The sequence below is a fragment of the Pinus tabuliformis genome, chromosome 9, assembly GCF_031772625.1.
Source record: "Pinus tabuliformis cultivar Carrire ecotype Pingquan chromosome 9, CPIR1, whole genome shotgun sequence".
Classification (NCBI taxonomy): Eukaryota; Viridiplantae; Streptophyta; class Pinopsida; order Pinales; family Pinaceae; genus Pinus; species Pinus tabuliformis.
Genome location: NC_142307.1, coordinates 555,094,073 through 555,238,251, shown reverse-complemented (window position 1 = coordinate 555,238,251; position 144,179 = coordinate 555,094,073).

Genomic DNA, 144,179 nt, shown 5'->3' with positions numbered 1-144,179 from the left:
CCCGAGCTTATAAGGAGTCCTGGAAAAATGCATGTAAAATAGTGTAAGCTATGCTAACGGTAAGCGTTGTATTATAAGTTTATTATGAAACTTGATCAAAGCATTTGACACAAACATTAAATGTTTCCCATTAATGTTAAGTCCAAAAGAGCATTAAACTAACATCTACTTGAAATTCAAAGGCTTTTATCCTAAGTTTCAGTAAGAATCCGACATTCATACTCTTTTGCTGCAATAAGAGGTAGAAACGGAAACATTGGATAAAAAATCGTTTGATTCCATATCTATGTTTAAAAATAAGTTAAAATAGCTAAGACCGTAGTTGGTCTAACGAATTTAATGTTCGGTCAACGCTAAACGATCGCTATAGTCCGTACCTCGCCTTCGGCAGGGACCAATAAGCCATTACGTGGGCATGCTTTTTTTTAAACGTTATTCATTAATACTAGCAGACACATAATTTTACAAAATGGGAAAACTAGACGACCTAAAATTACTAGCTGGTGATCTCTATGCCAAATGCTTTTAATTCTTGAACGGTAACTTATTTTGTCAAGTCCGAAATAACTAGTCCTTCACCAACAAATAACTATGTACTCTGGTTAGAGATTTCCAGACTGATACTGTGTATAAAATTAAAAATTTAGTTATGATTTTTTTTTTAAATATAAATAAAAAATAATATAAAATTAAAATTTATATAAAATAATTATATATAAAGTGACCAAACTTAAAATTTAAGTAAAGCACCTTACTTAGGATAAAGCTTTTTCCATTACAAAGTACAATACATTAGTAACCGTAACCCATTCTATAATAATTTTGATGGAAGTAAAAACAAATAGCATCACGGTTAGCGAGAGCAACAATGCTCTCTTTTTAGCATTAAACCTAACAAAATATTTCAACCTTAATTAATAAGTAGCCAACTATAAGAATTTTCATATAAGGGTTTTTTATATTTTTTAATTTTTAAATAATATAAGTAGAGAAAGTTAAAATAATATAAATAGATTGCGTTTTGAAGATTTGGTGGGGGCATTTTGGTTCTATAAATTATATATTGTTAATTTATAATTTTATAGTACAATCAGTTCAATAACATCAATTAATATAATAACATTAATCATAAATGCCATTTTATATAAAATATAGAAAATGTGAAATAATATATATTAATAATAATATTAATTTTAATATTCTAATATTATTTTGAATAATTTTAATATTAAAAAATATAAATTTTACATTATTATTATAATTATTAAAAATATTTAATTATTTATAAATTAATAATAATAATAATAATAATAAAATGAATATTAATATTAATAATAATTATTTTCAATTGGTTTATTTTGGATAGTAAAAGGAATGATTGAGATTATTTATGTAAAATAAATTCTCAATTTTAATGTGAATAAAAATATATCAAAATCTTAATTTCTTATTAATAATTTCAATATATTTTAATAACAGTTTTCCAACTAAAAAACATTATTTACAAAATAGATTTCAATTTATAATTATTTTTATATGTTATATATTTTAATGTAATATTATAATTTTATTAATAAAATCAAAATTACCATATAAAAAAATTCAATTTAAAAATGGTTTACATCTATTTTTAACGATTAAATTGTAAATCACCTCTAAATATAATTAGTAATAATATATTAAATACTAATTTAATTTATAATATTAATGGCTACACATTTTCCCTACAATAAGTTAGTTAGGGAGCACCTCCCTGTATAATTAGTAATAATAAATTAAATGCTAATTTAATTTGTACCCTATGGTATTATTATTACTTTTAGAATAAATATATATAGTCAACCTGAAATATCAAAGCTTAACGAAATATTGATATATAAATAAATTAGATATACTTAATGATTAAACTTTAACGCTTTACATATTAAAATAAATTTGTTCCGGACGAATCCAGCTCGGTTTGTAGTTATACCCATAGAGCTAGAACTTCGAGGCAGTTAAGGTCATTATTAAAGAAATAAGGTTATTAAGAATGTTTCGCATGATGAAGGGGAGCCTCTTTTTATTAAAGAAATAAGGTTGTTAAATGTCACGATCCCATTCTAACTTATACCATAAAAAAAAAAAAATTATTGTTACCCAACCCCTACAGGTCATCATGGTATATTGATATAATTTATGCGCAGATATTTTGTTTCAAACTTTGCAATATATGGTTTATGGTTTACCCCTTGCACGTTGATTTTCATGCGTTGTAATTTCATTTCACCAACCCGCACTAACACTATGCAACAGTCTTAATGAATTGAGTATTGGCTTATTAAATCACGGTGCCACATGGTGAGCGGGTGTTAATCCAACTCACCCGTTCCGTGGCCAGGTGGATAAGAACCATGTGAGGCCATGTGATTATGCAGAGGGTTGTACATTATGGTTTGCGTGCCCACGCTCCCGCTCAAACGAACGATGGTGATCGCTCCTCCAAATCGGATGGCTCAAATTGGTTTGAGGGTTTGGTTGACATTATATGATCCACGGGTTCTTCGGTCTCGGTTCATTTGAGTCCAGGGCAAACCTCAGCTCATCCGACATCTCCCTCCACCACACCAGTTCTGCCATTCACACAGGTATGAAACCATTTCGTCCATGGCATTTTTAAAAGGTTTACAGTCTTGCGCTTGACAGATTATTAATCGGTTCTTTGATTCCTCGATTTACCACTGATACAGTTGATGGTGATGACTGTTCTGTGCAGGAGGGTTTGGACTCTACGACTTCTACTGTCTGGAAGGAGGTCTTGCAGATCCGCGTTCTATCCAGGTGAGTCTTCGATGCTGTTATGCATTGCCATGTAGGGTTAACTATTATGAAAAGAATGGTGGTCTTCGATGGGCCAGAACGAGACTCATGTATGGTTATTCATGTGTCTCAGGTCTGGTTACCCCTTATTCAATCCCTGGTGTGATTTACAGGCGGCCTTCTCATACCGAACCTGTATTCCATGAAACCCTGAGGGTTAGATGATTTTCTTGTTTACGGCTACAGGCCATTCGAGGGTTTTAATGTTTGACTATGTTATTACACCGTCGGCTATGTATAATATGTTCTGTTATTGATGTTACAGTTCAATGTTCTGTTCTCATTCGCATGCAGTTAATATTCTACGGGGTTTACCCAACAGTAATAACCCCGCTCTGACTGTTACTACAGTTTAATATTGTTATTCTTATGGAATTTTACCCTACGGGGCTTACTACAGTAATGAATACGTTTTGTTCAGTTCTTGACATGTTTGTCGACTCTTTTAGGTTGAAGTTATTATCTATTGCGTGATTCTCCAGTCTTTTATGGAGCTATAGTTAACTTGTTTCAGTATTCGTAGATACTACACAATTTATGTTATTTTGTTGCGGTCTCAGGGTTTACGGCTTGCTTTCGAAATAATGAGAGCAAGTCAAACCCTCCTCGCATACACGGATATTGGTTTGCATGTTAGTATTGTCTGAGCCTGATAAATGGTAGATGCATCTTATTCAGTTTTCTCAAGTTCTAATAATGTTAGTCTCTGGTTATTGACCTGCGAGTAGCGTTAACGCTCCATTCGCACGGCCATATGATGTTCTTTACGGTTTAAATGATAGAGTGAGGTTTAACTGTGAGCAAATCCCTCACTGCTACTCCTAATATGATCTCTTTTACTTTAGGTTACACGGCATCATTGTTTATTAAAGGCCCTCGGCTCGTCAATAATGTTTTCTTTATAAATCTTTTCGTTTACTCATTAACGTCTCGATTCTGAGCACGATACCACGATAGTATGTTAATATGATTTGTAACTTATTGAAACTGGTTATTTTCTTTGGATATGTTTCGTAACCTATGGTTCTGTGTACGCACTACTGCATATCTATTTCTTGTTGTATTCTGCGGTTTATTAATCGCTTCAGGTTTAACTCTGTTTTGGCATTTCCTTACTAAGCACCTGAGTCTGTACATAGTGAATTTAATCATTGAGAACTACCCTGTAGACGAGGTTGTGTGCTTTAGTCTTGGTAACAGCTACGGTTATCTTCCGTTTTCTGCCTAATGAATGATTTCATATATAACTGTATCTTTTATTAACTCAATAAAAGAATCACAGTCAAAATACATATATAACTGTAGCTTTCATTCACTCATTAAAGGAAAACACAGACAACTGCATATATAACTGTATTTCATTAACTCATTAAAAGAAACACAGACAACTGCATATATATAACTGTATTTCCTTAATTCATTAAAAGAAACACAGACTACTGCACCTGTCTGTATGCTACCATTACCTGTTCCTCAATTTAAACTATTTAAGGATGCATACCTGGCAGTCTGCTACTGTCGTTCCTATTCCAAGAGTTCACCTGCAACGATTTTGCTCTTAACCTCCCAACCTTGAGATCCACTTCGTTGGATTCTCCCCCCGAGCCGTCTTGCAGGCCTACAGCCTTCGACAAGACTCTTGCACCTCTGTGCTGGGTTATCTGGTCCTTACCAGACTTAACCTTTTCTTTTACTATCCAGGTTATCTGGTCATTACCAGACTTAACCTCTTTTCTTTCTCTGCTCTCTCCAGGAATTCCTCTCTCTCTGCTTGTTCCTCAACAACCCAGATACTTTTCCTTCCCAGGACTTTTCCTTGGGTGAGAAGCAGTTGCATCAGTTTTAAAACTGATTCACTAAAAATAGAAATCCTCCTTCAGGAAGTTGCCAGCATTTTCAAGAACATACACATGTAACATAATTCAATAATCAACTTTTCATTAATAATGTCATTCAAACAATGAGTAACCACTTCACAGTTTTTACTACAGTAATATCCAGATTTACGAATTACCAGGGTCATTACATCTTCCCCCCCTGAGATTGGACATCGTCCCGATGTCTTCTCTCATTAAATAAATGTGGGTAAGTTTTTCTAATGAGTTCCTCGTCTTCCCATGTGGCTTCCTCAGGCCCATAGTGCTGCCACAGCACTCTAACTTGGGTAATAACCCGTTTCCGCAGCCGCACTTCTCTCCGGTCGAGAATGCTCTGCGGTTCGACCAGGACCTCGCCTTCCGGTTCGACCTGCAAACCACCAATACCATTAATCAGTTTCTTACAAAATATAGCTGTTTAATCAAACACCCAGATTAATTCTTACCCGCACATCTTGCCATCGAATAACATGTTTAGAGTCATATACATATTTCTTTAGGACAGACACATGGAATACATTGTGAATCTTAATGTGACTTGGCATGGCAAGTTGGTAGGCCACTGGCCCCACTCTAGCCAAGATCTGGAAAGGTCCAAAGTATCGTGGAGCCAGCTTGGCGCATCCGCTCCACTGCAGGGCACTCCTTCTGGTTTGTATCCTCACAAACACATGGTCGCCAACTTTGTATTCCGTGAATCTTCTTTTCCTGTCCGCAAAGCTTTTCTGTCTATCTTGTGCAGCTTTTAAGTTTGCACGCACCTTTCTTACCATGTCTTCCATGTCTTTAAGCATTTCCGGACCCAAATTCAGCTTGTCTTCCGGTCCACCCCAACTTGAGGGTGTACGACACTTTCGTCCATACAGGACCTCAAAGGGACTTAACTGAGTCGAAGTGTGATATCCATTATTATACGCAAATTCGACCAGATGTAAATATTCTTCCCATTGACCTGGTTTCAGCATTACATATGCTCTCAACATATCTTCCAGCACCTGATTCACTCGCTCGGTCTGACCATCAGTCTGCGGGTGATAAGCTGTGCTGAAGTTCAGCTGAGTACCCAACTCGGCAAACAATGTCCTCCAAAAGGTAGAGGTGAATTTCACATCGCGATCTGATATAATTACTTTTGGTAACCCATGCAATCGGAACACATTTTTCATGAAGAGATGAGCAATCTGCACCGCCTTGTAGGTGGACTGCACAGGAATAAAGTGCGCTGCTTTACTTAACTTATCAACCACTACCATAATAGAGTCGTTGCCTTTCTTTGTTCGGGGCAACCCTGTTATGAAATCCATGGAAATGGTTTCCCATTTCCACTCCGGAATGGGCAACGGCTGTAGCAGTCTAGCGGGATGCTGATGTTCTGCCTTTATTTGCTGGCATTCCAAACATCGTGCCAAGTACTCCACCACTTGTTTCTTCATTCCTGGCCAATAGTATTCCTTCTTAAGTGCAGTGATCATCTTTTGGTACCCCGGATGACCAGAGTAATGGCTGATATGGAACTCATCCAGAACCAGCCTTCTAAGATCTTTTACATCAGGTACATACATTTTCTTATTAAAACACAACATTCCAGCACTATTTAGCGTATATCCTAGCTGTAATTTTTCCTTATCAGATTGTTGTACTTGTTGTTTTAAATGCTGGTATTCAGAGTCAAGACCAGCTGCTGTTTTTATTTGCTCAATTAGTGAATTCTGCCATTTGCTGGCTGAAAGTTCACATAAACAGTGAGCCTTCCGACTTAATGCATCAGCCACTCTGTTTTCCTTGCCCTTTAAATGTTTTATTTCGAAATCAAACCCACTTAGGAAATCTGCCCATCGGCCTTGCCTTGCATTCAGGGTAGGTTGGCTGAAATAATGTGTCAAGCTGTGGTGATCTGTTAACAGCAGAAATTTCCTCCCTAGGAGGTAATGCCTCCACATTTTCAGCGCATGAATAACAGCTGTTAATTCCAAATCATAAGCAGAATATTTCTGTTCATGTTCCTTTAGTTTCCTTGACTCATACGCTATTACCTTTCCTTCCTGCGTTAGAACCCCTCCCACACCCTCCTTGCTTGCATCGGTGCATACCACATAATCCTTGTTAGGATCAGCTATACTCAAAATGGGTGCCGTGGTAAGTAGATGCTTCAGGCGGTCAAAACTCTGCTGACATTCTGATGTCCACCTAAATACCTTCCCCTTTTTCTGTAAGGAGGTAATAGGATAGGCTATCCTAGAGAAACCTTCCACAAACCTCCGGTAATATCCAGCTAATCCCATAAAGGATCTGATATCAGCAACATCCTTGGGTATGGGCCATTCCATAATGGTTTTTATCTTCTCCGGGTCTACAGCAATTCCTTCCTTAGTAATCACGTGTCCCAAATACTGAATTTCCTCCTTGAAGAAATCGCATTTGCTGAATTTAGCGTATAGCTGATGTTCTCGAAGGGTCTGCAACACCAACCTAAGGTGTTCTTCATGTTCCTGCTGGGAGCGAGAGTATATCAGAATATCGTCAATAAATATCAGCACAAATTTATCTAAAACCGATGAAACACGCTGTTCATCATACACATGAAGGTGGCAGGTGCGTTGGTCAAACCAAAAGGTAGCACTACAAATTCGTAGTGCCCATAGCGTGTCCGGAAAGCAGTTTTGGCAATGTCCTCATCTTTGATTCTGATCTGATGATAACCAGATCGCAAATCAATCTTAGAAAACACTTTTGCCCCTTTCACTTGATCAAAGAGTTCATCTATCCTGGGTAAGGGGTACTTGTTTTTTACCGTGAGCTTATTCAGCTGCCGGTAATCTATGCACATGCGAAGGGTCCCATCCTTCTTCTTCACAAATAATACCGGAGCTCCCCAGGGTGACACACTGGGACGTATGTATTGTTTATCCAACAATTCTTGAAGCTGCATTTTCAACTCTGTTAACTCTGGTACGCTCATTCGGTAGGGTGCCCGCGATACGGGTGCTGCCCCCGGTATCAGCTCTATAGTGAAGTCTATGTCCCTCTTTGGAGGCAGCCCCGGTACCTCCTCAGGAAAAACATCTGTAAATTCCTGTACCACTGGAATATCGTCTAATGCAGACATCTTATCTTTCTGGTTTGCATAGCCAACTTGTATGGCATAGATCTGACATTTCTTTCTAATACATTTAGCTAACTGAGTTGCAGTGATAGGTCGAATCTGAACAGGATGTTTAATTCCCTGCAATTCCTGCTGCTGCCCCAAATCATCTTTGTAGTATATGGTCTTGGTTTTGCAATTCACCAATGACCAGTGCTTTTCCAGCCAATCCATACCAATAAGAATGTCATAAGAGCCTAATGGAAGTACATTTAGGTCTGCCGTTACGGGCTGTCCAGCTATACTGAAAGAACAGTTATTAACTTTAGCTAAAACCCGCCTTTTGGCTCCCGTAGCTAACTGGACCAACCATGGGTTTTTGAACTTTGTTGGTGGTAGCTTACAATGTTCCACTACTTTTGGACTAACATAACTTAAAGTAGCTCCTGGATCAATAAGTACAGCTACAGAAAGGTTTGAAATCTTACCTTCGAATTCCACCATGGAAGGTTGGTATTCCGCTTGCCGGTCCTCTAAGGCTGCATTGATTCTTGGTACGCTGCGCGCCACATCCCCAACAGTTGAGGCTTCATGGATTTGAGATATTTGATCAGCTCTTTTACGCTGTGGACAATTTCTAGCGTAGTGCGGTCCTTCACACACCCAGCACTGAACTGGAGGTCTGGTTCCCTCAACCTTCGATCTAGCAGGTGGTTCGCTGATCCTGCTCTCGCTTGGCTTAGCCCGGAAGGTGCCCTTATTTGTGCTTCTGTTAAACTGCCCCTTTCCAGCTCCTTTACTACCATTTCCACGGCTGCCTTTGTTGTTTCCAGCAACTCTGCTGCCTTTTCTTTCATTCCATTTCTTGTTTGGAATTTCTCCTTTTTGTTTGTTCTGCTGGTAACAAATTCTAGCCTTCTGAATTGCCTCATCCATAGTTCGGGGATTGTCAAACTCAATCCGTTCCCTTATATAAGCTGGTAGGCTACTCACGAACCTCTGCACCTTGGCCTTCTCCTCTTTTATGTATGGCACATAACGAAGCAGAGAAGTGAAGCGATTTATGAATTCGTCCATGGACTGCTGTCCTAGCCGTAAGTCATGGAATTCTCGCGCCTTCTCAGCATAAAAGCGCTCAGTTAAATACCTCTCCTTAAAGTATTTTTGAAATTTTTCCCAGGTTATGCTTTGCTCACTTACTCCCTTCACAATTTTAATCTCTTCCCACCACAAGGTGGCTTTGCCCTGCAACTGGAAAATAGCCAGCCGCGCCTTCAGATTTTGGTCATATTCATAAAGTTGAAAATATTTATTAATATTAATCAACCAAGCTTCTGCTGCTTCTTCCTGCTCTCCATCGAAAAGTGGAGGTTTGATTTTTCGGAATTCTCCCTGTAATTCCACTTTCTGTCGCTTGGAGGTTTGCTGCTCTTGCACATTATCAGAATGGTCTTCCTGTTCTTCTGAAAGCTCAGGTGCGTAATCCCGTTCCTCAGTGCCCCTTTGCTGTTCTGCACTAGGGCTGGCTAAGGGTGGATTTTGTTTATCTGACAAGCTTTTCAGTATTCTTTCTTGTTCCATTGTTAATCGCGCATTGTCCTCTCGCAGACGCGCCATCTCACCTTTCAGCTCCTGGACAGTTTGCAGTATCGCCAGATTGGTACTGCGTGTCTCAGCACCAAGCTGTACCCACAGCTCAGCATTTTCTTGAGGGATGCCGCCAGCTCCCGGCATTTCCTCCATCTTACTATTAGCTGCTAGCAGGTAGCTGTCTCTGTATGGTTCTCCTGCTGGTACACAAGAAAGGCAATTAGTTGCATTGTTTCTATATATACATTATAAGATGATCTTTGCTGTTCCAGAGGCCACAGTTTTGAAACCTCTGCTCTGATACCACATTGTCACGATCCCATTCTAACTTATACCATAAAAAAAAAAAAATTATTGTTACCTAACCCCTACAAGTCATCATGGTATATTGATATAATTTATGCGCAGATATTTTGTTTCAAACTTTGCAATATATGGTTTATGGTTTACCCCTTGCACGTTGATTTTCATGCGTTGTAATTTCATTTCACCAACCCGCACTAACACTATGCAACAGTCTTAATGAATTGAGTACTGGCTTATTAAATCACGGTGCCACATGGTGAGCGGGTGTTAATCCAACTCACCCGTTCCGTGGCCAGGTGGATAAGAACCATGTGAGGCCATGTGATTATGCAGAGGGTTGTACATTATGGTTTGCGTGCCCACGCTCCTGCTCAAACGAACGATGGTGATCGCTCCTCCAAATCGGATGGCTCAGATTGGTTTGAGGGTTTGGTTGACATTATATGATCCACGGGTTCTTCGGTCTCGGTTCATTTGCGTCCAGAGCAAACCTCAGCTCATCCGACATCTCCCTCCACCACACCAGTTCTGCCATTCACACAGGTATGAAACCATTTCGTCCATGGCATTTTTAAAAGGTTTACAGTCTTGCGCTTGACAGATTATTAATCGGTTCTTTGATTCCTCGATTTACCACTGATACAGTTGATGGTGATGACTGTTCTGTGCAGGAGGGTTTGGACTCTACGACTTCTACTGTCTGGAAGGAGGTCTTGCAGATCCGCGTTCTATCCAGGTGAGTCTTCGATGCTGTTATGCATTGCCATGTAGGGTTAACTATTATGAAAAGAATGGTGGTCTTCGATGGGCCAGAACGAGACTCATGTATGGTTATTCATGTGTCTCAGGTCTGGTTACCCCTTATTCAATCCCTGGTGTGATTTACAGGCGGCCTTCTCATACCGAACCTGTATTCCATGAAACCCTGAGGGTTAGATGATTTTCTTGTTTACGGCTACAAGCCATTCGAGGGTTTTAATGTTTGACTATGTTATTACACCGTCGGCTATGTATAATATGTTCTGTTATTGATGTTACAGTTCAATGTTCTGTTCTCATTCGCATGCAGTTAATATTCTACGGGGTTTACCCAACAGTAATAACCCCGCTCTGACTGTTACTACAGTTTAATATTGTTATTCTTATGGAATTTTACCCTACGGGGCTTACTACAGTAATGAATACGTTTTGTTCAGTTCTTGACATGTTTGTCGACTCTTTTAGGTTGAAGTTATTATCTATTGCGTGATTCTCCAGTCTTTTATGGAGCTATAGTTAACTTGTTTCAGTATTCGTAGATACTACACAATTTATGTTATTTTGTTGCGGTCTCAGGGTTTACGGCTTGCTTTCGAAATAATGAGAGCAAGTCAAACCCTCCTCGCATACACGGATATTGGTTTGCATGTTAGTATTGTTTGAGCCTGATAAATGGTAGATGCATCTTATTTAGTTTTCTCAAGTTCTAATAATGTTAGTCTCTGGTTATTGACTTGCGAGTAGCGTTAACGCTCCATTCGCACGGCCATATGATGTTCTTTACGGTTTAAATGATAGAGTGAGGTTTAACTGTGAGCAAATCCCTCACTGCTACTCCTAATATGATCTCTTTTACTTTAGGTTACACGGCATCATTGTTTATTAAAGGCCCTCGGCTCGTCAATAATGTTTTCTTTATAAATCTTTTCGTTTACTCATTAACGTCTCGATTCTGAGCACGATACCACGATAGTATGTTAATAAGATTTGTAACTTATTGAAACTGGTTATTTTCTTTGGATATGTTTCGTAACCTATGGTTCTGTGTACGCACTACTGCATATCTATTTCTTGTTGTATTCTGCGGTTTATTAATCGCTTCAGGTTTAACTCTGTTTTGGCATTTCCTTACTAAGCACCTGAGTCTGTACATAGTGAATTTAATCACTGAGAACTACCCTGTAGACGAGGTTGTGTGCTTTAGTCTTGGTAACAGCTACGGTTATCTTCCGTTTTCTGCCTAATGAATGATTTCATATATAACTGTATCTTTTATTAACTCAATAAAAGAATCACAGTCAAAATACATATATAACTGTAGCTTTCATTCACTCATTAAAGGAAAACACAGACAACTGCATATATAACTGTATTTCATTAACTCATTAAAAGAAACACAGACAACTGCATATATATAACTGTATTTCCTTAATTCATTAAAAGAAACACAGACTACTGCACCTGTCTGTATGCTACCATTACCTGTTCCTCAATTTAAACTATTTAAGGATGCATACCTGGCAGTCTGCTACTGTCGTTCCTATTCCAAGAGTTCACCTGCAACGATTTTGCTCTTAACCTCCCAACCTTGAGATCCACTTCGTTGGATTCTCCCCCCGAGCCGTCTTGCAGGCCTACAGCCTTCGACAAGACTCTTGCACCTCTGTGCTGGGTTATCTGGTCCTTACCAGACTTAACCTTTTCTTTTACTATCCAGGTTATCTGGTCATTACCAGACTTAACCTCTTTTCTTTCTCTGCTCTCTCCAGGAATTCCTCTCTCTCTGCTTGTTCCTCAACAACCCAGATACTTTTCCTTCCCAGGACTTTTCCTTGGGTGAGAAGCAGTTGCATCAGTTTTAAAACTGATTCACTAAAAATAGAAATCCTCCTTCAGGAAGTTGCCAGCATTTTCAAGAACATACACATGTAACATAATTCAATAATCAACTTTTCATTAATAATGTCATTCAAACAATGAGTAACCACTTCACAGTTTTTACTACAGTAATATCCAGATTTACGAATTACCAGGGTCATTACATCTTCCCCCCCTGAGATTGGACATCGTCCCGATGTCTTCTCTCATTAAATAAATGTGGGTAAGTTTTTCTAATGAGTTCCTCGTCTTCCCATGTGGCTTCCTCAGGCCCATAGTGCTGCCACAGCACTCTAACTTGGGTAATAACCCGTTTCCGCAGCCGCACTTCTCTCCGGTCGAGAATGCTCTGCGGTTCGACCAGGACCTCGCCTTCCGGTTCGACCTGCAAACCACCAATACCATTAATCAGTTTCTTACAAAATATAGCTGTTTAATCAAACACCCAAATTAATTCTTACCCGCACATCTTGCCATCGAATAACATGTTTAGAGTCATATACATATTTCTTTAGGACAGACACATGGAATACATTGTGAATCTTAATGTGACTTGGCATGGCAAGTTGGTAGGCCACTGGCCCCACTCTAGCCAAGATCTGGAAAGGTCCAAAGTATCGTGGAGCCAGCTTGGCGCATCCGCTCCACTGCAGGGCGCTCCTTCTGGTTTGTATCCTCACAAACACATGGTCGCCAACTTTGTATTCCGTGAATCTTCTTTTCCTGTCCGCAAAGCTTTTCTGTCTATCTTGTGCAGCTTTTAAGTTTGCACGCACCTTTCTTACCATGTCTTCCATGTCTTTAAGCATTTCCGGACCCAAATTCAGCTTGTCTTCTGGTCCACCCCAACTTGAGGGTGTACGACACTTTCGTCCATACAGGACCTCAAAGGGACTTAACTGAGTCGAAGTGTGATATCCATTATTATACGCAAATTCGACCAGATGTAAATATTCTTCCCATTGACCTGGTTTCAGCATTACATATGCTCTCAACATATCTTCCAGCACCTGATTCACTCGCTCGGTCTGACCATCAGTCTGCGGGTGATAAGCTGTGCTGAAGTTCAGCTGAGTACCCAACTCGGCAAACAATGTCCTCCAAAAGGTAGAGGTGAATTTCACATCGCGATCTGATATAATTACTTTTGGTAACCCATGCAATCGGAACACATTTTTCATGAAGAGATGAGCAATCTGCACCGCCTTGTAGGTGGACTGCACAGGAATAAAGTGCGCTGCTTTACTTAACTTATCAACCACTACCATAATAGAGTCGTTGCCTTTCTTTGTTCGGGGCAACCCTGTTATGAAATCCATGGAAATGGTTTCCCATTTCCACTCCGGAATGGGCAACGGCTGTAGCAGTCCAGCGGGATGCTGATGTTCTGCCTTTATTTGCTGGCATTCCAAACATCGTGCCAAGTACTCCACCACTTGTTTCTTCATTCCTGGCCAATAGTATTCCTTCTTAAGTGCAGTGATCATCTTTTGGTACCCCGGATGACCAGAGTAATGGCTGATATGGAACTCATCCAGAACCAGCCTTCTAAGATCTTTTACATCAGGTACATACATTTTCTTATTAAAACACAACATTCCAGCACTATTTAGCGTATATCCTAGCTGTAATTTTTCCTTATCAGATTGTTGTACTTGTTGTTTTAAATGTTGGTATTCAGAGTCAAGACCAGCTGCTGTTTTTATTTGCTCAATTAGTGAATTCTGCCATTTGCTGGCTGAAAGTTCACATAAACAGTGAGCCTTCCGACTTAATGCATCAGCCACTCTGTTTTCCTTGCCCTTTAAATGTTTTATTTCGAAATCAAACCCACTTAGGAAATCTGCCCATCGGCCTTGCCTTGCATTCAGGGTAGGTTGGCTGAAATAATGTGTCAAGCTGTGGTGATCTGTTAACAGCAGAAATTTCCTCCCTAGGAGGTAATGCCACCACATTTTCAGCGCATGAATAACAACTGTTAATTCCAAATCATAAGCAGAATATTTCTGTTCATGTTCCTTTAGTTTCCTTGACTCATACGCTATTACCTTTCCTTCCTGCGTTAGAACCCCTCCCACACCCTCCTTGCTTGCATCGGTGCATACCACATAATCCTTGTTAGGATCAGCTATACTCAAAATGGGTGCCGTGGTAAGTAGATGCTTCAGGCGGTCAAAACTCTGCTGACATTCTGATGTCCACCTAAATACCTTCCCCTTTTTCTGTAAGGAGGTAATAGGATAGGCTATCCTAGAGAAACCTTCCACAAACCTCCGGTAATATCCAGCTAATCCCATAAAGGATCTGATATCAGCAACATCCTTGGGTATGGGCCATTCCATAATGGTTTTTATCTTCTCCGGGTCTACAGCAATTCCTTCCTTAGTAATCACGTGTCCCAAATACTGAATTTCCTCCTTGAAGAAATCGCATTTGCTGAATTTAGCGTATAGCTGATGTTCTCGAAGGGTCTGCAACACCAACCTAAGGTGTTCTTCATGTTCCTGCTGGGAGCGAGAGTATATCAGAATATCGTCAATAAATATCAGCACAAATTTATCTAAAACCGATGAAACACGCTGTTCATCATAAACATGAAGGTGGCAGGTGTGTTGGTCAAACCAAAAGGTAGCACTACAAATTCGTAGTGCCCATAGCGTGTCCGGAAAGCAGTTTTGGCAATGTCCTCATCTTTGATTCTGATCTGATGATAACCAGATCGCAGATCAATCTTAGAAAACACTTTTGCCCCTTTCACTTGATCAAAGAGTTCATCTATCCTGGGTAAGGGGTACTTGTTTTTGACCGTGAGCTTATTCAGCTGCCGGTAATCTATGCACATGCGAAGGGTCCCATCCTTCTTCTTCACAAATAATACCGGAGCTCCCCAGGGTGACACACTGGGACGTATGTATTGTTTATCCAACAATTCTTGAAGCTGCATTTTCAACTCTGTTAACTCTGGTACGCTCATTCGGTAGGGTGCCCGCGATACGGGTGCTGCCCCCGGTATCAGCTCTATAGTGAAGTCTATGTCCCTCTTTGGAGGCAGCCCCGGTACCTCCTCAGGAAAAACATCTGTAAATTCCTGTACCACTGGAATATCGTCTAATGCAGACATCTTATCTTTCTGGTTTGCATAGCCAACTTGTATGGCATAGATCTGACATTTCTTTCTAATACATTTAGCTAACTGAGTTGCAGTGATAGGTCGAATCTGAACAGGATGTTTAATTCCCTGCAATTCCTGCTGCTGCCCCAAATCATCTTTGTAGTTTATGGTCTTGGTTTTGCAATTCACCAATGACCAGTGCTTTTCCAGCCAATCCATACCAATAAGAATGTCATAAGAGCCTAATGGAAGTACATTTAGGTCTGCCGTTACGGGCTGTCCAGCTATACTGAAAGAACAGTTATTAACTTTAGCTAAAACCCGCCTTTTGGCTCCCGTAGCTAACTGGACCAACCATGGGTTTTTGAACTTTTCTGGTGGTAGCTTACAATGTTCCACTACTTTTGGACTAACATAACTTAAAGTAGCTCCTGGATCAATAAGTACAGCTACAGAAAGGTTTGAAATCTTACCTTCAAATTCCACCATGGAAGGTTGGTATTCCGCTTGCCGGTCCTCTAAGGCTGCATTGATTCTTGGTACGCTGCGCGCCACATCCCCAACAGTTGAGGCTTCATGGATTTGAGATATTTGATTAGCTCTTTTACGCTGTGGACAATTTCTAGCGTAGTGCGGTCCTTCACACACCCAGCACTGAACTGGAGGTCTGGTTCCCTCAACCTCCGATCTAGCAGGTGGTTCGCTGATCCTGCTCTCGCTTGGCTTAGCCCGGAAGGTGCCCTTATTTGTGCTTCTGTTAAACTGCCCCTTTCCAGCTCCTTTACTACCATTTCCACGGCTGCCTTTGTTGTTTCCAGCAACTCTGCTGCCTTTTCTTTCATTCCATTTCTTGTTTGGAATTTCTCCTTTTTGTTTGTTCTGCTGGTAACAAATTCTAGCCTTCCGAATTGCCTCATCCATAGTTCGGGGATTGTCAAACTCAATCCGTTCCCTTATATAAGCTGGTAGGCTACTCACGAACCTCTGCACCTTGGCCTTCTCCTCTTTTATGTATGGCACATAACGAAGCAGAGAAGTGAAGCGATTTATGAATTCGTCCATGGACTGCTGTCCTAGCCGTAAGTCATGGAATTCTCGCGCCTTCTCATCATAAAAGCGCTCAGTTAAATACCTCTCCTTAAAGTATTTCTGAAATTTTTCCCAGGTTATGCTTTGCTCACTTACTCCCTTCACAATTTTAATCTCTTCCCACCACAAGGTGGCTTTGCCCTGCAACTGGAAAATAGCCAGCCGCGCCTTCAGATTTTGGTCATATTCATAAAGTTGAAAATATTTATTAATATTAATCAACCAGGCTTCTGCTGCTTCTTCCTGCTCTCCATCGAAAAGTGGAGGTTTGATTTTTCAGAATTCTCCCTGTAATTCCACTTTCTGTCGCTTGGAGGTTTGCTGCTCTTGCACATTATCAGAATGGTCTTCCTGTTCTTCTGAAAGCTCAGGTGCGTAATCCCGTTCCTCAGTGCCCCTTTGCTGTTCTGCACTAGGGCTGGCTAAGGGTGGATTTTGTTTATCTGACAAGCTTTTCAGTATTCTTTCTTGTTCCATTGTTAATCGCGCATTATCCTCTCGCAGACGCGCCATCTCACCTTTCAGCTCCTGGACAGTTTGCAATATCGCCAGATTGGTACTGCGTGTCTCAGCACCAAGCTGTACCCACAGCTCAGCATTTTCTTGAGGGATGCCGCCAGCTCCCGGCATTTCCTCCATCTTACTATTAGCTGCTAGCAGGTAGCTGTCTCTGTATGGTTCTCCTGCTGGTACACAAGAAAGGCAATTAGTTACATTGTTTCTATTTATACATTATAAGATGATCTTTGTTGTTCCAGAGGCCACAGTTTTGAAACCTCTGCTCTGATACCACATTGTCACGATCCCATTCTAACTTATACCATAAAAAAAAAAAAAATATTGTTACCCAACCCCTACAGGTCATCATGGTATATTGATATAATTTATGCGCAGATATTTTGTTTCAAACTTTGCAATATATGGTTTATGGTTTACCCCTTGCACGTTGATTTTCATGCGTTGTAATTTCATTTCACCAACCCGCACTAACACTATGCAACAGTCTTAATGAATTGAGTACTGGCTTATTAAATCACGGTGCCACATGGTGAGCGGGTGTTAATCCAACTCACCCGTTCCGTGGCCAGGTGGATAAGAACCATGTGAGGCCATGTGATTATGCAGAGGGTTGTACATTATGGTTTGCGTGCCCACGCTCCCGCTCAAACGAACGATGGTGATCGCTCCTCCAAATCGGATGGCTCAAATTGGTTTGAGGGTTTGGTTGACATTATATGATCCACGGGTTCTTCGGTCTCGGTTCATTTGCGTCCAGAGCAAACCTCAGCTCATCCAACATCTCCCTCCACCACACCAGTTCTGCCATTCACACAGGTATGAAACCATTTCGTCCATGGCATTTTTAAAAGGTTTACAGTCTTGCGCTTGACAGATTATTAATTGGTTCTTTGATTCCTCGATTTACCATTGATACAGTTGATGGTGATGACTGTTCTGTGCAGGAGGGTTTGGACTCTACGACTTCTACTGTCTGGAAGGAGGTCTTGCAGATCCGCGTTCTATCCAGGTGAGTCTTTGATGCTGTTATGCATTGCCATGTAGGGTTAACTATTATGAAAAGAATGGTGGTCTTCGATGGGCCAGAACGAGACTCATGTATGGTTATTCATGTGTCTCAGGTCTGGTTACCCCTTATTCAATCCCTGGTGTGATTTACAGGCGGCCTTCTCATACCGAACCTGTATTCCATGAAACCCTGAGGGTTAGATGATTTTCTTGTTTACGGCTACAGGCCATTCGAGGGTTTTAATGTTTGACTATGTTATTACACCGTCGGCTATGTATAATATGTTTTGTTATTGATGTTACAGTTCAATGTTCTGTTCTCATTCGCATGCAGTTAATATTCTACGGGGTTTACCCAACAGTAATAACCCCGCTCTGACTGTTACTACAGTTTAATATTGTTATTCTTATGGAATTTTACCCTACGGGGCTTACTACAGTAATGAATACGCTTTGTTCAGTTCTTGACATGTTTGTCGACTCTTTTAGGTTGAAGTTATTATCTATTGCGTGATTCTCCAGTCTTTTATGGAGCTATAGTTAACTTGTTTCAGTATTCGTAGATACTACACAATTTATGTTATTTTGTTGCGGTCTCAGGGTTTATGGCTTGCTTTCGAAATAATGAGAGCAAGTCAAACCCTCCTCGCATACACGGATATTGGTTTGCATGTTAGTATTGTCTGAGCCTGATAAATGGTAGATGCATCTTATTCAGTTTTCTCAAGTTCTAATAATGTTAGTCTCTGGTTATTGACCTGCGAGTAGCGTTAACGCTCCATTCGCACGGCCATATGATGTTCTTTACGGTTTAAATGATAGAGTGAGGTTTAACTGTGAGCAAATCCCTCACTGCTACTCCTAATATGATCTCTTTTACTTTAGGTTACACGGCATCATTGTTTATTAAAGGCCCTCGGCTCGTCAATAATGTTTTCTTTATAAATCTTTTCGTTTACTCATTAACGTCTCGATTCTGAGCACGATACCACGATAGTATGTTAATAAGATTTGTAACTTATTGAAACTGGTTATTTTCTTTGGATATGTTTCGTAACCTATGGTTCTGTGTACGCACTACTGCATATCTATTTCTTGTTGTATTCTGCGGTTTATTAATCGCTTCAGGTTTAACTCTGTTTTGGCATTTCCTTACTAAGCACCTGAGTCTGTACATAGTGAATTTAATCACTGAGAACTACCCTGTAGACGAGGTTGTGTGCTTTAGTCTTGGTAACAGCTACGGTTATCTTCCGTTTTCTGCCTAATGAATGATTTCATATATAACTGTATCTTTTATTAACTCAATAAAAGAATCACAGTCAAAATACATATATAACTGTAGCTTTCATTCACTCATTAAAGGAAAACACAGACAACTGCATATATAACTGTATTTCATTAACTCATTAAAAGAAACACAGACAACTGCATATATATAACTGTATTTCCTTAATTCATTAAAAGAAACACAGACCACTGCACCTGTCTGTATGCTACCATTACCTGTTCCTCAATTTAAACTATTTAAGGATGCATACCTGGCAGTCTGCTACTGTCGTTCCTATTCCAAGAGTTCACCTGCAACGATTTTGCTCTTAACCTCCCAACCTTGAGATCCACTTCGTTGGATTCTCCCCCCGAGCCGTCTTGCAGGCCTACAGCCTTCGACAAGACTCTTGCACCTCTGTGCTAGGTTATCTGGTCCTTACCAGACTTAACCTTTTCTTTTACTATCCAGGTTATCTGGTCATTACCAGACTTAACCTCTTTTCTTTCTCTGCTCTCTCCAGGAATTCCTCTCTCTCTGCTTGTTCCTCAACAACCCAGAGACTTTTCCTTCCCAGGACTTTTCCTTGGGTGAGAAGCAGTTGCATCAGTTTTAAAACTGATTCACTAAAAATAGAAATCCTCCTTCAGGAAGTTGCCAGCATTTTCAAGAACATACACATGTAACATAATTCAATAATCAACTTTTCATTAATAATGTCATTCAAACAATGAGTAACCACTTCACAGTTTTTACTACAGTAATATCCAGATTTACGAATTACCAGGGTCATTACATTAAACATGCTTTATAAATGTGTATCTTATTTTTAAAAACAATGATTTATAATTCAATATAAGATTTTATTCCATAAATGAGCTTTATTTTTGCATAGAGGGTGATGTGTAATTTTATTAATGTTGTACGTGAAGTTTATAAATGGTATATTTAAAAAGAAATTGGTTTATAGATGGTATATTTAAAAGTAAATTCATAAATAAATACAAATTAATTTAGATTATAAATAAAATATTATATTTAAAAGTAAATTGATAAATATAAATTTATTTTAATGTTAATTATAAATAAAATGATTGAATTTATAGTATGTATGAATTTCTTATTTTATAATAAATTTTATATTATCAAAATTTAAATAATAATAATAATAAATATTAAAATTTATTAGATTATAATTTTATTTTAAATTATTATTAGTATTGTTATTATTAATTATAAAAAGAATTGATATATGAATAAAACAAGTATAAATTTAAGAAGAATATATAACAAGAAAAATATGGTAATGCAATAATAACAAACAAGAATTGTATATCATAAATAGATGGAAGACACTTGTGAAGATGGCATTTTTTTCATTTATATTGAAAAATAAATTAGATATAAATTTTTCCGATGTAGATTAAATCCCCACCATTCACATAATAATAAAATTAAATTATGGAAATCCTATTTCAAAATCAAATATCCTTAATAACATAATATTTCAAAATGAAAAATAAAATTGTATTATAAAATTATATAATTACTTCTATATTTAACATAGTATTGACATATGATAATAAAAAAATATTAATAATAAAAACATATTTTAGTACTAATTATAAATAAAATATATTAAATATTTTTTCTAAATAAAATATTAAAACAATAATCTTAAATATAAATATTATTTTTTAAAATAATTTTATTAATAATTTATTAAAAAATTAAATTATAATAATTTAATATATATTTCCTCGACAATCCTTTAAATTTCAATTCCAAACTTTCAAGTAGTAACTCATATAACATGAACAAAGAAGAAATGAAAATGACCATATACCCGTATGAATTAAGGGGAATGAAAACGTAAATTACAAAAAGTTTATAATCATCTACCACTTGTATAATAATAAATATAAACTCTATTATAAAAAAAAAAAAATTCAAAAAAAAAAATTATTTTAATCAAATATTTAGAAATGAAAATTATTATTATTATTTTTTCATTAACATAATACTTTACCAACATGTTTGTTATTTGTGGAAATTAAATCTAGATGAAGAAGATTTCACTCTTTCTTTCTAACATTTTGAGATAATGCTTTTTGAATTTTGATAAGAGAATTTCATTTTCCTTATCCATATTTGGAATCTATTGGATCTCAACGCAATTATATAGTTGTATCATTGTAATGATCCCAGGATATGTAATTGTGAAAGTTTACTGTGGTAAAAGACAGTAATACAGTTGTTGTTATGTTTTAAACAAAACTGTGACAAACTATTTCTTTTAATTAAAGTAATTTAAATATTTCTTGAAATGCTGGCAGCCTCTAGGAGGTGAATCTTAAAGAAAGAGATCAGTTTTGATAACTGATGGAACTACCCTCTAGAACAGGAAAAGTCCTGACTGAGGAGGGGGGATTCTGTGCTGTGAGGACAGGCAGAAGAAATTCTTTTCCAAGAACAGGAAAAGGGAGAACAGAGAAAATTGGTTAAGTCTGGTTAGGACCAGATAACCAGGCACAGAGAGTGCACAAATCCTGTTGAGGGCTGGAGGCCTGCAGGAGGGCTCGGGGGGAGAATTCCGTCTGAGAGATGGGTCTCATGGCTGGGTGGAAGAGCATAAACAAGCACAGGTGACTTGCTTGAGAAACCATTCTTGATACTGGCGAACCAGGTACGGTTTCAACTGCAGAGTCTCTGTTTGAATATGAATATACAGTGAATGTACAGTAGTCAAACAGGAAGCAAGTTTCTTTTCCTAGTTACTGTCATATTGTTAAGACACTGTATAGGCATGGTAGAAGTTAAAGACAGATTGTCATTAACCTAGATTGACTGTAGATAAGCTACATAGAAAGGTGTAGTTAAACCTGGTTATAGAAACTAGGGAAGGTAACCAAGAACTGGTTATCGATGACGGGCAGACTGCAAGCTTGTGCAGAAGACCGAGTCAGTCATTGTTTAACAGAGAGTAAACTAACTCGGCAAGTATTATTTCATATCTTGATAAATGAACAAATAAAAAAACTGAGCGTGTCGACAGAGTGAGGAATGCACCTCTGAGTCCGAATAGGTGAGCACTGACGGTAGTCATATGCTACCCTGTCGACGGAGGGAGAATTAAAACCCTCGGTGGTTATTACAAATGTTTAATAAACAAGAAAATACACAGAAAGAATACTAGACAACGGCGTTAATTTAATAGCTGTGCAACACAGGAAAATGAGAGTATTATAACCTTTCATCAATCCAAGTCTCAAGAATACAGTGCTAGTGAGCACGGTAATACGAAGTCAGCTCCGTCGAGCGATAACTGAAAAGAACATATATTCATGCATCCAAAACCTGTGTATGTAACTCGAAATAGAAGAGTACATTCATGCATACAAAACCCTGGGTATGAAACTGAAATGGGGAAATATATTCATAAAAGTCTGTGCATGCAAAGAGAAAGAAGTATGTTCATACATACCAGATATACTATGCATGCTACGCAATGAAAACCTTAAACAAATATATGGGGTACGATATTTCCATAGCGGAAGAAAAGAAAAAGCTATCGTTCTGGTATCCATTCGAGTGCACACAGTACATATATTGCTATATAGCTAGCCGAGAGCATGCTGTATAAACATTACAGTATAAACAACCGAATGGAAACTAATCAATCTTAACAAGTAAACAGATGCATAAGAAACCAAAGCGACGACATGGAGCAACTATTGTAACCTGAATCATATATAAGGATTCAGTTATAAAAAGAATAATCCAGCATCTAATAGCATAAACCCTCGCACCATTGGAAACGATAAGAAGGAAACCGAAAGTATATATATTCATGGACATAAAAAAAAAATATACTGCCCTGAGGGCGCAATTAGAGTCACAGTCACCTTAAACCATAAGTTATACACAGTCCAGTACTCGAGAGGAAAAAACTTGAACAATTACAGAAGTTCATCTAAAATGATTAAACCCTCGATCTAAGTCGAGTTTCATCGGCCAAGTCTGCGCATCACGGCCAGACCCGAACCCCTTATCCAAGAATAGAAACGGCAAATCAAAACAGAGTAGGCCGCAAGGGGACAACCAAATGAACACAAGAGAGACTTTATATACAAGTATTGAGGACCCTTTGAGGAGTATACCTTGGTCGGTGCTGCAATAAGGTCCTCATGGTGCGGCAGTCTGCAACCATAACCCTATAGCTTAAAACCTGAGGCGGTGAAGTTCTATTCAAAGGAACAGAGACAAGGTTGGAATGCTTACCTGTAGCCGCTGCGAGGGGAAGCTGTCCTGCACAGCTGCTTGACACCACCGGTGGAGCCGCAAACCAGCCGCGAGCCTAGGAGCCAAAAGCATACAAACTGTGAGAAATCGCATAAAGATGTACTAACTGTAAGGTTGTAAGATTTCTCAGCCAATAAACTTACTGTAAATTTACAGGGAAATGTAGAACCGAATATCATTACCTGAGTAGAGTTGAAGGTGGCCACCGCCCAGCTCCGGAGTGGTTGCAGTTGAAGAAAGTATCGCTGGTAAGATAGACCAGAGGCGAGGTGCCGAGACAGAACCGGAGGAAATAAACGAAACAATAAACCCCGTGAACGCGTTGCTGAAGCTTTTGTAATGCCGTAAACCCTGGATTGGATCTCCACCCTTCGATCCATGGGTGTAATCCTGACCGTTCATACAAGGCGGGAAGGTCAGGCGTAAGGGCCGAGAACTCTATGATCGAGGCATCACATGGCCAAAGGAGTCCAGCAGTGCCACCTCGCACTATAAGGACGGGTGCCATTAAGACAGGGATGTGTTGGCGCCTGCAAGAGCTGCGGCAGGGCCACCAACGCCTGCACCGCATTAAATACGCCAAACGGGCATGGACTAACAGCTAAGCTTCACCGAAAGGTCAAGGGATTACACCAAAATCCATGACAAACATATTTGTGTGGCAATAACATATGTCAACCTTGGACACCATCGAAACTTAACCAAGAATTAATAAAGTATTGAATATGTGGTGTAGTATATATAAATATCGTATGTATTATAATGCTATGCAGATAAATATGTGACAGACATTATAGTTACATCAAGTAAATCGTGTAAGCATACAGTAAATTTTTTTTTATGAATGGGGATGAAGGTGTGACAAATTGGTATCAGAGCCCAGTTTCAACACTGTGGCCTCAGGCAAACATGTTTCACTGTGAAAGCCTACACCATGCATATGTAAGTAAGTTAATAATTCATCTAACTGCTATTCTGTTTATGAAGGGATAAAGTACAGAATTACAACAGTCAACAGTTAAAGCAATGAGGAGACAAAATGCAGGGACCCAGCAGTAATCCTCAGGAGAACCCAGAGCTTTGGGTACAGTTGGGTGAGGCAACACGAAGCACTAATCTGGCAATATTGGAAACGGTTCAAGAATTGAAGAACGAGATGGCACGGTTGCGAGAGGACAACGCGCGTTTAACAGTTGAGCAAGAAAGGATTCTGAAGAGCTTGTCGGACAGGCAGAATCCACCTCTATCTAACCCCAGCGCAGAGCAGCAGAGGATGACAAAAGAGCAAAATTATCAGGTTGAACCTGAAATCTCAGAGGGTAAAGAGGATCATTCAGACAATGTACCAGAGCAGCAAACTTCAAAACGTCAGAGGATGGAACTGCAGGGAGAATTCCGAAAGATTAAACCCCCACATTTCGATGGCGAACAGGAGGAAGCTGCTGAAGCCTGGTTAATAAATATGAATAAATATTTTCAGTTGTATGAGTATGACCATAACTTGAAAGCAAGACTAGCAATCTTCCAGTTACAAGGTAAGGCAACCTTGTGGTGGGAGGAAATCAAGATTGTCAAGGGGGTCAGCGAACGAACCATTACATGGGAGAAGTTCCAGAAATACTTCAAAGAAAGGTACCTGACTGAGCACTTCTATGATGAGAAGGCAAGGGAATTTCATGATTTGAGATTAGGACAATAGACCATGGACAAGTTTATTAATCGTTTCACCTCTCTGCTACGTTATGTACCTTACATCAAGGAGGAGAAAGCTAAGGTCCAAAGGTTTGTGAGCAGCTTACCGGCGTATATAAGGGAGAGGATTGAGTTTGACAATCCTAGAACCATGGATGAGGCTATTCGTAAAGCAAGGATCTGCTATCAGCAGAGTAAGCAGAAGGGGGATACTTCGAACAAAAGATGGAATGAAAAAAAGAGCAGTCGGATGGTTGGAAGCGGCAAAGGAGGTCGCAGCAATGGAAGTAAGGGAGCTGGTAAAGGATTAAACAGCAGATCTGTAACCAGAAGTGCGCCCCGAACTAGACCAGGAAGTGAAAACAGAGTGAGTGAGCAGCCTGCTAGACCAGAAGGTGAAGGCATGACCAGACCTCCAGTTCAATGCTGGGGCTGTGGAGGGCCTCACTATGTTAAAAACTGCCCACAACGAAAGGGGACAGACCAGATAACCCAGATTCATGAAGCATCGATTGTTGGGGACGTGGCACGTAGTGTACCCAGAATCAATGCAGCGCTGGAGGACCGTCAAGCGGAGTACCAACCATCTATGGTTGAATTTGAAGGTAAAATTTCAAACCTCTCTATAGCTGTTCTTATTGACCCAGGGGCTACTTTAAGTTATGTTAGCCCAAAAATAGTAGAACAGTGTAAACTGCAAGCTGAAAAGTTCAGGAATCCGTGGCTGGTCCAATTAGCTACAGGAGCCAAGAGGCGAGTCTTGGCCAAGGTAAATAATTGTTCATTAACTATAGCAGGACAGCCAATCGTAGCAGATCTAAATGTACTACCGTTGGGTTCATATGACATCCTAATTGGGATGGATTGGCTGGAGAAGCACTGGTCCTTAGTAAATTGCAAGACAAAGACTATTTACTATAAGGATGACTGTGGGGAGCAGCAGGAGTTGCAAGGAATCAGACATCCTGTACAGATTCGACCCATTACAGCAACTCAGTTAGCTAAATGCATCAGAAAGAAGTGTCAAATCTATGCTATTCAGGTGGGTTACGCTAATCAGAAGGATAAAACTGCCACATTGGGTAACATCCCGGTGGTGCAGGAATTTGCAGATGTTTTCCTCGAGGAGGTACCGGGATTACCACCTAAAAGAGATGTGGATTTCACCATTGAACTGATTCCGGGGGCAGCACCTGTATCACGGGCACCATACCGTATGAGTGTACCAGAACTAACAGAATTAAAAATGCAACTGCAGGAGCTGTTAGATAAAAATTACATCCGTCCCAGTGTATCACCCTGGGGAGCCCCAGTGTTGTTTGTTAAAAAGAAAGATGGCACCTTTCGGATGTGCATTGATTATCGTCAGCTGAATAAGCTCACGATCAAAAATAAATACCCTTTGCCTAGGATCGACGAACTTTTTGACCAGGTGAAGGGAGCGACGGTATTCTCTAAAATCGATCTGTGATCTGGTTACCATCAGATCAGAATTAAGGAGGATATCGCTAAGACTGCATTCAAAACGCGGTATGGGCATTACGAATTTGTGGTGCTACCTTTTGGTCTGACCAATGCACCTGCTACCTTCATGTGTTTGATGAATAGTGTGTTTCACATATTTTTAGACAAGTTTGTGCTGATATTCATAGATGATATTCTGATTTACAGCAGATCAAGAAAGGAGCATGAGGAACACCTTAGATTGGTGTTGCAAACTTTGCGAGAACATCAATTGTATGCAAAGTTTAGTAAGTGTGATTTCTTCAAGGAGGAGATACAATACTTGGGCCATGTAATCACAAAGGAAGGAATTGCAGTAGACCCTGAAAAAATCAGAACTATAATGGAGTGGCCCATACCAAAGGACGTGGCAGATATTAGATCCTTTATGGGGCTAGCGGGTTATTATAGAAGATTTGTTGAAGGTTTTTCGAGGGTAGCATACCCTATCACCTCCTTACAAAAGAAGGGAAAAGTGTTTAAGTGGACCTCAGAATGCCAGAAGAGTTTTGAACAGCTCAAGCACTTACTCACCACCGCACCTGTATTGAGTATAACTGATCCTAATAAGGATTACGTGGTCTGCACGGACGCAAGTAAAGAAGGTGTGGGAGGAGTGCTGATGCAAGAAGGAAGAGTCATTGCTTATGACTCCAGGAAGCTGAAAGAACATGAGCAGAAATACTCTGCTTACGACTTGGAGCTGGCAGCTGTCATTCATGCCCTGAAAATGTGGCGACACTATCTCTTGGGCAGAAAATTTCTGTTGCTAACAGACCACCACAGCCTAACAAACTATTTCAGTCAACCCACCTTAAATACGAGACAAGCTCGTTGGGCCGACTTCTTAAGCGGGTTCGACTTTGAAATTAAGCATCTAAAAGGGAAGGAGAACCGAGTAGCGGATGCATTAAGTCGGAAGGTACAGTGCATGTGCAAGATTTCGGTCAGTAAATGGCAAAGTACTCTGTTTGAAAAGATAAAATCAGCGGCTGAACAAGATGCTGTTTATCAGCAAATTAAACAGCAACTACAGCAACTACCTGATAAGGAAATACAACAAGGGTATGAACTAGATGATGCTGGAATATTGTACTTTAATAAAAAGCTGTACATACCCAATGAAGACAGTCTTAAGAAGTTGATTCTGGACGAATTCCACATCAGTCATTACACCGGGCATCCAGAATACCAGAAAATGGTTACCGCTCTTCGAAAAGAATATTACTGGCCAAAAATGAAGAAGGAGATAGCTGAGTATCTAGCACGATGTCTAGAATGTTAGCAGATCAAGGCGGAGCACTTGCATCCAGCAGGGCTGCTACAACCCTTACCCATTCCGGAATGGAAATGGGAGACTATCTCCATGGATTTTATAACTGGATTGCCTTGGACAAAGAAGAATAATGATTCCATTATGGTGGTAGTGGATAAATTGAGTAAGGCAGCACACTTCATACCTGTGCAATCAACATATAAGGTTGTGCAGATTGCTCATATTTTCATGCAAAATATATTCAAATTGCATGGACTTCCGAAAGTAATCATTTCCGATCGTGATGTTAAGTTTACATCAGCTTTTTGGCGGACACTGTTTGCTGAACTGGGAACACAGCTGAACTTTAGCACAGCCTATCATCCCCAAACAGATGGTCAAACGGAGCGAGTGAATCAGGTTGTGGAAGACATGCTGAGAGCATGTGTTATGATGAAGCCAACCCAATGGGAAGAATATCTCCACCTGGTCGAATTCGCATATAACAATGGATATCACTCCTCAACACGGATGAGTCCTTTTGAGGTTATGTATGGGCGGAAGTGCCACACACCCGCAAGCTGGGGTGGACCTGAGGACAGGTTACGAATTGGTCCTGATATGCTCAAGGAAATGGAAGATACGGTAAAGAGGGTGCGTACCAACTTAAAAGCCGCTCAGGACAGACATAAAAGTTTTGCTGATCGAAAGAGAAGATTCAAAGAATTCCAAGTTGGGGATCATGTGTTTGTAAGAATCCAACCAAGAAGGAGTACCTTGCAGTGGACCGGATGTGCCAAACTAGCACCTTGTTATTTTGGACCTTTCCAGGTCTTGGCAAGAGTGGGGCCGGTAGCTTATCAACTTGCCCTACCAAGCCATATTAAGATCCACAATGTGTTTCATGTATCCGTATTAAAGCAATACGTTTACGATCCTAAACATGTGATTCAATGGCAGAATGTTCGGGTAAGAATTAATCTGGTCACTCTAGATAAGCTTTGTTCCTGAACAAGAAAATAATTTAGTCTGTTGCTGATTGCAGGTCGAGCTGGAAGGCGAGGTTCTGGTCGAACCACTGACCATTCTCGACCGGAGAGAAGTGCAGCTGCGGAAACGGGTTATTTTCCAAGCTAAGGTGCAGTGGCAACATTATGGGCCTGAAGAGGCCACTTGGGAGGATGAAGAACTCCTTAGAGAAGCTTACCCGAATTTGTTTAAGGGTGACAGACATCGGGACGATGTCCAATCACAGGAGGGGGAGATGTAATGACCCCAGGATATGTAATTGTGAAAGTTTACTGTGGTAAAAGATAGTAATACAGTTGTTGTTATGTTTTAAACAAAACTGTGACAAACTATTTCTTTTAATTAAAAAGTAATTTAAATATTTTTGGAAATGCTGGCAGCCTCTAGGAGGTGAATCTTAAAGAAAAGAGATCAGTTGTGATAACTGATGAAACTACCCTCCAAAACAGGAAAAGTCCTGACTGAGGAGGGGGAATTCTGTGCTGTGAGGACAGGCAGAAGGAATTCTTTTCCAAGAACAGGAAAAGAGAGAACAAAGAGAACATGGGTTAAGTCTGGTTAGGACCAGATAACCAGGCACAGAGAGTGCACAAATCCTGTTGAGGGCTGGAGGCCTGCAGGAGGGCTCGGGGGGAGAATTCCGTCTGAGAGATGGGTCTCATGGCTGGGTGGAAGAGCATAAACAAGCACAGGTGACTTGCTTGAGAAACCATTCTGATACTGGCGAACCAGGTACGGTTTCAACTGCAGAGTCTCTGTTTGAATATAAAAATACAGTGAATGTACAGTAGTCAAACAGGAAGCAAGTTTCTTTTCCTAGTTACTGTCATAATGTTAAGAAACTGTATAGATATGGTTAAAGTTAAAGACAGATTGTCATTAACCTAGATTGACTGTAGATAAAGCTACATAGAAAGGTGTAGTTAAACCTAGTTATAGAAACTAGGGAAGGTGACCAAGAACTGGTTATCGATGACGGGCAGACTGCAAGCTTGTGCAGAAGACCGAGTCAGTCATTGTTTAACAGAGAGTAAATTAACTCGGCGAGTATTATTTCATATCTTGATAAATGAACAAATAAAAAAAACTGAGCGTGTCGACAGAGTGAGGAATGCACCTCTGAGTCCGAATAGGTGAGCACTGACGGTAGTCAGATGCTACCCTGTCGACGGAGGGAGAATTAAAACCCTCGGTGGTTATTACAAATGTTTAATAAACAAGAAAATACACAGAAAGAATACTAGACAATGGCGTTAATTTAACAGCTGTGCAACACAGGAAAATGAGAGTATTATAACCTTTCATCAATCCAAGTCTCAAGAATACAGTGCTAGTGAGCACGGTAATACGAAGTCAGCTCCGTCGAGCGATAACTGAAAAGAACATATATTCATGCATCCAAAACCTGTGTATGTAACTCGAAATAGAAGAGTACATTCATGCATACAAAACCCTGGGTATGAAACTGAAATGGGGAAATATATTCATAAAAGTCTGTGCATGCAAAGCGAAAGAAGTATGTTCATACATACCAGATATACTATGCATGCTACGCAATGAAAACCTTAAACAAATATATGGGGTACGATATTTCCATAGCGGAAGAAAAGAACAAGCTATCGTTCTGGTATCCATTCGAGTGCACACAGTACATATATTGCTATATGGCTAGCCGAGAGCATGCTGTATAAACATTACAGTATAAACAACCGAATGGAAACTAATCAATCTTAACAAGTAAACAGATGCATAAGAAACCAAAGCGACGGCATGGAGCAACTATTGTAACCTGAATCATATATAAGGATTCAATTATAAAAAGAATAATCCAGCATCTAATAGCATAAACCCTCGCACCATTGGAAGCGATAAGAAGGAAACCGAAAGTATATATATTCATGGACATAAAAAAAAAATATACTGCCCTGAGGGCGCAATTAGAGTCACAGTCACCTTAAACCATAAGTTATACACAGTCCAGTACTCGAGAGGAAAAGACTTGAACAATTACAGAAGTTCATCTAAAATGATTAAACCCTCGATCTAAGTCGAGTTTCATCGGCCAAGTCTACGCATCACGGCCAGACCCGAACCCCTTATCCAAGAACAGAAACGGCAAATCAAAATAGAGTAGGCCGCAAGGGGACAACCAAATGAACACAAGAGAGACTTTATATACAAGTATTGAGGACCCTCTGAGGAGTATACCTTGGTCGGTGCTGCAATAAGGTCGTCATGGTGCGGCAGTCTGCAACCATAACCCTATAGCTTAAAACGTGAGGCGGTGAAGTTCTATTCAAAGGAACAGAGACAAGGTTGGAATGCTTACCTGTAGCTGCTGCGAGGGGAAGCTGTCCTGCAAAGCTGCTTGACACCACTGGTGGAGCCGCAAACCAGCCGCGAGCCTAGGAGCCAAAAGCATACAAACTGTGAGAAATCGCATAAAGATGTACTAACTGTAAGGTTGTAAGATTTCTCAGCCAATAAACTTACTGTAAATTTACAGGGAAACATAGAACCGAATATCATTACCTGAGTAGAGTTGAAGGGGCCACCGCCCAGCTCCGGAGTGGTTGCAGTTGAAGAAAGTATCGCTGGTAAGATAGACCAGAGGCGCAGTGCCGAGACAGAACAGTAGGAAATAATCGAAACAATAAACCCCGTGAACGCGTTGCGACAGCTTTTGTAATGCCATAAACCCTGGATTGGATCTCCACCCTTCGATCCATGAGGGTAATCCTGAGCGTTCATTCAAGGCGGGAAGGTCAGGCGTAAAGGCCAAGAACTCCATGTTCGAGGCATCACATGGCCAAAGGAGTCCAGCAGTGCCACCTCGCACTATAAGGACGGGTGCCATTAAGACAGAGATGAGTTGGCGCCTGCAAGAGCTGCGGCAGGTCCACCAACGCCTGCACTTCATTAAATACGCCAAACGGGCATGGACTAACAGCTAAGTCACCGAAAGGTCAAGGGGTTACACCAAAATCCATGACAAACACATTTGTGTGGCAATAACATATGTCAACCTTGGACACCATCGAAACTTAACCAAGAATTAATAAAGTATTGAATATGTGGTGTAGTATATATAAATATCGTATGTATAATAATGCTATGTGGATAAATATGTGACAGACATTATAGTTGCATCAAGTAAAGCATAAGAAGAGTAGTCGTATAAGCATACATTAAAAAAAAATTTATGTATGTGAATGAAGGTGTGACAATCATATTTGTGAATAAATTGTAAGAAAACAAATAGCTTACGCATCCTACTAATTTGGCCATTTTAGGCTATTTCTTAGGTCCCCGGCTAGGTCCGGTCCCCAGCTTGGGCGTTTAAAGTAGCCGTAAAACGTACGCAAATGGCCTTTCAGACGGGAATAGAGACAGAGATGTGCTTCGGAAGCTTTCTCTTTCCTCTTCAATTTACTTATTGGGTGGGGGGCTTATGGTCGAGCACCTAAAGGTGATGGCTGCTGTCTAACTAACTCTAATAAGGGCACAACCACGCCCCACCATAGATGGACGGTCCTAAGAAAAGAGACACTGTCACTATAGAATAGCATAGCATCCTACCACCTATAGAAATCCCATTCATTTATGAATCATTTAGAGCCCAGTGTTGACATGACTTGATTTTGATCCTGATCTTGATTGAGCTCTTCTCTATTATCTATCTAAGAAGGGTCTGTCTACTATAATAGAAAGATATGCCTTCGCTACGCTCGCTCAAGGTAGAACTCAATAAGGTATGGTATAACTAACCTACCTTACGCTCAATAACCTGTGTGTGGCTGCTGCTGCTATATGGGTTACATCCAATTGGTGTGAGATCCAAGCCAGTTAGAAAGATCAAGCATAGATAGATATCATCATCACCGGATCGCCTTATGGGTTTGGGTTGCACATTCAATTGATTAGGTTATTAGGATCAAGCATCTAATCGCCTAATGAAATGAATATTTATTAAGTGACACTGAATAACTCTTTCTTTATTAGGACTTAGGAATCACCTTATGTTAGTTGCAATTCCAGATTAGATTAGTTTAAGTCGTTCGTTGGCGGTACAACACACCAATATACATGCATAAGCACCAGGGTTAGTAAGCCATGTAATCATCGTTATTACATACGTAATAATACTTTCACTCGCAGGAAACCGTATCCAAGCAAGCTTACTGGAACGATTACCTCGCCCCGAAGAGCACTTTATCCAAAAGAAGGGAAAGCAAGCCTTCAAGCCTTGAGAAACTGAGAGGGTCGCTATCCTTTCATCTATAAGGAAGTTTGTTGGTCATGAGTAAGGTGTCCGTTGTCAGGAATCAATTTTCTGGTTAGGAGTTTTTGTTCAATTTCTTCTGGGTTCCAATATCAAGGAGAGCCAAAGGCTCAAGGGTAAAGGATGGGTGTGTTAGGCCAAGCTTGGCGGAGGTTTTTCAAGATTCCCCTCCTATTCTTTCCATTTTAGGAGGCGGAGGTTTGAGCCTGCCTCCTTCGCAGCTACTCTCACTAGGGCTGCTCAACACTGGGAGACTATCACTGGGACTTCTAGCTCAGCTCCAGCTTCAAAGGTCTGATATGTAGGATAATTTTCCGGTAGAAATGATGGGTATATACATCTTGTGGTAATGAAAAAATCTCGTTCTCGGGTATATCAAGGTTCAGTTTTTGGTTCAGATTTCGTCGACCAATCTTTCCCAATTCATATCTTTTTCGGAAAATTTTTTCTTGCAATTCTTTACATAGAGACTAGGAAAATACCAAATCGCCACTTATACGTACTGGTCGCTATACGACTCACTGTGGCACAGTCGTCACATCGAATCTCCGATGGTGCACTGAGGCTTCTTCTTCTTCTTCGAAAGTGGGGCCACATGGGTAATTTATTCTTCGAAGTGATATGGCTCAGTTGCCAATCCGAAAGGTTACGTACGCTTGCAATTAAAAGAGGCTCGCTTGCCACACAAATGCGGTAGCTGCTTCTTCGAATGGGAGGCTCATCAGTCTGACTTCAGGCTACAGTGTATTATTTACAAAGTGGTTCGAGTGGCACGCTAGTGGTGCTTTTATTGCGATGTGGGGCGAAATAGGGAGTTGTCTATAATGCGACTTTTTGGAGATTCCGGTGACGGAATCCGGCGGAAGAAATTGAGGTTAAATCTTGATTTCTTGCAGTTAAAATGGTTTTTTAACTGCATATTTGGATTCAGCACCCTGAAAAACCCCTGGGACGCTTTCATTGTGCAGAAACTAGCTATCAAACTTACGATTCCAATAAATTCTTGCCGGAATTTCGACCGGAAAAACCGGCCGGAAAAGCTTTCAAAAAGTCGCGTTATAGACAACTGCGCAAAATAGTATAGAAAAAGAAAGATATATGTCGTGTGCGCACTTATTTCCGTGGCACGCTAACTCATATATAACGTATTTACATATCTCGGGTAGTAGGGGGATAGCATAAAGCCAAGGAGATAAGTGCATAACTCCAAATATCATTTGGCGAATACCGGCCAAGGAAAGAAGTCCACTGTATCTAATTTGTTTGAGGGAAGATAGACAATAGTATGTATAGGCTTTCCGAACTAACTATTGGCCTGGCTTTCAATTAAGGTGCCTGACATATTTTTTTCGTGTGCAATCAAATTTCATTGTTGATTTAAAGTTCAGAGCCCTTTTAGGCTTGCCTCTCTCCTGGGAAAGCTAAGAAAGATGAAATAAATGTGAAGACTAATAATCTTATTAGAATAGGAGATTATGTTGTGTGGAGAGTTTTTGTGATATATATATATATATATATATTTTGTTACATTTGTTCTTTGCAGAGGTTTCTAATGGTCCTCGAGAGGTTGACTTCATGAATTTAAAGTCTGAGCATAGTATTAACAATGGCATGTGCGCAAAATTTTAGATCACCGAGCCTGTGATAAAATCGCTAGCATCATAGCATAATCAACGAGAAAGCCACACGTAGAGACCATGGGACTCCAAGCACGCACTTCAGTTCAATCATCTGTAGAAAAACCCAGTTAAAGAATGGTTACATGGATGGATCATATGCAGTTCATGTGGAACATAGTTGTTTCACAATGGATGTATCACTAGTGAAGATTGTTTTGTGTAGAGGATTGTAGTGAAAGATCTGGGCGGGAGGCGTCATCGATTCACATGTGTGCAAACACGAGAAATTGTTGTTGATGCCTACTAGCATAATCGATTAAGTAAGGATCATGTATTATAGACAAATGACATATATAGTATTGTTGCAGACTCCCATTATTGTTGTCTGCAGACTGCTACATCACCAAACCTCTTTTATAACAAAAATGTGGTAGTTTAGGCCAAACACGCCCAAGTACTTACATTAACAAAACATGTGAAAGTGGGCGAACTAGTTGTAGATATGGTAAAAAGGAGCATCAACAATTTGAGAATGACGCTAAGCTACCTGTCTCACGGAACAGGGAAGTTCATCAATTACGGTGTTGTTGCGCTTTCTTATAGCTCGTGAATTCCAAATCCATTGCCGAGACTACATTGCCGGCCTCAATTCTTGGTCTGTTGCAGCATGGTGGCAAAGCATGTGCAGCATGACATGACATGCCTCGAGTGGTTAAAAACCTTTGCGCTAACAATCCATGAAAGAAATGTCACGACAATGACCATGTGCGTGAATTTTGACGAGCTCCTTTCATGCAACATAGTTTTGTTTACTTGCTTTCCAGCTAGTTCGTGTTTTTAGATCTTGTGGTAATGGGTTCAAATGATGAACAATATGTATGGTGGTAGATCAAAATGATTTATTAAGTGGTTTATTTTTTTAGTTTTTATCATAAAAAATTTGTGAAATACACAAAACCAATTATAGAGGAGAGTAATGTAATTTAAATAGGTGGTTCTCGCTCTATATAGTGAGAACATATCATTGATTTGGTTATGTTTACTTTTTGTTATAAAGTTGATGGGTTATGCAAGATGGGAAGGTCAACTGCAGGGTATCCTTATATGTCTTTAAGTGTGTGTGTAAAGACATGTCAAGTTGTATGATCAAATTTTGAACACATTCAATACTCAGACATCTATATTAGATAACTAAAGATACAATAAACTATGTCATCTGATATATGGGAGTTTGTTTATAGGATGGTTCGGTTACTTGACTATTTTTTTTTCCTAACAACTATGAGCTATGTAACATGACAAAATAAAGTATGTCAATATAGTTGATCATGCATGTTCATCAACAATGGTTGGAGACATCTATATCTTAAATGAGTCAAGTGGTCAAAGATTGTGGTAGAAAAAGAGGGTAGTACTCCGTGAGATTTCAAAGTCGGTAGAAGTGTCAGTGAAGACCATATGAGAAAAATGTGACATATACGTGAACTGTAATTTGTCATTTCTTATATTGATTTTTGTGATGTTAATTTGAACATGTAAGGATTAAGAGAGGGACTTAGAGATAATTCTTACATCATAAGTTTAGAGTTGGTTTTGGATTTTGTTGAGAGAATATCTCAACCTCTTTATCCATGTTTGAAATCTATTGGATTTCAATCCAACTATATAATTGTATCATATTTATGAATAAATTATATAAAAAATAATATTTTTTTAGTGTGCAATCAAATTTCTTTATCCAACAATCCAAAATAACCCTATTTGACAATAAAAATAAATATAAATAATTATTTCTATATTCAATATAAAATTAATCTATAATATTTAAAAAATATTAATATTAATATTATACTTTAATATAAATCTCAATTAAAATATTTTAACATTAATTTTGTATATATATACACTCCGCTCTCCTAAATTCCAACTCGAATTCTCGAAGGCATGAAAATGACCACATGCCCATGAATTAAGTGATTGAAAAGAAACCTTTATAAATTTCAAAAACTTTATCCTACATAGAAACAATCATGATTGACACTACAATGATCCATGTGAGTAAGTAATTCATATGAATACCCAAATTACCTCGCTTCTTTTATTAAATAATCACCTTTCAATTAGCAGTGAGATTGTTCATCATTATATATCTCTGGTTCCATGTGCTTTATTTCATTAGGGTAGGGTATATTTACAGTAGCAAGATGGTCAATTGTCATGTATCTTTTTCCATATATGTTTTATTATGTTACTAATTTAGAGTGACATATATGATCGGTGTAGTAATATTATTTGGACTATATCATTAAAAAAAAAAAAAATGTATAGCTTTAAAAGTTCACTTTCATTTGAGTTTTTTTAAAGGATGATGTCAGAAACATTCCTACATTAAGGCTACAAAACATAATGTGGTGGTACATCTAATTGGTTATTAAATGTTGATTTCAAATTCTAAAAATTCATGAAGGACTCTGTATCCTATACATAGCTTGAACATATTCTATTGACAAGTGGCCACTAAAATCGTGTAGTCTAACGAGGCCACAAATTTACCTTGAAAATATTGAAAATTCACATCAAATATTTGAAATTTTGGGCTACAACTATCAAACTTCAAGATTTTGGGTTTGATGGTGTTGAATGCATTCCCACCATCAAAAGCATTATTCAAACAGTCTCAGGTCAGATATTTTGAAAAAAAACAAATGATTCGAGCAAATTTGTGGCCTCGAGAAACAACACCCAACAAAATTCCTTAGGCTAGTGCTATGCACTTATGCAAAAATCAAACATATCATCATTTGATCTCCGTTGGCTTCAGTCAACATTCTCCAGTTGTCCCAAAATTTTAGATTGACAAAATTGAATATCATTCTAGTATGCCACCATTTCATTATGTTCCTCGTACCTATGATCCTATAGGTTATCCAGGTTGGCCTAGATTCCTTGCAATTGAGAAGCTATCGATTCCATGGAGGGAGCATGTACCACATGACCAAGAGAAAGAGAAGGGTTTTGCGATATCTCCTCTTCTCTATCTAGATTGTCTGAGTGTTCCTTAGTGGAGAAAGAGACTCTACCCCCACAATAATAGGATGGCCATGATGGCATCCCCCTCTGCAAGATCACCCCCTCTACCTCGACATATCTCCATACAGAGAGAAATCCTTTGCAAATAAAGACTCCAGACTAGGCAACCATCACAATACGCTAACAACCCAATTTCCCTCCAACACACACCATTGTGAGAGGGATGAAAATTACCAATGCCACCACCCAAAGACCAGACACCCCTAACCTTCCCAACACTACAAGAGAAAACTAACACTACGAGTGGACACAAAATCCTTACAATTCCACGGGCCTACACTGAAGACCTCCCCTACCTCTGGAAATCACCCTAAGAGTTGGAAAAAACTACAAGAGCTACAGGGGTAGACTCACGACTATTGTCCAGAAACCTCCTAAGAAAGAGCCCATGAAGAATAGGAGTCTCAAACATAGGGATAAGAATTAATTTCCCCCGACATTGATAGAGTAGACCCAAGATATGCTTCACATGGGTTATGCGCCCTTAACTAAGGATGACATCCACCCCAACCCAGAAACCCACTTCCACAACAACAAGGATTTCCACCTAGAAGCCAAAAATGAATCAATTGTAACACCTAAGCTCTTAAGAAAAACTACTTCGCAAATACCAGAAAGAGAATTGGGCATAGATAGAAAGAACCAACTGAGGAGATACACCTTACCCACACTCGTAGGCCTAGGTCACGCCTCCAATTCTGCAAAAAAGGTGTTGGCTAAGGGGGGACCATCCATGAAAATGGATTCCGACCACCAATCAAAGCATAAGTCTCATACGACTCCTCTCCGGTGTCCCAAACGAAAATATGCACATTGTACCAGTCACAAAGGTCACCTTGAAGGATTTCCTCCTCACCTCCCTGCTCTTTCGATTTTCATCGACAGCCTGAGCTACAACTATAACCGCACATTGAATGCACAACCCTTATTCTCATCGCCCACTATGGTTGATCATAATCATCGCTGAGCCAAAACATAATAGGCATTAAAAAATTCTCCGAAACCATCTTGCCTCGAGCTAAGAGGCCGCCACCTTCCTGCGCAACTAATTGCATGTCTAAGATTTTTGGAAACCCTTATGTCGATTGCAAGTTCTCTGATCCTGCATACGTGGCTACTCAGGCCCACCATTTCCGTCACCGTTTGAATAGATGGATGTTGGTGTTGTTACCATAATTATTTATTGTCAGAAAACTTTCACAGTGGATAACTTATTTTGTACCTGGATAGAATGTCACGTTTAATATATGTCATTTGTCCTGCATTGTCGTGGCTCCATTTAATACAGAGTTATAGACATGGAATTTGGACTATCTGTGGGTCTTGTGGGGACACACAAATCCAAGTTGGAGCAATTTATTTGTGGAGTATCACACCAATAATTTAACAGAGTAGAAACCTTATTACTGTGTAAAAGCATGTTTTAAGTTTCCATAAAATAGGAATATTATTGTGAGCTGTATGAAATTGTCCACTGCAAAAAATAAGTAACATACATACATACATACATACATACATAATATGTTTTTTTTTGCAATGTAATGTATTAATAGTATGAAGGAAAGTCATGTAAATTAAAAAACAATTTATATATATATATACAAAAACTTAAATCAGTGTGAATTAAAAAAATTTAAGCGGGTGAGTATGAAATGAATATGTGATTAAGGTGAGTAAAATTCATGTCATATATATAATTAATTGATTTGATATTTTTTATATTAATATTAATCAAAATAATTAGTTTTTATTAAATATAGAAAAATGAATATCTATTTTAATATTTGAACTTTAAATTTTTTAATAATATATAATTATTTATTTTTTATAATTATTTTTATTAAAAATATTAATATTAAAAAAAAAAATAGATTTTAAATATTTTATTAGCTTATTTAAAAAAAAATTAAAAAATGGTTTAAAAAAGTTATAAATACTAAGTAATTTTTTGAAAGTTTTGGATTTAAAAATTCGTTAAATTTGTTGTAAATTAATAACAACTATTATTAAATTAGTAATCTAGAGATAAATTAAAAGTAATATGAAATTTTAAAAATAATAGATTAATTATACGGTTTTGAATTATTATATATAAAAATAGAAATAGAAATGTATGGTATTATTATAATAATATTAAGAGGAGTGAAATGATCATTTAGATGTATAATTATGAGGACTATGATGATTAATGTCCACTAAGGCTTATATGGTCTATCAGACCTTGAGAAGGTAATAGATTAAATAGAATTCTTTAACATTTTATTTCTATGCTCAAAAATAAGTGAGAGAAAGGTTCCCAAATCACCATAGTTTTGATGAGTTAAAATGTTAAGAAGGTTGTCAAAGGAAAATAGCTCTAGCTCTAGGGGTTTAATTCACCCTCCACCTCAGTTCTATTCTTTGAAGACATGTTGTACTGTGTCTAATGTTTGACTAATAATTCCTATAAGCTTGAATGTTTGAGTAGTAATTCCTATAAGTTTGAAGGGGATTGAATGTGAGTATAAGGTGGACAAAAAAATATAAAGTGTTTTAATATGATTATAAGATGGACAATCTAATATGGAAAAATTAAGAGAAAATGGTTTAATGTGAGTACAAGATTCAATCCTCCCAAATTTTGTGGAAAACTCTTTCATGTGAGTATAAGACAGGCAATGGTTTTTATTTTCGACCCTTCTAGGATTGGTGACAAACTCATTTCATGTGAGTATAAGATGGACAATATAAGAGAAAGTGGCTTTTATTTTCAACCCTTTTAGGATTGGTGACAAACTCTTTCATCCCAAGGTGTTTGGATTGGTGACAAAATCTTTCATCCCAAGGTGTTTTTTCAACCCTCCCACTGTGTTTTGAGAATTGGCCAATGCCTAGTTTCACTATGAATATCATGAGAATTAGTTCTAATCTTGGAAATGTTCATTTTCATCTTAACACTAGTCAAGACAAAGAGATAATTTGGTTTTCCAGATTGGGGTTGATCACCTCCTTATAATATTGCACTTTCCTTTTTCCCTCCAACTCTTTATTTTCCCACAATTTCTATTTAAATTTGGAAGCAATACTATTTTTAATATTATTTGAATTCTACAAGATGATCTCCTCTTTATTCCCCAGGGGCTCTAGCCAAGACCAAGCATCCTTATGGCTCCCTCACTTCAATCGAAGGTGGAGGTTTTGGATAAAGTTAGAAGCAATTTCAGGAAACCTCTTTACATCCATATTGTATAACGTCTTTTTATACATATCAAGAGGGATCAAATCTCTTTTCACTCTAAAAGAGGTTTACATATTAAGAGATTTGATCATTCTCAGTGCTTGGTAGATCCAGAGTTAAGATGGATCTAGGCTAGTTTAATTTGCCCCTTTAAATAGGCTATATTCTACATGAATATTATGGATTCTCAATACCATGGATCAATACCATGGGCCATTTTTATTTTTATTATTTTATTTTGACAAGGTTAAAATTTTTACATTACATTAATATTTTTATTTATTTATTTATTTATTTTTTATGTGATTTGACTTAGTCTAAATGTTAAATAGGACATTACGTTAAAACATCTCTATGGATGTTTACATTACATTAATCTTTTAATTTAATTTAATTTATTATTTTTATGTGATTTGACTTACTCAAAATGTTAAATAGTACATTACGTTAAAACATCTCTACAAATGAGTTATGGTTTTTGGGCAAGTGGTATTGATAAGCCATGGTATTGTAACAAAGCCTATTTATAAGTTAATAATATCCATGGTTAAGAATCTTGTTATATTGTATGTTTATTGTAAGTATTAAGTTATAATTTAAAATTTAAAATTTGGTATAAAATTAAATTAAAATAAAACATTTATATTTTTTTGGTTTTTTCTTTTAATTGAGTTATGGTTTTTGGGTATGTGGTATTGATAAGCCATGGTATCGGCCAATGGTATTGTAAAAAATCCTATTTTGAAGTTATTAATATCCATGGTAAAATGGGTGTGAATATTCATGGTTAAGAATCTTGTTATATTGTAAATATTAATTTTTTCTTGAGTTTAATAATTAAATTTAAATATAGTTACTAATCATTGTTTTAATTTATATGGTAAAATGGATATTAATTTATAAGTACTACTTATATGTGTTATATATTTTAATATGATTTTATTTATAAGTATATGGTAGATGTGTAGGTGTAATGTAACAATTTTAAATGTCCGCTCAATGAAAAACATTGAACATTTAAATGTTAGCTCAATTAATAATAAAAATTTAAAGTAATAAAAATAATAAAATTCAATTTGTTATATTTTTATTTTGTTATTAACCAGTGAATAAGCTTTGTTACAATACCATGGATTATTATAACTACATGCTCAAAACTATAAATTATTTCACAATCAAATATTTTATAACAATATGACAAGATTTTTTAACCAGATATATATTCACCCCACTTTGCCATTAATATTATGAACATGTGAATAGGATTTGTTACAATACCATTGGCCAATACCACGTCTTATCAATACTACATTCCTGAAAATCATAACTTATTTCGAAATCAAAATATTTTATAACAATAAGACAAGATTTTTACCATGGATATTCACCCCACTTTACCATAGATATTCTTAACTTGTAAATAGGATTTGTTACAATACCATGGCTTATTGATACCACATGCCCAAAAAGCATAACTTATTTCACAATCAAAATATTTTATCAATATTTTATTTTTATTTTATTTTATAACTTTTTTTAATTAAATCTAAAAGGAAAAATGTTATAATTACTTTTGAGATATATATAAACCCTCTATCCTCACTAATACTAAAAATATTTCCTTATAAATTAAATCAAGGTTTCAATAAAATTAAAAATGAAAATACTTTTATATATAAAGATGTGAAATTTATATAATATAAATAATATTATTAAGAACAAGCATAGATCCATATTAACTAAGGATCCAAGAAATTAGAGCAAGCAAAGTGACTAACAATAATAGAGGAAAGATAATGCATGATTCTTAAGTTTTTCATTATTGTATTTTCTTCGACATGATTGATCTAAAATATGTTTAATATTTAACAACCAATTGAGTTTTTTTTAATTTATATACTTTCTTAAACACAATACAATGGGATCAAATTTAAGAGAGAGAGGGGAGTAGAGAGTGACAAAGTTGGAGGGTGGAGAGAGAGAGAGAGTGATTGGGGGAGGGGGAGAGAGGGAGCTAAGAGAGAGGGAAAGAGAGGAAGGAAGAGAGAGGAGAGATGGAGGTGAGAGAGAGAGAGAGGAAGAAAGAGGAGAGATGGAGGTGAGAGAGAGAGGAAGAGAGAGACAGGGGGAGAGAGACGGAGACAGGGAGAGAGAGACATAGAGTTGGAGGGGGAGAGAGTGGGAGGAAATAACAAAGACATAGAGAGATAGAGGTGGAGAGAGAGTGAGGGAGAGAGGAGAGGAGGGAAGAGAGAGGAGAGGAGAGAGATAGGGAGAGAGGGAGAAGAGAGAGAGAGAGAGAGACATAGATGGAGGGGAGAGAGAAAAGGAGGGCGGGAGATAGTGAAAAATCTTGAGGGATGAGAGAGGGAGAGAGTGATGGGAGGGAGAGATAGAGGGAGGTGGGAGATAGAGGGAGAGAGATAGGACTCAATAGAGAGGAGAGAGAGAAAGGGAGAGAGAGTGAGTTGGAGGGGGAGAGAAAGGGAGGAAAGAAGAAAGGCATAGACGAAGAAAGGTGGAGAGAGAAAGGGAGTGACAAAGGAGAGATGGAGAGAGACTAAGGAAGAAAGGACAGCGGGAGAAAAGAGAGGGAGGAAAGAGAGAGAGATGGAGCGAAGGGGAAGAGAAAGAGAGGGAGAGGAAAAGGGAGTGAGAGAGATAGATAGATAGATATGGAGAGAAAGTGTGTATATTTGGGTGTTGAGATAGAGAGGAATAAGAAAGAGACACATAGATACAAATATAGATATTATATAACAAGCCTAGATCCATTTTAACCTTGGATCTAACAAGCACCAAGAGGGATCAAATATCCTTGGATCAATCAAGCGCCAAGAGGGATCAAATATCTAATGGCAGAAGTGTCCTCAGACACGTAATTTTATTAATCAGAAAAAAACAATTACATAATTGATTTTGCAAGAGTTTACACCCGAACAACCAAACACTCTTGCAATGAGCTATTTATAAGCTCCATGTCCTAACTACCTCTAATTATGGATCACTTATTAAATAACAAGTGTCCATTTACAATAAATGCTATTCAAACCAACTAGCTAACTAATCTCCTAAAATAGAGCCTAAGATACGACACATTTGGAGAGTCATATCTAGTTACAACAATATGCTAATTCTAAAAGTCTCCATTAAATAATTAAACATTCTAGAATAATAATTATTAATTTAATATCTTAAATTAATAATTATTTTATTCTAATTTTATAACCTATGATAAAATTTGTATTTTTGGATCATCTAACATTCCCCCCTATGATCCAAAGATACATTACAACAGATACCAAATTCATCCCTGAACTTAGTAAATTTTATTCTGCCAAGTAGTTTGGTGAAAATGTCGGAGATCTGATCTTCGGAAGGACAATAAACTGGTTTAAGGACATCTTTGGCAATGAGAGATCTGATATGATGATACTTGGTGTCCACATGCTTTGTCTTTGAATGAAAAACTGGGTTCTTGGCAAGTTTGATGGCTGACTGGCTGTCAATGAATAATGATGTAGCTTCTGCCTGAGAAATGCCCAAGTCCTGCAAAATTCGGCGCAACCAAACAATTTCACATGCTGCTTCCCATGCTGAAATGTACTCTGCTTCTGTTGAAGAAGTGGCCACTGTAGCTTGTTTTTTACAACTCCAAGATACTGCTGCTGACCCCATATTCATTAAATAACCTGATGTTGATACTCGATCATCAATACTCCCAGCAAAGTCGGCATCAGAATATCCACCAAGTACAAAATTTTTAGTCTTTGTGTAAAGAAGACCAAAATCTTTTGTTCCTTGGATATATCGAAGAACTCTTTTGGCTGCATTCCAGTGGCTGTCTCGTGGTTCCTGCATAAAACGTGAAAGAATATTGACTGCATAAGATAGATCAGGACGAGTATTTGTCAAATAAATCAAGCTGCCAATCAACTGTCTGTAAGTTGTACTGTCCACCTTCCCCCCCTTCAAATTTTGAAAGTTTCAAGTTTTGCTCCATGGGGGTGAGTACGGGCTTGCAATCTTGCATGCCAAATCGCTGAAGAACCTCTGCGGCATACTTACTCTGAGAAATGAAAATATGGTGTGGACGTTGGAAGACTTCAACTCCAAGATAGTAGTGAAGTAATCCCAAATCTGTCATCTTAAAACCTGCATGTAACTCCTTTTTCACCTGTGCAATATGATCATCATGATTGCCAGTGATGATCAAATCATCTACATACATAACAAGAATTACTAGATATTTGCCCTGTTGGCGCACATACAAAGTATCATCAGATTCACTTCTTTGAAAACCAACTTTCTTAAGGTATTCGTCCATCTTTGCATACCAAGCTCGAGGAGCTTGTTTTAACCCATATAAAGCCTTGATCAATTTGCAGACTTTATGTTCTTGTCCTTCCACTTCAAAACCTGGTGGTTGGGTCATATACACTTCCTCATGTAAATCCCCGTTGAGAAAAGCACTTTTCACATCCATTTGATGAACTTTCCATCCTTTTTGAGCGGCCAATGCAAGTGTTAATCGGATGGTGTTCCATTTAGCTGTTGGAGCAAAGGTTTCTTCATAATCAATGCCTTCCTGCTCCGCAAAACCCTTTGCAACAAGTCGTTCTTTATACTTTTCAAGTTCACCCTTATGATTATACTTAATTCTGTAAACCCATTTGCATCCTATGGGTTTAACATTTGCTGGACAATCAACAAGTTTACAAGTGTTGTTATCAATTACTGCTTGATATTCTTCAACCATAGCCTGTTGCCGTTCTTTATGTTTTACTGCCTCTTTGTATGTGGAGGGTTCAGTAAAATCATTTGCTATCAAGGCAAAATTGCCTTCACTTCTATGTGTCCTTCTGGTGCCAGTTTTATTCTGTTCATCAGGCTTTACATCTTTCAAAAGTTGAACTGCCCATTTCGGAAGTTGGTGCTCACTTGTTTGTGCTTCTGTAAAGTCCCCATCATTATAAAGAGGATTAATATAAACTGATGTTCGTCGTTCAGGTGAAGAATGTGGAGAATCACTGTCAGACAAACTACTGCTGCTTGGAGATGCGGATGAACTGCTAGAAGACCCAGATGATGTTGTTGATGTAGATGGACTGGATGACTCATCTTCAGAGGAAGGAAAATCAAGTTCATACCAATTTGGTGAAGTTGGTTGACTTTGCATTTTTCCATTTCTTTTACTTTCCTTAGTTTCTAATTTGTGAAGAAGATTTTCAATTTCTTCAGCACTCTTACTCTCTGTTTCATCAAAAATGACATCCCTGCTCACAATGAATTTTCCAATGGTCAAAAGACGATACCCTTTCTTCTCATCAGAATAGCCAATCATTGTGCATTTTAAACTTCTTGAGTCAAGCTTAGTTCGTTTTTCTTTCGGAACTAAGGCATAACACTCTGACCCAAAAACTCTAAGAAGTTTAACTCGAGGTTTGAAACCAAACCAAGCTTCATAAGGTGTGATTCCGTCTAAAGAAGCAGTTGGAGATCTGTTTCTTAAGTAGATAGCTGTATGTATTGCTTCCGCCCAATATGTTGGACTTAACCTCTTGAATGTTAACATGGATCTCGCCATTCCTAACAAAGTGCGATTCATTCTTTCGACTACTCCATTTTGTTGTGGAGTGTAAACATTAGTGAGATGTCGTCTTATGCCATTTTCACTGCAATAAGTTTTGAATTCATTTGAAGTGAATTCTCCCCCATTATCCGTCCTGAGAGTACCTATCTTTTCTTTGACTTCATTTTCAACAAGTTGGCGAAAAATTTTAAACTTATCAAATGCTTCTGACTTGTTTTTCAAGAAGTAAACCCAAGTCATTCTGCTGAAATCATCAATGAATAGTAAGAAATATTTGCAACCACCAAATGAGGTTTGTAGTGGACCACAAACATCACTGTGAACTAGTTGTAGCTGCCTGTTTGCACGCCATGAACTTGTTGGAAAACTTTCTCGATTTTGTTTGCCATAAATGCAAGCTTCACATTTTGCATTTTCCCTTTTGAATGTGGGAAGTCCTTTAACCATTCCTTGTTTCTGCAATTGAGAAACACCCTCAAAATTCAAATGTCCATATCTTACATGCCATAGTTTGATAGGTGAAATACCTGTAGTCACTGCCCCTGCAAAATCAGAATGCCTTGGAATAACTGTCCCTTTCATCCGTAATAGTTTTCCATCTTCATAACCTGTCATAACTGTTTTCAAGTTCTATTTCACTGAATTAATCTTCACTAAACCATCTTCCATAATCACCTGATGTCCTGCTTGTCGAATCATGACTAAATAGAGCAATTTTTTCTTGAAACTGGGTACATACCATACATTGGAAATCAATTTTTCTCCAATGTCAGGGAGAAAAACTTTTACTACTCCTTTTCCATAAGGAGTATGTTTTGTATCATCAGCAAGAAAAATGGAATTAAGTTGGCATTCTTGAAAATTCCAGAAAAAATCATGTCAACAAGTCATGTGCTGAGTTGCCCCGGAATCCAAGATCCAGGCATCTTCATAGTCACTTCTAAGATGAGATGAAATTTGTGATGCTGGTGAGGAAGTAAAAACATATTCTGAGTTATCTTCATCTTGATCATTTGCAAATTGTGCTGAATGCTGCTGAAACTTGGGAATTTTATTAAGTGAAGTTCGACAATCTTCAGCATAATGGCCAACTTTGTTACATCTTCGACACACAATTTGACTTAAGTCTCTTCCTCGTCCTGAAAATTGTCCTCTGCCTCTGCTTTGACCTCTATTTTGAGATTGTCCTCTACCTTGACTATTATATCCCTGTCCTTGAAAATTTCCTCTTCCTTGGTTGTTTCCTCTACCTTGAAAATGATTTCTTCCTCCTCTGTTAAAATTGGTGCCTCTGCTTTGGATTCGGCCTCGATTATGTGCTGCTTGATTCTGATTCCATCTGCCTCTTCCTCGAGAACTATCTGCTGATGACTTACTAGTGCTGGCTTCTGTGAGAAAAACATCTTCACCAACTTTCTTCTTCTTCCCAAAATTTTTATCATGTTGACTCAACATTTCACAAAGTTCATCAAACTTTAGTTTTTCTAATTTCCCAGTTACTTGTAAAGTCTCTAAAAAATGCGTATAGGAAGATGGAAGCCCAACAATTACAATTGTGACCATAAAGCTATCATCAATTGCGGGAAATCCAGCATTAATAATTTCCTGCCTAATATTCTTAAGTCTGGAGAGATATTCAAGAATATCACCATCTTCAGTTAATTTTTGTTGCAACAATTTTAACTGTAGATCAACCTTCTTTGATTTAGGCTGAGTATCAAAGAGGTCTTTAAAAGTTTTCAAGGTAGTCCATGCATCTAAAGCATTTTCTATATGGACATACATTTCATCATTCACAGACGATTTAATAAGAGCTAGGGCTTTAGCATTCTTGATTTCCCATTTTGCCAGTGCATCTGCATCTAAGGGTTTATTCGGCTTAACATCTCCATCACATATTCCCTGCCATAATTCATTGTAAATGAGTGTGCTTTCGATGAGACGATGCCATGTTTTATAAGATTTGGTGCCTTCTAGTTTGTCGGAATCAGAAAACAAATTAATCAACTTAGACATTTTAGCGTTGTAGCGTCGCACCAAGAATCAGAACAGAAATGACAAGATAGTCAACACAACCCGCAAAAACACAATCTATCGGGGCTTGGCCTTGACCCTCGAATAGTCGTCAAAACAGGAGACAATTGACTGAGCTTTGCACTTGGCTCTAGTCAATTTCTCAAATTTTTACAAGGAAACTTTCAAAATTTGACTTTTTACAATGGTGCTTTTGCACAATATGGTAAAAAAAAAAATTTACCCCCCCTCAAAGTAAAAAATACTTTGAGTTACAATGTGATGATCCCAAAAAACTTCTTAAAAACAAATTACCCAACACACCTTATCTCCCCAATTTACAAATTACAAATAAAACTCCTTATTACTCCAAATACAAAATAAAACACTTATATCTCCACAAAATATTCTTCAAATTTACAAAATGTGCTTGCCCCTGGCTTCTGGGCATTTTTTTGAACGGTAGGCATGGGACTGGCTGAGGCTGCAGTGGATGATGCATAGCTGCGTGTCCATTGCTGCAAAAGCCTCTCGCTTCTTCGGCACCTGTGCCTGTGACCGGCTGTTAGGAAGAACCTGTAACAGCCCTAGGTGAAAAAACTGCTATTTTAAGACCTGGAGATCTAATGCTATGTTTATACGCTTTATTCGTCCATAATCTATACAGTAGCCCAATGAAATCAACCAGACTTTGTCCAATCCCTTTGCTCAAGTCCCGGAGATCCTCTGCACCTGATCTGTCAGTTCGTAAATTGTCTAATAATTATGGCAAATTGCAAATTCAAAATTTTGGTAAACTCAAGCGACTGACAGGTTGCTCTGCGTCATTGGTTTGGGCCAGAGGTCCTGACAATGCTGGATACTATAACTCCCAACCTCATGATACCACAATAATGGCAGAAGTGTCCTCAGACACGTAATTTTATTAATCAGAAAAAAACAATTACATAATTGATTTCGCAAGAGTTTACACCCGAACAACCAAACACTCTTGCAATGAGCTATTTATAAGCTCCATGTCCTAACTACCTCTAATTATGGATCACTTATTAAATAACAAGTGTCCATTTACAATAAATGTTATTCAAACCAACTAGCTAACTAATCTCCTAAAATAGAGCCTAAGATACGACACATTTGGAGAGTCATATCTAGTTACAACAATATGCTAATTCTAAAAGTCTCCATTAAATAATTAAACATTCTAGAATAATAATTATTAATTTAATATCTTAAATTAATAATTATTTTATTCTAATTTTATAACCTATGATAAAATTTGTATTTTTGGATCATCTAACAATATCTCGATCCATCTTAACTTTTCCTCAAGTTTTACACTCAAAAAAGAGGTTTGCACCTCAAGAGATTTGATCCCTCTCGTTGCTTGGTACATTCGAGATAGGATTGTTTATCTAAAAAATGTCCTTAATTTTATTAATAAAAACAAACTTACTATATAAAAAATTTGAATTTAGGAAATATTTATGTCTAACATCTAACATCTAACGCCTACATATCTAGTGATTAAATAGAATATTGAAACAAAATTAAAAGAGGAAAAAAAATTACCTATAAGGTGAATTGGTACTTTTGATTGATCTCTTGTAATACTTTTTCACTTGGTAATGTTCTTTTAATATTTTCCATTATTTATTTATATGTTTTCATGATACATATGGTAAGGTATAATTGGTTATTTTTTTTGTTTTATTTTTATTTTCATTTAACTAATAATATTTTTGTATGAGATTTATTTTATTTCTATTTTTATTTAATTGGTAATATCTTTATATGAGATTTGTTAAGATGTAAGTTAGTGTAATGGTTTAAAAACAACATTTTAAAGTTAGAGAATTGCATATTCCACAATTTGGAAGAATGATTAAAATGAATTCAAATATTCTATAACAAGTTCAAAAAAGTAAGACATGTAACAAGTTAATATGTAATAAGTTAATGTTTTCATATGAAATCTCTGGGAAACGCTTTTACATTTATCTTTATTGTGATTTATATTTTTGTATAAATAGTAATTTTACTCTTGTGGACCAATTTATGATGAAGATAATTTGGCTATTGATAAATGTGTATAACCTTTCAAAAAACAAAAGTAAATTGAAATTATATGACTTATGAATATGAGTAACTTTATGTGAATATAAAGGTTTATTATTACACTTTAGATCTAATGAGATTTATATAGTTAATTAAGGGAGGATAAAGAAATTTGGAACCTTATTTAATGATACAAGGGTAAGGGAATATAGATATAACCAAAACAGTTGTAATATGTGGGAAAATAAATTTTAGTAATTATTGTATGTATTGTTTGTCTTTTATATTTGTCCTCATAATAAAATATTTTGATACTATTGATGAAAGTAACAACCTAACCATCATGGCATAGTTTGAAAATGCAATTCCAGTTGATATGAATGATGGGTTCAAATATAAAATGGATTCAAGATGATTATTGAGCCTAACTCCTAATTAATGTTTATTGGATTTACTTGCTTTGAGGATGTTGAATTTTGAAGATGGGAAGAATGGCGATAAAATCCTAACCATGGACATTAAGAAAAGAACATCAAAGATAAAGTAACATACAATCACATAATATGTTAAACTGGACGGCGTAACAAGTGGTAGTAAAGAAGGCACTAGTCATTCAGGCAAGACGTGGAGATGATCAGTAAACTGTTGTGGATATTCCATTGGAACAATTTATCATAATAGATTTGATAAAATATTGAAATTTTTACCGTGAATGCTAATTATTTTTAGATCTCATATTCTTTATTTATTGTTTGTATGCTTAAATACAAATTAGCTAAAATGCAAGCAATATAGATTGTAAAGACATACACACACTAACCAAAATAGGAACAATTTTTTCCTTGGGAAAGCCTTACTGGAGAAACCTAGCGAGAAGGTGAGGTTGCTTTGATCTCTATTCTCTAGTATGGAAAAATGTGTAGATGCAAAGAAAGAGGTACTCTTTATAGATTTAACTAAGACCTATGTCCTGTAAAGTTGCTACAAAATCTTAAGCCCCTCTTTTTCTCTCTAACATCCAACTCCCAATTGCTTTGCTCAGATATAGAAGAAAATGTAATAGCATGAAATAGAATCTCTACTCCTCCTAGTGGCCTAGTATTTAACATAGCCCACTAACTAACAATATGAATGGTTTGACTCCCTAAACCCTTAATTAGAGTTACGATTTTGGACCTTCTAGAGTCTTTTTGAAATTCCACACATGGCTACCCTATGTGCATGAGTAATAGAGATTAACATGACATTGATTTGTACCATGGTGGTCAGTATGGTAGATCAAATTACACGAGGTATACATTTTGCATACAAACTTCGAGCTACCAACAGGTCTTGCATAAAAGATAATTTTTTTACCCCAAAAAATATTGTTTAATGCTTCAAAATGGCTGTGGAAGATTTCATACCAAATTTTCCAAATTGGGACCCATTGATAAAAAGACCCTACAAGCTGATTCATGTAATTCTTCCACGCTGAAATCATTGAGATAAATGATGAACAATATAATAATTCAATCCGAATCAAAAGAAATTATAGATGAGAAATAGGATCGTAATTTCCTAAATTACATATGAATGAAGTCAAAATTGGAAGAAACTTACCCCTCAAGGAATACAAAACCTATGAGAAGATAGAAAAATAAGTATAAAGAAAAGGGGGTTTTAAGAAATTAATGATGATAACCTATTGGAGCGCTCGTAACCATGACCAATCTATAATGATGAGATGAACGTAAAAGAGTAATAAATAGATACATAAAGTTAAATATGTGAAATTTTCTCAAACAAGTGTAAGAAATCAACCAAGACATGATGGAGGCTTTTGTAATTAGGGAATAGTCATGATGAAATAACTTAGCACTCTACTGGTATATTGTAAATAACCATGTGGCAAGTGGTTGTGGAATCACATATGTGTGGCAATGACTTCATATGTGGCAAAATAAATAAACTATGTAGACTAATGCGAAAACATCTAGCATGAAGTGTATGCAGGAATGTTGTGAGAAATTCTATAATGAGACCTTGATAAGGATTATGCATAATTGAAAAAACTAGTGAGAATAAACTAAGGTCACTTGCACAAGAATGATGACCCCAAAAGTGGAAATGGGGCTATCATGAGGAACACATGCCCACAAGAACATGTGCTTGTTCTTAGGAATACACACGTGTTCCTAGTTGTCTAGGCTCCATAAGGCCCAAGATAGGCTACCTGCTTAGCATGGCTCAAAAGTGTATGTGAATTATTATGAAATACCATTATGAAATTTGAAAACCTTAGTTTAATGCACTATGAAAACCCTAGCTTTGTGGAATTTGAAACCCTATCAATGTGGAATGTGGAAACCCCAATATAGTGAGTTCAAATTTGAGTGGATAATTAGACAATGTAAGTAAGCACACCATATTGACCTTGCATCACAAGTTGGTGATGTTTGTCAATGTATATTGAAGTGAACTTTGAAGACCTTAGTTTTGTGCAATTTGAAAACCATACATTTATGGAATTTGAAAACCCTAGTATTGTGGAATCGATGGAATGGAATCGTATGGATGTAATTGTTGTTTATACCATTATGAATAATTTATTCCCAATACTCTCTATCTCTCTATTTCCATTTACAGATTTTCTACTCTCTCTCTCTCTCTCTCTCTTTATTTATATTTCCCTCCCTCTCTCATTTTCCAACAAGCACTTCATTGAAGAAATTTTATGAGCTTTCTTATCGTTGGAATCTCTAACCAATATAAAATACAACCCACGAGTAATATGACCATAGTAACTATGCCATACAAGAACTATGAACTTGAGAACTTTAACCCTTAGGAACTATGACCTCTAGAAATTTGACCCTCAACCCTCATGAATTATGACCTTAGGAATCATTCCTTTGTTGTTCATAGTTCCCTTGTCGAATAGGAATTTTTACTTTATTTTACAAAAATCATGACCACAAAATTATGATGTGAGAGCTTTGGCTATGAAAATAAACTACGACCTTTTGTTTTTCAGTCATAGTTCTAGGGAATAATTCCTTTGTCAGTTAGGAACCTTGAATCACAAGAACTATAATAAATGATTTTTAGTCATAGTTATAGGGAATTTCTTGATCAGAGAACTATTATGACAAATAACCTATATTATTATCTTATTCATTCATTGCTCAAATTTCTTGTTAGCTAGAGAAATTGTGGTAATAGTTCTCATCGGTTATAGTTACTGTGGGTTACAGTTCCTATTGGCTAGAGTTATTAAGGTCATAGTTTTTCTTGAATTGATTCCAAAATCTATCTTTTCAATGTATCAATTATTTAACGATGAGTGGTGGTAAAACGATGAGCATTATCCACCAGGATGAAGAGTTCGTAAGACTATGTTATCCATATGTATGCATGTATAGTATTGATATTCTTGTCACTTTTCCAGCCTTCTCCTCCTCCCATATTTTTGTCATCCATTTTCTGTCAACCCCTTATTTTGAAGTAATCTTCATTAGGATCATAGCTACAGTTTCCAAATGGTTGAGTAAGTGATATGGTGAGTTGGCAAGGTATTTTAAATATTAAATGTGATGGGGCAGTTTGTTTGAGTTTCAAATTTAAATTCAAAATCTTAAAATTGCAGTATACCACCTCTCATTTGTCTCGAAGACTATTTCAAAAAAACTTTGTTTAGTTCGAATCAATGCAGGGAGATGGAAGAATGTAGAGTCAATACATAATCGAGAGGCTCCATAATCGACATTTCATTGTAGTATATGTTTTTTGCCTTTTTCTCACTATTGGAAGTAGTCTTAAAACAATATCTTGAACATTTTATGGTCTCTGTGTTTTCTATTCATGATCTTCTCTAACAACAATTTTACATGGGGTATTTCAGACAATGAGTCTTTCATTGCCATTTTGGACTAATCTTTGAGTAGTCTCTAGTTATCAATATCAGATATTGAGTGACCTTAAGTTTGGATAATTAATTATGGCATCTCATTACCTATTTTCTAATTCTTTTCCAAGTTCCAACAAATAAGTGTATTCAAATGTTCCACATTGAAATTAGCAGGTAGATTCTTAAGTTACTACTTCCAGAAAGCATCCGTTTGAAGTAAATTTAGCCAACTTGCAGAACTATAATGATGAAATTTTCTAACAAAGAAAGCCAAATGTTTTCAGTGTAATTGCACATGAAGCAAATGAAATCTTTGTGTACACAACTAGATTCTCCATTGTCACGATGCCACTGGTGATATAGACATATGCTTCGTCAATTCTTTTAAGACACCATCCTCTGATTTCGTCAATTCCTTTAAGACACCATCCTCTGATAAGGGAAAGGATGTGCTTACCAAAGAGACCCTCAATGAGGAATCAACATGGCAATCCAAAGTAGATGAAATCTACATCTTATCATATGGGTCATTAGTATAATATAATCTATGAAATACATTTCCATGATTAGGGCCCCACACATAGAGAAATATAGAATAGTAGGTAAAAAATAAAAAGAAAATCTTATATCATTATTGAATACTTAATTCATAAGTTATCTTCATTTTGTAAGACATTTATTAAATTATTTAAATATATATGTTTTTTTTCTTAATTATTTTACCCTTAATCCTATGTTTTCAACAAGAAAGTGTGTTGATGTCTAAGTTTTATACTAATTTGAATTACTATAAAGTTTTTTACAAATTTTAAACACATCAATTAAAGCAATTATAGTTCACAATTTATTTTTTTAAACAATATGATATACATGATTTAAGTACTTCACTATTTTAAATACCAATCAAAGTTAAGAGTTTGTCATTACAAGACAAAAGATTTGCATTCCATCACCACATAGAACCTTGTCATATAACAATGTATTAACAATTTTTTTTCCTTGAATTTATGCCTTCTTGCTTAAGTCAAACTGACCAAATTAAATTGAGTATTATAGAATGACGTGGCATATTACAATTAAAAATCCATAAATATTTTACTTTTCTTTAATAGTTGAACTGTTTTTCCAATATCTTATTTATTTAAAAAATTTGTCTAATATATTTTTATGACAAACATAATATGAAGCTAAACAAATTTAGCTTAAAATGTAATATGATCCTAAAAAACTTAATAAAAAAATACTTAATTTCAAATGACAAATTCAAAATAATATATTTGGCAGCATATTTTTTATTCAAATTAGCACTGAGCTCTAACAAGCAAAATTACAATTTCAGAATAATATATTTGATAGCATATGAGTTCAAATAAGAAATAAATAAATTAATAATTTATTTGATATAAGAAATATTCTCTAAATTTTGTCTATTTCATCGTAAATAAAATCTCTTGTTTTATTTACCCACCCAAAGGTCTTACCATTTTCAAGTGAAAACTTTTGCAAAGCAGTGAATAAATAAATTATTTCATATAAGAAATCTTCTCTCTAGTTTTTGTACATTTCATCGGAAATAAAATCCTTTGTTTTTGTCCATTTCATAGTAAATAAAAATATTTTGTTTTATTTAGGCACCCAAAGGTCTTACCATTTTCAAGTGAGAACTTTTGCATTGAGGAATCACTACCTTCGAGCCTTCTATTATTACAAATTAAGTTAGTTTTGGTAGTAAATGAATAATTTTTGTATTGCTCATTTGAAGTTTTCTAATGAACTAGGCTATAACATAAAGTCCATCATCATATTAAAGTAACCATTCTGTATGAAAAGAATTAACACACGATTTGAACCAACAATTTCAAAAGATTGTTGCCAACTAATTTATATCTAAGAATTTGTATAAATTTAAAATATAATTAAAATTGGTTTTATATTTGTGAGTAAGTAAATGTTTTTATTATTAAAAATTTATTTTCAAAAATAGAATAGAAAAATCCCTACAACCAACATAAGAATATGATGTAAATCTCTACATTCATCATAGAATCAAATCTTGTAGTGTCCAACTGATATTGAGAGTGATTTAATACATTTTCAATGGATTGTGAATAATTTACACAATTATTTGTATTGGGCTTGAGAATTCACCAGTGTCCTGTTTGTATTGGGGACTAATTATTATTTTTAACATTACAGTAATCAATGATTAGGAAACATGCACTGATTTTTCTCAAAATAAAACCAATTTTATAGATTAAGTATAATATATATATATATATATTTTTTATTTTTTATTTATTTTTATTTTTTTCAAAAGAAAAAGCGTAATATATTCATATAAGAATATTACATAGAGAAAATGCATAAAGCAAATGCAGAAACGTGAACCGAGCCACTTGCAAATCTGCACAAATCTGTTAAAACAGATCCCAAATAAAGCCCTGAAGGGCTAATATTGCCCCCCAGACAAGGCAACCCATCTATAAGGTGCAGAAGAGGCACCAAAAAACCAAACAGACAAGCATCTGAAGAAAAAGCAACAAGATCTGTCCGCCCAATATGGAAGGAGAGGCAAGAAATGAGGAAGAGAGTAGCAAGAGAAGCCACTCCTTCCCCGCCCCCTCAAACTCTCCACTCGAATCGGATGAGAAACAGAGGAAGAGCGCTGCCACAAACATCCGCATCTGCCTGCAGAAAAGACCAACGGAGACCTCCATAGAAGCGGCACGAAATAGGGCAGAAGCACCGCTGTTCCCTCAACGCTCCAAAGGATATGCCGTGGCCAGAAAAAACCTAACTACCGCCGAGAAGGAGAAGACCCACCGGAGCAGAGGCGTCACTGGGGGCAGAGGCGGCAAGGGGAGCCACCTCGCCCCCGCTAAGAGAAAACTAAAAGACCAGAAAATGAAGCCAGAACAAAACTAACTACGCTCCTCCCCTGCTCACCGCTCCTGCTCTCGCAGAAAGCAGTTTATCTCAAACAACAACTTCAAACTTAAATTGGACAACACTTCTTTGATTAATAGTTAATAAAATGATATAATGATATGTAAATGCATCCAGAGTACATCTCTTCCTACCAAAAACTTTTGTGGGACTTGCACATCACAAAAGCTTTATATTTAAGATTGAATCGAGCAGCTTTAATTTGGTACTCGATTGGAATTAATTAAATCATTTTCTCTGTTCGGCTATATTGACCTCACCAAAAAGATGTTCAGGGATATAGTAACCCGTTACAGGATCCGATATCCAAAACCTCTTTTAATAACCTACACCCATTACAGTATACGATATCCAAAACCTCTTTTAATAACCTACAATAGATGTATCAACGGTTGTTTTGGTTCTGCTCTAATTAATCTTCTACTTTCTGCCTGGGAATCTTCTACTGCACTGTATTCTAGCCTGCACAGGAACATCAATTAAAAGGGAACGGAATCAATCTTCTTCTTTCTACTTGGGAATCCTTTACTGCATTGTATCCTAGACTGCATAAGAACATCAATTAAAAGGGAACGAAATCAAGTAAATTAGTTTTTATTTCTAATATAAACTTTGATTTTAAAAGTGTGGACTTCATAATATGTTGTTGGAGAAGATTTTAATGGCGTTGTGAAGGGAGCTTACATCGCTGAATGCCTAGATTTGATCCCATATCTGTGCCTTCCATGCCCCAAACTCGAGAAAGAGCAGCCGCAGATGGAAAAGAGATCTCGCCATGAGGAGCTTCTGCTTATGTCCATTATGGAGTTTCCTTGCATGTTGTTGCAGTGAGGTACTGTGACGACGTTGGTGAGCGAGAAGCCGAGAAGCTCAAAATGAAGCAGAAAACCCTTTCTTCTCTATTCAATAATCTGTTGCAGAAACTCTGCCCGCCATTTTTCAATTTGAAATCCTAGGCGGAAAAGTATTTGAATTTTGAAGTCCTTTAGTGCAGTAGCATTGAATGCATTTAAGTTCATGTTTTATCCACCACTTGCATTCGCTTTTCGGAGCGGAGTGGGGCAGGGTGCCAGAAATCAGGAGAGTTGTGAAGTTGTCAGAATGGTGTCGGAAATCAGGAGAGTTGTGAAGTTGTCGGAATATTGAAAGTATTAACCGAACGGCAACGGACATGGATGGGGCCCTCAACAAACTTTAACAACCGGCAATCGAGATAAGCTCGGCGCTTTCTTTGTATAAGTTGTGTTAATAAAAAACATATATTTAGTTCTCTTTAATATTTGCTTTACCATCACATAAGCTGTGGTTGTGATTATAGAGGAAGTTTCAAAAACAAGCACACTTGTCTACCACATTTATTTAATTTAAAAGATGGTATGAGTTTGTGCTTATTTTAAAGCTTGTGGAAGGAATCGTCGTATGAATCGAGTTCACCATATTTTTCTCTCCGGTTATTATTTCCTAGTGACAACTTTAAGACAGCATTGCACTAAAAATATTCCATTAATGCTGCTCGCTCTGTCAAAAGTATATATCAATTGTATTTAATTAAATTATTAAAAAAAATATAATTTGTTTACTAAATTATAATTTTATTTTAAATTTTTGTTTGTTTACATGTTTAAAATTTGGCTTGAGAAATCTCTACTCAAGGGTATCTTCTAGGATCTCATCTAGTGTGGACCACACCAACACTTAACATGATTGAATCTATTTCGACAAAATTTCGAATCAATAACCCTCACATCATGGAGTGTGTTAACAATACAACCCATCACCATCTATTGTATACTCTGCAAATAACTTTATTTTAAATCATTATTATTAATTATTAAAAAGTAATATTTGAGTTAAACACAAATATATATATATATATATATATAGCATAATGTTGTCACAAAAAAAAATAAAAAAATTAATACCATAAATACAAATAAATAAAAACACTAGTGGAGAAATACCATACATTGAACATATAAGAGGGATAAAGGTTTTTTAATTTGGAAAGTATAAAAAATGGAGTTCAAAGTTAATGAAAAAATATGTCAGGTATAAAAAATAGTAATGAAAAAAATGGATACTTACAATATTTAGTGAAAGTAGGAGTTTTTTTAAATAAGGAAAGTGTATTGAATTAGTATTGGTAGGGGATTAAATAATGTAATTTTTAGAGGTATTTTGTAAGATGTAGTCAAATTAAAGATATTGTATTATGCTATTCCATGCTATGTAAAAGATTATATTGATATATATATATATATATATATATATATATATATCCCCATGAATATATATTGCCCATGAATGACAACATGCTGAACATACACATTTGAGGTATAAAGTAATAATTAATAATCTTTCAAAACTAAAAGAAATGTTTGAGAGATATGTAATTATGTTTGATAAACGTACTCCCCAGCCATTTTCCTTATTTATGGGTTTTTTTTTGAAAAAAATAATGTAATAAAAACTACATAAAAAGGTAAACTAATAAAACAATAAAGACATAAAGATTTCATCACAAAATAAAATTAATAAAATTTTATATTATTGCATGCCACCACCAAAAATTAAAAAATACAATTAACTAATATTATTTATATTAGTTAATTATTACTATCCATTTAACTATAACTATTACTATCCACCTAATAATTATTAATAATTAACTTAAAATTTCAGAAACTCAACTCAAAAATAATGCTTTTATTAATACAAATATTTCAAAATAAAGATAAAAGTCTAAACAAATTATTAAGAAAATTAATACATATTATATATATTACATTAAAAATTTTAATATTTATTTTAAATAAAATATTTCAACAAAAACCTTAAATACAAAGATTATTTTTAAAAACTATTTAAATATTATATACCATAAAAAAAACTAATTCTATTAGAGAATATATTAACACTAGAAATATATTTTAAATACAATATTTTAATTTATTTTATTTGAAGTTTGAGATTTGAAAAATCTTATTGTTTATTAGTATTTTATAACACGAGGAGCATTCCATATGAAGTTCCAACCATTCGCGCCGCAACACAAAGATGGCTTACATCCAACCTCGTCGAGATGCATAGTGGCGCCTTCATGGTGCAAACCTCTACAAATGCGAATGTCTCTGACAAACTCTACGAGACAACGCTGCCTCATTGACCCCATATACTTTTAATTTTCTTGGGCGAACGATGAATGAAAAGAACATATCTGCGAAACACCAGGTTTTATAATAAAAGTGGGAAAATTACGTGGGCGTGTTATTTTTTTTTATTAATACTAGCAGACATATAATGTTACAAAATGGGAAAACCACCTAAAATTACTAGCTGGTGATCCATATGCCAAAATGCTTTTAATTCTTGAGCGGGTAACCTATTTTATGAAGTCCTAAAATGATCAGTCCTTCACCAACAAATAACTATATGCCCTCTAACGATAATATTATATTTAAATATAAAATACTTAATAAAATAAAAAGCGACTATAATATTTTTTTAAATATAAATAAAAAATAACATGATAATTATGTTATAAAGTTAAAATATATATATAATTAATTAATTTGCTACGTCAAATGCTTAAAATTTAAATAAAGCCCATTTACTTTAATTAAATTTATTGTAGTTGTCTTCTTTTTCAATGCTAAAAGGCCGACCTGGAGTTGATGAAAATATTATGGGCCGATAATATCTGTAAACTTGGTTAAAACTCTGGGTACTTCTGTGTCTCCTGGAACCTCATCAACGGAGGATATGTCTCTTGACACCTTATCAATGGATGTATGCTCAACTATTTCCACCAATGTGTCAACTATGGATACCAAAGGAAACTCCCACAAGGGTGGCTCCTATCACTCATTGGGTGTATCCACTTTCACCTCACAATCTTGCATGCCCTCAATATCCTATTGAACCCTCTCCTCAGGCTCGCTACTAACCTTCACCTTAGGCCCCATTATAGGAAGTATTCTCCTCTTGGTCCCATCGTCTAACTACTCTCGTCCTGTCCATTCCTCTTGAGGATGCCGGGTGCCCTGATTTTGATGACTTTTCCCACATGTTTTAAGTGGCTTCATTCGCGTGGCATGCACTTCTCTGGTGCCTGTGTTATAAGGACACAGACAACTCAGTTTTATTCCCTTAGTGATGTGTACAATTTGGCTAACATCTCTAACATCTCTTCATTGTTTCTAAGGATCTCCATGATTTCATGTGTACTATCCTTTTGTGCCATTGTAATATTAATAGATTTAACTAATCACTATGTAGGCATGCCTACACCTCCATGATCTTGCTAGCTTCCGCACAATTGGTCAAGGTCATGCTCTGATACCACTGTAGTGTTCTAAATTGAAATTTACAATAAATAACATAGACATGTACAAGGAAGTAGTAACAAATAATAAATTACAAACATGCACATCAAAATACACAATAAATTGAGCCAAACAACTAAGTCATTTTATTAATACATAAATCTAAGTACATAAATGGAAATGAATGATAGAACCTAGGCTTTTTAACGCAAGCATGCAATACCCAGGTGAAGATATAAGCAAACTCCAATTGAAATGGCTTAATTAGTCCAAACGCACAACCCAAAAATTCTATTGCTACTGGAGGTGAACTATGATTTATACCATCAAATTTGGTACAACAATTCTGCAAAATTAACTGGAAGTTTCTTGCACCCAAATATACCAAACCCAGAAAAATCTTGGGCTAATTCTAGCTGACCTGGAAAGCCCCAAAATGTGCAAATTACCTAGAAAATAATAATGCTGCTACTATTGCTGCTAAAGAAGAAACTAGAATTCTGACCCCAATAATGCCAAGATCCACCTGATATTGTAGTCACAGACTCCTTTCCTATAAACCAGTAAAACCCATAAAAGGTTTGCCCTAACTCCAAGCCAAAATCAAACCCACAATACACCCTACTAACGAGCAATACACCCTACTATAAGAATGTAAGATTCTGGCAGGAATACTACTTGGGAAATTTTATAAAAATTAGCTATAGACTCCTCAAACATAGACCAACAAAACCCATAAATCGCTTATGTTAATTCCAATTGGCCCATAATGCCCAAAATAGACCAAATCTCTCAACTACACAATTTTGCACCCAAACAAAGAGAAATTGTTGAGAAATGATAAAACTCTCTTGTAAATGGTTGAGAAATTATTCACAAATATCATCCTACAAATAGCTATCACCCTCAACTAAAAACTCCTGACAAATATCAACCCCAAAAACCAACAAAAAACTTTGTTCTCCAGCCCCTACACATGCTCTATAAGAGAGAAATCCATCCCAACTAAAAGAGACATGAGCATTTCTAAAAAATGGTGCCAAACTCTTCTTTTAACTAGTATAAAATCTCCTACAAATACCCGAAACCTACAATAAAATGACCGAAACCTAAGAGAAAATCCATCCCAACTAAAAGAGACATGAACATTTCTAAAAAATGGTGCCAAACTCTTCGTCTAACTAGTATAAAATCTCCTACAAATATCTGAAACCTACAATAAAATGATGATGTTCCGAATAACCTCTGGAGTTTGTCTTCTTTGCCCATAAATAATGAATTTCTAAGTGAATATTTTGCAATAAACTCTCAAATTCTCTGTTAGGGTGACACTCCAAGTTCAGTGAAGGTCGAGGTGAAATTTTCGCTTGGAAATTCCTTCTGTTAAACAACACTGGTTGAAGTTCAGTGAAGGTCGAGGTGAAATTTCCACTTGGAAATTCCTTCTGCTAAACAACACTGATTTACTTGGCAAAACGGCTCAAGCAAACTCTCCAAAATTAGAAATGAAATGCCAAAAATAGAATGATCAAAATTAAGTTCTAGGCTTCCTTTCATTGTTGCTTTCCCTTCCTCATACTATGGTTCAATTTTCTCTCACACTATGCTTTGATACCATGATTTGATTCTTCTCATTAATTAGATTTCCATTTTTGGTAACCTCTCCAGCTTATGTTCACTTTAATTTTTCTTCTTTTCTTAAGTCCCAACCGTTGTCTTTTCCCTAAAATTTATTTAATACCTCCACAACTTATTTCTCCTACTTTTATTTATCTTAAAATATTTATTATTTGTCAAAATTACAAAATTGAGAATTTCTCTTATTAAAATTATTAGTTGGAAAAATTATAATTTAAAATAGATCTAAACTAGTTTATTAAAAACACCTAAATTACACCTTAAAATAAACCACTATGATTAATTTTTTTTTTTCAAATTTTATATTATATTTTCTTTTACATATAATAACATTGGATTAAACCTTGATAATTGGTGATTAAAATATATTATAAGCCACATCTTGAAATACATATTATCAGTATGTGGATTTACAGTGTGCAACATTCTCATCACCCTTTCACAAATATAATAATATGCAATTAATAAGCACCTGCGAAAAGGGCAATACAGCTATGGCTAAAAACAGATGTAGCACTTATTGAGATATATAGCTCAAACTAAAACAAGTGAAGAAGAAATCAAATCACGTGACTTAATACAGAGTACGGGGGAATCCATGATTATTTAGAAAACGACAACGAAAGTCATGATCATCAGCGTCACCATTTGAAAGCAACGGCGTGTAGTGGCTGTGCTCGTAATTTCTTGACCTAACCAGGAGGCTGCAAAGGAAGGGAATGATGCCTGTGTACCCTTCCACTATTTCCTCCACACTTCTTTTAACTTCAATTAATCCATTGCTATGAATATTCATATTCATATTTATCCCACTGATAGATTGGCCGCACGGAATAGTATATGATCTTAATATTTGCTACGTTAACAAGTGCCTTCCTTCCTTCGTGCAACAGCTCTAGGAAAACCTGCAGTTCTCTCTCTTGTGATGGAAACTTGAGATTGTGATGCAGCAGTTGGGAGAATTTATAGAGGTGAATGTTGGCTACCGTTGGGAGGACGGTTTGATAAGGACGAGGAGCGTGCACGTATATATTTATCGCTTCAACGCGGAGCGGCGCATTCGTGAAACAAAAGCTAAAGGTGTTCTGGAAGAACAATAACGAAAGGTCAATGACTTTGTCCCGCCAGTTGGAAATTTATCAGTGCAACGCATTATTTCCTCGTATCTCTTAATCCGTATGATCGCTTGCCTATAAAGAATGCATGAGTGTCTTCCCAGTATTGAGGAGGGGCGTGTCCCATAATGTACGATTTTTGTAGGAAGTTCAAAAGCGTCATTGAACCATGTGGAGAAGATACAGCGAGTCGTGTTAATGAAGAAACATATTTCCTTCTCTTTGTAGTTGTGTTAATCAAGAATCATATATATCGTCCTTTCAGTATTTGCTTTGTGATCACACAACATGTTGTAACTGTGATCGGCTAAGTAGTTTGACAGAGAAGCACACCTATCAAACACATTTATTTAATCAAAGAGTTTATATGAGTTTGTGCTCATATAGGGTTAGATATAATATTATTCACAAGTTTTATAATATTAATTTTATGATTTAGAATTATAGTTAAATATGGTCAATAATAATTCAATATCACATTATATTAAAGACGGTCAAAATTGATTTATCATAGATTTATTAATAAAAATTTACTTTATTAATATTTATTATTAATTAATAATATTATTAAATTTAATTTACAATAATAATAATAATTATAAGTTTTCACTAATATAGTTGTGCATATGATTAATATAAGCCTTTAACATATATCAACCATATTTACTAATATAGTTGTGCTAGTTTTAAAGTTTGTAGAGAAAATCTCGGTGTGAATAGAGTTCACTATATCTCTCTAATTATTGTTACCAAGCTTGAAAATGATTAGCTCATGGTCTCTTCCAAATTATATTGAAGAAATAGATAATCTTTCCACAAAAAATAATGTTTGGGATGATAAAGGGAAACTTTTTTTATTAAATAAATAAGGTTGTTAAATATGCTTTATAAAATTGTGTATCTTATTTTTAAAAATAAAGATTTGTAATTCAATATAAGGAAAACTTATGATATTTTTTGGGAAGTGTCTATTAAGGTGGAGGAATTGTATGGATGGCCAAAAGTGGCCGAAATCATGTAAAATCATTTCAAAAAATATTGCACTAGGAGTGTTTCAATAATGCTTTTAATGGTGGAAATGAATTCAACACCATTAAAAGCCTTTGAGGCACCCACAACCTTGAAGTTTAACAACTGTAACCTAAATTTACAAAAATCGTTAATATTAACACACAACTTAATATCCATTTCCATATATATATATATATATATATATATATATATAAGCCCAAAAAAACAATTGAAAGTAAAAAGATCTTGTTCAATAAATGAGCTTTTTTACATTGCCGGAGATGTGTAAAGAAGGGTAAGGTGTAATTTTATTAATGTTTGACATGAAGTTTATGGGCCATATATTTAAAAGAAAAAAAATAAATAAATAAATATTTCAATGTTGATTATAGATAAAATGATATATTTCAATGAAAAATCAATAAATAAAAAATTATTTCAATGTTGACTATAAATAAAATGGCTAGTAAATACTAAGAATCTGTAGTAGACATGAAACACTTATCTTATAATAGATCTTACATTGTCAAAATTTAAATTTAAATAATAATGATAAATATAAAAAAATTACTAGATTACAACTTTTTTCTAAATTATTATTATTACTATTATTAATTATAAAAAGCATAGCATAGAATATAATATATATAATATATATATATATATATATATATATATATATATTTAAGAAAGAATATATAACAAGAAAAATATGGTAAGGCAATAATAAATAATAAGAATTGTATATCATAAATAGATGGAAGAAATTTGTGGAGATGAATTTTTTTTCAATTATATTGAAAAGTAAAATTGGCATAAGTTCTTTCTATGTAGGTTAAATCCCATTATCCACATAATAATTATTAATAATTAAATTAAAATTATAAAAATCCTATTTCAAAATCAAATATCTCTAATAACATAATATTTCGAAATGAAAAATAAAATTATATCATAAAAATATATAATTATTTTTATATTTAACATAATATTAATATATAATAAAAAATATAGATAATGATAAAAATATATGTATAATAAAAATATATTTCAATACTAATTTTAAATAAAATATTTAATATTTTCTTTAAATAAAATATAAAAACGATAATCTTAAATACAAATATAATTTTTTTAAATTATTTTATTAATAATTTAGTAAAAATTTAAATTATAATGATTTACATATATATTTCCTCCACCATCTTTTAAATTTCAATTCCAACTCTGCAAATATAGAACATGAGCAAAGAAAAAATGAGAATGACGATATGCCCATATAAATTAAAGTTTCCAACTTTCCAAGTAATAGCTCATAGAACATAAGCAAAGGAGAAATGAGAATGACCATATGCCCATATGAATTTCGGTGAATGAATACGTGATAAATTACAAAACGTTTATAATCATCTACAACTTACAAAACAATAATAAAACAATTCAAAGTAAAAAAATTATATTAAAAATATGTCAATATTTTCGTATTTAAAATAGCTTTTATATAATATTTAAAAAATATTAATCCAAATAAAATATATTTTAATATAATTTTAATAAAATATTTAGAAATGTAAATTATTATTATTATTTTTTCATAGAATAATTTTATATATAATCAACCAGTGTGATGTTGGTGGAAATTAAATATAAATGAAAAAGTTTTTTTTTTTTAAATAATGTTTAATGATAAATTTAAAGTTGGTTTTAAATTTTGATGAAAAAATATCTTAACTTTTTTATCTATATTTGGAATTTGTTAGATTTGAATGCAATTATATAATTATATAATATTTATGAATGAATTGAGTGAATTTTTTTTTTTGTGTAATTAGATTTATTTGTTGACTTCAAATCCCTTTTGGGCCTTCCTCTCTTGGGAAAGCTAAGGAAGATAAAATAAATGTGAAAACTGATAATTTGATTAGAGTAAGAGAGTGTGAGATTGTGTCGTGTGAGTAAATTTTATTTGTTTTTGATTAGATTTATTCTTGATTAGAGTAGGAGATTGTGTTGTGTGGAGTGTTTGTGTGAGTAAATTTTATATTTTTTTGTGTTAGATTTATTCTTTGGGGAGGTTTCTAATGGTCCCCACGCGGACCTCATGAATAATTTAAAGTCTCAGCAAAGTAGTAACAGTAGCATGTGCGTAAAGATCACTAATCCGGTGATAAAATCGCTAGCATCATGGTACAATCAACGAGAAAGTCATGCATAGAAACCATGGGACTCCAAGCATGCACTTCGGTTCAATAATCTGTAGTAAAACCTAGTTAAAGAATGGGCACATGGATGGATGGAACATAGTTGTTTCGAGATGGATGCATCATTGCTGAAGATTGTTTTGTGCAGAGGATTGCAGTGAAAGATCTGGGTGGGAGGCATCATCGATTCACATCTATGCAACACATGAGAAATTGTTGCAGATGCCTACTAGCACAATCGATTCAGTAAGGATCCTATATTATAGACAAGTGACATATATAGTATTGTTGCAGACTCCCATTATTGTTGTTTGCAGACTGCTACATCATCGAACCTCTTCTATAACAAAAATGTGGTAGCTGAGGGCAAACACACCCAATAACTAACATTAACAAAACATGTGCAAGCGGGGAAATTGGTTGTAGATATGGTAGAAAGGAGCATCAACTGTGTGAGAATGATGCTAAGCTACTTGTCTTACAGAACAGGGAAGTTCATCAATTACTACGGGTGTTGTTGCGCTTTCTTATAGCTCACGGATTCCAAATCCATTCCCTTCCCAGAACCTAGCTGGGACTACATTGTCTGGCTGAATTCTTGGTTTATTGCAACACACTGTGGTAGAGCATGTACAACGTGACATGACATGTCTCGAGTGGTTAAAACCCTTTGCAGTGACAATTCGTCAAAGAAATGTCACGAATGTGCATGAATTTTGACAAGAACATTTAATGCAACATAGTTTTGTTTACTTGCTTGCCAGCTAGTTCATGTTATAAATTTTGTCTTCAGATCTTGTGGTAATGGTTTCAGACGATGAACAAGATATATTGTGTTATATCAATATGATTTATCAAGTAGTTTGTTTTAAATTGAGATACACAAAACCAATTATAGAGCATAGTAATGTAGTTTTAAAGAAAAATTCTAAGTCCTACCCATTTTATATGTATCTAATGAAAATCTATTTAAAATCGTTGAATTTGATGCTAGTGAGCTTGGTTGGGGAGGAATTCTTAGATGAGAAAATTATACAATTTGCTTCAAGAGTTTGGAACCCTGCTGAACAAAATTATTCTACAATTGAGGAAGAAGTCAAAGCAGGCTAGAACTACATTAACAAATTTGATATCCATCTGATAAATAAAATATTTCTCTTAAGAACATATGCCTATTCCGTGAAAAGGATCCTAACAAAGGATATTAAGAAATTAGGAGAAGCCAAGTTCGCAAGATGGCAGGCCTTGTTCTCCAATTTTTATTTTGATATCGAACACATTAAGGGTGTCACAAATTGCATTCCAAATTTTCTTAGTGAAGAAAATATCCAATGGTCGAGACACCTCATGATTATTTTCACTGAATGGGATGTCCAGTGCAACCAGGAAATCTATAGAGAAATCCCAGATTCTACCGATGGCAAGATTATATAGACAGTTGGAGACCAACTTGGAAACTCCAAAACACACAAGTGTTAAAGGAAAACCTCCAACCACATGGAGATCTCCAACATCTAGTTCCAGAAAGAAAAACATATCCAAAATCAAGTCGATGGATTCCTGACATGGTATATAGCCATTCCAGCAAATTAGCAGAAGAAGCACAAGAGGCATTAAATCTTCATTTTAAATATCTAGACATGCATTGATCAACAATAAACTTCTTCTTTATTGAATTCAAAATAGCTAGTGATAGATATACATAAAGTCTCCAATCTTTCTAGAAATGGCCTGCTAAGGCATTTATTAGATATTATAACTCAAAATTGAGTATAGAAATTGAAGGCTACCTGGCCTTTTGCAAACTCTTTCCGAGAATCAGAGATCTTCAACAAAAAACATGACTTAATCCTAAAATTCTGGCCACTTTAGGTTCTCACCAAGATTGTCCGTCTTGATGTGCAGGCTTCTCAGACTTATGACAATCTATGAGAACATTTTTGTGTTGCAAGAAGATCGCTTAAGAAGTGCAGATGCAGAGCAGGGAGAAATTCTCGACTTCAAGACTCCAAGACCAAATTCCCCTAAGGTTTTCCCTTCTCCTTATTTATATTAATTGAGAGGAGACAAAAAGAATCTTCAGAAGATAGCTCATCCTTCCGTAGGATCGGATGAGATGTGAGTCAAATATCACCAAAAGTCAAAGAAGTGCTCTGAGTCTCATCACAATCTTTGAGATCCATCCCTTAAGATCCTAGTGCATCAAACTATTTACAATGTGGAGATATTATCAGAATCCCACGAAATCGGTCACAGTCATAGCCATGTGACTAGACATTACATACCTAGTGGATCCCTTTATCATGCAAGGTCCATGAGGAACGAATAATGAGTACAATTATGAAGCTCCCAATAGTGTGGAGCTAGGGAATCTTGTTTTGCGATATAGATTAGTGTCCCATGCCTTTGTAAAAATCCTACGGACTATCATGGCTTTCCCAAAATAATTTGAGGCTTAACTTTAGTCATGATAGCCCACTGGTGGTGTTTAGACATAAAATCTAGGAGGATCTCATTTTCAGAGTATTTACTGAGATCAAAGACAACTGTATAGAGAAAATGGAAGCATTTTCTACCTTCACACTTTTCACATTCCAACTAACGAGCAGATTCAAAATAGAGTGGGTCCATGGTAGAGTTGTTGAGTCCAAACATTCCCCACCATTTAGTGGGCCATTGCAGTTGATGATGAAGTTGAATGAGGAATAGTGACCCAAATTTCATCAATGTGTAGTATGTACAACTTGGTTTATCTCTGCAAAGGAGATTCCACCATAAATTTTTATATGCAGAAAAATTGTAGATAGTACCAGGAAATACCAAGGCTGGGTCATGATGTGGCCATAGAAATTTTAGTTCAAAAGATGGATCTCTTGCTCGATTGATCACAAAATATTTGGGATAAATATTGAATCAATTTTTTTCTTCCTACCAAAATTCAATTAGATCTTTAAAATGAAGGTTTAATGCCTCTTTTGCTTCTTCTGCTAATTTGCTGGAATGGCTATATATCATGTCAGGAATCCATCGACTTGATTTTGGATATATTTTTCTTTCTGGAACCAGATGCTAGAGATCTCCATGTGGTTGGAGGTTTTTATTTTAACACTTGTGTGTTTCGAAGTTGCCAAATTGGTCTCCAGCTGTCTATATAATCTTTCCATCATGTAGAATCCGGGATTTCTTTGTAGATTTCCTGGTTGCGCTAGACATCCCATTCAGTGACAATAAGCATGAGGTGTATCGGCCCTTGGATATTTTCTCCGCTAAGAATATCTGGAATGCAAATTGTGACACCCTTAATGTGTTCGATATCAAAATTGAAATTGGAGAACAAGGGCTGCCATCTTGCAAACTTGGCTTCTCCTAATTTTTTAATATCCTTTGTTAGGATCCTTTTCATGGCAAAGGCATATGTTCTTAACAGAAATATTTTATTTATCAGATGGATATCAAACTTGTCAATGCAGTTCGAGGCTGCTTTGACTTCTTTCTCAATTGTAGAATAATTTTGTTCAGCAGGGTTCCAAACTCTTGAAGCAAATTGTATAATTTTCTCATCACCATCCTTGTCTTGTTTAAGAATTCCTCGCCAACCAATCTCACTAGCATTAGATTCAACGATTTTAAATAAATTTTCATCAGATACATATAAAATGGGTAGGACTCGGAATTTTTCTTTTATTTTCTTGACTGCAACTGTATGAACTTTAGTCCATGGACTGGGATTCTTTTTCAAACGTTGATTCAATATTCTTCTGTCTTGGGTGCAGTTTCTATAGAAGTTGCAGACATAATACATGCAGCCTAGAAATCTCTACAATTGGGTTTTATCTTTGATTTCATCAAGAAATATGACAACAAATGCAACAACATGTTGTCGCAGAGTGATCTACCCATTTTCAATAATATGACCCAAGGACTTGATTTTTGTTTGGAAGATATCTACTTTCTTCTTACTTACAACCAATCCACTATTTTTAACAATTTGTTTAAATATGTACAGGTGCTTAAAATGTTCATTGAGAGATTAAGAAAATACTAATATATCATCTATATATACAATAAGCAAGTCAAAATATGGCTTAAAAGCCCGGTCCATCACCTTTTGGAAATTTGAGGGAGCATGCTTAAGCCCAAAAGGCATAACGTTCCATTCGTAATGTCTTGATGGCACACTGAAAGCAGTTTTGAACCAATCTTCTTCTTTGATAGATACATGCCAAAATCCATATTTCATATCAAACTTGGAGAATATGTTGGCACCTACAGTTCGGGTAATTAGATTTTCTTTATGTTGGATTGGGTAGGTATCATCAGCTAAGACATTGTTGAGTGGTTTATAATTGATTACCAGTTGAGGTACTCCTCTAATTTGTTCATAATGTTTATTGACATAGATTCCATAGTAGTTCTAGGGGCTACTAGATTCATGGTTCAATTTTCTATCTAATAAGTCATGGATCTCCTTCTGAAAAAGTAGTTGGTGGGATTCATTCATAGGAATTGCTCGTGTTTTTCATGGTCTATCAGTATACTCTGTTTTATATGGTAGATCAAAAAAGTATTTCTTTCTATGCCAAAAGGTATTGGGCTCTTCTGCGCAACATTCATTTTCCAGGAGTTTTTTGAGTTCTGCAATTCTTTTCTACACAATAGGCTATTTGAGTTGGTCATTTATCTGGAAGCAAGATTTTAAATCCTTTAATTCTACTAGTCTTTCGTTGGATTTATGTAACCATTACATTGCTTGAATCATAGTGGAAATTCGGGGCGTTGACACAAATGGGAGTGTGATGGTATGCAGGTAACCATTATTGTTTGGTACAAAGATGAAGTATCCTGATCTACCATCTTCAAGTCTTGTAGAGCCATGTGGCTCTACAACTGCCAAAAATGGATTTCCTAAGATGTAGTCAATAGGAATGTTACCTACTACAAAATTTACATTTATGGAGTCTGTATCAAAACATATTGTAGCTTTAGGGACTTCATACTAAAAATTAAACCCTTGTGCCCCTAATCCAATAACTTCACGTATTGCCTTGGACTAATACTTAGCAGGGACCAATTTTTTATTCAGAACATTGATGCCTGCACTAGTATTTAATAATGTCTTTAAATAAAAAACCTCATTTTGAACTCTAATATGGAGCATAACATGAAATTGTTGATGTTGCACAACCATAATATTCATATTGCCCAAACCTCTGAAATTTGAGGGCTTGGTCTCATAGATTTCTATATTTGGATTTGGTTTAGAGAAGAAATGGGTTGCTTCTTCTTTCAGGAGTCTTTCCTTTTTCTAATTTTGAGACATGGTTTTGAGCTCAGCTATTTCTTTTTTCAGACTTTGGATTTCTTGGCTAACTTATGGGAGAGTAAGTGTTCTTTTCTTATCTGCCTGGTGGCTTCATTGAAAGGATTTAATATTTTTCTCAAAGGAAGCATCGATAAAAATGGATTTTGGAATAGAATTTTTACTTGAGGAAGTGACTGCAGATCCTTGGTTTTTGAGCATCATTTGTAGAAAAGTTTCCATTAGCTTTTCTTTCATCTCTCCTTTGGGCAACATCTTTATTCCTGCCAAGACTTTGGCTTCTTCATCATCATTAAGATGAGCCATATAGACTTTATTTTTTTCTGATGGCTTCGGTGGTGACTGTTCTTTGTCAGAATTTTCTTCAGTATCAGGTGACTGTTCTTTGTCAGAATTTTCTTCAGTATCAGGTGACTGTTCTTTGTCAGAATTTTCTTCAGTATCAATATCTATGAGGGTGCAGTGGCAATCATCATAATTTGTACAATTACAATCTTCAACAAATAACATGTTATCTTGATGAGATAATTCAAGGTCGGAATTATTAAAATTGGAGGTTTCAGTAGAATCACAACAATTTTTTCCTAATATGCGTACTTCTTTAATATGAAAATTAGTACAATGGTCTGTTTTGTGCAATTTGGATCCACATTTGAAGCATTGAAGATGAACCAATGGCTTCATTTATTTTTGTTTTCCCTTTTCTTGGTTGAACTTTTGTGCTTTTTCTTGGGATCCTTTTCCTTTCTTCAATTTGGATTCTTCTCCAACTAGACATCTATTTGAAGTATGGCCTTGTTGACCACAAAGCCAGCAAGTAAGCTTATTCCACGCTCCTTGTTTATGCGTCCTAAGATGAACACCTTGAGGATTGTAATAATGAGTTCAGAGAACTCTTTTGTAATATCCTTTGCCCGTTTTTTTTCTATAATTGCTTATCTCACCTCAATATCGTATGGGCTAATGAGAATGATTGATTCTTTGTTTAGAAATCTTCTTTATGGCCTTCTTTGTCCTTTTTTCATGTCCAATAGGATCATCTAGATTTAAGCCATATTCGTTGCAAATTGATTTGCTGTCAGGAAGTTTAGACAGTTTTTGGATGGACTTATTCATTTTCAAATTTGTACAAAGGCCAACTAAGGCCTTGGTTATAATACAATAGATTTAACGGCGTGTATAGGATTCATATGACTGCCGGAAAACTTCTTGAATTCTTAAATAATCAACAAATTTGGAAGGCAGAGCAACAAGGTATACATGTTTCCATAAGAGATTCTTACTGTCCTTGACTTCATAAATCCGCTGCACCCAATCTCTATGGAAATCTTCATACTAGACATTTTTTTGCACTTTAGATTCATAAGACTTTGTGAATGTTTATCTGATATCTCAACTTCAGAACCACACCAATATTCAAGAATCATTGATGTGAAAGCACCAATCATGTTTCTCTGATCACTTCTATCTTCATGAAATACAGTATCTCCTGCCTCATCTTTCACAAGTTATTCAGCCATTTTTTCTAAATTTGCGGGAGAAGACTCCACTTCCCACCACCGCTTAAGAGTGCCATTAAAGCATTGGATTAATGTTTTACATGATTTTATTTTAGTTTTTCCCTTCATGCACATTAGTTTGTATTTAGTAAATATCCGGTCAATCATCTGTTTGATTTGGCCAGAACTGAGATTGTCAGCATTCCATTCTCTGTGGGAATCGGGTTGGGATGTCTCGAATTCAGGCATGCATCCTTTGCCATTGAGATCAGGGGCAGGATATCTCGTAAACTAGCTTGGAAGAGGTTCATAAACTAGTAAAAGATGAGATCCAAGGAATGCTTCAGGCTTGGCAGGTGTTTCTTTGGGAATCAAGTGAGGAAATCTATCAACAGATTTTGTTTGTACAGAGATAGGTTGTCGGAAAAGCATAGATGAGGGAATATCTTTGTCTTTGGAAGAAAAGGATAATCTTTCAAATTTGGAAATCAACTCTTTATTTTCTTAGTGAGTTTGATGTATACTTAGACTGACTTCTTTTTCAATATCATCATACTGAACCTTTGAGTTGATCGGAAAAAGATTTTGTGGCTCTAGTGATCGGAAAAAGATTTTGTGGCTCTAGTGCTTTCTCGGACAAAACCTTCAAGAGTGAAAACATAGAATTTAAATTCATTAAAAATTTTGTTCACAGAGACTTGTAGAGATTCAATTTTCTCCTGTGCAAAATGAGTTGAGGAATGTACAAAAAGACCTTTGAGAGCAGTATTTATCCAATTTAACTTCAATGACTTTTTGGATTTTGCCATCTGCCTGAGACATAATCATCTATCTTTCAAAATTAAAAAGTGGGCTTTGGCAATATTTTCCTTTACTCCCAATACAATGCTTTTATATGATGGAAAGACCGATGGGAATTCGATCTTTGAACCATCAGAGGCTCTCCATTGGTGCTTTGTAAAGCTTTCTCCACAAAACATTTGTATTTCTGTACTGGTCCGCTGTTTCTTCCCTTCATAGAAAGAAATCCAAGAATTTGTAAGATTCATGTATTTTGAACCATGTGAGCCTCTCCATTGGTGCTTTGTAGAGCTTTCTCCAGAAAGCATTTGTATTTCTGTACTGGTCCGCTGTTTCTTCCCTTCCTGGAAAGAAATCCAAGAATTTGTAAGATTCATGTATTCTTTTCACAGCTATGGCTAAAAACGGATGTAGCATTTATTGACATATATAGCTCAAACTAAAACACGTGAAGAAATCAAATCACTTGAGTTAATACAGATGCATGATTATTTAAAAAACGACAACGAAAGTCATGATCATCAGCGTCACCATTTGAAAGCAACGGCGTGTAGTGGCTGTGCTCGTAATTCCTTGACCTAACGAGGACCTGTATACCCTTCCACCATTTCCTCCACGCTTCTTTTAACTTCAATTAATCCATTGTTTCTTCCCTTCACACTTCTTTTAACTTCAACTGCCCTTAATCTATAGTTATGCATATTCATATTCATCCCACTGATAGCCTGGCAGGACGGGATGGTATTTGATCTTATCTTTGCGACATCTACAAGTGCCCTCTTTCCTTGGTGCAGCAGCTCGAGGAAACCTTGTTCTTTCTTCTAATTGTGTGTAATTCCGATGGAAACTTGAGATTGTGATGCAGCCATAGGAGAATTTATAAAGGTGAAGGTTGGCTACCGTTGGGAGGACAGTTTTATAAGAACGAGGAGCGTACACGTATATATTTATCGCTTCAACGTGCAGCGGCGCAATCGTGAAACAAAAGCAAAAGATGTTCTTTAAGAACAACCATGAAAATCTCAACGACTTTGTCCCGCCAGCTTTGCAATCGTTGGGAATTTATGATTACAGCCCATTATCTTCTGCATCTCTTAATACGCACGATCGCTTGCATGTAAAGAATGGACGATTGTCCTCCCAGGCTTTAGGAAGGGCGTGCCCCATAATGTACGAATTTTGTAGGAAGTTTACAAGCATCACTGTACGACGCGGAAAAATTTCAGCGATTTTACTTGCAGTTGTGCTAATGAAGCAACACACATTTCGTTCTCTTTAATATTTGCTTTCTTTGTATAAGTTGTGTTAATCAAGAAACATATATTTAGTTCTCTTTAATATTTGCTTTGCTATCACAGTAGAAATTGTAATTGTGATTATATACGACGTTTGAAAAAAAGCACACCTGTCGACCACATTTATTTAATTTAAAAGATGGTATGAGTTTCTGCTTATTTTGAAGCTTGCGGAGGGAATCGTCGTGTGAATCGAGTTCACATTATTTTTCTCTCCAGTTATTATTTCCCAGTGACAAGATTAAGACAGCATTGCACTAAAAAGATCCCATTAATGCTGGTTGCCAACTATGTCAAAGGTATATATCACTTATATTTAATTAATTTATTAAAACTAAAATATAATTTGTTTGTTAAATTGTGTCTGTTTTATGTTGATTACATGTTTAAAATTTAGTTTGAAAATTCTTTACTAATTGTATCTAAGTTATCGCCTTAGGATCTCATCCCGTGTGGACTAAACCAACACTTAACATGATTGAATTTTTTCAGACAAAATTTCGAACCAATAACCTTCACATCATGGAGTGTCTCAACAATACAACCCATCACCATTGATTGTATACCATGCAAGCAACTTTATTTTATATCATTATTATTAATTATTAAAATATAATATATGAGTTAAACACACACACACACATATATATATATATATATTTCACTCAAAATTTGCCTATGAATGACAACATGATGACAATACATGTTTGAAGTATAAAGTAATAATTATAACAGGGACAAATTATTTCAAAACTAAAAGAAATGTTTGAGAGATATGTAATTATGCTAAACATATTCCCCACCCATTTTCCTTATTTATGGGTTTCTTTTTGAAAAAAATATTTAATAAAAGCTAAGTAAAAGACAGTAAACTAAAAAAAATAAAGACATAAAGATTTCATCACAAAAATAAAACAATTAATAAAATTTTGTATTGTTAAATGTCATCACCAAAAATTAAGAAATACAATTAACTAATATTATTTATATTAACATACATACACTTTAATATATATATATATATATATATATATATATATATATATATATAATTAATGTTTTATAATTAAATTTATTAAAATATTTTTTTAATATAATAATAAGTAGTCTTAAATTTAAATATGGAAAAAAAAACTATAATTTATAAAAATGAAAATAATAGAAAAATAAAAAATTAAATGAAAAAAAAATAAAAGTAAAAATAAAAATTAATAATGGATAGAAATACAAATTACTAAATAACTCATAATAAAATTTCAAACAATCACTTTATAATAATAATAATAATAAATTTCTAATATTAAATTATAAATAATCAACCAATATTTTTAATCAATACCAACTATACAGGCACAAAATGCATAATACCATATAATAATAAAAATCCAATTTTATTTTCTATTTCGCTTCTAGCCACTAACAAATCCCTTTTCCTTGTTTGGCGTAGAGGTCCCTTGCTATTTATAAAACCCTTTTATAATTAGAATTTATTTAACTATTGCGTCGGTTCCACGCTTACTGCATAAGTCGAGGATCGGGTTGATTTGTGCTTACCAAATGCGCACTCCGGCTGTTTGAGCCCGGCTGGCCGACGAGTGCACATACTCAACGTCGAAGTTGGATTTCAGAAGTTATTCGGGTTCAGATACTTGCCTGGCACTCAATTCTTTGCTCCGACTATGCAGATTGGCGAATATGTTTTCCTTTAGTTTAATCAATGTATTTCAATGGCAAACGGTGCCCCATTCCATATTCAATTAAATTATATAAAATGTATAAGAGCACGTTCTGGGGATTAACGCTTCAGCGAATCAAACCGGTGCTTCAATCCAATAAACAGAAGTCAACACATTCAACAGGGCGAGTACAGGGATTAGCTATTCCAGCAAAGTTATATAGAGACACCTCATCCAAAATCGAAATCAAAACAACACGCTACAGGAAGGAACATCGCAAGGAATGTCAACACACAAAAAAGAAACTTCTATTCTCCTTCTGCCACATACATAAAAGTAAAGAAATAAGGCAGGAGACACTGGCTAATAGCAACCACCCAAAAGCGACAACTAGGCCTCTCCGTAAGCTTTTCTAATGACAACCAAATCATTTGTTGTAGGCGAAGGGACATATCAACAAACATACAAATATATTATAGCTATGGCTGGGATCAAGAGCAAAATATTAACGGATTATAGGTATGACTGTCCCTCAAAATATTAACAGTAGGAGATATTTACAGGGAAAATTTTCCATCAAGGAAAAAGACAAAAGGTGAAGCGATGTTTCTGCATTAATATTCGACATTAAGCTGTTACACGAGCCTTCAAAAAAAATATTAACAAAAATATAGTTTATTATAAATTTTCAATAAAATAAAATATTTAAATAATTAATTAATTTTATATATAGATGGGATTTAAATTTTAAATTTGATTGTTTAAATAATATTTTATTATTAAGTTTTATTATTTATATAACAATTTATTATAGTAGATATGAAGACACTTATTTCAATAATACTTTATATATTGTTAATTTTTTTTAATTAAATTATAATTTTATTTATATATGTAAAACAAAATAAAGTCACACTATGCAATAACACTAAACAATAAAAATTAAATACCATAAATAAAAATTAATATATATATATATATATATATATATATATATATAAAATAAAGTCACACTAAGCAATAACACTAAACAATAAGAATTCAATGCTATAAATAAAAATTAAAAGATATATATATATCTATATATATATAAATAAAATAATGTCACACTAAGCAATAATACTAAACAATAAAAATTCAATGTTATAAATGAAAATTAATATATATATATATATATATATATATATATATATATATAAAAAAAAAAACATAGTTATTATTATTCAGCTAATAATTATTAATAATTAATTTAAAATTTCTAAAAACTCAATTTAGAAAGCAACACTTTTATTAATATAAATATTTCAAATTAAAAAAATATATGTGAGAGAAATAGTAATAGAATTAATATATTATATATATTACAGTAAAAAAACCAATAATTTTTTTAAATAAAATATTTCAACAATAATCTTAAATATATTTTAAAAAATAATATATATATATATGTATATTCCTCAACTCTCTCTTAATTTCAACTCCCACTCTCCAAACTCAAACAGAATGCAAAGAAACGAAAATGACCACCAAACCATAAATTACGTGAGATGAATGACAACATGATAAATTGCATATTTAAACATTTACATAGCAATAATTGTAATCGAGAAAAAAGTTTTAAAATTGTAATTTAAATATGGAATTATATTAATATCAAGTTAATGTAAACTTGAAAATATATTAATAATAAAAATGTATTTTAATATAATTTTTTAATAAAATATTTATATAAATAAATAATATTTTTAGATGGTTTTGGAAGTTACAAATTTGTGAGTAATTGAAAATAACTTGAATTTGGTAAATTGTTATTCAAAATTTTTTGAAGTAAAAGTATTTGAATCGTATTTTTGATAATGACAATAAATTCAACATCATCAAAAATCTTTAAATATCTAAAATCCCGAAATTTAACAACTGTAAATTAGATTTACAAAATATTTTACTTTATTTAATAAAAAAATTATTAAACTTTTCCATCATTTTTCAAACAAATTTAAACGATCCTTTTTAATATTTAATTTAAAATTAATATATAATATCAAAAAGAATATTAACACTAAAATATATTTTAATATAAATTTTAAATAAAATATTTTATTTTTTTAATCTGAGGATTGAGATTTGAAGTTCCAACCATTCGCGCAGCACAAAGATGGCTTACATCCAACCTTGTGACGACCTGCGCCCCTACCCGGATGCGCGAGGAGGCGAGCTGCGGCTCCGCCCGAGCGCGCATCCTTCCAACACATAAAAAGAGATAATGGGCGCGAGCAAACTATGAAATAATGATGGTGAGCTCGCCCCTTTTATAAGGCGGTCAGCCTTATGTGAAAGCCGACCATTGTAGTAAATCATTAGCAGGCGGGCCGACAATGGATTTAACGAATGGTGGCGACTTTACGTATTATGGGGCGTCGGCTTGAGGCGGTTGAGACGCTCTAAGGGAGCGTATAAATACAACAAGCCAAAGCTCATTCACAACAACGAACTTCACTCTCATTCCTCAAAAGACAGTGCGCACTTACGGTAAGGACGCAGCTGTATTGGCGGATGAGCCCGTGAAGCGGGCGAAGGTCGGGTGGTCCAAAACAGAAGTCTCAGTAATGAACGGGAGAAAGGCGCAGTCGGAAGGTGTTCACGGGTCGGGTAGCAGTCGGGTGGTGAATGAGTTAAACACCGGTTGCGCGTTGTGTTGTATGCCGAGTTGGGACAGGGTCGGGTCGTGCACGGGGTGCCCGCCCGCCCAGACTCGGGTGAATACACAGTCTACAGAATAATTGGCATAGAGGCCCGACAGAGCGACGGCAAGTTACAGATTGGAACAGGGTCTCGGGTCGGTATATATAAAGGTCGGCGAACTGTTGTGCAGGAGCGCATGAACAGTCGCCTTCCTTACCCACATCGTGTCTAGGTGTGCACAGGAATTACAGCAGATCGGGCGCGGTTGCAGGTTGCGGTTCTAGGGTGGTCTCGGCGGACCGTCGTGCAGCAGCGCACGGACGGTCGCCCGCTCTCCATATTTTACATATTGGCAGACATACAGTTTAGGCGGACCGCCGTGCAGGAGTGCACGGGCGGTCGCCCACCATTGTATATTGTATTGAATTACGTGGAGGGTCTCGATGGACCGTCGTCTAGGTGTGCACAGGCGGTCGCCCACCCAGTTGTAAGACATTGTGATATAATGAAAAGGTTTATTATCATATTGAAGTGTTAAATATTGATGTAATAATATTGCTGTTTTAATATTATGTTGCTATGAATGGTTCATGAACAATAATGTTATAATGGTTATATGTTGGAAGGCGTAGTCCATAAGTGTTTACTTATTAAAAAGTGGGCGCTCGGTGGTGCCGCACCCCGCCAAGAAAAAAAAAAAGATTGGGGGCGTGACAGGTGGTATTGGAGCCAGGTTCCTCATGACAGGTGAAACCAGTAAGACCATGGAGAAAGCATGGATGAATCGCTTGGGGTTCGTAGACTTGGTGGTACATGGCAAGACCATCCAGGCTCTGGTGGACACAGGGGCCACACACAACTTTATGACGACACGGTTAGCAAAAGAGGCTGGACTGACAATCACCCCATCAAACATGGAGGTTAAGGCAGTGAACTCTAGAGCTAAGGTGGCGGGCTTGGTACATGATGTACCTGTGAAAATAAAGGAATGGAAGGGTTAGTTGGACTTCACGGTGATGGAGATGAATGACTTCGATATGATACTTGGGCAAGATTTCTTAAAAGGGAACAAGGCCATCGTTGTTCCTTTCTGCGATGAGGTGGTGCTGATTGGACAATCACAGATTTGGACTTTGCCCACTCACGGGCAAAGGAAGGAAGCCAGGGTGCAGCATGTTTCGGCACTAAGCTTTGAGAAGGCCATGAAGGACTCAAATATGGAAACATATGCGGTAATGTTCAAAGATGTTGAAGAAGGGGGAAAAGGAACACCTATTCCGACTGAAATATCTGAGGTGCTTACCCAATATGCAGATTTGATGCCTGATGAGCTTCCAAAGAAACTTCCACCAAGGCGTGCAGTGGACCATAGCATTGAACTTGAGCCAGGGAAGCAGCCCCCGGCCAAGGCACCTTATCGGTTGTCGGGACCTGAATTGGAGGAGTTGAAGCGCCAGTTAAAGGAGTTGACTGAGGCGGGATTCATCAGACCTTCAAGATCCCCTTATGGAGCCCCGGTACTATTCCAACGGAAGAAGGATTCGAACGAGCTACGTATGTGCTGTGACTACCGTGCACTGAACAAGCAAACGGTAAGAAACAGATATCCTTTACCATTAGCGGCTGATTGCTTTGACAAGCTTGCGAAAGCTAGGGTGTTTTCCAAGCTAGACCTGAGACATGGATATTATCAAGTGCGGATAGCGGAAGGAGACGAGAAGAAGACCGCGATAGTAACAAGGTATGGTAATTTTGAGTTCCTTGTTATGCCATTCAGGTTGTGTAATGCTCTTGCTACATTTTGCACCTTGATGAATGATGTCCTATGACCATACTTAGACTCGTTCGTGGTGGTATACCTGGACGATATAGTGGTGTTCAGTGACAACATGGAAGATCACAAAAGACACTTGGCAATGGTGTTCGAAGCACTGAGAACAAATCAGTTGTTCTTGAAAAAGTCCAAGTGTGTGTTCGCCCAGACTGAGATTCCGTTCCTTGGTCATATTGTTGGACAAGGGTGCATACGGATGGAGCCAAGCAGGGTGAAGGCGATCGAAGACTGGGTTGAACCAAAGAATGTCCATGAGATGAGGGTGTTCTTGGGCATGACCAACTACCAACGGAGGTTTGTAGAGGGGTACTCCAAGGTGACATCAGCACTGACAGACCTACTAAAGAAAGACAAGAGGTGGAGTTGGACGAACAAATGTCAGGAGGCATTTGATGATTTGAAGAAGAGGATGGTCACAGCTCCGGTACTAAAGTTACCTGACTTCGAAAGACCATTTGAGGTACACACTGATGCTTCGGATTTTGCTATAGGAGGAGTTCTCATGCAGGATGGACATCTAGTGGCGTACGAGAGTCGGAAGTTACAGGATAGAGAACAAAGGTACCCGGTTCATGAAAAGGAGATGACTGCTATTATCCACTGTCTTCATTTGTGGAGGCATTACCTGATCGGGAAGCCGTTTGTTGTCAAGACCGACAACGTTGCAGCAAGTTACTTTGCATCACAACCAAAGCTTTCAGCAAAGCAAGCTCGGTGGCAAGATTTCTTGGCAGAATTCGACATGACTATCGATTATAGACCGGGGAGGCACAATGCGGTAGCAGATGCCCTTAGTAGGAAGGGACAGCTGGCAGCATTGGAGAGAGGAGAAGACCGGGCTGCTAGGGGTAGAAGCCGAATTCAGATGTCAGAAGAGATGCAAAACAAGATCAAGGAAAGCATTGGTACCGATACTTTGGCACAAAATATAGTGGAGCAGGTTAAGGAAGGGAAGACACGAAGATTCTTCCTACGAGATGGGTTCTTGTTCTTTGGGAACCGACTCTACGTTCCAAAGTCATCAGGACTCAGGAGACACCTTTTGAAGGAATGTCACGATTCTCCGTGGGCTGGACACCCAGGACAACGCCGTTCCTTGTCCTTGTTGGAGAGAGGTTTCTTCTGGGAGAAGATGAGAGAGGATGTGGAGGAGTATGTACACACATGCATCATTTGTCAGCAGGACAAATCGGATAACCAGAGGTCAGGAGGACTATTGCAGCCTTTGCCGATTCCAGAGAGACTGTGGATGAGTGTCTCAATGGACTTCATCACCCAGCTGCCGCAGGTTCAGGGGTATAATGGGATCATGGTTGTGGTCGACCGTTTTTCCAAGTATGCCGTCTTTGTTCCTACAAAGATACCTTGTGGGGCTGAGCGAACAGCAGAATTGTTCTTTAAGAACGTAGTGAAGTATTGGGGAATGCCGTTGAGTATTGTGTCGGATAGAGATCCGCGATTCATAGGGAGATTTTGGACAACATTGTTCAAGTTGGTCGGGACAGAACTGTTGATCAGCTCGAGTTACCACCCCCAGACAGATGGGCAGACCGAGAGAATCAACGCGTTGCTGGAAGACTACTTGCGACACTATGTGACAGCTGACCAGAAGAATTGGCCGGAACTCTTGGATATTGCTCAGTTTAGCTACAATATTCAAAAGAGTTCTGCAACAGGGTACAGTCCATTCGAGTTGGTAAATGGGCAGATGCCGGTTGCACCGCATACTGTAGTGACGGGGGGTTTCTTGAGGAGTCCTCATGCAAAGAGATTCATGAAGGCTTGGGAGGAGACCCTAGAGTTAGCACGGTTGCGCTTGCACGATGCTGCAAGGAGGATGAAGAAGTATGCTGACCGTGGGAGACGGGAAGCACACTTTGGTGAAGGGGACATGGTATTTCTCAGAATCACCGGGGAGCAGTTTCAGCCAGCTAAGGGGACGACGGGTAAACTGACACGGAAATATGAGGGACCATTCCGAGTGAAGAAGAAGGTGGGGGAAGTGGCTTACGAGTTAGAACTTCCACACCATATGAACATGAAACACCCCGTTTTTCATGTGAGTCAGTTAAAAAGATGCCGACTTGATTCCAACCATCCAGAGAGAGTTGAACCGACAAGGGGACCAGCTGGGATCGTGGACAGACCAGGACTAGAGCTGGAGAAGATTGTGAACCTCAGAACTACTGGTGTTGGTTGCCACCGACGACGGGAATTTCTTTGCAGATGGAAGGATGCCCCGGAAGAGGAGAGCTGGGAGACAGAAGATTCACTTTGGAGGTGGAAGGATAAGATCGCGAGATATGACAGAAAATTGAGAAGGAGAGCGGGAATTGTCGTGACGACAATGACTTCGGGTGGAGGAGAGTGTGACGACCTGCGCCCCTACCCGGACGCGCGAGGAGGCGAGCTGCGGCTCCGCCCGAGCGCGCATCCTTCCAACACATAAAAAGAGATAGTGGGCGCGAGCAAACTATGAAATAATGATGGTGAGCTCGCCCCTTTTATAAGGCGGTCAGCCTTATGTGAAAGCCGACCATTGTAGTAAATCATTAGCAGGCGGGCCGACAATGGATTTAACGAATGGTGGCGACTTTACGTATTATGGGGCGTCGGCTTGAGGCGGTTGAGACGCTCTAAGGGAGCGTATAAATACAACAAGCCAAAGCTCATTCACAACAACGAACTTCACTCTCATTCCTCAAAAGACAGTGCGCACTTATGGTAAGGACGCAGCTGTATTGGCGGATGAGCCCGTGAAGCGGGCGAAGGTCGGGTGGTCCAAAACAGAAGTCTCGGTAATGAACGGGAGAAAGGCGCAGTCGGAAGGTGTTCACGGGTCGGGTAGCAGTCGGGTGGCGAACGAGTTAAACACCGGTTGCGCGCTGTGTTGTACGCCGAGTTGGGACAGGGTCGGGTCGTGCACGGGGTGCCCGCCCGCCCAGACTCGGGTGAATACACAGTCTACAGAATAATTGGCATAGAGGCCCGACAGAGCGACGGCAAGTTACAGATTGGAACAGGGTCTCGGGTCGGTATATATAAAGGTCGGCGGACTGTTGTACAGGAGCGCACGAACAGTCTCCTTCCTTACCCACATCGTGTCTCGGTGTGCACAGGAATTACAGCAGATCGGGCGCGGTTGCAGGTTGCGGTTCTAGGGTGGTCTCGGCGGACCGTCGTGCAGCAGCGCACGGACGGTCGCCCGCTCTCCATATTTTACATATTGGCAGACATACAGTTTAGGTGGACCGCCGTGCAGGAGTGCACGGGTGGTCGCCCACCATTGTATATTGTATTGAATTACGTGGAGGGTCTTGGTGGACCGTCGTGTAGGTGTGCACGAGCGGTCGCCCACCCGGTTGTAAGACATTGTGATATAATGAAAAGGTTTATTATCATATTGAAGTGTTAAATATTGATGTAATAATATTGCTGTTTTAATATTATGTTGCTATGAATGGTTCATGAACAATAATGTTATAATGGTTATATGTTGGAAGGCGTAGTCCATAAGTGTTTACTTATTAAAAAGTGGGCGCTCGGTGGTGCCGCACCCCGCCAAGAAAAAAAAAAGATTGGGGCGTGACAAACCTCGTCGAGATGCATAGTAGTGCCTTCATATGTGCAAACCTCTACAATTGCGAATATATTTCAGAAACTCTATGAGACAACGCTCTCTCATTCACCCCACGTGCTTTTAATTTTCTTGGGTAAGCGATGACTGAAAATACCATATCTCCAAAACACCCTTTATAATCAAAGTGGGAAAATTACGTGGGCATGCTATTTTTTAAACGTTATTCAATAATACCGGCAAACATATAATGTTACAAAATGGGAAAACCACCTAAAATTACATGCTGGTGATCCATAAGCGGGTAACCAATTTTATGAAGTCCTAAAATGATCAGTTCTTCACCAACAAATGACTATACACCCTCTAACGATGATATTATATTTAAATATAAAATACTTAATAAAAATAACATTATAATATATATATAAATATATATATATATATATATATATATATATATATATTATAAAGTTATAAAATTTAAATTTATATAAAATAATTTAATATATATATAAAATTTACAAGACCAAATTCTTAAAATTTAAATAATGCCCCTTTACTTCAATTAATTTTTTTCCATTCCACCGTAACCTATTTTATAATAATTTTGATGGAAGGAAAAACAAGTGGCATCACTATGAGGAAGAACAACAATGCTCTCTTTTTAGCATTAAACGTAGCAAAATGTCCCACCCTTAATTAATAAATAGCAAACTATAAGAATTTTCATATAAGATTTTTTTAATTTTAAATAATATAGAGTAAGTTAAAATAATATAAGTAGATTGTGTTTTGAAAATATGTGCGGCTCAATTTTGATTATATAAATTATAACATGTTAATTTATGATTTTATAGTATAATCAGTTTAATAATATTGATTAATATATATTAATAAACACTATTTTATGTTTATAGGGTTTTTTTACAGAAATTTTTATTGTCGCCACTGTTAACAAATGCTATTGAAAAGGTTAGGTTCCTTGTATATTTAAATCATATGTTTAAATTATATTTGAATTAATTTTTTACATGTTGTTGATAGCTTCTTATGTTAATTAGTGACAAATAAATTTAAAAACACTTAAAGAAGCAAAACTTAAATAACATCAATTGTAACATAGATTCATTGTAAAAGTTAAAACTCTTCACATTTTCAACGTATCAAACCATTTTGTCCAGTTCATTAAGTAAGTGGTGTGCAATCCCTTTTTCCTCCAAGGTATGGCCACTTGGTAAAATATTTAAGTTAAATGAATTAAAAGTTTGTTGGTGCTAGTAGCCACACATGTTAATTAATGAGAAATAAATTAAAAAATAAACTCAAACAATATGGATCACTGCATTAAGTGGTGTGCAATCCCTTTGGCCTCCCAAGTATGGCCACTTGAAAAACATTTAAGTTAAATCAATTAAAAGTTTGTTGTTGCTGGTAGCTCTGTATGTTAATTAATGAAAAAAAATAAAAAAAAATTAAACAATATGGATTGTAAAGTGGATTGTAACAACCGCCACTCCATCGAATGGATTGTAAGGTGAATAGTAAGAGCCACCACTCCATCTAATGGATTGTAAGGTGAATTGTAAGAGCCACCACTCCATCTATTGTTAAATTAAATAGCTATAACAAAGTTGCAGTGGAATTGCATTTATTATTAAGACTATTATGTTTTTATTTGTTGTGTTTTCTCAATACTTTAAGATAAGGCACTAGTATATTAAGTTCTATGACAGATACATATATCTTGATTTATAAACCAAGGAATCAAGATGGTACATGGAAATTCAATAATGCTTTATACAATTCCACCTTCTCCCTATTCAGTACCAATGGGTTTTTTTCACGTAGGGTTTAAAAAATAAAACAAAAACTCACAAATTCCACCATTGTGCCCCTATGTAATAGTTGCAATGCCACCATTGTGCCCCACATAACTTGGGAGAACCCTCGGCCCCATACAAGGTACTATTTGCTAGCTTGTCGATGCCACCTCCTCCGACAAACTACCGCAAGAGTATGTTGATTATCTTGCGACTCCATGAACAACCAACATGCTAAAACAACTGGTAGAGACTACCTCCACCCTTGTCAAGCCAAACCATCACTAATGTTGATGGAGATCCAAAAGTGTCTGGATGCTCAGTTACTGGATTCATCACACTGCCAATGTCGTCACCAACCACATCCATATGTGTTGGGGAATCTCACCTAGATCCTAACAATCTTCATCGTACATCTCAAGTATATGATAGGAAGCCCCTCTTGGATCCCAATTCCAACCGGGCATCAAATATTCCTAATTTCTAGAAAATCTTGTTCATTTTGACTCCTGACTATGATCGTCTCGATAAATCTAGCCCACTCCACTCGGAAAAACTCAAAATCTCACCCATCCAACCCCAAAGGAAAGATTGAATGCATGTGTACCTATACGCAGAACAAATCCAACTTGCGAACGTTGCACCCTGTGCAACTCATGTTGCCTCATCTCATAGTCATGGTTAACACATGAGATCTGTCTAGGCATTTATGCTTGTATCTCCCTAATGTGCAAAGGTAACCTAACAGTGATATCATCCCTACCTATGTATGCCTAAAGAGGGCTGATCTGATGCTCCAATGTGTACTCTAACCGTACCATTAGGGAATGCAACAACTCCCCAATGCAACTCATCTTGGTCGTTGTCTAGACACAAACTGCACTCATGCCATCCGACTCCTTGATCCATTGCAAAATGGTCTCTCACACTGTCATGGCCTTCTTTTTCAATGCTAAAAGGCCGACCTGAAGCTAATGAAACTGTTGTGGGCAACTAACATCTGTAAACTCGCTCACAACTCTAGGTACCTTTGTGTCTCTTGGAACCTCATCAACTTAGGATATGTCTCTAGGCACCTCATCAATGGTGGGTAACTCTATGTCCCCTGACACCTCATCAATGGATGTATGCTCAATTGTCTCCACCAATGTGTCAAGTGGGGCTAACAATGGAAACTCCAACAAGGGTGGCTCTTGTGACTCACTGGGCGTATCCACGTGCTCTTCACAATCTTATGTGCCCTCAATATCCTATTGTGCCCTCTCCTCAGACTCGCTACTAGTGTACTTGCGTCCTAGGCCCCATGATAGGAAATGATCTCCTCGTGGTCCCATCATCTAACTACTCTCGTCCTATCCACTCCTCTTGAGGATGTCAGGTGCCTTGATTCTGCTGAGTTTTCCCACATGGTGTAAGTGGATTCATTCCCATGGCATGCACATCTCTCGTGCCCCTGTTATAAGGATGAGGACAACTCATTTTTATTCCCTTACTGATACACAGTTGGGTTAACAACTCTATCATCTCTTCATTGTTTCTAAGGATCTCCGTGATTTCCTGTGTACTCCCCTTTTGCATCATTCTAATACCAACAAATTTAACCAATCGCTATGTATGCGTGCCTACACCTCCATGATCTTGCTAGCTTCCGTACAACTGGTCAAGATCATGCTCTGATACCACTGTAGTGTTCCAAATTGAAATTTACAGCAAATAACATAGACATGTACAAAGAAGCACAACAATTAATAAATTCCAAACATGCACATCAAAATACATAAGAAATTGAGCCAAACAACTAAGCCATTTTATTAATACGTAAGTCTAAGTACATAAATTACAAGGAATGATATAACTTAGGCCTGCTAATGTAAGCATGCAATACCCAGGTGAAGATCTAAGCAAACTCCAATTGAAATAACTCAATTAGTCCCAACGCACTACCAAAACAATTCTACTGCTGGTAGTGGAGGTGAACTATGATTTATACCATCAACGTTTCTCCAACGATTTTGCAAAATTAACTGGAAGCTTCTCTCACCCACATCTACCAAACCCAGAAAAATCTTGGGCTAATTCTAGCTAACCCGGAAAGCCCCAAAATGTGCAAATTATGGAGAAAATAATGTTGTTGCTATTATTGTTGCTAGAGAAGAAACTAAAATTCCGATCCCAATAATGCCAGGATCGACCTCAGATTGTAGTCACAAACTCCTCTCCTATAAACCAATAAAACCCATAAAAGGTTTGTTCTAAACCCACACTATGAAGTAAACTGCTCACTATCGAGCAATACACCCTACTATAAGAATGTATAATTCTGGCCCGAATACTACCTGGGAAATTCTATAAAATTATCTACAGGCTCCTCAAACCCCAACCAAAAAAACCCATAAATCGTTTGTGTTAATTCCAATTGACCCATAATGTCCAAAATAGAGCAAATCTCCCAACTACACAGTTTTGTACCCAAACAAAGAGAAATTGTTGAGAAATGATAAAACTCTCTTGTAAATGGCTGAGAAATTATTCACAAATATCCTCCTACAAATAGCTATCACCCTCAACTAAAAACTCCTGAAAAATATCAACACCAAACACTAACGAAAAACTCTGTTTTCCAAGCCCTACACATGCTCTATAAGAGAAAATTCATCGCAACTAAAAGAGACATGAACATTTCTAAAAAATGGTGGCAAACTCTTCCTAATGCATAATGACCCGGTGTGCACCTTTAGGATAATGAGAAAAAAAAAAAAGATACCCCCCACCCCGAGAGGGAGAAGGGACCTGAGTATCTCACCAGAGCAAGAGTTATTTGTTTAGGAGGCTTGATTATTAGTTATGGAGGCTTGGATGAGGTTGGGGACAACTCATGTTGTGGGCATTGAGCTGGGTTGATGAGCTGGCCCCTATAAGCCACGATCGTGTGGTAAAACTTAGAAATAGGCAAGTCAGCTTCCATATCCTCTAACCCTCCTTTTGGTTGGAGACACCCCATTTGTGGGTTGGGTTCCAGTCTTGTCCCCAGCGGCCCACTTCATAGCGTGGCAACCTACAACATCTGGCAAGACAGACCCCTGGAGTCCCTAATCCCTCCTGACATGGGCCTCTTAATTAGGTCAGTTGATAATTTTCTCATCTGGGCTCATTACCTTAGTCTTCAGGAATTTGGCATATCATCCCATGCTCGATTATATAGGATGCATTTCATGGGATTCCATATTCAATTTTTTATAGGATGCACTTTGGGGCCCCATCAAGGCTCAAGGCTCAAGGAGGGGCCCCATCCTTCCTTACCCCACCCCACCACCGGCTGGCCTAACTAGTATAAAATCTCCTACAAATACTCGAAACCTACAATAGAATGATAATGTTCCAAATAACCTTTGGAGTTTGTCTTATGCACCTAGAAATAATGTATCTCTAAGTGAACATTTTGCAATAAACTCTCAAATTCTTTGTTAGGGTGACACTCGAAGTTCACTAAAAGTCGAGGTGAAAATTCCGTTTGGAAATTCCTTTCGCTAAACAACACTGATTTACTTGGCTAAGCATTTCAAGCAAACTCTCCAAAATTAGAAATGAAATGCCAAAAATAGAATGATCAAAATTAAGTTCTAGCCTTCCTTTCATTGTTGCTTTCCCTTCCTCGATTCTTCTTATAGTTGGATTTCCCTTTTTGGTAACCTCCAAGGCTTATGTTCACTTTAATTTTTCTTCTTTTGGTAAGTCCCAACCATTGTTTTTTCTCCAAAATTTATTTAATACCTACACAACTTATTTCTCTTAAAATATTTAATATTGGTCAAAATTATAAAATTGAAAATTTTCCTTATTAAAATTATTAATTGGGAAGATTACAAATTAAGATGGATCTAAACTGGTTTATTAAAAACACATAAATAACACCTTGAAGTAAACCACTATAATTAAATCTATTAAATGTGTAAATCTTTTTCAAATTTTATATTATAAAAAAAGTTTACATGTGATAAGATTTGATTAAACTTAAATAAATTGGTGATTAAAATAAATTATACGCCACATCTTGAAATAAAATATTACAGGATGTGGATTTACAGTGTGCAAAATGCTCATGACCCTTTCACAAATATAATAATATGCAATTAATAAGCACCTGCGGAAAGGGCAATACAGCTATGGCTAAAAACGGATGTAGCATTTATTGAGATATATAGCTCAAACTAAAACAACTGAAGAAATCAAATCACGTGACTTAATACAGAGTGCGGGGGAATCCATGATTATTTAGAAAACGACAACGAAAGTCATGATCATCAGCGTCACCATTTGAAAGCAACGGCGTGTAGTGGCTGTGCTCGTAATTTCTTGACATAACCAGGAGGCTGCAAAGGAAGGGAATGATGCCCGTATACCCTTCCACTATTTCCTCCACACTTCTTTTAACTTCAATTAATCCATTGTTATGAATATTCATATTCATATTTATCCCACTCATAGATTGGCCGCACGGAATAGTATATGATCTTAATATTTGCTACGTTAACAAGTGCCTTCCTTCCTTCGTGCAACAGCTCCAGGAAAACCTGCAGTGCTCTCTCTTGTGATGGAAACTTGAGATTGTGATGCAGCAGTGGGAGAATTTATAGAGGTGAATGTTGGCATGACGTTGGGAGGACGGTTTGATAAGGACGAGGAGCGTGCACGTATATATTTATCGCTTCAACGCGGAGCGGGGCATTCGTGAAACAAAAGCTAAAGGTGTTCTGGAAGAACAATAACGAAAAGGTCAATGACTTTGTCCCGCCCGTTGGAAATTTATGACTGCAACGCATTATTTCCTCGTATCTCTTAATCCGTACGATCGCTTGCCTATAAAGAATTCATGAGTGTCTTCCCAGGATTGAGGAGGGGCGTGTCCCATAATGTACGACTTTTCTAGGAAGTTCAAAAGCGTCATTGAACCATGTGGAGAAGATACAGCGAGTCGTGTTAATGAAGAAACATATTTCCTTCTCTTTGTAGTTGTGTTAATCAAGAATCATATATTTCGTTCTTTCAGTATTTGCTTTGTGATCACACAACATGTTGTAACTGTGATCGGCTAAGAAGTTTGAGAAGCACACTTATCAAACACATTTATTTAATTAAAGAGTTTATATGAGTTTGTGTTCATATATAGTTAGGTATAACATTATTCACAAGTTTTATAATATTAATTTTATGATTTAGAGTTATAGTTAAATATCGTCAATAATAATTTAATATCATATTATATTAAAAATGGTCAAAATTAATTTATTTTAAATTTATTAATAAAAATTTATTTAATTAATAATATTATTAAATTTAATTTATAATAATAATAATAATTATAAGCTTTCACTAATATAGTTGTGCATGTGATTAATATAGGCCTTTAACATATATCAACCACATTTACTAATATAGTTGTGCTAGTTTTAAAGTTTGTAGAGAAAATCTCAGTATGAATAGAGTTCACTATATCTCTCTAGTTATTGTTACCAAGCTTGAAAATTATATTTTTTCTCTCTATTTATTGTTACCAAGCTTGAAAATGGTTAGCTCGTGGTCTCTTCCAAATTATATCGAAGCAATAGATAATCTTTCCACGAGAGATAATGTTTGGCATGATAAATGGAAATTTTTTTTATTAAATAAATAAGGTTGTTAAATATGCTTTATAAAATTGTGTATCTTACTTTAAAAAAAAAAGATTTATAATTCAATATAAGGAAAACTTATGATATTTTTTTGGAAGTGTCTATTAAGGTGGAGGAATTGTATGGATGGCCAAAAGTGGCCGAAATCATGTCAAAAACATTTCAAAAAATCTTGCACTAGGAGTGTTTCAATGATGCTTTTGATGGTGGAAATGGATTCAACACCATTAAAAGCCTTTGAAGCACCCAAAACCTTGAAGTTTAACAACTGTAACCTAGGTTTACAAAAATCCTTAATATTAACACACAGCTTAATATCCATTTCCATATATATATATAAAAGCCCAAAAAAACAATTGAAAGTAAAAAGATCTTATTCAATAAATGAGCTTTTTTACATTGTGGGTGATGTGTAAAAAAGGGTAAGGTGTAATTTTATTAATGTTTGACATGAAGTTTATGGGCCATATATTTAAAAGCAAATTAATAAATAAATAAATATTTCAATGTTGATTATAGATTAAATGATATATTTCAAAGAAAAATCCATAAATAAAAATTTATTTCAATGTTGATTATAAATAAAATGGCTAGTAAATACTAAGAATCTATAGTAGCCATGAAACACTTATCTTATAATAGATCTTACATTGTCACAATTTAAATAATAATAATAATGATAAATAGAAAAAAATTACTAGATTATAACTTTTTTCTAAATTATTATTATTACTATTATTAATTATAAAAAGAATAGAATTAATATATATATATATATATATATATATATATATATATATATAAAAGAAAGAATATATAACAAGAAAAATATGGTAAGGCAATAATAAATCATAAGAATTGTATATCATAAATCGATGGAAGAATATTTTATTAAAATAGATTATTAAAAAAAAAAATTTCGCGCTGCCACAACTCTGAGCACTTCCACAACTCGGCCCCTTCGGCCTTCCAGAACCCTGCATGAGCCGACCATTCGCGGATCTGCTGAGATCAGATCAGATCGCTGCTCCTCATCCCCAACTTCAGACCCTTGCGCGTTCCTGCCTGCGTGTGTGCCTGTTCAATCGAGGATCTGCCCAGGCGAGGCCTACTGGTCATGGAGGCTTGATCTTCAGCCAGATCTAGTGCACATGGAGGTGCTGGGCACCACCCAGGCCCCTGCCTCTCCTCCTCCGTTGACGTTCTCCTCAGCTGAGGCGTTCAGTCGGCTTCTGGATGGGCTACCCAAGAAGAAAAGTGTAGAAGCAGCGAAATTCATCAAGAAGCTTGACGATATCCCTGAGATCTCTCTACCTCCGGAAACCCCGATCTAGGTTGCTTTGTCCTTGTCCGAGCGGGCTCTCATAAGCCAGTTCACTGGCCTATGGCCATCTCCCAAGTCGACAGAGAGTTGGGTCAAAAGAAATTGGTCGCCGTTGATTAAAGAAAGCGTGACTTCATATTTTTTGGGACGAGGATTCTTCCTCTTTGAATTCATCACCAAAGAAAGTAAAGCACTGATCTTCCGAAACGGTCCTTACTTTATGGGCCCCCAGGGTCTGTATCTGAACAAATGGACCCCTGACTTCGATCCAGCAGTAGGCGTACCCAAAGTTGTCTCGGTATGGGTTAGGCTTCCCAACCTCCCAGTTCATTGCTGGAACTGGGATTCTTTGATGCATATCGGAAATGCCCTAGGGAAATTCATAGACCGAGCGAACAGTAAGGATCTGGAGGAGGGTCTTCCAGAGGCCATCAAACTCAAAGTAGGAAGCTGGACACATGTGCAGAAGCTAGACTATGAACAGTTTCCCTTCAAATGCCGGAAATGTCAGGTTTATGGGCACTTCGCCAGAAACTGTCCAACAGTCAATGCTGTAGATCAAGGGAAGGAGGCTGGCTGGAATCAAGTAAAACGATCCGAAATGACATCCAAGACCCAAAAGCAGGGAGGAACCACCGGCAAAGGCCCCCAGCAGGATCCAGCTCAGCAGATCCAGCAGTCCCAGCCCAAGTTCACCCCAGAGAACAGGTTCGACCCTCTCAGCTCCCAACCAGAGGACACCCATGAAGTGGTAGTTCAACAGCCAACGTCCCCAAACAAAGGTTCCCATTCTCCCAATGTTAAAGACACGGGAGCCACAGAAAGCTCAAAAGGAACCCCTGTTATAGTTGAGGAGGAGGATCAAGAATCAAAAGAATCAGAGGAGGAAGGAGAAATAGGAGAATCCCAATCCTCGGTAAGGAGATCCACAAGAGGACACAAAAAGGATCGGGAGAAAAGAGAGCACGAAACGTACAAAGATAAACTCCAGGGTAGCCAACCAACATTGGAGAAGCTGTTAGCAAAAAAGCTGAAGATGGCAAGAAACCAGCATCAAGGCTCCAAGGGAGCCCAACCAAGCAAAGATAAATAATGAAGATAATCTCCTGGAACTGTAGGGGTATGGGCAGCAATATCAAAGAAGAGGTTATACGAAATCTAATAAGAATAGAGGCCCCCGACATACTCCTTCTCCAGGAGACCAAGATGGAGGAACTAGATTTCCTTCAGGTAAGAATTTTTTTTTGGAAAAAGAGCAATGCAACAGCTATCTCATCCCGAGGAGCCTCTGGAGGGTTGAGCACTCTTTGGAACGAAAGCAGCTTTTCGCTGGTGGCAAAGGCATCAAATACCCACTGAGCGATGTTAAAGCGCAACACCTAATTACAAAAGAAACCTTCTGTCTTTTCAATGTTTATGTTCCGGTCAACGTTGGAGAAAAAAAGATCTATTGGTACTCCTTAAGGCAGCAAGCAGATTTGGGAAATCTGGAAAATGTCATCATAGCAGGTGACCTGAACATCACCCTGCACTCTTCTGAAAAGCGAGGAGGCTGCATTGTGCGAGATCCGGCAAGGGAATGGGTTGAGGACCTCCTCCAAGATTGGGATCTGCTATATATCAAGCCGATCTCAGGTAAGTTTACTTGGTCCAATAAAAGGATAGGTCCTGACCATATTGCTGCAAGGTTGGACAGATTTTTGGTGCATAGCTCCTTTCTTCTGCTTGGTCTAGATGCTAGCATACACATACTTCCTTATAGCACCTCCGATCATAAGCCAATCAAGCTTATCCTTCGAGCTCACGCTGACCTTGGTCCCATCCCCTTCAAGTTTAGCCCTTTGTGGACCAAGGAACCCAACTTCTTGCAGATCGTCAAAGAAAGCTGGTCCCAGCCTCTCACTGGTTCCCCATTTTATATTTGGGAAGAAAAATATAGGAGATTGAAATCAGTCCTAAAGTGCTGGGCCAAATCTCTTGTCAACCCAACAGCTGAAAGGAAAAATATCCAAAGCCAGCTCGAAGCACATCAATTGAGCATAGAAGAGGCTTATATGTCCACAGAAATTTTAGACAAGGAAGTTCACCTCCAACAGCACTACCATAAATCTTGTCTGGCCGAAGAGGAAATGTGGAGGATCAAATCGTGTTGTCTCTGGCTAAAGGCAGGCGACAGAAATACCTCATTCTTTCACAAACAAGCAGAAGCCAGAAAAGGTTTCAACTCTATCACTGAAATTAAGGAAGCTGCTACCACACACAAAGAATTTGCAAGTAACAAACATGCAGCCCATCAACACTTCAAATGCTTGTAAAGTGAAGAAACGAATATGAATCAGAATTTTTGTTTGCTGGAAGGGATCCCCACGTCAATATCTACTGATATGAATCACCTTCTAGAAAAAAATGTCACAAAGGAAGAAGTCAAAAGGGCCCTCTATGCCATGAACCCAGATAAATCCCCAGGTCCTGATGGCTTTTCCGCATCTTTTCTTCAAGCCTGCTGGCACATAGTGGGGAAAGATTTATTTAAAATGGTTCAAAAATCGCAGGCTTGCCAGAAATTAGGAGGAAGTACTAACTCCTCTTTCCTTGTTCTCATTCCCAAGGAAAAGGGAGCCAACTCCTTCAATAGGTTTCGCCCCATATCCATGTGTAACATTGGCTATAAGCTGATTACAAAAGTTATTGCAAACAGGTTGAAGCATATACTTCCCAAAGTTATCCCAGAGAACCAAGGAGGCTTCATACACGGAAGGCATTTGGTGGACAACTTCACACTAGTCCAAGAGGCAATTCTATCAAGTCAGCAGCACAAGGAACAAGGTATGGCTATCAAATTGGATCTAGCAAATGCCTTTGACTGAGTTAATCATAGTTTTCTTTTGAATGTCTTGAAAAAATTTGGGTTTGGGGTGAGATTTATCAAATTGGATTCGGGCCTGCATCTCGGAACCATGGATTGCCCCTTTAGTCAATGGTAGATCTGCAGGTTTCTTCAAAGCTACAAGAGGGCTAAGACAGGGCTGTCCCATGTCTCCCCTGCTGTTTTTTATTCAAGCTTCAGTTCTATGTTTCCACCTAAACAAACAAATGCAAGAGCATGAGATCTCAGGGATATCCATAGCGAGGGGGGTCCAAAACATAAACCATGCCTTATTTGCAAATGATACTTTGCTTCTTGGGACAACTTCGATTCATTCAGCCAGAAGATTTAAAGAGACGCTCGACGAGTATTGTATGGAGTCTGGTAGCAGCCTCAACAAGGGTAAGTGTCATACTTACTGCTGGAACACCCCGCCCTCTTTTCTCAATATCATCGCCAGATGCCTTGGATTCACAGCTTCCTCAGCTTGGACATTGTTCAAGTATTTGGGGCTGCCTATTTTCCTCAAGCGCGCCTATAGCAGGGATTGGATGTCGCAGGTAGAAAAATTCAAAAGAAAACTCCAGGTGTGGGGAGTAAATTGGTTAAATATGGCAGGCAAGACAGTCCTCATTAAAGCTGTCCTTAGCAGCCTCTCGTTATACCAGTTCTCTGTGCTTCTTGCTCCCAATGGTATACTTCAGAAAATGGATCAATATATCAGAAACTTCTTTTGGAAAGGGGGTAAACACAATGAGAGAAGATTCCCGCTTATTAAATGGGATACTGTCCTCAAACCGAAGATGGAGGGTGGGCTCAATTTCAAAAAGCTCCCTCAATAGAACATAGCAATGGGAGCCAAGCTCCTCTAGAGGTTAATTGCGCCTAAACGAGGCTGGGCACAGACAACTCTTTGGAGAAAATACCTCAAAGACATGAGACTAAGATTTTTAGATGGACCGTTACCTCAAGGAACCTCGCCGTTCAATAACCTCTACTCCAAAGCTGCCCCGTTGATTCAATCCAAAGTCTACTGGATTCCCGGAAATGGGAAAAAAATAAGCATATGGAACGATCGTATCATGGATCGCGAGCCTATAGGAGATTGTCCAAAGGTGAAATCGCTGAAGGAATGGTTGACGGTAGCCGGGAAAACTAAGCTGTGGGACATATCCACATGGAATGGAACATAATGGGCGGGCTGGAGTTTGTTGGATCCACCCTCAGACCTGCACCAAGAGATCACCCACCTCTGTGATCTACTGAACGGAATCGCACCCATGAGCATCAACATGAAAGATAGACGAGGCTGGGGCGATCAGTCGAAAGGTTATACTGTTGCCCAGGGATATGCATGTTTAGCTGCAATCCCAAATGCGCCCCCAGATCCAGCCCCGTGGAAGACAGTCTGGGGCATCACTATGCTACCAAAAATTGATTTTTTTTGCTGGCTTTTATGCCACAGGAAGATATTAACAGAAGATAAACTCTAGAGGCGCGGCTTCTACGAACCGTCCAAGTGATCCTTGTGCTAAGACTCTGAGGAAAGCGCCATGCACCTGGTTCTTAATTGCAAGTTCTCCATTCAGGTCTGGAGAGAACTGATGGACTATTGGAACCCCAGATTCGAACTTCCTACCGCCATAATAGATCTGTTTGCCAACTGGAAAGCATGCTATCCCGGACCTTCCCCCAAAAATAAAGTGATCAAAGCGGCCTGGGCATCACTGCTTAAATTTGCTGCTGGCAGCTATGGCTAGAGCGCAATAGCAAAATGTTCAGGAACCTTCAAAACAATTCCAAGACGGTGGCAGCCAAGGTAAAGACCCAACTAAAAGAATGTTTGGGAGGATATAAAGATGACTCTAACCTCACCTAGCTAGACAGAGATTGGGGGTCCTCCTTGTGCCTGCATTTTCACCAAAGTGTCAAAAGCATGGCTCCATCTGAGGAATGGCAAATAAGGGGGAAAGGTAGCGAGGATTTTTAAAACTGGATCCTTAAGCAAAATGTGCACTCCCTCTTCTTCGACGGGGCAGCAAAAGGCAATCCGGGCAATGCTGGAGCAGGGGGAGTAATTAAAAACATAGATGGTGTAGAGATCCTCCACTTTGCCTGGGGTTTAGGAATCAATTCCAGCATCCAAGCTAAGGCATTTGCCCTCTACCAAGGACTCAAGTAGTTCTTGAAGCTAGAAATCAAGGAGGCTAATATCCTAGGGGATTCCGAAGGGATCATCAAACTCATGGTGACTAACTCTACCCCACGGGATTTAAGATTAGCAAGGCTGATCCAAAGAATCAGAAGCATGGCAAAGATGTTTCAAAACCTGAAATACTTTCATGTGCTAAGAGACAATAACAAAGAGGCAGATCTGGAAGCCAATAAAGCTGCACAACTATCGGCCGGGGTATTGAAAAGAGACGGGGAAGAAGCATGGGTCCCAATTCCTTAAATCATCTCAGCAGATATGTTTTTTTGCTTAATCCTAACGCTGTTTGTCTGTATATTTAAACTGGGGCAGATTGTAGAAATAAGCACAATTGGGGATCCCAAAAGGAGATGGAAATGGACAGCAAGTCTAATAGCGTCTCAGAAGGGCGAATCCAATTGGATCGTGCCCACTCCTATTGTAATCAGAAGATTGGCATTTAGACCAACCCACTAATACAATCCATAACCGTTCCTGTTAAAAAAAAATAGATGGAAGAAATTTGTGGAGATGATTTTTTTTCAATTACATTGAAAAGTAAAATTGGCATAAGTTCTTTCTATGTAGGTTAAACCCCATCATCCATATAATAATTATTAATAATTAAATTAAAATTATAAAAATCCTATTTCAAAATTAAATATCTCTAATAACATAGTATTTCAAAATGAAAAATAAAATTATATCATAAAAATATATAATTATTTTTATCTTTAACATAATATTAATATATAATAATAATTAAAAAATATATATAATAAAAATATATTTCAGTACTAATTTTAAATAAAATATTTAATATTTTCTTTAAATAAAATATAAAAACAATAATCTTAAATACCAATATAATTTTTTAAAATTATTTTGTTAATAATTTATTAAAAATTTAAATTATAATAATTCACATATATATTTCCTCCACTATCTTTTAAATTTCAATTACAACTTTGCAAGTATAGAACATGAGCAAAGAAAAAATGAGAATGACCATATGCCCATATGAATTTCGGTGAATGAATGCGTGATAAATTACAAAACGTTTATAATCATCTACAACTTACAAAACAATAATTATAAACTCTATATTGAAAAACAATTCAAAGTAAAAAAATTATATTAAAAATATGTCAATATTTTCGTATTTAAAATAGATTTTATATATAATATTTAAAAAATACTAATCTAGATAAAATATATTTTAATATAATTTTAATAAAATATTTCGAAATGTAAATTATTATTATTATTTTTTCACAAGTATAATTTTATATATAATCAACCAGTATGATGTTGGTGGAAATTAAATATAAATGAAGAAGATTTTATTCTTTTATTTTAATATTTTAAAATAATGTTTAATGATAAGTTAAAGTTGTTTTTAAATTTTGATGAAAACATATCTTAACCTTTTTATCTATATTTGGAATATATATAATCAACCCGTATGATGTTGGTGGAAACTAAATATAAATGAAGGAGATTTTATTTTTTTATTTTAATAAACATATCTTAACCTTTTTATCTATATTTGGAATTTGTTAGATTTCAATGTAACTATATAATTATATAATATTATATATAATATTTATGAATGAATTGAGTGAATTTTTTTTTGTCTGTAATTAGATTTCTTTGTTGACTTCAAATCCCTTTTGGGCTTTCCTTTCTTGGGAAAGTTAAGCAAGATAAAAGAAATGTGAAAACTGATAATCTGATTAGAGTAAGAGAGTGTCAGATTGTGTCTTGTGAGTAAATTGTATCTGTTTTTGATTAGATTTATTCTTAATTAGAGTAGGAGATTTTGTCGTGTGGAGTGTTTGTGTGAGTAAATTTTTATTTTTTTTATTTTTTGTGTTAGATTTATTCTTTGGGGAGGTTTCTGATGGTCCCCACGCTGACCTAATGAATAATTTAAAGTCTCAACAAAGTATTAACAATGGCATGTGTGCAAAGATCACTAAGCCGGTGATAAAATCGCCAGCATCATGGCACAATCAACAAGAAAGTCACGCATAGAAACCATGGGACTCCAAGCACGCACTTCGGTTCAATCATCTGTAGTAAAACCCAGTTAAAGAATGGGCACATGGATGGATGGAACATAGTTGTTTTGGGATGGATGCATCATTGGTGAAGATTGTTTTGTGTAGAGGATTGCAGTGAAATATCTGGGTGGAAGGCATCATCGATTCACATCTATGCAATGAGAAATTGTTGCAGATGCCTACTAACACAATCGATTAAGTAAGGATCCTGTATTATAGACAAGTGACATATATAGTATTGTTGCAAACTCCCATTATTGTTGTTTGCAGACTGCTACATCATCGGACCTCTTCTATAACAAAAATGTGGTAGCTGAGGCCAAACACGCCCAATAACTAACATTAACAAAACATCCGCAAGCGGGCAAATTGGTTGTAGATATGGTAAAAAGGATCATCAACTATGTGAGAATGAAGCTAAGCTACCTGCCTTACATAACAGGGAAGTTCATCAATTAGTACAGGTGTTGTTGCGCTTTCTTATAGCTCACGGATTCCAAATCCATTCCGTTCCCAGAACCTAGCTGGGACTACATTGTCTGCTGAATTCTTGGTTTGTTGCAACACACTGTGGTAGAGCATGTGCAACGTGACATGACATGTTTCGAGTGGTTAAAACCCTTTGTGGTGACAATCCATGAAAGAAATGTCATGAATGTGCATGAATGTTGACAAGAACATTTAATGCAACATAGTTTTTTTTACTTGCTTACCAGCTAGTTCATGTTATAAATTTTGTTTTCAAAGCTTATGGTAATGGTTTCAGATGATGAACAAGATATATGGTGTTATATCAATATTATTTATCAAGTAGTTTGTTTTAAATTGAGATACACAAAACCAATTATAGAGCAGAGTAATGTAGTTTTAAATGGGTGGTTTTGGTTGTATACTGTGCCACAAGAACATATGGTTGATTTCCGATGGGTTGTGTAGAGCTAACAACTTCATTTACAAGTTATCTTTATATGTTTTTAAGTGTTCAAAGAGTGTGTGTAAAGACATGTCAAGTTGTACTATCAAATTTTGAACACATTCAATATCCAAACATCTATTTTAGATAACTGTCAAAAGAGCTATGCCATGTGACTGATGGGATTTTATGTGTAGGATGGTTTGGTTACTTGCCTATTTTTTCTGACAACTACAATGAGCTATGTAGCTTGGAAATGAGTTAAGTGGGAAGCTCGGAAGCTTGAATATTGTACTAGAGAAAGAGCATGGTCTGTGAGATTTCAAAGTGGGTAGAAGTGCTAGTGAAGAACTTATCACAAAAATGTGACATATATGTGAACTATAATTCGTCATTTCTTGTATTGATTTTTGTAATTTTTAATTTTGACACGTAAGTATTAAGGGAGGGACTTGGAGATAATCCTTACATGATAAGTTTAGAGTTGGTTTTGGATTTTGTTGAGAGAATATCTCAACCTCCTTATCCATGTTTGAAATCTATTGAATCTCAATCCAACTATATAGTATTATATTTGCGAATAAATTATATGGAAAAAAACAAGTTTAGAATTGGTTTTGGATTTTGTTGAGAAAATATTTCAACAGTTTGAAATCTATTGAATCTCAATCCAACTATATAATTAAATCATATTTGTAAATAAATTATGTAAATTTTTTTTTTTTGACATGAAATCAAATTTATTTATCTAACCATCCAAAATTAACTCTATTGACCATGAAAATAAATACATAAAAAATATAATATTTCAAAATATTAACATCAAAAATATGTTTTAATATAAAACTCAATTAAAATATAATACACTACACTATAATATTTCAAAGATATTAACATTAAAAATATATTTTAATATAAACCTCAATTAAAATATTATACACTACACTCTCCTTAAATTCCAACTCGAATTCTCGAAGGCATGAAAATGACCACATGCCCATGAATTAAGCGACTTGAAAGAAACCTTTATAAATTACAAGAAATTTATGCTACAAAGCAACAATCATGATTCGCCAACTACAATGATGGATGAGAGTAATTATCACCTTTCAATTAGTAGTGAGATGCTCCATCATTATACATCTTTTGCTCCATGTGGTTTATTTCATTAAGGTATATTTTCTCGTAAGATTGTAAATTGTCATTCATTTATTGTATGGTATGTGTTTATTATGTTATTGTTCTGGAGTGACATATATGATTGGTATTGTAGTATTATTTGGATGGTATAAACAATTTATAAAAAAAATTGTGTAGTTTTTAAAGTTTATTTTAGGTGTGAGTTTTTTAAAGGTTGATGTCAGCAACGTTCCCACATCAAGGTTACAAAACCTAATGGGGTGGTACATCTAATTGGTTATTAAATGCTAAGTTCAAATGTTAGAAAGTCTTGAATGACTTTGTATCCAATACATAGCTTAACATATTTGGTTGAAAAAGGTGGTCACCAAAATCACTTAGTTTAATCAAGTGACAATTTGTTAAGAAAATAATGAAAATTTCCGTTAGATTTTGATAAAATTTTATAGAAATTTTTGAAATTTTGTATTATTATTGTTAAACTTCAAGATTTTGAATTTGATCAAACTAAATCCATTCTCACCATAAAAAAAATAAAAACATAATTCATATTTAAAGTAAAAAAAAAAAAAACAATCAAACAAATTTATAACCTCAAACAACTCCCACCAAAATTCTTTGGTCTCATGCTATGCTCTTATATTGAGTTAATGAGATTTTAAATGTATAAATGTACTAAATACTCTTCACTCTCTAGCTCATTGAGAACTTTATAGTTTGTGTATGATACATATCCGTGATTGATAAGAACAGACATTAAATGAACAACAATAAGGTGCATAAATATACATTGTATAATATATAATACAATGTAAATCTAAACTTATACTATCATTCTAATGCAAAATGCATAAAGACGTTGCGAATTGAACTTGGATAAATATTGGCGGAAGGTACTGCTGGTGAACTTTGATAGGTATTCTCTTTCCCACTTTCCCTCATCTCCATTTCTAGGATCTTCCAGAGAAATTAAGTAAATGACCGCCAGATTTAATTGTAACTTGGAATAATTCCCGCTTTTGTAGCTATTTTGGTTGTAGACACTTTCCCGGTTATTTCGATCTGTTCGGTGAGTGTATTTGGCTTTAAGAGGCTTCATATATGTTAGCTTTAGGTAAATTTGGTTGAATAAATCAACTCTTTGGTTTCAGATTAAGCAAAATTAGTATTACACGGAAAAAACTATTGCTATTTAATAACTCACTAGATTATCTCTCATACTATGGACCAGGTTTTTAAGCCATATTTTGACTGGCTTATTGTATATAGATGATATATTAGTATTTTCTTAATCTCTCGATGAACATTTTAAGCACCTGTACATATTTAAACAAATTGTTAAAAATAGTGGATTGGTTGTAAGTAAGAAGAAAGTAGATATCTTCCAAACAAAAATCAAGTTCTTGGGTCATATTATTGAAAATGGGCAGATCACTCTGCAATAGCATGTTGTTGCATTTGTTGTCATATTTCCTGATGAAATCAAAGATAAAACCCAGTTGCAGAGATTTCTAGGCTGCATGTATTATGTCTGCAACTTCTATAGAAACTGCACCCAAGACAAAAGAATCTTGAATCAACGTTTGAAAAAGAATCCCAGTCCATGGATTGAAGTTCATACAGCTGCAGTCAAGAAAATAAAAGAAAAAGTCTGAGTCCTACCCATTTTATATGTATTTGATGAAAATCTATTTAAAATCGTTGAATCTGATGCTAGTGAGCTTGGTTGGGGAGGAATTCTTAAATAAGACAAGGATGGTGATGAGAAAATTATACAATTTACTTCAAGAGTTTGGAACCCTGCTGAACAAAATTATTCTACAATTGAGAAAGAAGTCAAAGCAGCCTGGAATTGCATTGACAAATTTGATATCCATCTTATAAATAAAATATTTCTCTTAAGAACATATACCTCTGCCATGAAAAGGATCCTAATAAAGGATATTAAGAAATTAGGAGAAGCTAAGTTCGCAAGATGGCAGGCCTTGTTCTCCAATTTTGATTTTTATATCAAACACAATAAGGGTGTCACAAATTGCATTCCAGATTTTCTTAGTAGAGAAAATCTCCAAGGGCCGACACACCTCATGATTATTTTCACTGAATGGGATGTCCAGTGCAACTAGGAAATCTATAGATAAATCCCAGATTCTACCCGATGGCAAGATTATACAGACAGTTCGAGACCAACTTGGAAACTCCGAAACACACAAGTGTTAAATAAAAACCTCCAACCACATGGAGATCTCCAGCATCTAGTTCCAGAAAGAAAAACATATCCAAAATCAAGTCGATGGATTCCTGACATGGTATATAGCCATTCCAGCAAATTAGCAGAAGAAGCACAAGAAGCATTAAATCTTCATTTTAAATATCTAGACATGCATTGATCAACAATAAACTTCTTCTTTATTGAATTCAAAATAGCTAGTGATAGATATACATAAAGTCTCCAATCTTTCTAAAAATGGACTGCTAAGGCATTTATTAGATATTATAACTCAAAATTGAGTATAGAAATTGAAGGCTACCTGGCCTTTTCCAAACTCTTTCTGAGAATCAGAGATCTTCAACAAAAAACAAGACTCAATCCTAAAAGTCTGGCCACTTTAGGTTCTCACCAAGATTGTTCATCCTGATGCGCAAGCTTCTTAGACTTATGACAATCTATGAGAACATTTCCGTGTTGCAAGCAGATCGCTTAAGAAGCGCAGATGCAGAGCAGGGAGAAATTCTTGACTTCAAGACTCCAAGACCAAATTCCCCTAACGCTTTCCCTTCTCCTTATTTATATTAATTGAGAGGAGACAAAAAGAATCTTCAGAAGACAGCTCATAATCCTTTCGCAGGATCAGATGAGATGTGATTCAAATCTCACCAAAAGTCGAAGAAGTGCTCTGAGTCTCATCACAATCTTTGAGATCCATCCCTTAAGATCCTAGTGTATCAAACTTTTTACAATGTGGAGATATTATCAGAATCCCATGAAACTGGTCACAGTCATAGCCATGTGACTAGACATTACATACACAGTGGATCCCTTTATCGTGCAAGGTCCATGAGGAACGAATAATGAGTACAATTATGAAGCTCCCAATAGGGTGGAGCTAGGGAATCATATTTTGCGATATAGATCAGTGTCCCATGCCTTTGTAAAAATCCTACGGAATATCATGAGCTTTCCCAAAATAATTTGAGGCTTAACTTTAGTCATGATAGCCCACTAGTGGTGTTTAGACATAAAATATAGGAGGATCTCATTTTCAGAGTATTTACTGAGATCAAAGACAACTGTATAGAGAAAAAGGAAGCATTCTCTACCTTCACACTTTTCACATTCCAACTGACGAGCAAATTCAAAATAGAGTGGATTCATGGCAGAGCTGTTGAGTCCAAACATTCCCCACCATTTAGTGGGCCATTTCAGTTGATGATGAAGCTGAATGAGGAATAGTGACCCAAATTTCATCAGTGTGTAGTATGTACAACTTGGTTTATCTATGCGAAGGAGATTCCACCATAAATTTTTATATGCAGAAAAATTGTAGATAGTACCAGGAAATACCAAGGCTAGGTCATGATGTGGCCATAGAAATTTTAGTTCAAAAGATGGATCTCTTGCTTGATTGATCACAAAATATTTGTGATAAATATTGAATCAATTTTTTTCTTTGTTCCAAAATTGAATTAGATATTTAAAATGAAGGTTTAATGCATCTTTTTCTTCTTACTGCTAATTTACTGGAATGGCTATATACCATGTCAGGAATCCATTGACTTGATTTTGGATATAATTTTCTTTCTGGAACCAGATGCTATAGATCTCCATGTGGTTGGAGGTTTTCATTTAACACTTGTGTGTTTCGGAGTTGCCAAATTGGTCTCCTGTTGTCTATATAATCTTTCCATCATGTAGAATCTAGGATTTCTCTGTAGATTTCCTGGTTGTGCTAGACATCCCATTCAGTGACAATAAGCATGAGGTGTGTCGGCCCTTGGATATTTTCTCCGCTAAGAAAATTTGGAATGCAATTTGTGACAGCCTTAATGTGTTCGATATCAAAATCAAAATTGGAGAACAAGGCTTGCCATCTTGCGAACTTGGCTTCTCCTAATTTCTTAATATCCTTTGTTAGGATCCTTTTCATGGCAGAGGCATATGTTCTTAACAGAAATATTTTATTTATCAGATGGATATCAAATTTGTCAATGCAGTTCCAGGCTGCTTTGACTTCTTTCTCAATTGTAGAATAATTTTGTTTAACTGGGTTCCAAACTCTTGAAGCAAATTGTATAATTTTCTCATCACCATCCTTGTCTTGTTTAAGAATTCCTCCCCAACCAATATCACTAGCATCAGATTCAACGATTTTAAATAGATTTTCATCAAATACATATAAAATGGATAGGACTCAGACTTTTCTTTTATTTTCTTGACTGCACAACTGTATGAACTTTAGTCCATGGACTGGGATTCTTTTTCAAACGTTGATTCAAGGTTCTTCTATCTTGGGCGCAATTTCTATAGAAGTTGCAGACATAATACATGCAGCCTAGAAATCTCTGCAACTGGGTTTTATCTTTAATTTCATCAGGAAATATGACAACAAATGCAACAACATGCTGTCATAGAGTGATCTGCCCATTTTCAATAATATGACCTAAGAACTTGATTTTTGTTTGGAAGATATCTACTTTCTTCTTACTTACAACCAATCCACTATTTTTAACAATTTGTTTAAATATGTACAAGTGCTTAAAATGTTCATCAAGAGGTTAAGAAAATACTAATATATCATCTATATATACAATAAGCGAGTCAAAATATGACTTAAAAACCTGGACCATCACCTTTTGGAATTTTGAGGGAGCATGCTTCAGCGCAAAAGGAATAACATTCCATTCATAATGTCTTGATGGCACACTGAAAGCAATTTTGAACCGATCTTCTTCTTTGATAGATACATGCCAAAATCCATATTTCGTATCAAACTTGGAGAATATCTTGGCACCTGTAGTTTAGGTAATTAGATTTCCTTTATGTTGGATTGCGTAGGTATCATCAGCCAAGACATTGTTGAGTGGTTTATAATTGATTACCAGTTGAGGTAATCCTTTGATTTGTTCATAATGTTTATTGACATAGAATCCATAGAAGTTCTAGGGGCTGCTAGATTCATGGTTCAATTTTCTATCTAATAAGTCATGGATCTCCTTCTGAAAAAGTTGTTGGTAGGATTCATTCATAGGAATTGCTCGTGTTTTTCATGGTCTATCGGTATACTCTATTTTATATGGTAGATCAAAAAAGCATTTCTTTCTATGCCAAAAGGTATTGGGCTCTTCTGTGCAACATTCATCTTCTAGGAGTTTTCTGAGTTCTACAATTCTTTTTTGCACAATAGGCTGTTTGAGTTGGTCATTTATTTGGAGGCAAGATTTTAAATCCTTCAATTCTACTAGTCTTTCGTTGGATTTATGTAACCATTACATTGCTTCAATCATAGTGGAAATTCGGGGCATTGACACAAATTGCAGTGTGATGGTATGTAGGTAGCCGTTATTGTTTGGTACAAAGATGAAGTATCCTGATCTACCATCTTCAAGTCTTGCAGAGCCATGTGGCTCTACAACTGCCAAAAATGGATTTCCTAAGATGCAGTCAATAGGAATGTTACCTACTACAAAATTTACATTTATGGAGTATGTATCAAAACATAGTGTAGCTTTAGGGACTTCATACTGAAAATTAAACCCTTGTGCCCCTAATCCAATAACTTTACGTATTGCCTTGGACCAATACTCAGCAGGGACAAAGTTTTTATTTAGAACATTGATGTCTGCACTAGTATTTAATAATGTCTTTAATAAAAAACTTCATTTTGAACTCTAATATGGAGCATAACATGAAATTGCTGATGCTGCACAACCATAATATTCCTATTGCCCAAATCTCTGAAATTTGCAAGCTTGGTCTCATAGATTTCTATATTTGGATTTGGTTTAGAGAAGAAATGGGCTGCTTCTTCTTTAGGAGTCTTTCATTTTTCTAATTTTGAGACATAATTTTGAGACATGGTTTTAAGTGCAGTTATTTATTTTTTCAGACTTTGGATTTCTTGGCTAACTTATGGGAGAGTAAGTGTTCTTTTCTTATCTTCTTGGTGGCTTCTTTGAAAGGATTTAATATTTTTCTCAAAGGAAGCATCGATAAAAAGGTATTTTGGAATAGAATTTTTACTTGAGGAAGTGGCTGGAGATTCTTGGTTTTTGAGCATCGTTTGTAGAAAAGTTTCCATTAGCTTTTCATTCATCTCTCCTTCGGGCAACATCTTTATTCCTGCCAAGACTTTGGCTTCCTCATCATCATTAAGATGAGCCATACAGACTGTATTTTTTTCTGATGGCTTTGGTGGTGGCTGTTCTTTGTCAAAATTTTCTTCAGTATCAATATCGGTGCATTGGCAATCATCATAATTTGTACAATTACAATCTTCAACAAATAACATGTTATCTTGTTAAGATAATTCAAAGTCAGAATTATTAAAATTGGATGTTTCAGTAGAATCACAACAATTTTTTCCCAATATGTGTACTTCTTCTTTAATATGAAAATTAGGACATCGGTCTGTTTTGTGCAGTTTGGATCCACATTTGAAGTAATGAAGATGAACCAATGGGTTCATTTATTTTTGTTTTCCCTTTTCTTGATTGAACTTTTGTGATTTTTCTTGGCATCCTTTTCCTTTCTTCAATTTGGATTCTTCTCCTACTGGACATCTGTTTGAAGTATGGCCTTGTTGACCACAAAGCCAGCAAACGCTCCTTGTTTATGCATCCTAAGATGAATACCTTGAGGATTGTAATAATGAGTTCAGAGAACTCTTTTGTAATATCCTTTGCCCGTGTTTTCTCTATAATTGCTTATCTCACCTCAATATCGTATGGGCTAATGAAAATGATTGATTCTTTGTTTATAAATTTTCTTTATGGCCTTCTTTGTCCTTTTTCTATGTCCAATAAGATCATCTAGATTTAAGCCATAATTGTTGCAAATTGATTTGCTGTCAGGAAGTTTAGACGGTTTTTGGATGGACTTATTCATTTTGAAATTTGTACATAGGCCAACTAAGGCCTTGGTTATAATACAATAGATTTAACCACATGTGTAGGATTCATATGATTGCTGGAAAACTTCTTGAATTCTTAAATAATCAACAAATTTGGAAGGCAAAGCAACAAGGTATACATGTTTCCATAAGGTATACATGTTTCCATAAGAGATTCTTACTGTCCTTGACTTCATAAATCCGCTGCACCCAATCTCTATGGAAATCTTCATACGAGACATTTTTTTGCACTTTAGATTCATAAGACTAACCACACCAATATTCAAGAATCATTGATGTGAGAGCACCAATCATGTTTCTCTGAGCACTTCTATCTTCATGAAATACAGTATCTCCTGCCTCATCTTTCCCAAATTATTCAACCATTTTTTCTAAAGTTGCGGGAGAAGACTCCACTACCCACCACCGCCTAAGAGTGCCATTAAAGCATTGGATTAATGTTTTACATGATTTTATTTTAGTTTTCCCCTTCATGCACATTAGTTTGTATTCAGTAAACATCCGGTCAATCATCTGTTTGATTTGGCCAGAACTGAGATTGTCAACATTCCATTCTCTGTGAGAATCGGGTTGGGATGTCTCGAATTCAGACATGCGTCCTTTGCCATTGAGATCAGGGGCAGGATATCTCGTAAACTAGCTTGGAAGAGGTTCATAAACTAGTAAAAGATGAGATCCAAGGAATGCTTCAGGCTTGGCAGGTGTTTCTTCGGGAATCAAGCGAGGAAATCTATCAACAGAATTTGTTTGTACAGAGATAGATCGTCGGAAAAGCATAGATGAGGGAATATCTTTGTCTTTGGAAGAAAGGGATAATCTTTCAAATTTGGAAATCAACTCTTTATTTTCTTCGTGAGTTTGATGTATACCTAGACTGACTCCTTTTTCAATATCATCATACTGACCTTTGAGTTGATCGGAAAAAGATTTTGTGGCTCTAGTGCTTTCTCGGACAAAACCTTCAAAAGTGAAAACATGGGATTGAAATTCATTAAAATTTTTGTTCACAGAGACTTGTAGAGATTCAATTTGCTCCGGTGCAAAATGAGTTGAGGAATGTACAAAAAGACCTTTGAGAGCAGTATTTATCCAATTTAACTTCAATGACTTTTTGGATTTTGCCATCTGCCTGAGACATAATCATCTATCTTTCAAAATTTAAAAGTTGGCTTTGGCAATATTTTCCTTTACTCCCAATACAATGCTTTTATATGATGGAAAACCGATGGGAATTCGATCTTTGAACCATCTAAGGCTCTCCATTGGTGCTTTGTAAAGCTTTCTCCAGAAAACATTGTATTTCTGTACTGGTCCGCTGTTTCTTCCCTTCATAGAAAGAAATCCAAGAATTTGTAAGATTCATGTCTTTTGAACCATGTGAGGCTCTCCATTGGTGCTTTGTAGAGCTTTCTCCAGAAAGCATTTGTATTTCTGTACTGGTCCGCTGTTTCTTCCCTTCATAGAAAGAAATCCAAGAATTTGTAAGATTCAAGTATTCTTTTCACAGCTATGGCTAAAAACGGATGTAGCATTTATTGACATATATAGCTCAAACTAAAACAAGTGAAGAAATCAAATCACGTGACTTAATACAGAGTGCGGGGGAATCCATCTTTATTTAGAAAACGACAACGAAAGTCATGATCATCAGCGTCACCATTTGAAAGCAACGGCGTGTAGTGGCTGTGCTCGTAATTTCTTGATCTAACCAGGAGGCTGCATAGGAAGAAGGGAATGATGCCTGTATACCCTTCCACTATTTCCTCCACACTTCTTTTAACCTCAATTAATCCATTGTTAATTCCCTTCACACTTCTTTTAACTTCAACTGCCCTTAATCTATAGTTATGCATATTCATATTCATCCCACTGATAGCCTGGCAGGACGGGATGGTATTTGATCTTATCTTTGCGACATCCACAGGTGCCCTCTTTCCTTGGTGCAACAGCTCAAGGAAACCCTATTCTTTCTTCTAATTGTGTGTAATTCCGATGGAAACTTGAGATTGTGATGCAGCAATGGGAGAATTTATAAAGGTGAAGGTTGGTTACCGTTGGGAGGACAGTTTGATAAGAACGAGGAGCGTACACGTATATATTTATCGCTTCAACGCGCAGCGGCGTAATCGTGAAACAAAAGCAAAAGATGTTCTTTAAGAACAACCATGAAAATCTCAACGACTTTGTCCGGCCAGCTTTGGAATAGTTGGAAATTTATGATTACAACCCATTATCTTCTGCATCTCTTAATACGCACGATCGCTTGCATGTAAAGAATGGACGAGTGTCCTCCCAGGCTTTAGGAAGGGCGTGCCCCATAATGTACGAATTTTGTAGGAAGTTTAAAAGCATCACTGAACGACGCGGAAAAATTTCAGCGATTTTACTTGCAGTTGTGCTAATGAAGCAACACACATTTCGTTCTCTTTAATATTTGCTTTCATTGTATAAGTTGTCTTAATCAAAAAACATATATATAGTTCTCTTTAATATTTGCTTTGCTATCACATTAGAAATTGTAATTGTGATTATATACGAAGTCTGAAAAACAAGCACACCTGTCGACCACATTTATTTAATTTAAAAGATGGTATGAGTTTCTGCTTATTTTAAAGCTTGTGGAGGGAATCGTAGTGTGAATCGAGTTCACATTATTTTTCTCTCTGGTTATTATTTCCCAGTGACCAGATTAAGACAGCATTGCACTAAAAAGATTCAATTAATGCTCGTCGCTAACTATGTCAAAAGTATATATCACTCATCTTTAATTAAATTATTAAAACTAAAATATAATTTGTTTGTTTGTTTGTTAAATTGGGTCAGTTTTATGCTGATTACATAAGCTTAAAACTTAACTTTAATTAGATTATTAAAAATAAATTATAAATTTTTTTAATTGTTTGTTAAATTGTGTGAGTTTTATGTTGATTACATGTTTAAAATTTAGCTTGAAAATCTTTACTAAGGGCATCTAAGTCATTGCTTTAGGATCTCATCTAGTGTGGACTACACCAACACTTAATATCATTGAATTTTTTCAGATAAAATTTCGAACCAAATACCTTCACATCATGGAGTGTCTCAACAATACAACCCATCACCATTGATTGTATACCATACAAGCAACTTTATTTTATATCATTATTATTAATTATTAAAAAATAATATATGAGTTAAACACACACACACATATATATATATATATATATATATATATACATAATGTTGTCACAATTAAAAAAAAGATTTCAATACTATAAATACAAATTAAATGAAAACACTAGGGGAGTAATACCATACATTGAACATATAATATTGGTAAAGAGTTTTTATATTAGAAAGTATAAAAAATGGAGCTCAAATTTAATGAAAAAATATATAAGGTTATAAAAAATATTAATGAAAAAAATGGATACTTACAATATCTAGTGAAAGCATGAGTTTTTAAATAAGGAAGGTGTATTGAATTCGTATTGATAGGAGATTAAATAGTGTAATTTTTAGAGGTATTTTTTACTATGTAGTCAAATTAAGGGTGTTGTTTAATACTCCATGCTATGTTAGAGATTCATTGAGTAAATCCCATATGTATATATATATTCCACTCGAAATTTGCCTATGAATGACAATATGATGAACATACATGTTTGAAGTATAAACTAATAATTATAACAGGGACAAATTATTTCAACACTAAAAGAAATGTTTGAGAGATATGTAATTATGCTAAAAGTATTCCCCACCCATTTTCCTTATTTATGGGTTTCTTTTTGAAAAAAATATTTAACAAAAGCTACATAAAGGACAGTAAACTAAAAAAAAATAAAAACATAAAGATTTCATCACAAAAATAAAACAACTAATAAATTTTATATTGTTAAATGTTATCACCAAAAATTAAGAAATACAATTAACTAAATTAAGAAATACAATTAACTAATATTATTTATATTAACATATATACACTTTAATATATATATGTTTTATAAAAATGTTTTATAATTAAATTTATTAAAAATATTTTTTTAATATAATAATAAGCAATCTTAAATTTATAATATGGAGAAAAAACTATAATTTATAAAATGAAAATAATAGAAAAATAAAAAATTAAATTAAAAAAAAATAAAACTAAAAACAAAAAACTAATAATTGATACACATAAGAGTTACTAAATAACTCAGAATAAAATTTCAACCAATCATTTTATAACAATAACAATAATAAAATAATAAAATTAAATTTCTCATATTAAATTATAAATAATCAACCAATATTTTTAATCAATACCAACCAACTATACAAAGACAAAACACATAATACCATATAATAATAAAAATCCAATTTTATTTTCTATTTCGCTTGTAGCCACTAACAAATCCCTTTTTAGAGGTCCCTTACTATTTATAAAACCCTTTTATAATTAGAATTTATTTAACTATTGTGTCTGTTCCACGCTTACTGCATAAGTCGAGGATCGGGTTGATTTGTGCTTACCAAATGCGCACACCGGGTGTTTGAGCCCGGCCGGCCGACGAGTGCACATACTCAAGGTCGAAGTTGGATTTCAGAGGTTATTGGGGTTCAGATACTTGCCTGCCACTCAATTCTTTGCTCCGACTATGCAGATTGAAGAATATATTTTCCTTTAGTTTAATCAATGTATTTGAATGCCAAACGTTGCCCCATTCCATATTCAATTAAATTATATAAAATGTATAAGAGCACGTTCTGGGGATTAACGCTTCCGCGAATCAAACCGGTGCTTCAATCCAATAAACAGAAGTCAACACATTCAACAGGGCGAGTACAGGGATTAGCTATTCAAGCAAAGTTATATAGAGACACCTCATTCAAAATCGAAATCAAAACAACACGCTACAGGAAGGAATATTGGAAAAAAAAAAAAAACCAACAAAAAACTTTTATTCTCCTTTTCCCACATACATAAAAGTTACAAATTTGTGAGTTATTGAAAATAACTTGAATTTGGTAAATTGTTATTCAAAAAATATTTGAATCATGTTTTTGATAATGACAATAGATTCAACACCATCTAAAATCTTTAAACATCCAAAATCCTAAAATTTGACAACTGTAAATTAGATTTACAAAATATTTTATTTTATTTAATAAAAAAATTATTAAAATTTCTATAATTTTTCAAGCAAATTTAAACCATCCTTTTAATATTTATTTAAAATTAATATATAATATAAAAAAATATTAACACTAACATATATTTTAATACAAATTTTAAACAAAATATTTTAATTTGAGGATTGAGATTTGAAAAATCTATTGTTTATTAGTATTTTATAGCAACGGGAGCATTCCATATGAAGTTCCAACCATTCGCGCAACACAAAGATGGCTTCCATCCAACCTCGTCGAGATGCATACTGGTGCCTCATATGTGCAAACCTCTACAATTGCGAATATCTTTCACAAACTCTACCAGACAACGCTCTCTCATTCACCCCACATGCTTTTAATTTTCTTGGGCAAACGATGACTGAACATACCATATATCCAAAACACCCTTTATAATCAAAGTGGTGATCCATATCCCAAAATGCTTTTAATTCTTCAGCGGGTAACCAATTTTATGAAGTCCTAAAATGATCAGTTCTTCACCAACAAATAAGTATATACCCTCTAACGATAATATTATATTTAAATATAAAATACTTAATAAAATAAAAAAAATAATTATAATATTTTTATATATATATATATTTTGCGAGACCAAATTCTTAAAATTTAAATAATGCTCATTTACTTCAATTAATTTTTTTCCATTCCACCGTAACCTATTTTATAATAATTTTGATCGAAGGAAAAACAAGTGGCATCACATTGAGTAAGAACACCAATGCTCTCCCTTAATTAATAAATAGCAAACTATAAGAATTTTCGTATAAGATTTTTTTAATTTTAAATAATATAGAGTAAGTTATAATAATATAAGTAGATTGTGTTATAAGATATTTTTATTCTTTTAAATTTTAAAATAATATAGGTAGATTGTGTTTTGAAAATATGGGCGGCTCAATTTTGATTATAGAAATTATAAGGTTAATTTATAATTTTATAGTATAATCAGTTTAATAATATTGATTAATATATATTAATAAATTATGTTTATAGGTATTCTTTTATAGGAATTTTTGTTGTTGCTACTGTGTTAACTAATGCTATTGAAAAGGTTAAGTTTTTTGTATATCTAAATCATATGTTTAAACTATAGTTGAATTATTTTTTTACAAAATATGATTAAAAGATTATTGTACCTATTGTTGATCGTTGCTTATGTTAATTTGTGATAAATAAATTTAAAAAAACTTAAAGAAGCAAAACTTAAATAACATCAATTGTAACATAGATTCATTGTAAAAGTTAAAACTCTTCACATTCTCAACGTATCAAACCATTTTGTCCAGTTCATTAAGTAAGTGGTGTGCAATCCCTTTGGCCTCCAAGGTACCGCGACTTGGAAAAACATTCAAATTAAATGAACTAAATGTTTGTTGGTGCTGGCAGCCACACATGTTAATTAATGAGAAATAAATTTAATAAACAAAAACTCAAAAAATATGGATTAGTCGATTAAGTGGTGTGCAATCCCTTTGGCCTCCAAGGTATGGCCACTTGGAAATTTTTTTTTGTTAAATCAATTAATAGTTTATTGTTGGTGGTAGCCAAGTATGTTAATTAATGAAAAAAAAAAAAAACTTAAACAATATGGATTGTAAAGTGGATTGTAACAACCACTACTCCATCTAATGGATTGTAAGGTGAATTGTAAGAGCCACCACTCCATCTATTGTTAAATTAAATAGCTATAACAAATTTGTAGTGGAATTGCATTTATTATTAAGACTATTATGTTTTTATTCTTTGTGTTTTCTCAACACTTTAAGATAAAGCACTAGTATATTAAGTTCTATGACAGATACATATATCTTGATTTATAAACCAAGGAATTAAGATGGTACATGGAAATTCAATAATGCTTTATACTTCCACCTTCTCCTTATTCAATACTGATGGGTTTTTTTCACGTAGTGTTTAAAATATAAAACAAAAATTCAAAATTTCCACCACTGTGCCCCTATGTAACTGTGGCGATGCCACCATTGTGCCCCACATAATTGGGGATAACCCTTGGCCCCATACAAGGCACTATCTAGTAGCCTGCCGATGCCACCTCCTCTGAAAAACTACTGCAAGAGTATGTTGATTGTCTTGTGACTCCATGAACAACCAACATGCTAAAACAAATCGCAGAGTCTACCCCCACCCTTGTCAACCCAAACCATCACTAATGTTGATGGAGATCCAAAAGTGTGTGGATGCTCAGTCACTGGATTCATCACACTACCAATGTTGTCACCAACCACATCCATATGTGTTGGAGAATACCACCTAGATCCTAAAAATATTCATCCTGCATCTCAATTATATGATAGGAAGCCCCTCCTGGGTCCCAATGCCAACCTGGGCATCAAGTATTCCTAATTTCTAGAAAATCTTGTTGATTTTGACTCTCGAATACGATAATCTCCATAAATCTAGCCCACTCCACTAGGTACCAACTCAAAATATCACCCCATCCAACCCCAAAGGAAAGGTTAAATGCATGTGTACCTATACGCAGAACAACTCCAACTTGCGAACGTTGCACCCTGCACAACTCATGTTGCCTCATCTCATAGTCATGGTCAACACATGAGATCTGTCTAGGCATTTATGCTTGTATCTCCCTAATGTGCAAAGGTAACCTAACAATGATATCATCCCTACGTATGTATGCCTAAAGAGGGCTGTTCTGACACTCCAATGTGTACTCTAACCGTACCATTAGGGAATGCAACGACTCCCCAACGCAACTCATCTTGGTCATTGTCTAGACACAAATTGCACTCATGCCATCCAAATCCTTGCTCTACTGCAAAATGGTCTCTCACACTGTCATGCCCTTCTTTTTCAATGCTAAAAGGCCAACTTGAAGCTGATGAAACTGTTGTGGGCGACTAACATATGTAAACTCAGTCACAACTCTGGGTACCTTCGTGTCTCCTGGAACCTCATCAACTTAGGATATGTCTCCTGGCACCTCATCAATGGTGGGTAACTCTATGTCCCCTGACACTTCATCAATGGATGTATGCTCAACTGTCTCCACCAATGTGTCAAGTGGGGCTACCAAAGGAAACTCCAACAAGGGTGGCTCCTATAACTCACTGGGTGTATCCACGTGCTCTTCACAATCTTGTGTGCCCTCGATATCCTGCTGAACCCTCTCCTCAGGCTCGCTACCAGTGTACCTACGTCCTAGGACCCATGATAGGGAGTAATCTCCTCATGGTCCCATCATCTAACTACTCTCGTCCTATACACTCCTCTTGAGGATGTCACTTGCCCTGATTCCATTGTGTTTTCCCACATGTTGCAAGTGGCTTCATTCCCATGGCATGCACATCCCTCATGCCCCTGCTTTAATGATGAGGACAACTAATTTTTATTCCCTTACTGATACACAATTGGGTTAACATCTCTTCATTGTTTCTAAGGATCTCCATGATTTCCTGTGTACTCCCCTTTTGTGCCATTCTAATACTAACAAATTTAATTAATCGCTATGTATGCATGCCTACACCTCCATGATCTTGCTAGCTTCCGTACAACTAGTCAAGATCATGCTCTGATACCACTGTAGTGTTCCAAATTGAAATTTACAGCAAATAACATAGACATGTACAAGGAAGCAACAACAATAAACAAATTCCAAACATGCACATCAAAATACACAAGAAATTGAGCCAAACAACTAAGCCATTATATTAATACGTAAATCTATGTACATAAATGACAAGGAATGATAGAAGCTAGGCTTGTTAATGCAAACATGCAATACCCAGGTGAAGATCTAAGAAAACTCCAATTGAAATGTCTCAATTAGTCCCAACGCACTGCCAAAACAATTCTACTACTGCTACTAGAGGTGAACTATGATTTATACCATCAATTTTTTTCCAACAATTCTGCAAAATTAACTGGAATCTTCTCTCACCCACATCTACCAAACCCAAAAAAATCTTGGGCTAATTCTAGCTAACTCGGAAAGCCCCAAAATGTGCAAATTACGGAGAAAATAATACTGTTGTTACTATTGCTGCTAGAGAAGAAACGAAAATGCCAAACCCAATAATGCGAGGATTGACCTAAGATTGTAGTCACAAACTCCTCTCCTATAAACTAGTAAAACCCATAAAGTTTTGGTCTAAACCCACAATATTATGTAAATTTCTCACTATCGAGCAATACACCCTACTATAAGAATGTATGATTTTGTCCCCAATACTACCTGGGAAATTATATAAAATTAGCTATAGTCTCCTCAAACCCCAACCAACAAAACCCATAAATCATTTGTGTTAATTCCAGTTGACCCATAATCCCCAAAATAGAGCAAATCTCCCAACTACACAGTTTTGCACCCAAACAAAGAGAAATTGTTGGGAAATGATAAAACTCTCCTGTAAATGGCTGAGAAATTATGCACAAATATCCTTCGACAAATAGCTATGACCGTCAACTAAAAACTCCCAACAAATATCAACACCAAACACCAATGAAAAACTCTATTCTTGAACCCCTACACATGCTATATAAGAGAAAATTCATCCCAACTAAAAGAGACATGAACATTTCTAAAAAATGGTGCCAAACTCTTCCTCTAACTAGTATAAAATATCCTACAAACACCTGAAACCTACAATAGAATGATGATGTTCCAAATAACCTCTGGAGTTTGTCTTCTACACCTAGAAATAATGAATTTCTAAGTGAATATTCTGCAACAAACTCTCAAATTCTCTATTAGGGTGACACACGAAGTTCACCAAGGCCGAAGTGAAATTCCTTCTGCTAAACAACACTGATTCACTTGGCTAAGCAACACTGATTTACTTGGCAAAGCATTTCAAGAAAACTCTCGAAAATTAGAAATGAAATGCCAAAAATAGAATGATCAAAATTAAGTTCTAGCATTCCTTCCATTGTTGCTTTCTCTTCCTCATATCATGGTTCAATTTTCTCTCACACTATGCTTTGATATGATGATTTGATTCTTCTTATAGTTGAATTTCCCTTTTTGGTAACTTCCATAGCTTATGTTCATTTTAAGTTTTTTTCTTTTCGTAAGTCTCAACCATTGTTTTCTCTCCAAAATTTATTTAATACTTACACAACTTATTTCAGCTAATTTTATTTATCTTAAAATATTTATTATTTGTCAAAATTACAAAATTGAAAATTTCCTTTATCAAAATTATTAATTGGGAACATTACAAATTAAAATGAATCTAAACTGGTTTATTAAAAACAAATAAGTGATATCTTAAAATAAACCACTATCATCTCATAGATGTGTAAATCTTTTTACAAATTCTATATCATATAAAAAAAATTACATATAAAATTTAATTTATCTCAACCCTGGGTGATTAACATAGATTATAAGCCACATCCCCAAATAAAATAATAAAATATTACAGTATGTGGATTTACAATGTGCAACATACTCATGACCAATATGCAATAATAAGCACCTGCTAAAAGGGCAATACAGCTATGGTTAAAAACAGATGTAGCATTTATTGAAATATATTTAGCTCAAACTAAAACAACTGAAGAAATCAAATCACGTGACTTAATACTGTTGGAGCAATCAGTGCGCAACAATAAACTAGAGACAACAACAGCAAGCAAACGCATCACAAAAGACACAGGAGTTTAACGTGGTTCACCCAACCTTTCTGGGCTACGTCCACCAAACATAGGCATCGGCAAAATTTTATTATCAAACAGGAGATTACAAGATAATCCAGTTCCTCACAAACTCTCACGCTCACTTCCCAATCCGTATGGACACCTGTTTTATAGCTAAGAGAATCTAAATGCCTCATAAATATTCTTATAGCAAATATAGGATGCATTAACTCTCTCCCAACAAAATAGAGCTAATATAGCAACTAAATCAGATTGTTGTCACCTACTGAGATTTTTGCCTATTTTAATAAAACTGAAAATCTCAACAATCTCCACCTTGACAACAATTAGCCTGATGCCCTGTTTCTTTATTATTTATTTTTTCTGCAAGACAAGAGAAGCCAAACCCAACGTAGCTTCTCCAACAAAACTGGTTTTGTGAACATGTCTGCACAGTTTTCCTTTGTATGCACCTTTTCAAGAGAGACTCCCCTTTCAGTGATAACCTGTCTTACAAAATGGTACTTAATTGGAATATGCTTTGATTTACTATGATAGGCTGGATTCTTAGCCAAATGTATTGCACTTTGACTATCACAGAGTAACTTGATGTTGTCCTGTAACCTACCAAACTCACCAAGCAAACCTTTCAACCAAACCACTTCTTTGCAAGCATGTGAAGCAGCAATGTATTCTGCTTCAGTAGTGGATAAAGCAACAATGTTTTGTAGCTTTGACATCCAGCTAATAGCTCCACTTGCAAGAGTAAAGACATACCCTAAAGTTCACCTTCTCTTATCCAAATCACCTGCAAAATCAGAATCAACATACCCGCAAACAGATTCACTACTCTTATTGTAAGTAATACAATAACTACTTGTGCCTCTCAAATACCAAAGCACCCATTTCACTGCTGACCAGTGTTCTTCACCCAGATTTTCCATATACCTGCTGACAACCCCAACTGCATGTGAAATATCTGGTCGCGTACAAACCATCACATACATCAAACATCCTACTACATTGGCATATGGAATTCGAGACATATAATCCTTTTCTTCATCTGTATTAGGACATAAACTGGAAGAAAGCTCAAAATGGGAAGCTAGAGGGACTGACATAGGCTTCACATTATTCATACCAAACCTCAAAAGTATTTTCTCAATATACTTCTGTTGTGATAGCCATAGCTTACCGTTGCTCCTGTCTCTGAAAATCTCCATGCCCAAAATCTGTCTTGCTACTCCTAGATCTTTCATATCAAATGTCCTTGCCATCTGAGTCTTTAACCTGTTGATTTCTTCAATGCTTTTGCTTGCTAAAAGCATATCGTCAACATACAACACTAAGATAATGAACATGCCATTACTTAACTGCTTAAAGTAAACACAATGATCATATTCACTTCTTATATATTTTTGACTCAACATGAAAGAATAAAGTTTCTTGTACCACTGTCGAAGCGACTGCTTCAGACCATACAATGGTTTCTTGAGCCTGCAGACAAATTTCTTATTGTGATGCTGAACAAACCCTTCCGGTTTTTCCATATAAATTTCCTCATCTAAATCACCATGTAAAAACGCAGTCTTAACATCTAGTTGTTGTAATTCTAAATCAAGCAAAGCAACTAACGCTAACACAATTCTAATTGAAACAATTTTAACCACTGGTGAAAATATCTCATGAAAATCAATGCCTGCTTTCTGGGAAAACCCTTTTGCAACCAGCCTCGCTTTGTATCTGTCCTCTGTATCATTCACACCCCGTTTTACCTTGAAAACCCATTTACATCCCACTGTTTTCCTACCTTTGGGAAGTTCAACCAGATCCCATGTGCCATTCTTACCTAAGGCCATCATTTCTTCCTTCATGGCTGCTTTCCATTTGTAACTCTTTGAACCTTCTACAGCTTCCTGATAACACAAAGGTTCATCATCGTTAGCGGTCAAAGCAACTGAAGTAACATAATCATCATACCTTCTCGGAGGGCGTTTGATTCTTGTAGACCTCCTTAAGAATGTTTCTGGTGCTTCCGCAATTGGCTGACTACCATCTGTAGGAACTTCTTCATGATCACCATCTGAGACCTGTTCATGACCTACATCTGAACCCTGTTCATAATCTGATTCTGAAACCTGTTCATGACTAGAATCTCAACTATGGTCATCATGACTATCATTAGAAGTGCTGTGAAACTAAATGTGCTGAAAATCAGATACATCATCCTGTTTCAATTTATTATCTACATCTAACTGTACAAGAGAGGATTCATCAAACTTTACATCTCTGTTGATGATGATTTTGCGGGTAGTAGGATCCGACAATCTAAATCCCTTTGTTCCATCACCATACCCAACAAAGATATAAATTTTTGATTTTGGATCTAATTTAGTTCGCTGATGTTTAGGCACTAGAGCATATGCATCACAGCCAAACACTCTGAGTTTAGAATAATCATAAGGGTGACCTTTCCATACCTCTTGAGGAATCTTGCAACCTATCGTTGTCGATGGCGACCGATTTATCACATAACAAGTTGTAGCCACTGCTTCTGTCCACAATTCCTTTTGCAAACCAGCGTTACTCAGCATACTCCTTGCTCTCTCCAAAAGAGTCCTGTTCATGCATTCAACAACTCCATTTTGCTGAGGAGTATAAACAGTAGTCTTATGTCTCTCGATCCCTGCATCCTTGCAATAGTTGTCAAACTCCTTGGAGGTAAAATCACCACCATTGTTAGTGCGTAAACATTTTATAGTTCTACCAGTGATGTTTTCTACCAATGCTCTAAACTGCTTGAAAACTGTAAAAACATCAGACTTCCTTTTCAACATGTAGACCCACACTTTCCTAGAAAAGTCATCAATAAACGATACAAAATACGACAAGCCATCATACGAGGTTGTAGGTGCTGGACCCCAAACATCTGAATGGATATAATCAAGTATTCCTTTACTAGTATGTTTGCCTGTTTTAAACTTTTGCTTACTTTGTTTGCCAAATAGACAATGTTTACAGAAATCTAACTTTCCAGACCTTAGATTAGGAAGTAACTTGCGATCAGCCAAAATCTTTAACCCTCTTTCGCTCATATGGCCCAACCTCTGATGCCATAGGCGAATGGAACTACTGCCATGTTCAGACACCGTAGACACATGAACTGACCCTGTTCTTCCTTCTAACTAAAACAGATTTCCTACTTTCTTAGCTTTCACTACTAGTAAAATACCTTTGTAAATTTTCATTACTCCACCTTGAATGACAGTTTTATATCCATTTGTGTCAAGTGCCCCCAGTGAAATTAGATTTTTTCTTAAATCTGGTACATGTCTTACATCAGTTAACATTTTGGTTGTCCCATCAAACATTTGCAGCTGTATACTCCCCATTCCCACAATATTAGATGTGACATCATTATCCATGTACACCACTCAATCATTCACTAATATATATGTCTTAAACCAGTCTCTATGAATACACATGTGGTTTGATGCACCGGAATCTAGCAACCAATGTTGATCATGATTTGACAAATTCACTGATAAGACTTCTTCACTCATACCTGAACCAGATGCTGAACCTGTATCAGTCATGTTCGCTTCCTTCTTTTCTATCGATGAAGCTTCTTTAGAAGTTTGTTGTCGCTTCCAGCAATCCTTTTTCAAGTGCCCCGATTTGCCGCAGAACTAGCACTTTACTTTACTCTTCTTTCCTTTTGACTTTGAACGCGAATCGCTTCGCTTACTAGAGCGTCTTTCTCTATAACGACCTCTAGCCATCATTGCCTCTGATGTAGAGGTGTCAGCATTCAATTGCTTCCTGGTCTCCTCGGACAACAAAGCTCCGACGACATCATCAAATTCAATGGTTTCGGATGAACTAAGACTTATAGAAGTAACAAAATGATCCCACGACTCAGGCAACGAGCACAATAAAGTTATGGCTTTATCATCGGATTCAAATTTTACTTCTATGCTTTCCAATTGCACCATTAGAGTATTAAAAACATTCAAATGATTAGTAATGGAAGTACCTTCCTTCATTCGCAAACTGTATAGCTGCCGCTTCAGGAGAATCCGATTTGTCAAGGATTTTGTCATATACAGCTTCTCCAACTTCGTCCACAAACTACCAGTAGTCTTCTCTGACACGACGTTAAATAAAACATCATCAACCAAACACAGTCGAATACTGCTCAAGGCTCTTCCATCCAATTCATTCCATTCATCATCTGTCACGGGGTAAGGCAGTTTGGATCTGCCCAACAACGCCTTCGCCACGCCTTGTTGTACCAGCAAATCATGCATTTTTACCTTCCAGATCTCGAAATTGTTTTTGTCGTTAAACTTCTCGATTTCAAACCGGGCACTCTGAGTTTTCGCCATCTCGTCGCTAAACTCAAACAATCTCCAAATCCAACTTTTTAAAAAAGTTAATATATATGACAAATGCCTATTCCTTATTTTATATTGCTTTTACTCTATATTCAAAAAAAAAAAACAAACCCCTTTGCTGTTTGAATTTCAGCTTACAATTTAGAAGACAAAACAACCAATGCTTCACGCTGCCCACGCAGAAGAAAAAACCTGCGCCGGAAGCAAAAAACACGCACCAGAAAAGGGACTTGGTGCTTGCTGATCAACTGCCGATCCGCGCCAACTAAAAAACGGTGTAAGGCAAGATGATTGGCGCGATTTTACCTTTAGTTTCCGCGCCTATTAAGTTCTTAGCGCGCTGGCGCGCTTATCGCCTTCGAGACCATGCCAATTAGCTCTCTGGCGCCACTGTTCATAGGAGAAACGCACCAACCGCAAAAATTGTTTTGGTTTTTGCCGCAGATTCTATTATTACGCACCAATACGTTCCACCTCCATGCGCATTCAATAGGCATTCACCACGTTACAATGGGCATTCACCACGTTACACAATATGCAACACGCTCGCATTCACCACTTTGTAAATGATAATATTCTTTACACTCGCAATATTCACCATGTTATAAATACACATGTGCTCGTCGTTTGCCGCAGGCAGAAAAAAATTCTGCACTTTGGCATGCGCAGGTCCACGTAAACACTAACCGATTTTGCTTTTATAGATTAGAACCAAACACTCCGCGCCCATCAATATTTGTTTAATATTGTACACAGTTGGTTAGTTACCTTCATATCCACGCAAGTCCACGCCGTTTTCAATGCTCAGCCATGCCGATAGCCCACGCCGATACGATTTACCCATGTATTGTTTCAGTGGTTTTGTAGAACTGATGCATGTATTTAGTTTCGGAGTGTTGTTCATAGACAGCCACGCAGTCCTACGCACCATCGAACGCACTCACCGATCAAAGACTCCACTGTTTGAACGCAGAACCGCTATGTGCAGTCATACGCAGGCAATAAAACAATTCCAAACAGGTTGATCACCAATGCAGGCAATCCACAGTACCTCAGTATCGCTGCACGCTTCTCCAACTTGCTATGATACCACTTGTTGGAGCAATCAGTGCGCAACAATAAACTAGAGACAACAACGGCAAGCAAACACATCACAAAAGACACGGGAGTTTAACGTGGTTCACCCAACCATTTTGGGCTACATCCACCAAACATAGGCATCGGCAAAATTTTATTATCAAACAGGAGATTACAAGATAATCCAGTTCCTCACAAACTCTCACGCTCACTTCCCAATCCGTATGGACACCTGTTTTATAGCTAAGAGAATCTAAATGCCTCATAAATCCTCTTACAACAAATATAGGATGCATTAACTCTCTCCCAACAAAAATAGAGCTACTATAGCAACTAAATCAGATTGTTGTCACCTACTGAGATTTTTACCTATTTTAATATCTGAAATATCTGGTCGCATACATGATCATTCAAAAAACGAAAGTCATAATAATCAGCGTCAACATTTGAAAGCAACGGGGTGTAGTGGCTGTGCTCATAATTTCTTGACCTAACGAGGAGGCTGCAAAGGAAGGGAATGATGCCCGTATACCCTTCCACTATTTCCTCCACACTTCTTTTAACTTCAATTAATCCATTGTTATGAATATTCATATTCATATTTATCCCACTCATAGATTGGCCGCACGGAATAGTATATGATCTTAATATTTGCTACGTTAACAAGTGCCTTGCTTCCTTCGTGCAACAGCTCCCGAAAAACCTGCAGTTCTCTCTCTTCTAATAGTATAGTGCGTAATTCCAATGGAAACTTAAGATGGTGATGCAGCAGTAAGAGAATTTACAGAGCTGAAGGTCGGCTACCGTTGGGAGGACGGTTTGATAAGGACGAGAAGCGTACACGTATATATTTATCGCTTCAACGCGGAGCGGCGCATTCGTGAAACAAAAGCTAAAGGTGTTCTGGAAGAAGCATAACGAATGACTTAGTCCTGCCCGTTGGAAATTTATCACTGCAACGCATTATTTCCTCGTATCTCGTATCTCTTAACCCGCATGATCGCTTGCTTATAAAGAATGCATGAGTGTCTTCCCAGGATTGAGGAAGGGCGTGTCCCATACTTTTCTAGGAAGTTCAAAAGCGTCATTGAACAATGTGGAGAAGATTCAGCGAGTCGTGTTAATGAAGAAACATATTTCCTTCTCTTTGTAGTTGTGTTAATCAAGAATCATATATTTCGTCCTTTCAGTGTTTGCTTTGTGATCACACAACATGTAACCGTGATCGGCTAAGAAGTTTGACAGAGAAGCACACTTGTCAAACACATTTATTTAATTAAAGAGTTTATATGAGTTTGTGTTTATATATGGTTACATATAATATTATTCACAAGTTTTATAATATTAATTTTATGATTTAGAATTATAATTAAATATGTTCAATAATAATTTAATATGGTCAAAATTAATTTATTATAAATTTATTAATAAAAATTTACTTAATTAATATTTCTTATTAATTAATAATATTATTAAATTTAATTTACAATAATAATAATAATTATAAGTCTTCACTAATATAGTTGTGCATGTGATTAATATAGGCCTTTAACATATATCAACCACATTTACTAATATAATTGTGCTAGTTTTAAAGTTTGTAGAGAAAATCTCAGTACTAATAAAGTTCACTATATTTTTCTCTCTAGTTATTATTACCAAGCTTGAAAATGGTTAGCTCCCTGTCTCTTCCCAATTATATTGAAGAAATAGATAATCTTTTCACAAAAGATAATGTTTGGCATGATAAAGGAAACTTTTTATTTATTAAAGAAATAAGGTTGTTAAATATACTTTATAAAATTGTGTATCTCATTTTTAAAAATAAAGATTTATTTCAATATAAGGAAAACTTTTAGATATTTCTTTGGAAGTATCTATTAAGGTGGAGGAATTGTGCGGATGGCCAAAAGTGGCCAAAATCATGTCAAAAACATTTCAAAAAATCTTGCACTAGTAGTGTTTCAATGATGTTTTTGATGGTGGAAATGTATTTAACACCATTAAAAACCTCCATGGCACCCAAAACCTCGAAGTTTAACAACTATAACCTAGGTTTACAAAAACCCTTAATATTAACACACAACTTAATATCCATTTCCATATATATATAAAAGCCCAAAAAAACAATTGAAAGTAAACAGATCTTATTCAATAAATGAGATTTTTTACATTGCCAGTGATGTGTAAAAAAGGGTGAGGTGTAATTTTATTAATGTTTGACATGAAGTTTATGGGCCATATATTTAAAAGCAAATTAATAAAAAAAAATATTTCAATGTTGATTATAGATAAAATAATATATTTAAAAGAAAAATCAATAAATAAAAAATTATTTCAATGTTGATTATAAATAAAATGGTTGGTAAATACTAATAATCTATAGTAGCCATGAAACACTTATCTTATAATATATCTTACATTGTCAAAATTTAAATAATAATAATAATGATAAATATAAAAAAATTACTATATTGTAACTTTGTTCTAAACTATTATTATTACTATTATTAATTATAAGAAAAATATAATTAATATGTCAATAATATATATATAAATTTAAGAAAGAAAATATAACAAAAAAAACATGATAAGGTAATAATAAATAATAAGATTTGTATATCATAAATAGATGGAAGAAATTTGTGGAGATGATTTTTTTTTCAATTATATTAAAAAGTAAAATTGGCATAAGTTCTTTCTATGTAATTACATCCATATAATAGTTATTAATACTTAAATTAAAATTATAAAAATCTTATTTCAAAATCAAATATCCTAATAACATAATATTTCAAAATGGAAAATAAAATTATATTATAAAAATATACCATTGTTTTTATATTTAACATAATATTAATATATAATAACAAAAAATTATAGATAACAAAAATATATTTCAGTACCAATTTTAAATAAAATATTTAATATTTTATTTAAATAAAATATAAAAACAATAATTTTAAATACAAATATAAAATAATTTATTAAAAAATTTAAATTATAATAATTTACATATATATTTCCTCCGCTATCTTTTAAATTTCAATTCCAACTTTCCAAGTATAGATCATGACCAAAGAAAAAATAAGAATGACGATATGCCCGTATAAACTAAGGTTTCCAAATTTCCAAGTAATAGCTCATGGAACATGAGCAAAGAAGAAATGAGAATGATCATATGCCCATGGGCATATGAATTAAGGTGAATGAATACGTGATAAATTACAGAACGTTTATAATTATAAACTCTATATAAACTTACAAAACAATAATTATAAATTCTATATTGAAAAACAATTCAAAGTAAAAAAATCATATTAAAAATATGTCAATATTTTCGTATTTAAAATAGATTTTATATATAATATTTAAAAAATATTAATCTAAATAAAATATATTTTAATATAATTTTAACTAAATATTTAGAAATGTAAATTATTATTATTGTTTTTTCACAGATATAATTTTAGATACAATCAACTAGTATGATTTTTGTGTGAATTAATTATAAGTGAAGAAGATTTTATTCTTTTATTTTAATATTTTGAGATAATGTTTAACGATAAGTTTAAAGTTGGTTTTAAGCTTTGATGAAAAAATATCTTAATCTTTTTATCTATATTTGGAATATGTTGTTGGATTTTGGTTTTAAGCTTTGATGAAAAAATATCTTAATCTTTTTATCTATATTTGGAATATGTTGTTGGATTTCAATGCAATTATATAATTGTATAATATTTATGAATGAATTCAGTGAAAATTTTTGGTGTGTAATTAGATTTCTTTCTTGATTTCAAATCCCTTTTGGGCTTTCCTCTCTTGGGAGAGCTAACGAAGATAAAAGAAATGTGAAAACCGATAATCAGATTAGAGTAAGAGATTGTGTGGTGTGAGTAAATTTTATCCGTTTTTGATTAGATTTATTCTTGATTAGAGTAAGAGATTGTGTTGTGTGAAGTGTTTGTGTGAGTAAATTTTATTCTTTTTGTATTAGATTTATTCTTTGGGGAGGTTTTTTTTACGGTCTCATGCTGAACTCATGAATAATTTAAAGTCTCAGCAAAGTAGTAACAGTGTCATGTGCGCAAATATCACTATGCCGGTGATAAAATCACAACCATCATGGCACAATCAACGAGAAAGTCACGCACAGGAACCATGGGACTTCAAGCACGCACTTTGGTTCAATCATCTACAATAAAACCCAATTAGAGAATGGGCACATGGATGGATCATATGGAGTTCGTGTGCAACATAGTTGTTTCAGGATGGATGCATCACTGGTGAAGATTGTTTTGTGTAGAGGATTGTAGTGAAGATCTGGGTGGGAGGCATCATTGATTCACATCTATGCAACACATGAGAAATTGTTACAGATGCCTACTAGCACAATCGATTCAGTAAGGATCCTGTATTATAGACAAGTAGACAAGTGACATATATAGTATTGTTGCAGACTCCCAATATTATTGTCCGCAAACTGCTACATCATCAGACCTCTTCTATAACAAAAATGTGGTAGCTGAGGTCAAACACGCCCAATAACTGACATTAACAAAACATGTGCAAGCAGGTGAGTTGGTTGTAGATATGGTAAAAAGGAGCATCAACTGTGTGAGAATGAAGCTAAGCTACCTGTCTTACATAACAGGGAAGTTCATTAATTACTGCGGGTGTTGTTGTGCTTTCTTATAGCTCACGGATTCCAAATCCATTCCCTTCCCATAACCTAGCTCACACTACATTGTCCGTCTGAATTCTTGGTCTGTTGCAACACACTGTCATAGAGCATGTGCAACGTGACATGACATGTCTCAAGTGGTTAAAACCCTTTGCGGTGACAATTCGTGAAAGAAATTTCACGAATGTGCATGCATTTTGACGAGAACATTTAATACAACATGGTTTTTTTTACTTGCTTGCCAACTATTTCATGTTATAAATTTTGTTTTCAGATCTTGTGGTAATGGTTTCAGACAATGAACAAGATATATTGTGTTATATCATTATGATTTTTTAAGAAGTTTGTTTTAAATTGAGATACACAAAACCAATTATAGAGCAAAGTAATGTAGTTTTAAATGGGTGGTTCTGGTTGTATACTGTGCCACAAGAACATATGGTTGATTTCCGATGGGTTGTGTAAAGCTAACAATGTCATTTACAAGCTATTTTTATATGTTTTTAAGTGTATAAATGCATGCCAAGTTGTACAATCAAATTTTGAACACATCCAATATCCAAACATCTATTTTAGATAACTGTCAGATACACTGAGCTATGCCATGTGACAGATGGGAATTTATGTATAAGATGGGTCGGTTACTTGGCTAGTTTTTTCTGAAAACTACAATGAGCTATGTAACTTGACAACGAGTCAAGTGGGAAGCTTGGAAGCTTGAAGATTGTAGTAGAGAAAGAGCGTGGTCTGTGAGATTTCAAAGTGGGTAGAAGTGCTAGTGAAGAACTTATCAGAAAAATGTAACATATATGTCAACTGTAATTTGTCATTTCTTGTATTGATTTTTGTAAATTTTAATTTTGACACGTAAGCATTAACGGAGGGACTTGGAGATAATGGTTACATGATAATTTTAGAATTGGTTTTGGATTTTGTTGAGAGAATATCTCAACCTCTTTATCTATGTTTGAAATCTATTGAATCTCAATCCAACTATATAATTATATCATATTTGTGAATAAATTAGGTAAAAAATATATTTTTGATGTACAATCAAATTTATTTGTCTAACCATCCAAAATAACTCTATTGACAATAAAAATAAATACATAAAAGATATAATATTATACACTGCACTCTCCTTTAAATTCCAACTCAAATTCTCGAAGGCATGAAAATGACCATATGCCCATGAATTAAGTGACTTGAAAGAAACCTTTATAAATTACAAAAAAATTTATGCTACATAACAACAATCATGATTCGCCAACTACAATGATGGATGAGAGTAATTATCACCTTTCAATTAGTAGTGAGATGGTCCATCATTATATATCTTTTTCTCCATGTGGTTTATTTCATTAAGGTATATTTTCTAGTAAGATTGTAAATTGTTATGCATTTATGGTATGTGTTTATTAGTCTCTGTCATTTGGAAATAGCATGGGACTATAGTAATTGGTTGGTGATGTTAACAATTATTTCACCTATTTGTTATTAGTCAAGATTAATTATAAACCAAAGTTTTCCAGCGCATATCGTTTCACCATCTTATTTGGCCTCTTCCCGAGGTGGAGAGGCCAAAAGCATATATTATGTGTACTTATTTCATTATGTTTTCAAAAGTGTCCAACTAATGATGGCAGTAGTTTAACATATTACATGCTATGAAACATTGAAATGCTATGTTATTATAGAAGAGTTGAGCTGAAGTCATTAAAGGCGGTTGAGGTTGCCTTGAGGTTGCCAAGTGTTGAATGCATGTTGTTGCGTTGTCGAAAACCAGACAATCATACACTGTGCGGTGAATGCATGTTGTTTTTGTGTCTGCTGAATGCATGTTGTTGCTGTGTCTAAAACTAGTGAATGCATGTCGCCGCAGTGTCTAAAACCAGAGGATCATAAGCCATGTTTCACCTTCACGGCCAATGCTTCACCTTCCTTGCCACCGTAGCCTACAAGGGACTTCTTCTCAGGAAAGAGCATTGGAATAGATCCAACTGGGCATGACTGGGGCTCTTAGCTTTTTGTTCCTCCGCGACTAGGAGATCATAAGACATTAAGGTAAGCTTACTTTTGAAAACAATAAAATTCAACTAGTTTACTACTGAAGAAAAAAAACTCTAGTTTAGTTCCATATAAATGTATACTGTGTAAATACCCAGTTTTCTTACAGAAGCTCACAGGCTTCATTCAAACAACCCTGGCTGTGGCTGTGGCTATGCAAATCTTTAAATAAACACACATATAAATGTATGTTATGTAAATACACATTTTTCTTACAGAAGTTCACATGTTTCATTCAACCAACCCTAGCTGTGGCTGTGCAAATCTTTAAATCAGCAGACAATGTTAAAATTATGACCACTCGCAACCTTGAAAGAAAAAAATACTAATGATTCATGTTCCATTTGAAATTCTTGTAAACAACAAGATGCATCGTTTTGTACTTCTACATTTCTTTTTGTTTTTCCTCTTGAAGCATTCGGTCTGCTTGAGAACTCGACAAAGCCAAACAATTGGAATGCTCCAATAAAACAACAACAAGAACTCGAGAATATTTAGTGAGTCAGAAAATACATTTATTTCCTGGAAACAAACCATTCAAATCCAAGAAGAAAATGGAACAGTTTCAAGATTTATGAACTTAAGAATGATTTCTAAAACATGTACTTTAAAAGCTCGTATTTGGAAAATGAAGACATGAATACTTGGTCATTACGTTGAGATATTTCTTTAAATATCTATTGAGCTCCACCTGCTTAGCCTCTAGTTGTAACTCACAATTTTTTTATTTAAAGAATAGTATGTTCAATTGCAAGCACTTGTGCATGAACCTGTAAGATTCAACATATACACAAACTATAAGATTCATATACGCAAACTATAAGATTCAGAATATACACAAACTATAAGATGACTATAAGATGAATATACACATCTAGCAGAATTTCAATGGGTATCTTGTACAAAATACCCAACAACAGTATATATAGCACCAGTAACTAAGACAGAATAAACAACAACAAAGTTGGATGTTATGTATTTCTGCCTTAGCTTCGACCTCTTTCTCAGCAGATAGTTTTGTTGTAAGATCTTGACTTTGTTGAAGCTCCATATTTTGCTCTCTTGAGTCTGAGATATCATTATAAAAGCATGAATATTCAACATAACGCAGGACACAAAAAGGTTTTTCAAACACATACTACATGCACAAAAATAAGTTTAATTTTACCTTGAATTTGTGATTGCAGACTTGCATTTGTAGAAATTGCATCCTGAAACTAGTTATAGATATACATATAGAACTATGTTGTGAATAAACTCTTGTAGTCTTCTATTACCAACACAACCTCGTGTACAGATTTTGAAAGCCCATATTGCTGACTTAAACTCGGCGGATTCTCTAGGGTGCCTTCGAATAGGCAAAAGCAATCGTCCTTAACAACAAACAACTTGCAATAGGAATCATTACATTAATTCATTACTATGTTACATATAAATTATACAAATTGTATTGGAGTAGGAATAGCTTCGAATAGCTTCGATCTGAGCTGAACTTCCAAAGGAAGTTGATATTCCCCAAGAAGGACTGCATAGCTTTCTTGTTGACTAAGTGAGGAATATGTGTGATAGTCCAAACTCGGTATAGATCAACCTTGATCCCGCTCTTGGCAATGATATGCCCAAGGAGGTTCCCCTCAGACACTTCAAATATGCTCTTCTCAGGATTCAAGGATATCCTGTACTTTTGACATCGCTCAAATATCTTCTTAATATGGCGTAGGTGGTCTGACCGTTTTCTGGAAAAGACTGTCACATCATCAAGGTAAACTACCACACTCTGTATGATGATCCCATAGAAGGTGATGCCTATAGCACACTGAAAGGTTGCGCCTGCGTTTACTAGCCCAAATGGCATCCTTCGGTAATAAAATATACCCCACTTGGTAAGGAAAGTAGTTTTAATTCTATCAGGTTCTGCTACTAGAACCTGGTTATATCCGGAAAAATCGTCAACGAGAGAAAATATTTCTGCTCTAGATACTATCTGTAATATGTGCTCCATAGATGGCACTAGGTAGTTGTCTTTGTCCGAGGCTCTATTCAGAATTCTTAAATATACACACAGGCAGATTTGGAACTAAGTTTGAAACCCAAGTACAATGACGGACCTTCTAAATGACCTGAGCATCCAACAACCTAGTCAATTCTTTTTGTATGAGGGGTTCAAGTGATAGATGAAATTTTCTGAGCTTCTTCTAAAATGGCTTGACCCCTTCTTTGATCAGAATGATGTGCTGGATTATTCACGTGTCATATGTTTCCAAGTCATTGTATGTCCACGCAAATACATCATAGTACTTTCTAAACAGGCGGACAAAGGATTGCTGCTCTTCCGGTGTACAACATGTATTGAGATTCATGAACTTTAGATCTCTTTCTATTCCCAAGCTAATCTGTTCATGCATTAATGTGGAACTATGGTTTTTGGTGTTCTTTGGCCCTTTGAAGCGGTTCTACAAGTCATATAGCTTCTCTAGTGAAACCACACCCTTGGGGATGAGGTTGCCTTTGTTGTCATCAATTGTTTCTTACAGACTCTGCTCGTGCACATCTTCATCTATTGTTGCATCTTTGAAGACGTCAGCATTGGCCATGAAATGCAGTATCACTTTCAACATAAAACAATTTAGGCTGAGGGCTTTATGTAAACCCAAGATGAGTGCTTCATATTCGGCAGTATTATTCATGCACTTGAACTTCAAGTGGCTTGACACTAAGTGTTTTCTTTTCCTTGGGTCAAACAAACATACCTGGCTCTAGAGCCATCCCGTGTTTTGGATCCATCAAAATACAAGGTCCACAAGTCTTATGTACAAGGACCACTTACCGCGCTAGTATTTCTAACACTACTGGTACCACTGTTACAAAGTACTGTACAAGTTTCATTTCCACTAGTTGGGCAAGGAAGGAGACCCAACTATGTATCTGGTGGGGTGGGGCTCGGCTGTATAAGATAACACCCCAGCGACGTTTCCAGAAAGAAATTTCCGAACAGAAGTTCTGTGAAAGCCAACGGTTCATTCTGACCATTCAAGGGAGTAACGTTTTGTTTCATGTATCTCTCTGACAACACCTGAATCTGGTTGTTTCTGCACTGGTACAAAAGCCATAAGTGTGACTAGTCTATAGAAAAATATCCTTGCAACTTGTTGGACTTGTCTCTACTGAGCAATAAGCCATATTCTTCTGAGTTGTCCACGATCACAATGTTGATGCACTGATTAACTCGTCCATCAGACGAAAACCGAATGATCACATCCCAGAGTTCACCAATGATCGATAAACATGTTTGGTCAAGTTGGATGATCTGCATAGTTGTACTGCTTCATTGCACATTGATCTGTTTAGCAATGGAGAGTGGCATGATAGTGACTGATGCACCAAAGTCAACCAAACATTTGTGGACATTGAAATTAAATATTTCGAATGATAACAAAAATGGTGGGCAAAGCAAGTTCTCTTCTTCCATGTGAAGTGCACTGAGTACATATGTGAGTGATTTGGGAGACTTGCTTGGTCCCTTGCTAGAAGAGGCAACATTGTATGTGGAGGTTTTCCTCGGTGCATGCAAAAGAATATCCTGCTAACCCATGAGTTTAGTAATCTCGTATAGAGAAATTTTTGCACGGGTCTAATTCAAATATTCAACAATATTGTAATCCAAAGCAGGAAGACTCACTTAGTTATCTCGGGGAAGACTTGTGCTTGTACTGTCCAGTGAAGTGTTTTGGAGTTTGCTGCTCATGGACGTAAATTTCGTTTCAACTATCTTCTAGGACTTGCTTTATGTCTTCTGTGTTGAGGATGTTGGTGGATCAACTATTCTGAGAATTTGTTTGAATTTCTTTATCTATATCTCAATCATAGTGGGAGCCCCTTGACCTATCAAGTTGTATCGACTATTCTATTTTTGGGTCTCCTTCTCGGTGGTTGTTTTCTGTTGGGAAGCATTAAGGCATTGATACATGTTAACTATGTGCCCAAAACTTGGGGCTTCATCAGATGCAACATCCTCATCATCTTCATCTTTTGACTGAACCTGCTCATTGGAGTTAAAATGATCATTCATCCTAGAAGACATGGTGTCCACAAATCGGTTCCATTCTGGACAAGACTTCTCTGAATGTCATTTTTCGTGGAACTCACAGAAGTTATCCTTCAAAATATGGTCCATTTGGAGCACAACATTGGAACTCTGCGCATAATTAGCCAGCTACCTACTGCTACTACCTAATGTCACATTCTTCCTCTGCGCAATTCTGGGATGTTTGTTGCTCACCACTGTCTCATTTGTTAGTTGCTTTAGTTCTCCTAGTTCAAATGTCATGGACTTGAGGAGATGAGTAAGGGTATCAATTTCAATTGTTTCTTTTTCATTTACCTTAATTACAACAGTCTAAGACCTCCTGCCCTTATCTTTGGAGTCCTTAGCTGGTTCATCATCTACAATGACTCCAATCACGCACAAGTCTTTCTCCACATCAATTTCTTCTTGGCAATTTTATAAAATTGATGGTTTCACAACTTGCTTGATGAACTGCACAATGCTGGTCAGTAGTGTAGACATTTAGTAGTCGACTGTGATGGAGTCATGAGTTATATTTTCTACAGTGAACTTGTTTAAAATACAGTTAAATCTCTGGTTAAAATCCTTCACTTTTTCTTTTTTCTCCATCTTAAGACAACCCAATTCTTCCAACAACATGGCAAAGGTTATGTCATCAACAAATTTCTCAAGTAAAATTCTCTTGAACATCTCCCATTTCTGAATGGAGTTGAAAGGAAGGTTGTGGTACCATACAACTTCTCTGCCATCTAAGGTACATAGAAACAGTCTACATGAAACATTGTCGTAATGTACCTCGAGTGTCTATAGATGTAGGTTGAATGTGTTTAGATGGTCTTCCGCCTTCACTTCTCTATCAGGGTCATACTTCGTTAGCAGCTTCTTTGCGTGTCTTGGCATCTTGTGAAAGACACCTCGGAGTACCAATGGGCCTTGTGTCATCCATTCCAGATTTTGATCAGCCATATTGACCTCTTTTTTGTACTCCTCCTCTTCTTCTGAATCAGACGGTTCAACCTCCGAATCTATTGATTCGTCTACGCCTTCCCCTCCTCTGCTGCCTCCACTGAAACCTAAGCCCAAAAGTACGTTGTTAACTTCTTTTCCTTCTAAGAACACAGGAGGTTCCTCATCATTCTCAACAACTTCTTCCATCTCTTCAAGAGTGGTGAGGATTACTTCTTCAACAGACGAGACTACCACTGTTGTGGGTGTAGTCTTTTTCTTCCTCCGCGAAGAGGGAAGAGTGTGTACTCCTGGAATTAGTCCAAAAACTTTGGAAAATCGATGGGTGATGAGACGAACATCGTGAAGGTGATGATACGAAATTTCTTGTTTGGGTTTAGGAGTTAAGGAGTAACCAAATTTAAATTTTCGTGTGGGAGAGAGGGAGTTTGTGTTACTTCCTAGTGTTGAGAGGACATTCATCCATAAACTACTAGCGTCCCTCCTTCTAACACCAGAAATGTTGACGGTGCTGGACCCACCAACATTCAGGGGATCTGCCTAGTATGAAGTCCCAACTAGGCCTCACACCGTTTGGTGTAGAAGTCCCATCTGGTACGATGGTCTGATTTCCATTATCTTAGATATTTGCCTTAACTCTTGTTGTTTAACACATGAGAGTGTTATTCTTGTAACTTTAAGAAAGTGAGGTGAGTGTGCTTGTTGAGTGCGTAATATAACTCTGTTTCCGAGTTCTCTTACCGTCAAAAGGGGGAAGTGAAGTGAGCCTCTTGATGAGAGGCAATAGTCCCAACCCAGGAAGAAACACATGCAAACAACAAAAAGGGTCTGTCTAGCATCCAGTGGAATAGTCCACAACAAATGCGGTAGGCGTGAAAACCAAATTTCAAGGGAAAACACATACACCATCCAATGGAGTAGTCCACACAGGGGTGACAGTCATTAAAACCAAGAAAACACAAAGATGGTATGTCTAATGTCGGGCAGAGTAGTCCACATGGACGGGACAATATCGATAAAAATTAAAAACACACCTTCAACAATGTAAGTACTAAAATAACTAAAGTAGTTCAACTATCTTAGTACATGTTAAGAAAACATGCATTACAAACGTTTAAATAATAGTCTTACAAATAGATACAAAACATGCAAGAAAATGTGCTGGCTTGAGACAGACTTCTGAATTAAGTAAAAGTTCCAAGACACATATGTACACCATACATCACTAGCCCGAGTAGTGGGACATTGGAGCCACTCCATGCTCCTCAAAGAACAGACTGCAGACTCTCAAGGCTATGTGGGAGGAGCCAAGGTGAAAATTCCTGTGTTCATACAATGAGGGGGTATATATAGCCAAGGGGGAATAACTAACCCTTGTGACTCTTCGACTTCCCTCATGCCTGTTTGACTTCTTGTGACTTTTCAACTTACATGAAGATTTAACTTCATATGTGCGTCTCTTGGACTTTTACATTACATTACATTTTATTACAACAAGTATGACCCATAGTAGTGATGTGGTCGAGACAACTCATGACACAACTCGACATGACATTGTTGACATGTACTAGCTGACTTTGGTGTCTTTGTTGAGCTGTTGTGATGTTGAGTGATGGTATGCCCTTGGTGTAACATGTTTTCACCTTTGCATGGCAAGGTGCGCGAGGTATTTGATGGTATTGGTCTTTGCTTGATGGTGCATGTGTATCTATCCCTTTCACTCATTGCTTGATGCTCTTCGTGCATTTGCTCAACTGCGAGCAAGTCTTCTAGCATGCGCTCCTTCTTCATCATGTTCTTCGTCATGCCATGTTTGATCAATGTACTTGTTATTGCAATAACTCGTAACGAGACAACATCAAATCCAAAAATTTCCTAGTCTAACATGATGCACTGTTTTCCGTTTCAGTGCAGGTGACCAGGGGATGGACAAGGCATTGAAATTGTGTAGAGCACAGCTCAGGCTGCGATGCGAGGCTCCAGAGCACTGTCGGGAAAAAAATGTGCATATGTCACTGGGAGGTAGATTTTCGCAATCCGAGACAATAGTGATAGCTGAAGGGCAAGACCCAGCTGACAGGCAAAATTGCATAGTTTCCGGAAGGAAGACCAGGCAGGGTGTTGGGGAATTGCTAGGAAATTCTCTGCATTTTTCAAGGGGAAGACTGGGCAAGTCATCCGGGGGTCCAACTAGGGATCTGCACAGTTTCTCTGAGGAGGCCAAAGCGAGCAGTGGGAGGCACTGGTAGAGATTTCTGCGCAGTTTTCCAAAGGAGGTTAGGATCAGGCTACAAGAGTTGCTCGTCAAAATTGCGCAATTATGGGAGATAGTCTGGGACAGGCAGTGGGAGATCTGAGACATAACTATACAGTTTTCTCGGCTGAGCGCAGAGTGGTGCAATAGGGAAAGTGACAGTCAAAACTGTGTAATTTTTTTAAGGAGATCAAAGCAGGCCAGTAGGGGACCTGCGTGTAAGATATGCCCAATTTCCTAGGATAGTGCAGTGACATGTAACAGAGGCCTGCTTCACATGTCTGAGCAGTTTCTGCAAGTAGTGCAAGGTAGGCGTGCTGGACAAGTTCTGCGTAGTTTTTGAGATTAGTGCAGCCTTGGGTCACAACTCAAATCAAATTTTCTAGTTGATGAGAGGGAGGTTTGATGGGTGATCTTGCTAGAAGCTTAGACTGGACCAGGTTATGGGACAACTTCTACGCAGTTCTGGGAGATAGACGGCTAGTTCACTTCCAAGATTGCGTAGTGCAGGCTGCCCTGAAGGACGACCTCAAGCTCTGCGTAATTTTGGGCATCAGAGCAAGGTCACTAAGATCGGGATCTGGTTGTAGGAGGGTTGTCTGGTTGACAAATTTTGAGGAAAATTGACTAAGTGTGAAAACAGGTGAACTTGTGCATTCATGGCATTGTGATTACACACTTAGCACGACTCTACAACAAGACACCTCAAACCAACAAGACAAGCATGTGCTCAGTGAGATTGACTCGAAGGTTAAGAGCAACAAGCGTGACACTTGAGATAAATCTTCGAATGACCGTGACGACACTTGCACGACAATCATGCAACTTTGTGTGTGAGTACAACTAATGTTTAGAGAGTGAAAACAACTCATGCACACAAAGCCAAACCTTCAAAATCGCCAAAACAATCTCGCAAGCATGACATAGCAATCAACATGCCAAAAGACGACTGAGGTTCGATCAAGAAAAAGGGGTGTAAAAACTCTATAAGAGCTCGTGGGATGACTTGAGTGTTTGCAATCATCAAGGGGAAAAAAAGGAAGGCTCCAAAATTTGGATGCAGGCCAAAATTTTGGAGGGTGTTGTAGCCGCTACAACATAAGCCTATAGACACATCTCTAACTACAAATTGGAGGAAGGAGAATACTACTTCAAGTGAAGAGGTTGATGCTACCATTTATAGAAAACTTGTAGGGTATTTGATGTATCTTTTGAACATAAGACCTGACATGTGCTATGCAGTAAAAAAGGTTAATCAAGCTATGGTGAGGCCTACTAAGCTGTATTGGAAGGCATAAAAGAATGTTTTACGATACCTTAGAGGCACTACCGAGTATGGATTATGGTATAGGAGGACAGAGGGAGTGAAGCTTCAAGGATTCACCAATACATATTAGGCAAGGATTCAATTAGAGATGAAAATTATTTCAGGTGTTATCTTAAGTGTTGGGTCTGCAACTATTTCCAAGTATAAGAAGAAGAGAGGTTTGTGGCACTTAGCTTAGTAGAGGTTGAATACATGGCTGCAAGGAAAGCAACATGTGAGGCCATATAAATGAGGAAAATACTTGTGTGTATTTTCAGTCAGGAGATGGATCCAACAATGATATATTGTGATAATTAGAGTTGCATTAAGCTCTCTGAAAATTCAACATTTTATGTCAGGTCCAAGCACATTGATATCCAATATTATCATTTGCGAGACTATGTACAAAGGATAATTGTGTTGCTACAGTACATTCCAACTGAGGAGCAAGACAATGACATCTTGAAAAAGGCATTGTGAAGAGGTAAATTTGAATTCCACGGGTGGAGGATAGGGGTGGTGAAAAATCCCTTTCTTACTAAGGTGGAGTGTTAGAAAATGTAGCAAGAAAGGCTCAATTTAACTTTAGCATTAGTCAAATTGAGTAAATCAAATTTCCGCTTCAACAATAAAACTTGGAGGAAGTTAACTAG